General features: G+C 44.1%; 3 protein-coding genes, 1 non-coding gene and 1 pseudogene across 13 annotated transcripts; 2 read left to right on the top strand and 3 right to left on the bottom strand.

Annotated features, from left to right (window-relative positions):
* The first annotated feature begins 35,448 nt into the window (after positions 1-35,448).
* LOC144616102 (uncharacterized) lies at positions 35,449-124,372 on the top strand. Of its 6 annotated transcripts, XM_078445406.2 has the most exons (9): positions 35,449-35,586; positions 50,365-50,471; positions 66,574-66,743; positions 67,503-67,668; positions 67,838-68,076; positions 71,360-71,471; positions 74,132-74,250; positions 76,972-77,121; positions 124,130-124,372. In XM_078445406.2, the coding sequence occupies exons 1-4, from the start codon at positions 35,522-35,524 to the stop codon at positions 67,515-67,517; spliced, it is 357 nt and encodes a 118-aa protein (XP_078301532.1). In that variant the 5' UTR covers positions 35,449-35,521; the 3' UTR covers positions 67,518-67,668; positions 67,838-68,076; positions 71,360-71,471; positions 74,132-74,250; positions 76,972-77,121; positions 124,130-124,372. The 6 variants fall into 6 exon arrangements, 5 of the variants coding, with proteins under 5 accessions (XP_078301532.1, XP_078301531.1, XP_078301528.1 ...); XM_078445405.2 differs by lacking the exon at positions 67,503-67,668 and having other exon boundaries at positions 35,449-35,553; XM_078445402.2 differs by lacking the exon at positions 67,503-67,668.
* On the bottom strand, positions 47,540-47,612 carry TRNAM-CAU (transfer RNA methionine (anticodon CAU)). The gene has a single exon. It is a non-coding gene; the product is annotated as a tRNA-Met (tRNA).
* On the bottom strand, positions 64,535-66,454 carry LOC132691611 (V-type proton ATPase subunit E 1 pseudogene; annotated as a pseudogene).
* CLDN23 (claudin 23) lies at positions 83,888-85,156 on the top strand. Its single transcript, XM_060653128.3, has one exon. The coding sequence runs from the start codon at positions 84,172-84,174 to the stop codon at positions 85,045-85,047; it is 876 nt and encodes a 291-aa protein (XP_060509111.3). The 5' UTR covers positions 83,888-84,171; the 3' UTR covers positions 85,048-85,156.
* LOC132691609 (low-density lipoprotein receptor-related protein 2-like) lies at positions 93,122-136,782 on the bottom strand. Of its 5 annotated transcripts, none has more exons than XM_060653121.3 (32): positions 133,922-136,782; positions 132,156-132,275; positions 131,472-131,711; positions 130,477-130,590; positions 129,122-129,241; positions 127,871-127,996; positions 127,090-127,293; positions 126,227-126,395; positions 125,765-125,933; positions 124,385-124,610; positions 123,453-123,578; positions 121,377-121,601; positions 115,666-115,977; positions 114,833-115,045; positions 113,410-113,604; positions 112,407-112,622; positions 110,408-110,646; positions 108,738-108,867; positions 108,336-108,520; positions 106,896-107,082; positions 106,102-106,320; positions 105,524-105,707; positions 103,884-104,085; positions 103,633-103,797; positions 103,256-103,456; positions 101,250-101,799; positions 100,702-100,827; positions 99,488-99,598; positions 97,956-98,192; positions 95,622-96,099; positions 93,917-94,025; positions 93,122-93,199 (listed from the first exon to the last, which is right to left on the bottom strand). In XM_060653121.3, exons 1-32 carry the CDS (start codon positions 134,187-134,189, stop codon positions 93,173-93,175), a joined length of 6,393 nt encoding a protein of 2,130 aa, XP_060509104.3. In that variant the 5' UTR covers positions 134,190-136,782; the 3' UTR covers positions 93,122-93,172. The 5 variants fall into 5 exon arrangements, with proteins under 5 accessions (XP_060509104.3, XP_060509107.3, XP_060509101.3 ...); XM_060653124.3 differs by lacking the exon at positions 93,122-93,199 and having other exon boundaries at positions 93,792-94,025; positions 133,922-134,035; positions 135,336-136,782; XM_060653118.3 differs by lacking the exon at positions 93,122-93,199 and having other exon boundaries at positions 93,792-94,025.
* Positions 136,783-144,179: the final 7,397 nt, after the last annotated feature.

Here is a 144,179-nt window from a genome sequence, read left to right as displayed (position 1 = left end):
CAATTTGTTCTCCAATTTGATCAATTTCTCATGTTGAAACTCTGTATCAATCAAATCATACAGTATAGGACATTCTGAAATTGGATTTTTTCACTCAGCATAACATCCTTAAATCTATCCAGGCTGTTACGTGTGTCAACAGGTCACCCTCTGTAATATTCCATGCTACGGATGTACCACAGTTTAACCTATCGAAGGATACTTGGGTTGTTTCCAGGTTTTGGCCAGATAGATAGAGCTGCTATCAACACCCATCTACAGCTTTTTGGGTGGACATAAGTGTTCATGGCTCCTGGATAAATGCCCAGAGTGTGATTGCTAGGTTGAATAGTAAGTGGTATGCTAAGTTTTCAAAGAAACAGCCAAATTGATATCCAGAGTGATTGCACCAGTGTTACATTCCCACTAGCAATGTGTGAGATCCAGTCTCTTCACTTCCTCACCATTTGGTATTGTCACTATTTTTTATTTTAGCTATTCTAATAGATGGAGGGTGACCAGATATACCTGGTGGCTAATGATCTAAACATCTTTTTCACCTGTTAATTTGCCATTTGTATATCCTTCATGATTTGCAGGCATCTTTCTTGGAGCTTGGAGCTTATATTTTTGTTCTCTTTAACAGTGTCTTTCACCATGCACACATTTTTAATCTCGACGAATGTCAGTTTATCATTTTTTTTTTCTTTTACGGATCTTGCTATTGGTGTCACATCTAAGAACTCTTGAGTAGCTCTAGGTCCTGATGATTCTCTTCTGTTTTCTTTTAAAAGTCTTATAGTTTCATGCTCTACATTTAAATCTATGATCAGTATTGTGTTGATTTTTATATAACATGTAAGAGTTATGTAATGGGGGTAGTGGGAAGTTGGTATTTAATGGATACAGGGTTTCAGTCTGGAAGTTAAGAAAGTTCTGGAGGTGAATGACGGAGATGGTTGCCTAATGTGAATGTACTTAATGCTATAGAGCTGTGCCCTTAAAAACAGTTAAAATGGGAAATTTTATGTTACATATATTTAACAAAAGTTTAAACAAATCATTTCATCCTGAAAGTGTGGGTATATTTCTGGATTTGTATTCTGTTCCATTCATTTATTTATCTATCCTTATGCCAATATAACATTCTCTTGATGACTGTATAAAACCAGCATTTGTATAAAACAAGTATTATTATAGTAAGAATTGAAGTAAGGTAGTATGAATCTTCTAACTGGTCCTTTATTTTCATGCTAACTTTGGCTTTTTAGGTCCTTTTCATTTCCATATGCATTTTGAAATCAACTTGTCAATTTCTACACAAAAAAAAATCTTGTTGGATTTTGGTTGAACTTGAGATCCGTCTTAGATCAGTTTGGGAAGAACTGGCATCCTAACAATGTTCCAGACCATCACGTGACATATTTCTTCATTTATTAGGCCTTGTTTAATTCTTTTAAGGAGTATCTTGTAATTTTCAATGTAGCAATATATCTTTTGTTAAATTTATTCCTAAGTATTTTTGTTTGTTTGTTTTGGTACTATTGTAAATGGAATTGTTTTTATGTTATTTTCCAGTTGTTGCTATTAGTACTTAGAAATACAAACAATTCTTTGTATATTCATCTTATATTCCTCAATCTTAACTGTATTAGTCTGGGCTTTCCAAAGAAACAGAAGAAATGGTATATATAGAGAGATTTATTATAAGGAATTGGTTCGTGTGGTTATGGAGGCTGAGAAATCCCAGGATTTGCAATAAGAAAACTGGAGACCAGGAAACCTAGTACAGTTTCAGTCTGAGTCTAAAAGTCTAAAAACCAAGAGAGCCAATGGTATAAGTTTCGATCAGAGTCCAAGTCCAAAGGCAGAAAAAGAATGATGTCCTTTTTCAGAGACAGTCTCACTACACCTTTTTGTTCTGCTCAGGCCTTGAGGTCACCCAGGTTATGGAGGGCAATCTACTTATGCAGTCTACCAATTCAAATGATAATTTCATCTAGAAACATCCTCACAGACACACCCGGAATAACATTTAACCAAATATCTGGGCTCCCCATGGTTCAGTCAAGTTGACATTTAATATTAACCATCACACTGACTAAATTCACTAAGTAGTTGTTTTATTGATTCCTGAGAATTTTATACACACATAATTATATTATCTGCAATTTGCTTTCCAGTTTTATGCATTTTATTTCTTTTCTTCCTTCATTGCATTAGTTAGGACCTATAATACAATACTGATTAGAAATGGTGATAGCAGCATCTTTGTCTTGTTTTTGATCTGAAAACAAGAAAATATTCAATATTTCATCAGTAAGTATGATGTTATTAGCATGCTTTACTATACCCTTTATAAGATGGAGGAAGTTCCTTTCTATTCCTGATTTGTGGGAGTTTTAATCATACATAGCTGCTGAATTTTGTCAAATGCTTCTGTATTTATTGAGATGACCATATGGTTTATTTCTGTGATGGTGAATTAGGCTGATGATTTTCAAACGCTAAATCACAAGCATATTTACTAAGATTTCTCTTGTCGCTCTCCAGAGTGTCCCATTTTTTACAAAAATTATATGGTTATTTTTTCTAGATTCCTCTGTTGGTTTTACATTAACTACTGGGCTTTTGTCAATTTGGAGTTTCAGAAATCTGCTCCTCCAGGTAAATGTGGGCTTATCACACAGCCTCAGTTCAGAGGCCTCCCTGACATTAGTGAGTAGGCTAGAAGTTTGGGAACTTAAATAATATCTTACCTGAGGAGATATTAAAACACATAGAGTTTGAAATCCTACCCTGACCCAGCTCTTCAGGTGCCACCATCTGCGTGTTGTTTAGGCCCACAGAAAAAATCCAAAATGTGGGCCACAAGAGAGAGTTAGTACTTATCCTTTTCTGTAGCTCCATTGAGCCTCACCCTATACATTGACAAATATAATAATCATAGTTACATATGTGATTATTGTATATACACTTGAGGGTATACCATGTTATATTATATTATATTATATTATATTATATTATATTATATTATATATGGGAGGGACTACTCCAGAACTGGACTCAAAAGTGTCTCTTGGGGAGTCACTGTGGTCTGCTGGTGCTTCAGAGGTGAAGCCAAAGCCTTTGAGAATTGCTTCTTTCCTCCAGCCCCTAGTTTTATTGAGCTATAATTGACATATACACCATGTAAGTTTCAGGGCTACTGCATAATGATTTGACTTACATACACAGTGGAAAGATTGCAGTAAGTTTAGTTAACATCCATTATCTCACATAGATACCGCCCCCCAAAAGAAAAAAGAAAAACACTGTTTTCCTTTTGATGAGAACTCTTAGGATTTACTCTCCCAACAACTTTTATGTACACTATATAAGCATTTTATTTTATTTTTATTTTTATTTTTAACGTTTATTTATTTTTGACACAGAGAGAGACAGAGCATGAACGGGGGAGGGTCAGAGAGAGAGGGAGACACAGAATCCGAAACAGGGTCCAGGCTCTGAGCAGTCAGCACAGAGCCCGACACGGGGCTCGAACTCACAGACTGTGAGATCATGACCTGAGCTGAAGTCGGACGCTTAACCGACTGAGCCACCCAGGCGCCCCTATAAGCATTTTAATATAGTGATCACGTTGTTCTTTATAACCCCAATACCTACTTGTTTTATAACTGGTACATTTTGACTACCTTGATCCAGTTCCCCAACCAGCCACACCCACCTCTGGTAGCCACAGTCTGATCTCTTTTTCTAAGGGTTTGTTTGTTTTAGATTCCACATATAAGTGAGATCATGCAGTGTTTGTCTTTTTCAACTGTCTGGCTTATTTCACTTAGCATAATGCCCTCAAGGTCCATCTGTGTTGTTATAAATGGCAGGATTTCCTTCTTTCTCGTGGTTGAATAATATCTCATTGTATGTATTATATATTAATAATATCTCAATATAAATATAAATATATTCATTCTCACAACTTCTTTATCCGTTTATCCGTCAGTGGACATTTAGGGTGTTTCCATGTCTTGGCTATTGTAAATAATGCCGCTATGAACATGGAGGGTGCAGATAGCTCTGTGACATAGTGATTTTGTTTCCTTCAGATACAGTTCCCAGAAGTAGAATTGCTAGATCGCATGGTATTTCTATTTTTAATTTTTTGAAGACCCTCTGTACTGTTTTCTACAGTGGCTGTGCACCAGCAATGCACAAGGGTTTCCTTGAGAATTGCTTTTAAATACTACCTAAAATTAATATAAGAGAAATTATGTTCGTGGAGTAAAGGTAAATGGTATTTTGATACCATCTTTATTTCATTTTATTTTTATTTGAGAGAGAGAGCATGAGCCAGGGAGAGAGGCAGAGGGAGAAAGGGCTGGGGCCAGGAGAGAGAGAGAGAGAGAGAGAGAGAGAGAGAGAGAATCCCAAGTAGGCTCCATGCTGAGTGCAGATGCCGACGCCTGTGTCAATCCCACGACCCAGGATCATGACCTGAGCCGAAATCAAGAGTCAGACGCTCAACCAACTGAGCCACCCAGGTGCCCCTTGATACCGTCTTTAAATGGAAACTTCTTTAGACTGCGATTTCAGAGACCTGGTTTCTAATCTGCTTTCTCAATAACTCAGTGGGTGATCCTAGGTAATTCTAGGTAATGATCCTTATGTAATAATAATAATAAAATAGCTGCTGACATTTATGTAGAAGCATGCCAAGAATTCCACATATATTATTTCACAAATATAAAAGAGGAAAGATTGCCAGGGTGAATCCAAGAAAGAAATCCAAGAATAGAGATAATAAGAAATATCCAAAATAATAGTTTTCACTGTGATAAAGACTTGTCACAAAGTGTCTCATTGAAACTTCACAACAACTTGATGAGGTGTGTTCTATTACCCCAGGAAAGTGAGACTCAGGTTACCTTGCCCAAGGCTAGGCAGCTGGCAAATGAAATTTGGCTGAAATTCAAATCCAGGCAATCTGACCCTACAATGTTTGTTAGTAATTGTGATGCTCATGTCCTAAGGAAAACAGATAGGCAGAAAATATATATAAGCTTTCATCAGAGCATGATCACAGGGATGCAGGTCGAGGAACTATCTAAAACTCTTATTACTTTAACCATTTATCTCACTGCTGCTATTTATTGAGTGCAAATAGACAAAGAATTTTCCTGAAACACTTTACACGCATTTCTATTTTTACTTCTCAAACTGGCTCTTGCCATTGTCTGGTCTTACCTCGCTGGCTCTGTAACATTGCTCGGGCGCTATCTCTGACCCACCTTGGGTGGATGCCCGTTCAGATGCTCAGCTACTTAGGATTTAGCACATTTGCAAAGTTTCCCTGCTTTGCTCACTCCTGAATTTCTGAAAACCCATTCCCTTCACTGAGGACCATCTGATCCAGCCCTTGGTCCGGGAACCCTGACCACCTACTTTCCTGTGGGAATGTTTAAAACCTGGGCTAAGCATTCTGAACTATATTTGACGATCTTGTGCTTCTCCTAAACCAGCTATGGAGTAGAACCCAGGGAAAACAGGCCCTCGTTTACTATCAGGTGGGGGCAGTAGCCAAACATCAAAGCCAGCCTAAGAGAACAGAGCACACCAAAGTACTGTTTTGCACCCTGCATCAGAGCAAGGTAGCCAGGTGCCAACTGCAGTGACAGTCAGAGCCTGAGATGTAGATGAGAACCGAAATTTAGGTCCTGAATTTAAGTCCATGACTGATTCGATTTCATATTGGCAGACAACATTATTATGTATAATAATAATGAGCCAGAAGCATAGACAAGTAGGAACCCAAGGCAGCACCTCTGACTGGGAAATAACCTTGTTTTTTGTTTTTGTTTTTGGTTTTGTTTTGTTTTGTTTTGCTTTGCTTTGTTTTTGTTTTTTGTTTTTTAAGGATCTATTTCCCTCAGCGGGTGACAAAAGAAAACACGAAATCACTCAGTGCACTTGAGCTCAGAAACTCTTGGGCTGGGGTGTGAGCGCCATTTTGGCCGATGCAAATTTTATGATCTTGCCACAATGTGTAATTATGGATTCTTGAAGGTCCCTGACTGTGGCCTGCAAACACTCTTTGTAAGTCGCAGCTGTGGTTGGAATACTATCCTAGAAGCGGCCAGCGTGATGATTTCTACATATTATTTTGGGATTCTTCAGATTCTAGTCCTTCAAGCAGCATGCCTGAGTCTCATTTTCATAGAGAATTCTCTCCCAAGTGTTTGTGGGTTCCTTGTAAAGTGATAGCAGGGACAAAACATGTCAAACTAGTCCAGTGACTTTGGCATCTTCAGACCCAGAGCGCATGTAAACATCTCCCTTGGTGGGGCTTCAAAGGGCTGAGGGGGTGACTACCAGACCTGCCCCTGTCCTCTGAGCAGAAGCGGATTCTTTCCCACAGACTCCTGGCCCAGACACAAGGCCTTTAGAACAGAGCCAGGAATGTTTCCTGGAGTTTAATGCAGCCCGGAGGTCATGGGTGCGACGTTGTGCAATGATTAATGACAGGGAGCGCTTAGTCAGGATTATACTTAATTTATACTTAGGTGTTGGCAATTTCTTGTAGACAACTATTTCTCCCGGACATCTCCTCGTTGCCCCTGAACCATATGATGATTACTGTTAGATGTGTACTTGGGATCCCAAGACTTTCATGAATGTTTGATGGAAGACACACACGACTGCCAGTTTGTCCCTGACAGGCACCTGTCCCTTATGGTTCCTACGTTCATCCCTATTGTATTTCCTAAATTGGTGCCACATTCCTCTACTTATAGGACTGTTCAGCTGATTGAATATTATCAGAAAAAAAAAAAAGAACAAGGGGAAAAAATGAGTGTCCTCTTGTCCTGCCTTATTGTGAATGAAACGTGTTGTATGGTTCTGAGTGACTTTATCATTAGTAGCCATACATAATCTCATTCCTCTGACAATATTAGACTCAGTTCAAAATGTAGGTAGGTGATAAGCCAATCCCTTACATTTAAAAATAAATTTTTATGTAAAATCTGAATCTCTGGATCTGCTTTTTAGAGGAAATGAGGCTTCTAGTAATTTCCTAAGGAAACTGAGAATTTCCTTAAGTTGTTTACTAAAATTGATTTATTCACTTAAGTAAAATAAGCAGCAAACAAAAATGATCATGGGTGAAAATCACTCTAACGTGATCGTATTGCCTTAAAGGCAGAAATCCTGGGATCTTTATGAAAATACCTGATACCATATGCTCCTATTGTTTAATTATTTCCTCAGCCTTCATCACCACAGCGCTGTTATTCCCAGGCGAGAAGCCAAGTTTAGCGCTCACTCATGTGGTTTGGTCCTGATTTATCACATTCCTGTGAGGACCAGACTCCTTTCCGCATTCGTGTGGGTCGAGTGGAGACGTGATCTACTCCTTCCTCGCAGCACTGGGGCCAGACCATGCCCACAAGCATTTACTCACAAAACATCTGCTGTTTCATCTACACGAGCTCATGCCATAGCTTTATTCTCTTAATATAATGAGGGTAATTTGGTGTTAAACTATAATTGATCTAACTGTTTCCATGTCAACTGACCTATGAGTTGAGGGGGGGGGGAATCAATCTCTAGAAATCTAAGGCAATGCATCTTATCTTCCCAGAAATTAGGCTCCATCCAACCCCCTCCAACCGTAGGCGGTAGGTACCCTATCCTAGGGAAAATGAGACCAACTGTGTAGAAGTTAGTGTTTTAAAATAGTAGCTATTTTATACCTGAGAAGAGTTAATTGTCCAAATGGCATCCTAAGTTTAACTATGAAACCAGACTCATTATCCTTATTGAAACTGGAACTTCCGGATTAATTTTAATTACCATGACTTTAGAGTACCTAGTGCTATGCAGAGGTAGAGGTACTAAAAAAAGTACCAATTGCCTACTTTAGACAAGGGAAACGAGTCTTGATTGCCTTCAGAAACTGGCAATATCAGTGGAGAACCAGGGCACGCAGGAACATAACGAAGGCCACCGAGATACTTGGAAAAGAAGGAACCGGTTTATTTGCTTTTACCTGTGGCTTTGTAGAACATATTTGGGTGATTCAGTTAACCTCTCCGAGCTTCATTTATTCAGATATAAAATGAAAACATAATAGACCCTAACTCATTGGTTTGTTGTGGGGGTTAAATAGGAGGATGCTTGAGTGGGTCATGGGTAAGTGCTCAATAAATATTAGCTGTTTTTTTAAATGAGGACAGAATAATGGCATCTCCAGAACAGACTCTCTCTCTCCATTTCAAAGTGTCATGTACAATGTGACTCAAGTAGTAGGTAGCATCCCACTTGAAATTGAGGGTCCCAGGCTTTTATTCCAGAACTGCTCTAAAGTCCCATAGTGCTGAAGTCAAAGGGCCAAAGAGCTCCCAGAAGATTTTGGTCCTTTTAAAATGAGTCAGAGTAAGCTTTCCACTCTATCCTGGTAAAGAAAAACAGATGTAAGCTAAGCAGTGATTCATCACAGTTAGAGCTTATGGTACTCAATTCTAAGGCATACTTTTTTTTTTTTTTTTAACATTGTAGCATTTAATAAATCAGTTTGCCTTAATCAGTATTGCTTTTCACCAATTGTGCCTTTAATCAATTTCCATGTGTAATTTAGAGTTTTTTCTCTCCTGCCTTACTCTCCTTTTGAATTGATGGTATGCCTTAGAATCATGTTGATGTAAAGTTAAATGCAAGGTGGGCATCTATTATTTCTAAAACCTTTTGCAAGTTTTATAACTTTTTTAAAAGTACCAATTTCTTGGGGCGCCTGGGTGGCTCAGTCGGTTAAGCGTCCAACTTTGGCTCCGGTCATGATCTCGTGGTCTGTGGGTTCGAGCCCCACATTGGGTTCTGTGCTGGCAGCTTGGAACCTGGAGCCCACTTCTGATTCTGTGTCTCCCTCTCTCTTTTCCCCTCCCCTGCTTGCACCCTGTGTCTGTCTCTCTCAAAAATAAATCAACATTTAAAAATGTTTTTAAATCAAAAAGTACCAGTTTCTTTCATTATGATTCATGGGTTATTGGCATTTATTATGATGACTATTGTAATATGGAGTTGATTCTGATGGAAATTTGACTGATTACATCTTGGGCCCATCTTGCTGTTAGTAATCCATGGAAAGCACACACAAGGATGAGCCCCATGGGCACTTCTTTGAATCATAGGAGCAGTACTCCGGAGGAAACAATACTCTGGAATGAAGCCTTGAAATCCCTGAAATGGTTCTCAGTGCCAATTCAGGTGATGACCCATCATGACCCTGCCGCCTGCTCGTGCCAGTACCTGCCAGGCAAAACCTCACACCTGATCACGTTTCCGGGCTCTGCTTTTGCTCCCTGCTTTATGCTCAGGCCCAAGAAGAGTTGAGGATGGTTTTCCATAAAAACCAGTATGTAAAGACAGAGCAAGACTCCTCTGGCTTGAAATATTTACCATTCCCTTCTTTTGGCATTAGCAACTTTTGGCTTTAGGTGATGTAACAAATGTGGATGAAAAACGTGTTGTCAATATAAGCATATTGATAAATATTAGATATATAAACTCTATGAAATATAACAACTATATATATCTAGAACTTAATAATAGATCTATATTGCTAATACTGTAGTAATCACATACACTCATTTTTATAATACCATTATGAGCAAATTCTACACCAGAATGCAGACATTACATGGAAAAATGCAAGTGAGAGTTACAGAATGTTAGATTGTATCACGTAGGATGTAGATCCATACACATCCTCAATTAATCCATAAACGTTTATCAATTAATTGAGGGTCTGGTTTCAATTTTCTTATTAATTTGAATTCATTCAATTTTTAAATGGGAACAAATTAAAATTATCAGTCAATGTTAAAATAAATATTACGATATTTGAGAATATTGCTTTTATTCTTGACTGTCAGCTCTATAAGCAGCAGAATACGTGACTGATTTTATAAGCAGTACAAGTCTCTGTTAGAATAGGAAGGAGACACCCTTCCTACTCCTTGGCTTAAAATTTTCACCTTGGGAGCAGAGCTCTGGTGAGCATAACAAAATTACGGATATGTAAAAATAACCTGAATCAAAAAATGTATAAGGAAGGGTAATAAGTGAAAACACAACAAATATATATGGTCAATTTATGTATGAAAAATGTAAACTTAATAATTAAAGAAATGAAATGAAAATCGTAATTTAAAAGTATCACTTTAGCTTTTCAAACACAAATGCAAAAACCTATTTTTTCACCTGATGAAAATTTTTCATCATGGTAAAAAAAAATCTTTCATATATGTTCTAACCCCTTCTCATTGGAAACTTTACAGTATACTAAATGTCTTAAAAATCTTTCATCCCTTTGACTCCAGAAATCCATTCCTAGAAATGTATACCAAAGAAAAAAAAGAGAGAGAGAAAGCATGTTGGTATTTAAAGATAATCTGTACAATATTATTTGTAAGAACCAAAATTAGAGGCATAATACATGTCTCACAATAGAAGAATAAACAAATTATAGAATATGCATATGAAATATTATACATTAATTTAAAACTATGTTTTCAGTTATTATTTAATGACATGGGAAACTGTTAATAATCCGTGAGAACTGAGATGTGTGAAAAAAGCAGTGACATAAACTATATATACACACTATTTCCAATTTGCTAAACAAACAAATATGTAGAAGTTTGCCTGGGACCAACATTGTGGCCATATTTTTTAGGGACATGGGAATTTGTCACAATGGGTTAGATCCAGGTTCAAAAGTCCAAGAAGGCCCCAGGCACCATTTCAGGAGGACAGAATTGTCCTCCCTGACAAATGTCTTCCAAATAGTTTGGGTTTGTAACAACAGCAGTAACAACTTCTTATGCATGTGAAGCTCTTTAGAGTTGAGAAAATTTTTCAGATATATTTTCTCTCTGGATCCTCAAAGCAATCCTTTGAGGCTGGCTACATAGTATTACCTCGATTTTATAGATGAGGAAATGGAGGCTCAGAATGTTAGAGAGCTGGCGAGCGACAGAGTTCCCAGCTTTATTGTCACCCCTCCCTGTTCTCCCATTAGCCGCTTCCTCCAGAGATATGATTCATAAATACCTTCCATCACCTGTGGAATGCATTTCTATTTCCGATGTGTACTGCCTCTCGAGAAGGTGCATTGCTTACGTTTACTCTGCCCTATTTGTTCTCAGATTGCCTAGTTCCAGTGACAATGGGTAGAGAATAGTTATGTAAGTATATAATTTATAGTTAGACAGCAAGTATGGTAAGGGTGGGCCCCAAAACACCAACCACCACCATCACCAAACATGCTTGCAACCACCTTAGGAAGAGGTAAGGTAGGTGGCAGGAAAGGCACCGTTAAGGGTACCTCGCTGGGGTCAGGAAAATTTCTAGGACAGCATTGGAGAATCAACAGTCATTATGAAAATATGCCAGCTAAAAGAGTTATAAACAAAAGCTGAACTTGGCCGTCTGGATGAAGCCTTTAGGAGGTATTCCCTACCTATGGTTATTCTGCTTCATCCTGTGGCTGTCTAGTTCAGGCTTCTCTAGCCTTGCTGTGCAGATGAATCATTTGGAGATTGAGTTGAAGCGCAGACTGGTTCGGTAGGTCTGGGGTGGAGGCTGAGATTTTGCATTTCCAGCCCACTCCCAGGTGATGCTGATGCTGCTGGTCGAGACCGACCTTAAGTAGGAGGAAGGATCTAGATAACCACCAACTAGTGGGTTGGGGCAGAGGTTCCCCCAGATTCTCATTCCATAGGTGGCTCTTCTATAGCTAAGTCAGTGACAACTCACTTCTGTGTTTCTTCATCAGCAATTGTTCTGTATTATCATGGAATTCCTTTATATGACTCTTGATCTATATTATAATCACCTAGGAGGCTTTTTAAAATTTGATTCCTAGGTCGCACAGTAGTAAAACCAAGTTAGAATCTCTGGAGGTGTGATGAGAATGTTAACCTCTCCCTGGGAGGGTGAGGAAGGCTGAGAAGATCCCCATAAATCTGGCTCCAGGCCATGCTACTGACATTTTTAAGTCTGGGCCTTGCCTTTGTCTTTAATGTTAACCTGCAAGTCGGCTAGAAATAATTCCCTCAGAAGCCTGTTTGCAAACAGAACTCACCTTCTCTGGAGACAGAGAAGAAGATAATTTCAAGGAGACAACAGCAGAAGAAAGTCCAAACAGGACCTAAAGACTGAGTTTTTCCTTGTTTTTTTCTGAGATGGAATTATATCATAAATTCATTCAGGATTTTACTTCTCATTTCTGTATCTTATGGACCTACTCTTTGAATCATTTTGGAAGAAATGAATGATTTTTTTTTTCTTCAAGAAGGTACAAAACTTTAAGACAAAAATCCAACTAAACATCCAGGTAATTAAATAATCCTTATAGGAGTTGGTAGCACCATGAGACAGGGGTTTCAGATAGATGAACCATTGAAAAGAGGAAAGCCTTTTTTTTTTCCTCTGAGGTTGGCTCATTCAAGCAAACTGAAAATTGAAACCACATTATTTTAAAAGCAAAACTGAGATGAGGAAGAGTCTAAAAAATGTAAAACATGATATTCATTACAGTTCTCCAGTTTTTCATCCATCTTTTCAAGTATCCCTGATTAGTAGGATCATGACTCCTTGCAAACAGAAAGAGAAAGAAAGAAAGAAAGAAAGAAAGAAAGAAAGAAAGAAAGAAAAGAAAACTCATTTTCTACAAATCAACCATATGCGATACAGTATATATTGTAAATTCCAGTAATTCCTTTAAATCTTTTTATTCTTATGACCCTCCAGTTTTTTCATAATGTCCCCATGATGTAGGTCACTAATTCATTTGTCTCCACTCAACAAGGGAAAGAGCAAGACTTGACAAGGAAACAACCACACCCAGGCTGAATAAAATAGCCTCATCTCAGGAATTAGAGGAAAGTTCACAGTTCTGAGCCAGTGTATTGTTCAGCCCATTGAGCATCTTTAGCAATGACATTCACTTGATACCTGAAAATTAAGTTTTGAGAAATGCCCCAGAAAATATGCATTCATCCATCCATTCATTCATTCAGCAGGTATTTCTTGAGGGCCTGTTATGTTCCAGGCACTATTCTTGGGTGCAAAATATGGAAGTCATGGCCCTCCTTCCCAAGAATTAGAGACTATTGTGAGAAGCCAACTTATGAGCAAAGAGGCAACATGGTATAAAGATGAACTCAGATGCAGGAGTCAGACAGACGGATATTTGAATCCCAGCTCTGCCACTTCCTTTCTCAGCTGTATTATGTTATTTGCAGCCTCAGTTTCCACATCTGTAAAATCGACATAATAGCACTTACAACAGAAGGTTGTTGTGTGGGATCTATGAAACCTTCTACGTAAAGCCACTTAGCCCAGTACCAGATACAGACTAAGCAAGCCAGGAATGTGAGACCACGTAGAGCTTAGTGGTAGCACAAAGAAGAGGGATCGGTCTCAAGAGTTTATGAATATAAATAATACTGTGTTAAAGCCAGCTAGCCAAGAAGGGGTGGGGGGGGGATATATCTAGAGTAACTCTGTAGCCACAGAATATTCAACTTCTGAAAGACAGAGGTACACAATTATCTGTGGGGCTGAAATCAGAGTATTTTGATTAGCCTCAGAAGGTATAATAAGATTTGTCTCCTTTTGAATATTTCAATCCTGATAGTATATACTTCCTGCATATGTATATCCTCTTAGAAAATGGATATCATAATAATGGGCCTCATCAGAGGGTCATTCCTGTCAAATAAGAAACTGCATGCGAAATTCTAAACAGTAAAGCATTGTACAAAATACATGACTGCACTGATTATGCAAGATAAGACAAAGTACTCTCTCCAAGAAGTATGCCAGGCAGTCCTGATCGTGGTGGCCATGAGTGCTTTTCCAGAGCCATCCAGCTGACCTCTGCTCTTCCCTGCCACCCCCAATTCCCCGCCCCATCCAAATCGGAGCTTTCAAAAAAATCGGTCTTCTCACCTAGGGGCATAGGGCACAGCTGATGAGGAGAGGCCCTGAGAATAAGATAATTGAGTAAGAAAGAATGAGTAAAGAAAAGTCCACAGACCGGTCAGAAGTTAGAAATGTCTTAGGATGCAAGGACCCATCCCCCTGGAGACAAAGGGGGAAACACGCAAGGAGTGAGTGGCACCTCCATTTGCCTCAGGAGAATGAGTCCAAGATTAGAAGGTTAAAAATACACTTGCCTGAAAATGTAAGAGTAACAGCCAGAGTAACAGTGAGCTAGGGCAGAGGGGACCCCAAACCAAAGAGCTCACATTAAATAGCTATAAAACCTAGTGCTGTGCTGGGACTCGTCCATAGACTGACAGGCCTGGACACTGTCACCAGGCCTGCCTGCCATCTGAACACCTGTGGGGAGTCCACCATCCAATGAGCCTCAGTAGGAAGGGAGGTCCTAGGATTCTGAGTGTGGAGCAAGGGAAACAGTGCCAAAAGGAGTACGTTCCCTGCCCCAGTGTGGGGACATCCAGTGGCCAGTGACAATAACAGCATTTCCTAACCAGCCTTGTTCTTTGGTCTGGCCTGTGCAGAGTAGAGGTTCTGGATGCCAGCCGTTGTCTTATCTGACCTGGGGATCTGGCTTCTTCATGGACTCAGATTCTAGGCACTGGCTTCTTCCTCAACTTTTCACCAGCGCCCGCTTCGTCTCTAAAGTGCCTTTTTAGACTTTTTTTTTTTTAATGTTTATTCATTTGTTTTGAGAGAGAGAGAGAGAGAGAGAGAGAGAGAGAATCCTAAGCAGGCTCTGAGCCACAAGTGCAGAGGCCAACTCAGAACTTGATCTCATGAACCGTAAGATCATGACATGAGCCAAAATCAAGAGTCAGACGCTTAACTGACTGAGCCACCCAGGTGCCCCATAGACTTTTTTTTGTCCTGATCATTCCCTTGACCTGTGACATTTTAATACCAGATACTGAGTATATCTGTTTATATACTACGGCCCTTTGTAGAGCTAAAGACCATTGTAATCGCTCAGCTTGTGTTTACTCAGCCAAGAATAATATTCACCTGTTTTCTGGTGGCCACCTGTTTTCAAGATTGCCCCCACAAAGGAGGCATGGATTCCTTCTGCTTATGTGGACCAGAGTCAGTCTCTTATATTTGCAATCATGAGCTTCATCTCTTGCTATTAAACCCAAATCCATAAAGTTGATGTTGTTCTCATGTACCCTACATCAGAGCTTTATAGGATTCTGTTAAAATTCTAAAATTTGGAAAAAATTACTTTTTTAAAAAAATGCTGATAACAGCTCCTTCCGTGTGTCTCTGCCAGTATTGTACACATTCCCTAGTTCAACCCCCTTGCCACTCTATGTATGTGTTATGAGCTCTGCTTTACGGATCAGGACCCTAGAGTTAAGGCAGACCAGTAATTGGGACAAGGTTAACCCTGCTTGTCAGTACAAGAGTGAGAAGGTGGGCCTTAAACCACACTGCAGAGTAAGACGTACTGCCTGCTCAGGTCGCTTCACAGGAAGTTTGCTTAGGAGCTTGAAATGGAGCTCTGCTTGCAGAGGAGGTAGTTGTTTTAAAAATATTCATTTGCTTTCTCATTTGCAGGCCTGTCTGCCTTCCCTTCCCCTCTAGGCAGCCTGGCATAGGGAAATGGGTGGGGGTGAAATTTCATTCAACAACTAGTGCTGTGCAGGTACCAGCCAATCAGAACAGACCAGGCAACAGCCAATCACAATAGGCTGGTCATCGGCCAGTAACAACAGTCCAGGCATCAGCCAATCACAACAGTCCAGGCCAGTCTCCAGATGGAAGAGTCCCGTTGGCCCCTGATGTGGGTGCTACCCTGGCCCCTTCCTCCTGAGGGGAAGGCACGTGTGGGGACCCATTCCATGGGCTTAGGGCAGCATCTAGTCCGCTACCAATGTGGAAGTATTTTAATGTTTACCAGGTGATAGAGTCATACCTGCTGTTTGTGGTTACGAAGGTATGTGGTATTTATATGAAGGCACTATGGAAGTTACACTGAATGCAAAGAAATTTAGGAGAAAGAAAGTAAATTCCGCTTCTAACATTCAAAATGACATCTTGGAGGCTCCTGCCTCCCCCCATGGTATACGGTGGCCCAGAGGGGATCCAGAAACTCCAGGAGTAGAGGCCTGGCAGAGTCCTGGCATTAGGACAGAGAAGCTGATAAAGGCAGCGTCTTTTAAGATGTGGAGCAGATATTCAGAACCACGGGTGGTGGGTGCAGTACCTTGTGGAAATGGATGAAACCACCCAAAGGAGAACAAGCAGAGGCTATTTATCAGAGTTTGCTGGAGCAAGAAGTGCTGTGTGACTGGCTAAGAGTACATGCTTGGCTCTCTCTGGTCGGTCCTAAGTTGGAAGTGATGGGGGTCGTGGGGCGGGCTGAGGACAAAGTGCAAGCTATGCATCCCCTCCCCCCAGGTGGGATGTGTGTGATATTCCTCAGGCACTCCGGGCTGCCCAAGGACAAAGGAAAGGAAAGAAAAAAAATGGCCAACTGATAGAGACCACAGTCGTACAGGACATGGGTCTCCATCAGTTTACAAATATCTTAGTAAAGTATAAGAAAAAGGCAATCTTATCAATAGCCTGATCTCCAGAAGCCTGTGGACTATTTCCTGGAGCCTCAACATCACCCCTCCATAGTGATGTGGGGAACAAAGACAAGAAGAAAGTGGCGGGTAAAATTAAATTTCCTTATAACCTGCAGCCCATTGACAAATATTTGAGGCAAATACAAAATATAACATTTCTCCAGTAAAGTGCCTTACTAGAGAGAAAACGACCTTAGGTTGACGATAGCAAGGCCTTAGAGTCCTCTTTAGCATATCCAAGTCCCTCTGGAGGCCTCATTTTTTACTTTACCTCCCCAACTCCATAGTATAAAACCGGCCATTCTTCACAGCCCCAGCACAGCTCTTACTGTCCCCGGGTCCTGTCCCATGCTTTAATAAAATCACCTTTTCGCACCAAAGATGTCTTCAAGAATTCTTTCTTGGTCATCAGCTATGGACTCCCCACCATCAACCCAAAACCTCATCAGAAGCAGAGACAAAAATTAGAGAAGCTGTCAGTTTTTAATCAAGCCCTGGCCATTTGGGACTGATTCTTATGGAAGCTATTTTTTGGCTCCCTGAATTACTACTAGAGGTAGCAGTCTGACTTTCTTCAAGTCAGACTTGAAGCAGGCTGGCTTCAGGGGGTGGTGATTGTGCACATGGGGTGGTTTCCTGGGCAGTTTGTTGCAGATGGTAGGTCAGAACTCTCTTTTTATATAAGGCCTGCCCATTGTCCGTTTGTGTGTTCTGTCTCCCAACCTCAACCCAGAAGCCCACACAAGATCACTCATGACTTCTGGTCACGAATTGGGGTGAGGACAGTCCAGCCTGTCCCCAGGAGAGAGCAGTGAAGATCCAGTGGAATAATGTAGAGCCAAGAACATTCCTCTTCAGCCAATACATGGACCACGATGTGGAACAATGCCCTTTCAGAGAGATAAGCACCATAGGGTTGGCAAAACTGTTACAGAGACTCTGCAGAGGACAGCCCTCCCCCCTTCTATGTGTCCCTCCACCTCTGCCCACGACCCCTTTTTAGCCGTCGGGCTCCTGCTGCCTCCCTGTCTCTTTCAGCTTAACGAAAAGACTCTGATGTTGGTCATTTGTACTCATTTCAAATGAAGGTCCTTTATTTTTTATCTATATGCTGTTTACTATTATTTTATAATTATTATTTCATTTAGTTATGAAACAGAAGGTCTTATGTGATATTAAGGCTATGGGTCTTTTTTCAAAGCTCCTGAAATCACAATGCACAAGCAGGCATTAGGCTCTTAGCTGATTTATTAGGTTGACTGTTGTGAAATTACCAATATTCAGTAGTTTCTCCTGCAAAACAGCAGTCTCATAGAGTCCAACCAAAAAACAAACTAGTGTCGTGACTTTTACTTCCAGGAACCAACTGGGTGACTAGAAAATACTTTTAAAAGATTACAAAGCCAATTTAAAATTCTCATTTTTGTGTAGGAAAACTGCTGATCCGTTGTGCCCTTCCCCCCTTCAAAAACACACGCAGTGTAACGGATCGCTCCTATTAATTGTGTAAAGTGTGGAGGGAGGGACACACTAAAAGCAACAGAAGGACTTAACCATTACAGGGGAACAATTTTCTGGACCATATTTTACTTCTTTCATTCAACCATTCTGGAGTAGAGACTGTTTTAGGCCTCACAGTGGTACATTTGAATTTCTCTCCACGATGTGATAATGAATAAAATTAAATGTAATCTCCTCTGCAGAGAGTTGGCGAAGGGAAGGCAGAGGGAGGTTAGAAACCGTGTTGTTAGCTGGTAAAGAAATATAGATGCCGGTATTAGGTAAACCACAAGTAATCACACGTTCCTCCCTCAATTCCTTCCCCTCAATTAAGGGGAAGCCATCACAACTCCCTGATGTTGAAGGGTGTTCTTGTCATTGATTTTCTAATGTGCTGGTGGAAATTTTGTCAGCCACTGTCAATTTAAAGCCCCATGTAATTACACTTCTTGCAAGAGAGATTCTGATTGTATTTTCTGTGCCAAAGCCTCGTCCCCAAGTACTGTTTCATGGCAAATCAAAAGGGAGGCTGCAGAAATTGGTATAACAAGGAACACATAAAACTCCCTGAAGAATTTTCCTTTAATTAAGGAATTAGACACTATATCCCATGGACGGAGGCCATCTGAGCCATTTTTCTTTCCTTCTGGAGTGAAAACCTTTCACGTGTGGGACAAGTTCAAGGTCAGGGAGTACCGGCAGTGAAGTTCCTGAAGTAGCTTAGCTGTCTACCAGGCGACATCACATTTTTGTTTATAGATAGAAGGATACTCCATTGACACGATGATAAAGCTTTGATTCCTTTTGACTCTGATTATTTTAGACATCAGACTTAGCATAGATTACTATGTCTTCCATTCCCCCAATACTTAAAAGCAGCCTTCTGATGTCTTATATTGTTCATTTTTCGTATTTCTCTTATATTGTAAATCCAGTGAGAGAAGAAGCCAGGTGCTCTACCCCCGAGCATCTACTTCAGTGCTGCCCATAAATACATATCTGTCGCGTAGTAAGTGGACATTCGTCTGCACAAGTAGGACTCCATGCAAGTCCAAGAACCCAGGATAGGCCACAAGTTAGCACTGTAGCTAAAAGGTATTGATTTGAACCCTGGATTCAAATTCTAGGCATTAAGTTTGACATTTTTCTCACAATAATGGGGGATTTTGAGGAGCCAGTGGAAAGAAAGCTATACTATGCGTGGATGTTAAAGAGAAGCTCCCGGGGGCCTTAGCCAAGGTTAGATGATTTTCAAATGCAAGAGTCAAAGGAAAGCAGATAACTAACACTGTCTCCTGTGTCCTCCCTCAGAAAGGAGCCCTGGGGTTCTGGCCTTTCCACATCTCTCCCACTCACAATGCCTGCTGTGTGCTACAAAACGGATTTTACTCTGGCCCCTTGGCAAGATCTCTTCTCTCTGAATCCTCTAATAATGTCTCTACGAGGTTTCTATACACCAAAGAAATAGAAAACCAAAGATATCACAGGAAAAGTCAGAAAAACCTCACCCTCAGCTTCACCCCTGGGGGCCAAACATTCCATTTCAGAATTTGGCACTAAAAAAAAAAAAAAAAAAAAAAAGAACACGTAAAGAAAAACAAAGCAAACAAAAGCAGACCATTGATTCTTTGTTCCTGTTTGTTCTCTCTTTGTTTGAAATGAAAATTTCACCTTGGAAATCAGGAACAAATAAAAGGGCCAGAAAACATAAAATTCTGCTTGCTTTGCTTCCGGCACTGAGCCTCCCTCGGCTGCCCATTTGCCAGATAACCCATTATAGGCGTAAAAACCTCCAAACCCTGGCAAATACATCATTCTGAAAGCTGGGGCTTCCCAAGGGTAACATCAGAGATTATCAGTCAGGCAGAAATGTTAACATCCATTTTCCCATCATTGTGAAGCCTTTTGTTAATGCTGGGTTTTTTTCCCCCTCTATGCAGAAAAGGCACAATGGCCTGCATTCTGGGAACATTTTATGCAAAACAGTTAGACTATGTGAAACTGCTCTGTGTCAGTCGCTGTCCCTCAGGCAAATACCCCTCAATGAGGGATTTTGATCCCAGTGCAAAGTCACCTCCTATGGCCCTCAGGGACATTAAAGGGTCCACACAGCATGTCTCCACTCCCAGGTGAAAGGATCAGGCTTTGAGCTGACTGAGCTCTCAGTGGTGGCCCAGGTGAGGGGAGGCTCCATCCAACAGCAAGAAAGGGAATCTTTCCTGGCTCCATTCTGGAGGCTGAGAAGCGGGTCAGACCTTGGGTCAGTCTAACACGAGGAGGAGGAATCATGGGATTTTTTTAGCTGGCAGCAACATCTCATTTTATCTACTTATGTCTATAGAAGAACTGAAGCCTGGAAAGGGGGATGGGGCTTGCTCAAGGCCAGAGAGCCCATTTCTAGTGAATCAGAATCTAGATTTAGTGGGCCACATACTGTCTATACTCATTCATTTCTGTAATAAGTAAAAATACTAAGGCTGGATCACTGTGCAGGGTTCTGAAGAGATAATGAACCAGTTACAATTTCTGCCTGCAAAAGACACTCACAGCCCAGAAGAGGAAACAGAAGTAAAGAGAGAGATATGATGGCAACACATGGAACCTCAGTGCCTCTTATCAGGGAACGGGTTAAATCAGTGGTGGTACATCCATACCGTGGAATAATACGCTGTCATGAAAACAGTCCTAGGCAGATCTGCAGTGATGTGGGAAACAAAGGCAGGAGGAAATGGCAGAAGCGAATAAATTTCCTTATAACCTACAGCCCATTGACCAGTCCTTGAGTCAGGCCAAGGTTTCTCCAGGAACTCCCTGCTGTCTTAATGTTAATGCTTTGCTAGAGGGAAAAACAACCTTAGCTTGACAACAGCTAGGCCTCCAGTATCCTGGGAGTCTTCTTTAGCATATGAAAGTCTCACTGGAAACTTCCCCTGGACTTTACCTCCCCCAAACTCCATAGTATATAACCAGTCTCTCCTCATGGTCCTGGGGCAGCTCTTCTTGTCCATGGGTTCTGTCCCCGGGCTTTAATAAAATCACCTTTTTGCACCAAAGATGCCTTCAAGAATCCTTCCTTGGCCATCAGCTCTGGACCCCACTATCACTCCAAAAAACCTCATCATCCAGCACCAGTGTGGAAAGATCTCCAAGTTGTATCGCTGGGTGAAAAGAGCAAAGTCTATTTTTCAAATGTAAAATGAAGGGTTTGGATTTTATCAGTGGCTTTCCACGCCTTTTTCAAAATTATGGTAAAATAGGGGCGCCTGGGTGGCTCAGTTGGTTAAGTGTCCAACTCTTGGTTTCCGCTCAGGTCATGATCTCACGGTTTTGTGGGTTCAAGCCCCGCATGGGGCTCTGTGCTGACAGTGTGGAGCCTGCTTGGGATTCTCTCTCTCCTTCTCTCTCTGCCCTTCCCCGCTTGCACTGTCTCTGTCTCTCTCAAAATAAGTCAATAAACTTTTTAAAAAATACGATAAAATACATGTAACTTAAAATTTACCAGGTGAGCTACTTTTAAGTGTCCAGTTCACTGGTGGTAAGTATATTCCCACATCGGGCAGCCATCATCGCTATCCATCTCCAGAGCTGTTTTCATCTCCCCAAAATGAAACTTGGAGCCCATTAAACATTAACACCTCATTTGCCGCTCCCCCCCATCGCAGCCCCCAGCAGCCACTATTCTAGTTTCTGTCTCTATGAATTTGCCTACTCTACGTACCTCACCTGCGTGGGATCAGACAGTATCTGTCCTTCTGTGACTGGCTTATTTCACTCAGCATAATGTCCTCAAGGCCCATTCACGGTTGTAGCGTGTGTCGTAATTTTATCCCTTTTTAAGGAATTTTTAAGGCTGAATAATATCCTGTTGTGCCCACGCACCACATAATATCTCATCCTCTGTCAATACGTGGGGTTGCTTCTACCTATTGGCTATTGTGAATGATGCCCTGATGAACTCGGGCATGCAAAAATCTCTTTAAGTCCCTGAGGCCAGCTATTTTGGTTGCACGCAATCATTGGATCATAAAGTAAATCTATTTTTCACTTTTGGAGGAACCTCCATACTGTTTTCCACAGTGGCCGCACCAGTTTACATTCCCAGCAACTGTGCAGGAGGGTTCCAGTTCCTCCCTGTCCTTGCCGATACTTATTTCTGTTTTGTTTTTTTTTAATAGCCATTCTAATGGACGTGAAGTGAGCTTTTATTATGGTTTTGATATGCATTTCCCCAGTGATTACTGATGTTCAGCATCCTTTCATGTGCTTGTGGGCAATTTGTAGATCCTCTTTGGGGAAATGTCTGTTCAAGTCCTTTATCCATATTTTAATTGGGTTGTTTGTTCTTGGATTGTTGAATTCCAGCCTTTTAAAAATCTGTGGAAACTACTATCTTTGATGAAATTGTTTACCCAAGCCCAATACACAACATGGGAAGAGGCAAGTTTCCTCTGGTAGAATTGGTTTCATTTGGAGGGCTTAGAGCTCTGGCCAGACCTTCCCAGGGGCTTCTTCATCCCAACTCTGTCCCCTCCCTCCCTCTTGTGCCTCCCTCCAGCAGGAGGTGGCCCCTGGGACACCTCCAGGTTATCTCTCAGGTAACAGGCTATGTGTATGTGAAAAACTTCCAAAGTTTCATTTGCATAAAGGAAAAGCTATTTAGAGTAAGGGAACTTCCACCAATACTTGCTTTCAGAGACGTTGCTGTGATGTTCACTTCCTTCTGGGAAGACCTTTTAGTTTCAAGTGTAGGCCCGATTTATACAATATTTTAATGACTCTTTGAAGGTTTTAACTTATGTATTTCCATTCTTGTAGTGAATCTGAATGCTCATCGTGGCCTTTGGAGTGCAGTGCTTGGGCACGTCTGTTTGCAAAGTGTTTTAAAAAGTAATATGCTACTAGAAATATCCCTGTACCACATTGATTGCAAATTTTCCTTAATTTCATCTCCCTTCCCTATATCCACCCCTCTCACTTTGCAATGTGACTTTGTGGTTCCTCCCGTTAAGAAGAGGGTCTGCTTAGAGCGCCTAAGTGTCCAACTCTTGATTTCAGCTCAGGTGCTGAGATTGAGCCCCTGGTCATGTTCCACAATGGGTGTGGAGCCTGCTTAAGATTCTCTTTTGCCCTCTCCCTCTGCCCCTCCCCCACTCACAAGTGCAAATGCATGCTCGCGGTGTGCTTGCTCGCTCTCTCTGAAAGGAAAGAAAGAAAGAGAGAGAAAAGAAAAGAAAAAGAAAAGGAAAGAAAAAAGAAAGAAACTCTGCTTCTCCATTCCCTGAGTCTGCGCTGGCCTTGTCATTTGCTTTGATTAGTGGAAAGAAGTGGAGACTGTTGGGCCAGGTCTGAGCCTCATTTCTGCCCTCCTTCTTGGCATCCTGTCCAGAGACAATGAAAACAAGCCTGGTCTAGCCTGCCTGGTAATGAGAAACAAGTGGTTTCTATCACCTTGTTGCCCCAGTTCACAGCCAGCCAATAGCCAGACGTGTAGCTAAAGCCATCCTAACCAATCCAGTCCGAACGCACCCTGTTCACTAACCACAGATATATGAGGGAGCCCAGTGCAGATCAATAGAATTGCCCAATTGACCGGTGAGTAAAGATGAATGTGTCTTGTTTTAGGTTGCTGAGATGTTGTACAGTTTATTACATGGTGATACCTAACTGATATTGTCACCAACTACTTCTGATAATAAAACACAAAGTGACAGAGAAGGTGGTACATATGAGATAGACGTTCTGAGATCCTTTTGGATCCTCTACAACTTAAATCTTTCTCTTAGTACCTTGTTCTTCAATAGGTGTTTGGCCTTTCAATCTCAGAAAGAAAACATTACAAGTTGAGTTCAAGGGGATTTGCATAAACCACAAAAGAGCCTGGAGAAAACGTCGCATTTCAAAATTCTCAGCGATGGATAGAAACAACTTCTGGGTCCACCAAAGAAGCATGCCTTGGAGGGGTTTGGCCCCCTAACACCATGTGCTTGCATTTGATAAGCCACATTTGTGCAGGATATCCTCAAGCTTCACCAGTGTTTCAAGAAAACATCATCTGAAGTCACTTCAGAAACACCATGCATGTGTTTCTATTTGACTATAAAATGTAGTTAAAAACAAAACCAAAAAGCAAGCAAAAATAACATTATATCCAATGCCCTTTCCACATCAGAGAGCAGAGGGCCACAGTTGATTCCCAAATATGTGCTGTCCCTGCAAGAGGGAGTGAGAATCCTGAAATATGTCCCCTCTGCGGAGCCAACAAGAGGTTAGCCTTCTCTGTGTCAATAGTCCCCCTGCAGTCATTACCATGGTTAATTACAGGCCAACTCTCCCCAGTGTCAGATGGTCACCACAGCTCAGCCTTATGGCTCCCATCTTCCCAAAGGCTGGGAGGTCTTTCTTGTGAGACAGTTAAGCAGGAAGAAGGAAAGTGAGGCTAATTTATGTAAATGCATGCCACATAAATCAGATTGTGTCTGCCAGATAGCACAAATCGCTGGGGTGATTTAGTATTTTCCCACTGGGCAATGAGAGAGTTCCAGACACCAGTTCTTTAGTTTGGTGTCCGTGTACCTGGGTCACCAACTAGGTTTCCACCCGGTAATTTGTTTCTTTACCTTCAAAAACTAAACAGGCACATCGGGTCTAACATCCAACTTGAATAAGTGAATCCACAAAGGGACTTCAGTGTCTGGAATTAACCAGGCCTGCAGAAAGTGAGAACATTTTAACTTAAGATGAAGTAGAATAAGGAAGAATTTTCAAAGGAAGAGTTGGGAAAAGGAGATGAGAGCTTGGTCAACATTGGCAAATATTTCAGGGACACCGGAGATCAGGGGACCTCAAAAGAAGCGATTGCTTTTTGTGAACTTTGCAAGCTCACTGGCAGTAGAATAATGGTGATGGAAACCAAATGACCCTCACTTTAGAAATGAGCAGGAATTGAGTGAGTAAAGATAGTGTGTGTGTTTATAGGAAGTTGAGGTAGGAGAGATAAGAAATGCAGATGTAGCTTAAGGGGCAGGAGAGGTCAAGAAAAGTGTTTTGTTTTTTTTTTCTTTTTCTTTTTCTGTGTGTGTGTGTGTGTGTGTGTGTGTGTGAGCAGGGTAATAAATTGCAGAAGCGTGACTAACTCAGAGCAGCTAGCAGAGATTAGCTGTACCAGAGAGAAAGGGGGTAAAATATTGTCCCAAAACAGGCAAGAGGAGACACTGTGTTTAAGATAGAACAGGTTTAAAACTTATACCTCAAGGGTGCCTGGGTGACTCAGTCGGTTAAGCATCTGACATCAGCTCAGGTCATGATCTCACGGTTCATGAGTTCGAGCCCTGCTTCGGGTGAACTCCAGTTCTGCACTTCTGGTGAGCGTGAGCCTCCCTTCAGGAACTTGAGCCCGCCACTTCTCTCTTTCCCTCTTTCTCTTTCAATCTTTCAAAAAATAAAAAGTAAAACTTATGCCTCAGGTGTTTAGAAGTGTAGCTTTATCTCCATGTCTGTCATAGAATCTAATTTAGTGTATTAGCTATTTCAACTCAGGATCTCTGTCACTTTTGGTTTAAAGTAGGGTCAATTCAAGATGTAAACTCAGACCATTGAATATGAAAGATTGGCCTCCCCTGTCTTCTTCTCTCTTCCCCAGGATGGACCTCAGTTTCCTTCATCCTGGCACATTGGCTTCCACTGCAGTGTCTGTGGATGTGCCCAGTCATGGGTGTCATCATGTCCTGACACAAGCTGTGATGTCCATGCACCTACATTCCCACAGTTTCTGGTCTCACGTTACTTCTCTGCCCCTCCCCCGCTCTACCCCTCCTCTGCTCACCTGTGCGCATTCTCTCTCTCTCTCTCAAAAAATTTTTTTCTTTATGTATATGATAGAGTTTAACATGTCACACAGGTTTACCATTTCTTTCATTCCATGTACTTGCGATTGCATTTTACCCAGACGCCCTGGCGAACGTCACCCACCGTGTCTATTGCTTTAGCTGGAAGGAGAGGTTGAGAGAAACTGCCTTTGAGGTTAGAAGGGTCACGTGGAAATACAGTAGCCTTGCCTCAGTCAGGCTGTGAGGACTATTGTGTCAGATATCCCCATTTGAACCAAAGTTCTGTAAGAGGAGAAAAGTCTGCCTACGACAGTGGAAGAGAGGTACTGATTTCTGGAGACAGAGAAAGGGTGAACCTCAGCTTTGCTCAAGCTGCCCTTTTCCATATTTAATATGGCAAAATCTTGGTTTCACTTATGGGGAAAAAGTGGTTATGTTTCCATCATTCCTCCCTAAACCATCTTCAATGGCTTCTCCTCTGACATCCCTGGAATGTTAAGTTCTCCAAGTTCCCTCATCCAGACCTCTTTTCTTTTGACTGTCTCATTTTAGTTGGCCTTATCTGTTCCCAGGAAATCAGTTACCTCATGGACAGCTCATGTACCAATGTAGTTCCTCCCCAGAACAGGAGACCCATCTATTGACTTTGCCAAGTCACTCCTAGATCAGATGATCTACCAGAGTTTAGGTTGGTTTTATGGTATGCTAAAGGTTGTGTCATCTAGCCCCTGTCTTGTATAAGAGGAATAACCTTTCATTTATGAACTTTGGCACACAATGGAATGGGCCTTTCATAACTATTTATTGAATGAGCGAATGAGCTAGATAAGAAATGAGGGACCTAGGCTGATAGTGGTTAATGATCATGTCTTTATATGTATATCGTGCTTTGATATAGTGTAATTTGAAATGGACTGTCCTTCAGACACATAAATATCACTGCTCCAGTATTAAATGCATTTCTTTCCATCCCCATGCTGGGGATGAATTTGTAGTGAGTGATCTACCATTACTCTTTTGTCTGGTCCTCCTTGTAAAACGAATGGTACATACTAGTGGACCAATAGTAGAAGCTTCTACCTCCATTCTTCCTCCTTCCCAAGGTCTCCTTACACCTCGTACCCTCACCGTCCTTACACACACCAATTCAGTGGGGGACAGCGTAGCCTGGTAACGAAGCCGAATGCAATTAACTGTGTCATAATGAGGGTTGAAATCAGGACCTCATGTGTATAACACTTGTAACCAGTTGAAGACATGATGAACCTTTGTGTTTATAAGAGTTAGCTGAATTTCCATCTTTACATTATCTACAATAGCCAAACTATGGTAACAGTCCAAGTGTCCAGCGACTAATGAATGGATAAAGAAAATGTGGAATATTACTCGGACATCAAAATGAATGAAAACTTGCCATTTGCAATGACGTGGATGGAGCTAGGGAGTGTATTGCTAAGTGAAGTAAGTCAGAGAAAGACAAATACCATATGATTTCACTCATACGTGGACTTTAAGAAGACGGGGCACCTGGGTGGCTCACTCGGTTGAGCATCTGACTTGAGCTCAGGTCATGATCTTGTGGTTTGTTTTTGTGAGTTCGAGCCTGACATCAGTCTGTCAGCCTGTCAGTGCAGAGCCTGATTCAGATCCTCTGTCCCCCTCTCTCTGCCCCTCCTCTACTTGTGCTGTCCCCCCAAATAAGTAAATATTTAAAAAAATTTTAAGTGAAATATAATTTAAAAAAATAAAACAAATGAGCAAAGGGAAAAAGAGGGGGGGGAGAGGCAAACCAAGAAACAGACTCTTAACTATAGAGAACAAACTGATGGTTACAGAGGGGAGGCGGGTAAAGGAATGGAAAAATGGAGAATATTGGTGGCTCCCAGGGGCTGGGAGTGGGGGAAATCGGGAGATTTGGTCAAAGGTAAAAACTTTCAGTTGGAAGTTGACTAAATTCCGGAGATCTAATGTACAAAGTGATGACTATAGCTAACAATGCTTATTTTATACTTGAAAGTTGTTAAGAGTTTTGATCTGAAATGTTTTCACCAATTAAATAATGGGAACAATGTGAAAAAAAAATGTTCAGCTTTAATGAGCATGCTTTGGGAAAGGGCCCTGAGAACTGACAGGTAAATACTCTTAACTTTTTACTTAGGGCCAAATTTCTGAGCTTTATACTCACTATCAGTTGTAAGGAAAATCTTAAAATATCACTGCAATCCCCTTAATTTCCTAAATGTATATATCGTATATCAGATGGGAGAGAAGAGAAGAGAACGTAACAGAACTGAAGCACGCATGCAATGTTTGCATCTTCTGCCTCAGAAGTCTGTGTCTCTTTTGGCCCAAATTACTTTTAGAAAATATTAGCTCCCTGTAGTCAGCTTAAAGCCTTCCTGGAATGTCACGGCTAAAAACGAATCAAATTCCTGGCTAATTTCCTCCAAGACAAGACAATACAAGATGATATTACACTGCTTGCTTCTGCCTGGAGCCCCTCCTATCTAAAAATAAATAAGCGCATTGAACATGAAAGAAATCCTAAGCCTTTAAAGAAATCTTGATTTTACTGGTTACATGAAACTCTTGTGTGCGTATGATCATTGGCTATATTTGTCCTCACTTTGTCCTGGTTGTAGGCGCTTCTAGGCATACCAAAGAGACGTCTTGCTTAAATTACCAAGGTTTGGTGCTTTTAGGAGACATGGGATTAGGAACAAGGCGCCTCCGCCAGACTCTCCCTGCTCCCTCCGAGCGTGGTCGCAACCTCCAGACAAGCCGTCTACTCCGAATGAATTTCAAGTATTTGAGAAACTAAGATGGGTGGATCGCCATCTCTTCACTGTTCTGTCGCTCAAGCCTTGATTGTGAGGCTTGCCTTTTTTTCCACTCTATTTTTCGCGATTTTATAAAAACAGAGAAAACATTTTCTGTGTGTTTATACACATTTCGGTAGTTATATTTATTATTCAATTAGTTGGTAACCCATTTTGGAAAGCAAGTTGGTAAATGTGTCAAAAGTCCTAAAGGGTTCATAGCTTTCCTCCCCAGTGAATGAATTCATGCATGGGAATCTTTCCTAAAGAAAGCACGCTAAAATTGTAGGATTAAAGCATGCTACACAAAACTTTATCACAGCATTATACTGTTGAAAAGGACCCAAATGTTAAACAGGAGGGTGCTAATTAAATAAAGCATGATCATATTTACAAAGGGTTTTTAATAATATTGGCTATTAACTTGAAGCTGGATACAAAATTATATTTTCTAAATAATCATAATATACACAGTCCTGGCACATAATAAGCATTTCATAAATATTTATGAAATGAATAAAGGAATGAATCACAATTATGTTAAACAGAAAAGATTCTTGCGTAGAAAAAGAGACTGAAGCAATATTTATATGTTGATATGATTATCTCTAAATGATGGAGCTAGGCATGATTCTTTTTCTGTATTTTTTTTTTATGTTTATTTTTGAGACAGAGAGAGACAGAGCATGAGTAGGGGAGGGGCAGAGAGAGAGAGAGGGAGACACAGAATCCGAAGCAGGCTCCAGGCTCTGAGCTGTCAGCACATAGCCTGATGTGGGGCTCAAACCCACGAACTCTGAGATCATGACCTGAGCCGAAGTCAGACGCTTAACCAACTGAGCCACCCAGGTGCCCCTTTTTTTCTGTATTTTAAAGTTATTGCAATGTTTAAAAAAGTTATTGTAATTAATGCCTAATATTTCCATAACCAGGAAACATAAAATTTATTTTGTAAAAGAAATATGTTCAGGAGAGTTTAACACACAAGAGAAATTCAACTGTATATTCAGGCTTTCGTTGTTTAGTAACTTTTTAAAAATATGGACTGTAACTTTTCCATCTAAGGTAGTATTTCAGATACTAGTTGAGAAATGTCATACATGATGTGACATCATTTGTTACCTATCATCATAATTAAACTACCCTTTATCGAGTACCTCGTTTATCTCAGGTGCCAAGATAACGTTTTGTACCATTGGTGTGTGGGTCTCAGCCTATTGATAGTGATGCTCTCAGCCTGAGACACTGCCCTGGGCCCCTACCACTTGTAGCAGTCCCGACAGACCTTTCGGACCAGAGCCAGGGTTGTGACTGGATTGTCTCTGGTGGTTCTTACCGTGATCACAAGACAACCTTGGCAATAACCATCAGGGAACTTGGAAGAACAAGATTTGTTACACGCAGCTCCTGGAGGGCACATGGCACACCCAAGGGCCACAAAACGAGGTCATGGGTGGAAGGGAACGTAGACCGACACTCTGCCTTCAGCAGGGCCAGTGGTGAGGTGCCTAGGGTTTCACTCTTTATTTGTGAATTTAAAACATAAGAGCCGGAATTAGGGAATGGGGAGAAGTGGAGGTCCCTCAGGTGGCCAGGTACCCAGGTCACCCAGGGCTTTCTAACAGGGGAACTTCAGGGTTGAGGGGATGGTTCTGGTTAATTATCTAGATGTTTTGCTAGTTGCCGGGTAGACAATATGTTTATTCAGGGTGGGTGTCTTGGAAATGGATGCCGGGGCAACCAAATTTGCACTACAGTCATTTAATTTAATTTTAGTTTTATTGTATTCATTTGACATGTTTTTTGAGCACCTGCTAAATACGGGACACTGGTTTAAGCACAGGAATATAAGGATGAATAGCAAAGAGTCTTTACCATGAAGGAAGCTATAAGGAGATTTGAACTTATGCAAGGACAGTAGTGTTATAGGTGCTGACAGACACTTGTGGGGGGCACAAAGGAGGGGTGATCACATCCAGGTCAGAGGTGAGGGTCACAGGAAGGGCTGACTGAACTGTAACTGTGGGATTAAAGCAAAGGCCCTTCTGCCTGACCCCCCAAGGTGGAGGGAGGGAAGGCAAGTCTGGGACACAGGTCAAGGCTAGCAGAGGAAGGGCCTGGCTCCCCCTCCAGAAACCACTGGTCAGGAAATGGGTTTCTCCAGCATCCCAAAGTTCCCTTATGCAGACATTCTAGACATTTTCCATTTTGTAATACATATGTTTTTGTATTTTCATGTCGTCTCACCAGCAACATGCTTTTTTACAATCTTTGCTTCTCTTCTAGTAATCCTCTAAGTTTCATATTCTTTTTTATTATTAATGTTTGTTTATTTATTTGGGAGAGACAACACAAGCTGGGGAGGAGAAGAGAGAGAGAGAGAAAGAGAAGGAGACACAGAATCTGAAGCGGGCTCCAGGCTCTGAACTGTCAGCACAGAGCCCAACATGGTGCTTGAACTCACTAACTGTGAGATCATAACCTGAGCCGAAGTCAGACGCTTAAGCCACTGAGCCACCCAGGTGTCTGCTTCAATGCATATTCTTAAATGGCTATAAAACACCTGATCTTTTTGAGGTAAAACTGGCCCACAGAAACTTCAGGCCCCTATTAGATATTTAATTAAACCAAATGGCTTCCTTAAGTTAAGGGCCTAGGAGAGAGAAGGGTGGAAGACAGTGTTTCTGCAGATTCTCTCCAACACTAGAGGTTAGCAGACTGTCACAGCTTCTTGAGACCAGAGTTTCTACTGACTACAAAATGTCTCTAGCACTCATCATAGACTCATGCTCACTTACTAGTGATGAAACAACACTACCTAACATTTTTTAAAGAATTATCTGAATGCCAGGCACTCTTCAAAATTCTTTACCCAAATTGCCTCCATTAACCATTATGCCAACCCCGCAAGGCAGAAAGGTCTTTCTAATCCTCATTTTACTGATGGCTAATTGTGAAAATTCCATTCGTGTTAACTGTTTTCATTAGCCGTTTGCTATCTGCAGTAAACAAAACCAGACATCCTATAACAGGCAGCTTCTAAAGAAGTGATTCCATTGCAAGTAAGCTCCAATCTTCTCTGTAAACATTATGGATTCTCCTCAGATTATCAGGATGCACTAGCACCTACACATGGCAAATATAACAGAGCTTAGACTAGGGACAAATTAATATTGCATCTTTATATACTTATAAGATATTCTGCCTCCAGTGCACTGTAATCAAAATACTGTTACAGTGATCTATCTTTAAAGGACATAGTTCTAAGGAAGTGACTTGAATTTGTTTAAATAAGTGAAAGAGGAGGTAGAGGGCTTTCCAGAGGGTTCCCACACTCCTGTGTACATGAATTTTACCTGGAGGCCATCCAGTAACTAACTCTGGGCTGTTTTCAGGAACTGCCAGGTACACAAAGTCCGGGGATCTCCTTCTTCCTATTAACTTGACTATAATGGTTTCCAGGATGAATAAACAAACTCAGAATTTAGCACAGGAAGCAGCTATCATATCATAAATTATTATACCCGCAACTTTATCATCTAAATAGATAATGTATCCAAGTCAAGTATTTCTATGGGATGGATTTTAATAGTTCTAGCAGAATGGAATTTTTACATTCTGTCCTTGTCTTCTGAGTATTATAAACCCTTGAGACCTCCTCCAGTTTTTCCTTCAGATAGATGAAAAAATAGTACAGCTCTAAGGATGAGTAAACCTTATCCAGTCAAGTGCAAGTTCAACAGCCAGATGGGAAACTGAGTTCCGGACTGTAAGAGTCAGGCTGCTATGGAATGAACGGCTGATCAGCTTTGCTCCTTCCTTTGCTTCTTCCTTCCTTCTTCCATGCTTCAAGGAAGAATGTCTCCAATGTCTCCTAATTGACAAAGGAGAATCAGAATCCCTTACTCCCAGAGCAGTGTCTCTCTGTGATACCACACAAACTCGTGGGAGACGGAACATGGAAAGGGGGTGTGGAGTCTTCAAACCTGGGCCTGAGAAGAGCTTCAAAACAGTTATCTATTCAAAACCAGAAGCCATTTTGATGGCCAAGCGGAAAAAAAAAGATACTGTTCTTATTTTTTTGTTTTTTACAAGGTATATGTTCTTTTTAAAAAAATTTTTTTAATGTTTTTATTTTATTTTTGAGAGAGAGAGAGAGCATGAGTAGGGGAAGGGCAGAGAGAGAGGGAGACACAGAATCTGAAGCAGGCTCCAGGCTCTGAGCTGTCAGCACAGAGCCCGACGTGGGGCTCGAACCCACGACCCGTGAGATCATAACCTGAACTGAAGTCGGACACTTAACCGACTGAGCCACCCAGGTGCCCCCACAGGGTATGTGTTCTTGAAGAATGGATAAAGAATAATAAAACCCACATGTGTCAGTGAGGGCTTCTTCTCTCACCTTTATACACAAGAAAGTCTTTAAAAATGTGTCTACCATACCATATCAATAAAAACCAAAAATGTCCAACAAAATCTATTTGAGAAATCCTAATGGAACTTTGAAAACATCAGGGTACCTGCGTGGCTCAGTTGGTTAAACATGACTCTTGATTTCAGCTCACTTCTTGATCTCACAGTTCATGAGATGGAGCCCCGAGTAGGGCTCTGCGTTGACAGCGTGGATCCTGCCTGATATTCTTTCCCTCTCTCTCTCTCTCTCTCTCTCTGCGCCCCCCCCCCACCGACTCTCACAATAAATAAACTTAAAAAAAAAAAAGAATATTAAAAACATCTTTCTGATTATAATTCCATTTAGTAGGCCCACCTTGAATACCAGGCTGATACATTTGCTAGCCAGTAACTCATCAATAAAATAATGACCACAAAATTTAAGCTAAGGACAGCTTAAATTTGAAATAGGAACTGGGTGCCTCTTCATATCCTGAAGGATTTGTTGGCTGATTGGTTAAGAAAACTGTAGTCAATTCTCCTCAGACTTTTTCACTGAACCAGTAAAATGAAGAAAAGTAAATTGAGATTAAAATAAGGCAGTTATTTTCTCATCTATTCACCTTGAGAAGGGATATTTGCCATGTATGTGCCCCTCACAGTGAACTTTTATTGACTGACTATGGGCAGGAGATAGCTGGCCTAAGGCCATTAGATGAATCATGTCAAGGCCCAGTGTGGGAAAGAGCTGGCCAACCAAGTAGTGACGAGAGACAGAACAAAGACGCCATGATGGAGGCAAATGGCAGAGACAGTCTTGTTCCACAGTGAGCTATGGGGCTGCAGGGTTTCTCCATGAGGAAGTGTGAAGTGGCTTGTGGGACTTACGTGGCCTGAGAGAGTTTAGGTCCGCTTCCTAGCACCACAGGAAGGGAAAACAAGATCTAAGTCTGGAACTCGCTGTCCCACAATGGCTGTAACTTTTATGGCACCTACAGGTTGTGAATTTGAGAAAGGAAATGGCTAAACTCCCTCATCAGGAAATGTAAAGGGGCACTTGCTAGTATGTATTTTATAATAAAATAGGTAGCTATTAGAAGTGGAGGAGAGTCCTTAATATATCCTCCTGAGATGTACAATAATGTATCTCCAACTGAGAAGGCACTTTGAGGCCAAAAAATGAAGCAAGGCACTCCATACCATTAACAGAGTCTTATTCAGTATAACTTACTGTCAGGTGGACAGAAGATCTATGGCAGCTGCTTCTCCACCCCACCAGGACCTCAAGGCACAGCTTTTATGGAGCAAGGGGCATGGTGGTAAGGTCACGGGGTAGTTATCTAAAGTGGCACTGTCTGTGCATCAGTCCTCTCTGGTTACCTCAAGTGGGGCCTTCTGTGCACCACTTTCGGGAAAATCAGAAAAAGCCTTCCCATATTCCAGTCAGGGCATACACTAACCTCCTCGAGGCTTGGAATACGTGGCCCTGAGGGAGGTCACTGCACGGGCAAGAACAAGATGAGGGACCAAAGATGGAGTCAGTGTAGTCAGCACTCCTATGGTAGCGCTTAAGTGAGACTTTACCTTGTGCTATGTATAACCCTAAACTCTTTCTACGCATTATTTTATTTAGCCCCCATTGTAATCCTACAAGGTAGGTATTATTGTCATTTCCATTGCTGGGCCACAGAGATGTTAATTTACATATCACGATTGGTATGGTCTTCTTCAGAATCTGTCTCTAGGCCCTCCTGCTGCTGTGCATATTATTAATAATAACGATTACCTAACATGTTTAAAATAATAGTGTCACAAAGTATCTTATATAACCAAAAGGCTTCTAAGCCTCTGCATACCTCTATTTTAAGTAACATTAAATAAAAGGATATTCTAATATAATCAGAAAAGTCGGGTAATCTTCAGAGCTTCCTAATAATGGAATTTGAATGATGGTCAAACTACTAATAATATGTTAAACTATCCAGAGGAAGAAGTCAAAGATTGGGGTGTGATTTACTCTTTCCTTGGACAGCCAAGGTAATCTGACAAAACAAAACCATCCAAACTACAAGTCAAGAGGCTTGACAAGCTCTTCCTGGCTTCTCTGAAATACAATTCTGGCAGCAACTTTTGAAAGGACATCAATTCAAATACATAAACAGAAGGACGTGGATTATTACAAAGAGGACAACCCTGAGCTCAGAGTTCCTATTTACATCTCAAATAACCAAAAAGTTGTGATCACTCTTTAAAAGTGTATGCACTGTGGGCCCTTCATTTCTCTTTTCAGGTCCCTCTGTGGGAGCAAATAGCAAGGGGACCGGACCTGGTGCAGAGTGTGAGAGAGGGATTCCTGGTGAAAGGGACAATGACACGAAGGCTGAAGGCAAGACCTTGCAGGTTAGAAGCTTCCATCCTGAGGTGCGACTGGAGGTTAGTGTTTGAGAAAGGGTGTGGAGAGTGGAGGGAGAGGTAGCTGTAGGGGAACTTTATCCCCAGGGCAAGAGGAAGCTATTGGAAGGTTTCAGCAAATGTTAAGTGTATCCATTATTTTTCTCAGGCTTGGTTCAAAGGAGTCATGAAATCATGTTTGAAAAGTACATTTGCAGCCTTTAAAAAGGAGTATGAAGGAGTGGTGCCTGGGTGGCTCAGTTGGTTGAGCGACCAACTTCAACTCAGGTCATGATCTCACAGCTTGTGAGTTCGAGCCCCACGTCAGGCTCTGTGCTGACGGCTCAGATCCTGGATTCTGTGTCTCCCTCTCTCTCTGCCTTAACCCACTCGCATTCTGTCTCTGTCTCTCTTCAAAAATAAATAAACATTAAAAAAATTTTTTTTAAAGGAGTATGAAGGAAATACAAGGTGTTTATATTTCTTACTTGAGATGGTAAGTGCAAAACATCATCCATAAAGTCTTCAGGAAAGACACCCATGATTTCCTTTTAATTGTGAAAGGGTTCCTAGACAATTTCCTCAGGGCAAATCCCAAGAAACCCTAGTCACAGATCAAAAATCCACATGGCAAATCTCTACACATTTATAAACGGCTCTGGTAGAACTATACTTCCAAACACGCTTTTGTCACTTTCTCTGTAAAGTGACAAAACCATCACCTGCCTGTGAATTAATTCTTCTGGAACACCTCGAGTCTACCCAGGTAACCACCGAGGGTTCACAAACCACCCTCAGTGACTGGCTTCCGAGGCACACAGTAAGCAAGGAACCACAGCCCTGATCCATGTAGCCCTGTAACCAGGTAAAGCTGTAGCAACGACAAAGCACTTGAGAGAAAAGTGGAAAATCCACGGTTGTTAAAGGCAGAAGACTAAAAACCCCAGTCCAGGACCCAATGGGTCATGCCACAACGTGCTTAGGTAATCACTACTCTGACAACAAGGACACACAATAGGTACACACGAATCTTCATCTTTCTTTATCCCTTCCTAGCCTCAGGACAATGATGGATGATTATGATCATCCCTCTCTGGAACTTATAATCACGATGCCTATTCATCCATTCACCAAATTTTATTGAGTTTCTGCTCTGTTCTGGGCACTGTGTTGGGCACCAGAAAAGAGAAATTAATAAAACCTAATCCCTGCCTTTGAGCTGCTCACAGTGAGACAGAAGAAGTAGGCAGGTTTAAAATACATAGGTATTTGTAATATAGAGTCAGGCCTAACATGCGTTGGAATATACAAGGCTTTATTTGAAACTATGAGATGTATGTTATCCCCAGAACCAGGGTCAGAATGGAAAATAAACAGGAATTCCCAGCTGCAAGTTCTTACCAAACAATCCCTTTTACCCAGGACAACAGTTAATCTCTAATAGGAAAACAGGAAGCATCCTATTCAAAATCCTGGCTGAAGGATGCAGGCTGAATATTCATTAGGATGGGGGGGGGGAGGGGAGGGGAGCAGGAGTGAAAACACAGCAGGAAGCCAGGAACACCCAGGGCAGGAGAATTTCTCAAACTGGTGAGATGTGTTTCCTAGACAGCCTCCCGGAGGAGGAGGGATGTTGAAATTTTCCTCTCGTGAAACTAAATACAACAATGTACCCAGTTTAGATAATAAAATGTTCTGTGGTTCTTGATGTGGTCAGTTCACAGACTCTATATACATGTTCACATGGAGGCATGCGACAGTGAAAGCATCATTTGCTTTCTGTACTCTCACCTGAAGTGAGGTTAAAGGAGCACAGACGCCATAGGAAGTAATTACGATGTAGTCGGCCAGGGAAACTAACAAAAAAGAGTACGCTCTCTTACAGCTCGTTCTGGTGCTGGAATTAATCTGCTGCTCTCCTGCTTCTGATAAATGCCATCCTTGGGCTCGGCTGAAAGGTTGGTGGACAAGGAAAGCTAGAAGGAGACTGCCAGAGAGGGGTCACGTATATACAGTAGTGCTGTAAACCCAGGACAATGACATAGCTCTAGAGGAGAAGGAATGGCTGTCTGTTTCTCTCTACTCTCCACAAAAGGAAGGAAGAAATGCATATCGGCAGCATAATTAAGAGTCAGCCGCCTTTTCTGAATTGAGACATCATCCCTGAATGCAGCTCCTCAAAGGGACAGCTAGGGAATTTAAAGGTGACCTAAAAAGAGGGTTTGATTATAAGACCTGAAAAATACTTGCTGGCAATATTTAAGTGGAAGCTGGATGCCTTTGGCTGCGCCGCATAAAGGAAATCAATGTTCTCTATTAGCTAAATTTGAGGTCATTTGCGTTTGCTTTCCCAGCCCCTGAGAATGTAGAAAATCAGACAGCCCAATTCTTTCGGAGTGAGTCACACGCAGCCTTCTCACCTTCCTTCTCCCCTCCCTCCCCTTGCCCACTCCACCTCCAGCCTGCACCCTCTAACTCTTACAAACACACAAAGCCTGGCAGGATCAGCCCTTTGTGTTCAGGCTCTTTTTCCCACATCTTCCTTGGGGGAACGGGCTGGAGCGAGGGTAGAACGCTGACTCCCACACACTGCCACTCTGACACCAGAGGCTCTTCTGTGCGTGCAGAGAATACCCGGCTCCAGTAAGGGGGGGGGGGGGGGTAGCTAGGGGGCAAATGGCACTACATACTCTAAAGTCACCTCCCCTTAAAACAGATGAAACCTTAAGGCGGTTAAAAAGGAGTCACTGGGAGAAAGGCAGCCTGCTGGAGAGAAGGACGTGGTGGGGTGTTCAGTAAGGTGGGCAAGGCTGGAAGATGGAGTCATTGATTCAGTTTGATTCCATTCGATTTGAATGGAGAATACATGTCTTCAGGTTTGTGGTCTGCATTTCTTTCAAGTTGCCCCAGCTCCTCTCCTCCCTACCATTCTTCCTGACTCCCCCCACCACACACACACACACACACACACACACACACACACACACACCCTTCCTAAAGAGTGGAGGAAGTCTTTGGGAGGAAAGATCCAGTAGTTACCAACCCTTATAGCCAGGCGTTCTCTCCCCCAGAAAATGAACATAGGGGTGACATGTTTGCAAAACAACTTGAGATTTGGCTCTCCCCCAATCCTTCCCATGGTTTACTTCTTCAAGTCAGAACTCCACCTCAGAGCTCCCGAGAGGAGCTGCCATCTCGCCCCATCTTTGCGTGACCTCGGCAGGAGACACCAGAATGTTCCCTGGGTACAGTGGTGCCTCAGAAATCTGAACTGCTCTCTCTCCATACCTCAGACACAGCCGTTTGCGCTGCTTGGTGACTTTGCCCTTTATAAAGCACTGCCATATACTTTATTCCCTTAGAACCCTCTGGAATATGGTGTGGTTTGTCATCCCATGTAGAGATGAGACCCAGGGGCATGAATGCATCTTGTCGGAGGTTGTACCCCTCGTGAGAGAGAGCTGGAGCTCCCAACTGTGTCTATTACTTGCAGCTCGTTTGTAGGGATGTGGATGTTTAATCCCTCATGACTGGGCACTGAAAAATGAGATTCTGATCCAGATATTTGCCCAAGAATTTGGGAACCCAGGCAGTTCCCCAGTCAGAGTGAAAAATCCCCCCCACTTTTAATTTAAACGTTAAATTATTTATTCAGTTCGATTCCATTCGATTTGATTGGAAAATACATGTTTTTTAAATGATTTATTTTATTTTATTTTTTTAATGTTTATTTATTTTTGAGACAGAGAGAGACAGAGCATGAACGGGGGAGGGTCAGAGAGAGGGAGACACAGAATCGGAAACAGGCTCCAGGCCCTGAGCTGTCAGCACAGAGCCCGATGCGGGGCTCGAACTCACAGACTGCGAGATCATGACCTGAGCCAAAGTCGGACGCTTAACCATCTGAGCCACCCAGGCGCCCCTTAAATGATTTAAATAATTTAAAACATTTAAATAATTTAAAACATTCTTTGGCATTGCGTAGCATGAAAACAAGTACTTTGGGGTCCACACCCTTCTCTATTGGCAGATTTTACATAAAGGGGTCCTTCAACATTCTTGTGAGACTTGGCTCAGCATTACTCTTCAACACTCCCGGATTTGCTACTCATTTGTACTCCATCGCCAAGAACAGGGCATCCCAAAGGCCCAAACCCTAAGGCGGCACGGAGCACTGAATGGGAGGTTAACAGTAGGCAGACAATTAGCATGTGGCCACAGTTAACTTTTCCCAGGTTCGTTGTTGTTTTTTTCCCCAAGGGTTTCACCAGAAAGCAATTTCAAATAAATCGTTTCATCTCTCTCGGATATAGTTTCTCCATCTATAAAATAGGCATGACCTGGCTGGCCTTTCTGTAAAAAGCAGAGGTGTAAGGAAGGCCAGGAGGTCTTCCAAGGTCAGAAGGCTCCTCAGTGGCGGTGAGTGCGTTCGTGTCCTAGAGCTGTCCCTATGAAAGACCACAAGCTGAGTGGCTTAAGCAATAGAAATGTATTGTTTCACAGTTCTCTAGGCTAGAATTAGAGACCCAGGTTATCCGCAAGACCATGCTCCCTCTGACGGCACTAGGGAAGGATCTGATCCAGGCTTCTCTAGTTCCTTGGCTTGTGGCAACATCACTCCAGTCTTCGCGCAGTGTTCCGTGTGTGTGTGTGTGTGTGTGTGTGTGTGTGTGTGTGCGTGCCTGTCTCTTCGCATGGCATCCTTTTTATAAGGACACGGGTCATCCTGGATGAGAAGCAAGCCCTACCCTAGGGGGACCTCATCTTAACCAATTACGTCTGCAAGGACCCTGTTTTCCAAATAAGGTCCCATTCTGAGGTGCTGGGGATCAGGACTTCCACGTATGAATTTGAGGGGGATACAATTCAATCCATAACCGTAAGCAATCATATAGCTGACCGTGGAGGGCAGTCCTGTATTTACATGCCCACATCTGTTATCAGTAATGCTGATCAGTAATTCACGTTCAGTATTCAGGGAAGAAAAAAACCGACAACTCGCACCGGCACATAGCTTGTACGTACGCGGAGTTCTAGAACTGCTTTCCAGTTGCAAGTAACCCGGGGAAGTGACCAAATGCCGTGTGTGGCCTTACAAGACAGCGGCTTTGCCGGCTGGTGGCCGCAGCAGTGGGAAGGCAGAGTGTGACACCACGAGGTTTGCAGGGTCACGACGAGAATGTTACACAAAGCTTCTCAGGACTCCGGCAGATGGCCTTAGCTCCCTGCCTTTGCCCTGCTCAGGGGCTGCCCCTCAGCCCGACGGTGCCCTTTAGACAGATTCCCGGAGGCTGACTCACCTAACACCCAAGCATGCACACTGAAATGCCAGTGTTTCATTTCTGCTGAAGGTTATTTCTTTCCAGTAACAAAAATGCTCTAATTCCTGTCAAAGGCCCGGAAGCTTAACATCCTAACATTAATCAGAAGGAGGCTGAATGAGCTTGGAGTGAAGGCAGGTGAGACCTGACGCATTATCCTCACCTGGCCCACCATGGTCAAGGCCTTTCCGGTGGGGGACCCAGGTGGGGGGGGCCTCTCTCCCCTGGACATTCCGGGGGAGCACTGCCACGCCCTGGTTCATGCCGTCCTTCCTCCGCACCCCAGGCTGGCGGCTCCCTTCTGTTCACATGGTCTGGCTCCACAGAGGCTGCAGGGGAGTCTTGTGAGGGTTCATCCAAATGTCCCCAAGGGAGCCGAGGGAGGGAAGGGGGAATGGTGGGCATTTCTAGTCTCCACGGATTAAATGGAGAAAACTCCCAGGCGCTCCCCACCTTCTCCAGCCCCCAGTAATCTCAGGTTCTTTCAGGAAATCTATGGGCCATGCTCCTGAGGATGAACACAGCTGCCTGGGAGCTGTGGATCCAGGATCCGGGCAGGTCAGAGGTCAGAGCAACTCTAGGGACCGCCTGAAATAAGGGTACAGCAGTTCAGATGCACTCTCTTCTCCCCTCCTAACACACACACACTTTCTCAATCTCTCTGTCTCTTTCTCTTCTGGACTCCAAAGAGGACCGGCAGTATGAGCCGCCCTCTGTTGCAAAGCTGAGCTGCTAGAGCCCCCTATGTGTAATGCAGCGCTAAGCCCATTCTCCTAGAATTTTCTGCCTGCCAGGATTTGGAAGAACATCAAGAATTAATGTGGTAATTCTACTCCTAAGAACATACTTAAAATAATTCCGCATACCCACACTACACGTGCGCGCGCGTGCACACACACACACACACACACACGTGTTCACTGGAGCCTTTCCTTTTTAAATTTTTTAACATTTATTTATTTTCAAGAGACAGAGAGTGAACACAAGCGGGGGAGGGGCAGAGAGACAGGGAGACACAGAATCCGAAGCAGCTTCCAGGCTCTGAGCTGTCAGCACAGAGCCTGATGAGGGGCTCGAACCCACTAGCTGTGAGATCGTAACCTGAGCTGAAGTCGGATGCTTAACCGACTGAGCCACCCAGGTGCCCCAAGGAGCCTTTCTTTATAGTAGAAAAAATTAAAAAGCTAAGTGCTGGGGCACCTGGGTGGCTCAGTCGGTTGAGCGTCCGGCTTCAACTCAAGTCACGATCTCTCAGTCTGTGAGTTCCAGCCCCGTGTCGGGCTGTGTGCTGTCAGCTCAGAGCCTGGATCCTGTTTCGGATTCTGTGTCTCCCTCTCTCTCTGCTCCTCCCCTGCTCATGCTCTCTCTCTCTCTCAAAAATAAATAAACATTAAAAAAAAAAAAAGCCTCAGTGCTAGCATTAGGAAATGATTTTAAAATGTACATTTTATCCATACAAGGAAATACAATTCAGCTGATTTTAAAATATATTCTTTTTTTTAATGTGTATTTATTTATTTTGAAAGAGAGAGAGGCCAGAGAGAGAGGGAGAGAATCCCAAGCAGGCTCCTTGCTGTCAGTGCAGAGTTTGATGTGGGCCTCAGTCTCGTGAACCATGAGATCATGACCTCAGCTGAAATCAGGAGTCAGATGCTTAACCGATTGAGCCCCCCAGGCACCCCTTACAAACATATCCTTGCAGATGTTGCAATGTCTTTGGAAAATGCCCACAAAATAATTACTAAAAGAAAAAAAGTAGGCTATGAGTCTATATGAAAATAACATTCTCCAAAAAGTTGGTGGTATTTATCCTTCAGTTTTAGTAGATGAATATTTTAGTTTCCTTCTTTAGGCTTTTCTGTATTTTCTAGCTTTTCAATAATGCGAATGTGTTATATTTATAAACAGGGGAAAAAAAGCGCCAATAATGGAAAGTATAAGAAAGAGCCCACGTTTCATTCTTTTCCTTACATCTTCCGCCTGGACCCTAGGCCTCTTGTGCAGGAATTTCTGCATTTCTTCTACCTCTGGCCACCTAAGAAGTAAACGGTGCTGAATCTGATACCTAGCCCAGGCCAGCCCCGCTTGTCTTCACTAAGAGAAGTCGCTCTGGCTAAATTCCTCTCCTCATCTCTCCTCCCACTACCCTTGACTCCCAACACAGAGAATCCTCCCAAACGCGGCAAACAGCACCCTGGTCTTTTCACCATGGCCCTGCGTGGTTCAGTTTGTCCTAGCCAGAGTTAAGTTTCACCAGAGAGAACAAGCAAAGGAGGGAGACAGAGACAGGGAGAGACCGACAGACAGAGACAGAGAGAAAGGGGGTGGGGGACAGAAATAGACTGATCTGGCATTCTGCCTTCCCGGATGGAATTTGTCCAATCCAGGCAGGATGGATGAGGAACACAGACCCATTCCTTCCCACGTGTTTGGAACCCTGGCCCCGAGCCCTGAGCTGAGCATTCCATTTATCCTCTTTGTGGGCTGAACTGATGAAATTGCTTTAGCTGAAGGAAGTGGTATGGATTTACTGATGTATCAGATCTGCAGGATGCATCCATCATACAGACCTTCGGGTCGGCTCGAATCGTGAGACAGGTATGCATTCAGCAGGCAAACGCTAGCGTGGTGCTCATGCCTCCAGGCCAACAGGGTGAAGGGAGACCCCCATCGGTGCACGCGGGTCGGGTCAGCGGGCTGGTGGGCTGGGTCGCTCCCCTTCCTAGATGTATGGTGGGTGGGTTGACAATGCCCACGAGGTCCCCCAATTGGAGAGAGGGAAGTCTGGTCACTGGGACCCAACTTCCCATCTGGCCACCACTGTGAGATGAGGTGGGGAGGGGGGGCAGCCGGGGACTGGAGGCTCTGGGGAGAGCTTCAGGGTCCTCAGGACAGTGTGAGACTGAGACTCGTTAAAGTGAACCAACCCAAAGGTAGTTCTTTGTACTCTTCTTCCCTTTCTCCCCAAACCCTGTGCTCCCCTCCCCGCCTTTCCTCCCACAGACAATAAACCATTTAACAGAGAAGGTGGCTTTGTTTCCTCTCTCGCCTGTTCTGATACATCTTAGGCTGAAATGCCACAGGGCCCATCTCTGATGAAAATTAATATTAAACTGCTCTCACTCCCAGCACCAGCCTCTCCTCCGGACCTGAGAAGTCAGCACCCCCCGCCCCTGCGGAGGCTCTCCAATTCCCCGTTCTCACGCCCCCACCATGGCTGCCTTCCTCCCTTGCCTACCTCCCTTCCCAGACAGACGCAATGTGTTAACGTGTCCCCACCTGAGACAAAGAAAGGAGGCTTTGTTATACCTGCGTGATCCTAAATATTATCATCATTTAATTACTGCCATTCTCCCAAGCCAACTTCTTGGCAGCGGGCGCTCCTTTAGTTAAGTAGGCTTTTCATTTTCCCAGGGAGGCCGCATCAGAGGTGATTTGTGAATGGAAACTAATTTGGGGTGTTGCTGCTGGTATAAAGAGGGGACTCCAGGGTAACGGAGCCTTAAAAGACAAATCAGGGAAAGGTTAAGCATTCCCTTCAGGCACAGATCGTCTTTTGGAAAGGGCCGCCACACGCAGATTCAGTGTCCTGGGCACAAACCAGTGGACTGTGTTATTAACTGGCCCAGATTCACTTCTTCTTCTTTTTTCTTTCTTTCCTTCTTTCTTTCCTTCCTTTTTTTCCTTCTTTCCTTCTTTCTTTCCTTCTTTCTTTCTTTCTTTCCTTTTGTCTTTCTTTCTTCTTTCCTTCTTTCTTTCCTTCTTTCTTTCTTTCTTTCTTTCTTTCCTTTTGTCTTCCTTCTTTCCTTCCTTTCTTTCCTTCCTTCCTTCCTTTCTTTCTTTCCTTCTTTCTTTCCTTCTTTTTTTCTTCCTTCCTTTCTTTCCTACTTTCTTCTTTTTTTCTTTCTTTCTTTCTTTCTTTCTTTCTTTCTTTCTTTCTTTCTTTCCTTCAACACAAGGAGAGCTGGGTCACATTCATTATGCCTTCGGTTGCTCGGAATTGTTCTCCTGGTTGTGTGCTCAGGCAAAAAGGACAACTTGACTTCAGTCTTCTGGTATGTGAATCAGCCAGGAGTGTCTGCTTGACCCTAAAAGGTGTCAGAAGCTTTCAGATTCTAAAACGGGCGCTTGATCTGCAAAAAGTACAAAGTATTCCGTACCTGACTTGATGACCCTGGCCAGCTCCCAGCCTTTGGAAATGGGAACCCAGGTTTGCTGCAAGTGTTAATGTAACAGTAGGAACTCGGATTCCGCTCGCACTGCCTGGACATTCCTAACTTTATTTGGTTAGGTCATAATGCTGCTGTTTCCTCATGATGTTCTCCTAGAACATCTCTGATTATGGGTTGCTCTAATGCTCCCAGCTGGAGCCATTCTTGCCCTCATTTTTGGCCACCTAGGCTGGGAAGAAAACCAGCCCAATCAGGTCAGTGAGATCATTGACCATCCCTGATGTCGGAGGACTGGAGTTAACGCCCGAGTGCCCAGCTTTTCTTTCTCTGTCCTACTCCTTTTTTATTATTGCTATTATTGAGATATAAGTGACATATACCATTGTGGAAATTTAAGGTGTACAACATCCTGGCTTTACACATTTATATACTGCAATATGATTACCACCATAGCATTAACTATACCTCCATATATCACATTCTCTTTTGTGGTGAGAACAGTTAAGATCTAGTGTCTTAGCAACTTTGAAGTTTATAATATAGTACTGATTACTGTAACCTCCATGCCATGCATTAGATCTCCAGTAACTATTTATCTACTAAATGCGGGTTTATATCCTTAAGTGACATCCCTCTCAGCCCTAGCCCCTACTGACCACCGTTCTATTCTCTATTTTTACCAAGTTTACCTTTTGAAAATTCCACATATAAGTGATATAATCCAGTATTTGCCTTTCTCTGGCTGACTTATCTCAGCATGATACCCTCAGGGCCCATCCATGCTGGGGCAAATGGTAGCATTTCCTGCTCTCTCATGACTGAATAATATTCCGCTCTGTGTATTCCAGTGGAATACTTACGAGCAGGGTCAGGGGAAAGTGGTCAAATTGAACTTGGGGAAAACTCTGTAGACAGAACGACAATGTGGCCCAAAAAGTTAAAAAAAAAAAAAAAAGAGGGAAAAAGAAAGTGCGCATCACCTTGATGACAAAACATTTTTTTTATTTTTTAAAAAGATGAGCAGCTCATCTGTTATCTCACTATTTCTATCTCCTTAAAAGATCTATATCAGGATCATCTGTCATATGCATTTTTTCTGTTTCCAGACTGAAAGTGACCATTCTTTGTAAATATCTGTGGAAATAACTATGGAAAAGTGTTCCTTTGGAACCTGTTCAGGTGGAGCTGTGGGGTGTAGGGTACACATGGAAAGAAATGTAGGACGAGTCAAGAAGAGGGTTTAGGAGCGTGTAGGGACATTACCAGAAACGGCACCCCAAGAGGCCCTGGGAGGAAGGTGAAATGACAGGTTTTGGGGCTCGTGCTTAGGGAATTGCCCCCACTTGGAGTCCTTAATGTTTATTTATTTCACCTTGGCATTGCCTTCTTTGTTCTGGTACTGAAACCACCGTGTGGTGGAGGGGACTCTTCACACACCGCCTGGCAAGGGATCATGCACGTTTGTGTTCAGTGAAACCTTCTGATGCCAGTGTGCCTGTGTCAGTGAGCAGGTGCTTCGCAGGGATCCTACAGTGTCTGGGTCATCATTCTCTTTTTTTTTTTAATTAAAAAAATCTTTTTAATGTTTATTTTTGAGAGGCACAGAGTGCAAGTGGAGGAGGGGCAGAGAGAGAGGGAGACACAGAATCTGAAGCAGGCTCCAGGCTCTGAGCTGTCAGCACAGAGAACCTGGTGCGGGGCTCCAACTCAAGAGCCCTGAGATCATGACGTGAGCCGAAGTCAGACGCTTAACTGACTGAGCCACGCAGGCACCCTCATTCTCTTTTGGAAGAGACTTGCAGCTCCTGGACAGCGATGCCACACCCTGTCATCTCTGGACAGTGCAGGTGATGCTTTTCTAAGAGAAAAATCCACCAGTGAGCGCACACCTCTGTAGTCCCTCTCCTTACATTAAGAGCATTAATTATTGGACTGTTTACTCCTTGCCAAAATATGGGATAAGATTCTTCCATTTACTGTAATATATCAATATCTTTTAATATGTTCAATCAGCCTTGCCAGTTAGGTGTTATTATTCCCATTTCACAAATAAGGAATGAGCCCTTAAAAGTTAAAAAAAAAACCCAAAACCAAACCTTTGTCCCAGGTCACTGGTAAGAAGTGGCAGACCTGAGATTTCGAGCTGTTCTTCTAAGCTCAAGGCTCCCACTTTTCTTTGTTTTCCCACTGCTGGGCTTGATCCCAGGACCCTGGCATCATGATCTGAGCTGAAATCAAGAGTCGGACACTCAACTGACTGAACCGCCCCCATGCCCCTTCTTTCATTCTCAGGAAAGTGGACAACTTCCTTTTGGGGGTGGCTTGTGTTCCTTTTATTATGAATGAGATTGAATGGTCTGCCTGTGGACATAGGCAGTTACCCTTCCCTCTGTGGGGGGCATCCCTGTATCTGCTTGGCCACGTACAGGGCCTCTAAGCACCTTTGCTGAAAGTTTTCATTATTTTCTTGAAATACCCCTTTATAGCACAGCAAAACAGCTGTGCCCTCTCTGAGGCTCGAACTCAGGACCTTCAGATTATGAGACTGACGCGCTGCCCACTGCGCTAAGAGGGCTACAGTGCAATTTCTCAGCATGAGTAATGATGCCTCCTGAAGTGGTAAGCTCCTTAAAGAGAAAGGTGTCAGCTCATCTTCGTAGGTCAAGCCAATGATCGAGTGGATTTGGAATAGCATCAAAAATGTTCTTTTCCCACATCTCCTCCCACAGAAGTAGATTCCTAAGTAATCTAGAAGGTAACTCAGCAAATGATACATGTACTTTGGAAAAATGAAAAGACCTCATTATGTTCATTGTAGCCCATAAGCAGAGGAACCAAAATGTATTAGGCTTGTCTAAAAGAAGGGGTGTATAAGCCTATAGATATTAACAAAAATTAAGTACTTGTCAACTTTGGCACCAGAATCCCTTCTTCCTTGGGTATCGAAAGCTTTTTCATTCTGTAAAAACCAGAGTCAAGGTGCTAGACAGTGGAGTTCAGAAATTATCAAACAAAACTTCTGACTGAAACTAGAGCAATGAGCATACCTACCTGTGGCCACTCGTCCGAAGCCTCATGATATAACAGTGAAAGGATTTTGAAAGACATAAGTGCAGAGCCCCCGGGGGGCTTAGTCAGTTAAGCGTCCAGCTCTTAGTTTTAGCTTTCAGCTCAGGTCAAGGTCTCGTGGTTTCTTTCTTTTTTTTTTTTTTTATAAATTTTTTTTAATGTTTATTTATTTTTGAGACAGAGACAGAGCATGAATGGGGGAGGGTCAGAGAGAGAGGGAGACACAGAATCTGAAACAGGCTCCAGGCTCCGAGCCATCAGCACAGAGCCTGACGCGGGGCTTGAACTCACGAACCGCAAGATCATGACCTGAGCCGAAGTCGGATGCCTAACCGACTGAGCCACCCAGGCGCCCCAAGGTCTCGTGGTTTCATAGGTTCGAGCTCTGGGTCAGGCTCTGCTGCCAGCGCAGAGCCTGCTTGGGGCCCGGTCTCTCCCACTCTCTCTGCCCCTCCCCCACTCACGCTGTCTCTCCCAAAATAAGTAAACTTAAAAAAAAATGACGTAAGTGCAAAAGACAAAGGGAAAGGAGAGAGGACAAATAGCAACAAATCTGGAAGCTGGAAAGCAATGTCATGGAAACCCTGTCTTTGTGGAACCTCCCAGAAACTCAAGAGCTGGTGGCTCCAGATACTTCTGAAAGTAGAGGTGAAGATAGAGCTAAAGACAGAAAATCGGTCTAGTTAGTTTGCTGAAAAATGAGTGAGACCCTTAGGTGGCCTCCCTAAATCCCAGCACCAGGCATATTCTCCTGCCCTCACCGGGAGATGCCTGGAGGTGTCTTCTCTAAAAGGTAAAACAGAAGAAGGTCTCTGGACAAGAAACATCACGTCCACTGAAGGTGGGGAGCCACACTGAAAATGGGGCCACATACCAATGTCCCATGTAAAGCTTCTCTAGCCTTTCCCCTAGTTGGCTCCCAAAATACTGGGAGTCAGGATTGGACCTCAGCCTGAAAGTTCACTGTGTGTGGAGTATGACCAGCTCCAGAGAAGGAGGGCAAAACTAAGGGTACTAGCATCAGGAGTCTCCTCCAAGAAAATAGTGCAGCAAGATCATCCTACAAGGAAGACCACCCGTGAACACAGAGCTCTAGCAAACAGCTGTTTAGTACCTCATGCATAAACATGAGCAGAATGCAGGGATCACTAGACATTTGAGGAAATCATATAAAATAAAATACAAAGACTTAAACAAATCTGTATTTTTTAAACTTTTTTAATGTTTATTTATTTTTGAGAGACAGAGCACAAGCTGGGAAGGGGCAGAGAGAGAGGGAGACACAGAATTCCAAGCAGGCTCCAGGTTCTGAGCTGTCAGCACAGAGCCTGACATGAGGCTCGAACTCACAAACCATGAGATCATGGCCTGAGTGGAAGTCAGACACTTAACCAACTGAGCCACCCAGGCATCCCACACACCTGTATTTTAATTTTTTTTTTTGATGTTTATTTATTTTTGAGACAGAGAGAGACAGAGCATGAACGGGGGAGGGTCAGAGAGAGGGAGACACAGAATCTGAAACAGGCTCCAGGCTCTGAGCTGTCAGCACAGAGCCCGACGCGGGGCTCGAACTCATGGACCGCGAGATCATGACCTGAGCCGAAGTCGGCCGCTTAACCGACTGAGCCACCCAGGCGCCCCTTAAAGGAACTTAGAGGAAGCAAAGCTTAGATGGGGGTAAGAAAAAAGTATTTAATTAATATGAATATTCTCAGAGAGATAAGACAATATATTGGATCCATAAAGAAAGAATGGATGATATACAAAATGAGCATTTGGGACACATAATTGATTTCATTCATATAATAGAGTTACATAAGGCAATGAGACTGAATAATTATTACTGTGTATTGTGATGAATCTCACAAACATGATGTTGAATAAAAGAATCCAGACACACAAAAAAGTATATATTCTGTGATTCCACCTATATAATGTTCACCAAAAAAGTCTACAGTGATAAAAGCCAGCATGATGGTTACTCTTTAGAGAGAAGGTGTGGAGAAAGTCTTTTCAGTTTCTAATACAAAAATAAAAATAAAACAGGTTTTATACAAAGGATGGGGAATCACATTGATACTGAATTTCTCAACAGCGACTGCAAGGTAGAAGATAATAAAGCGATGCCCTCAAATTTCTGAAGGAAAGTGACCTCCGTATCCTGCTAAGTTATCAATTAATTGTGAAGGCACACTAAAGATATTTTCGAACATACAAGATCTTTAAAGATTTACCTTCCTTTTACCTTTTTTCAGGCAAGCAACCAGAAGCTCTCAGAAGCTAGATACACCAGAAATATACCCAGGAAAAGGGATACAAGAGATCCAGGAAATAGATGCACCAATGGAAGAAAGAAGTAATGGTAAGTCCCAAGATGGCAGCCAAGAAGAAGCTTAAGGTGACAGGTATGCAGCAAGCCTAGAGAGCTAGCATACAGTGATGTCCTCATGATTAACTGACAGAATATAGAGGGGGAAGATTTACACAATTAGGGAAAGTTTAAGATTAAATATATGTATGTTAGATATGTACTATTGTATATATATTTATTAATTGTTTATGTATATTGTAACTAATATATTATGCACATTATGGAACAAAGTATAAATCAGACAGGATGAAAGAAAAATGAATATACATAAGAATTCTCTTATTTTCTTACCTCACCCTAGTCAGGATCTGACACCACCCACTGCACCCTTCACACGAGGGACAACTTTCTTGTATTGGTTGATCAGATTAGCTGGGGGAGATGGGACCTTGAGGAAATAGGTCACGAGAAAGGTCAACATTGACAACTGGGAGAGAAGATCAAACACTGGTAGGGTCTTGCCGGGCACCACAAGCGGGGTTCTGGGTGGCCCCCACCAGCAAAAGGAGATCACCGTCCTCCATTGCCTGATAGCCAGCGTCTTGGCTGGTTGCGCCATATATTTGCTTTGTGTGTGTGTGTGTGTGTGTGTGTGTGTGTGTGTGTGTGTGTCTTTCAGGCAGCAGGCAAAATCTGTCCTTTTGACTCCATCTTGAGTGGAATTCCTCTCAAAAGGTGTGGCTTGAGCATCAGAGAATCATAAACTCTTGGAAAAAGCAATTGCCTTTAAGACCATCTCAGTTATAGATCTCAGTTTACCGGTGAGAATAATTTATACTTCAGAATCTTGCTTACGTCTAGTTCTAAATCCACTTAACATAGCTACATTTTATGAATGCCCAAATGAAGGTACGAAAAGCAAATATAAAGAATTTTTTTTTTTAATTTTTAAGTAATCTCCACACCTAACGTGGGGCTGGAATTTACAATCCTGAGATTAAGAGTCACATGCTCTACTGACTGAGCCAGACAGATGCCCCGCATATATGAAGAAATCTGCTGTGTGTTTAATTTCTTGTCCTAAGTGTCTCTCACTGCCTACCCATGCCACCAACTCTCCTGTTTGCCACTGTCCAGGATACAAGGTTTCTCCTATCCATGAGTCTGCAGTTCCTATATAGGCTCTGGGCCGGAGCTGGGTGGGTTCTTCAGAAAATATCCTCTGAAATACGTCTGAAGAGCTTCACAGAGTCTTTGTTATCTAGTAAATAGGCCAAAAATCTGACTGCAGGCACGTTTTCCTTTTTTGTTCCATCAAAGGAAAATAGAGATGAAGACTTTTTATAAGTGCTTATGTCTCATTAGGATATTTTTAAAGTAAATAGCTTTAGTTATAAATGTTACAGGCAATCTGCCTAAAACAGAGGTATATTTAAGTGGCTAGATTTAATAAATTCCAGTTTACAAATTGAACTCATTGACCATAATTGCTTGCAACAGTTGGCCCTAAACAAAGAGATTAGCATAATTGCGATTGCAACTCCTATTAGCATTTATAAATATGATTAGAGCCAAGCATTGGGCTGAGTTGGAAAGATTCCACTGAAATTTCTCTCATGAAGACATGAGAAGCACATGTTCTCCACCAGGAGGCAGCATCATGATTAGGGGATGGGTCGGTTTGTGACCTTTAACCTCTCCATTTCCCACTTTCTCATCAGCAAAACACTGTGATTATTCAGTATGCACTGGAAAAGAGTACTGGTTGAGAAATTCCACTCAAGATGGAGTCAAAAGGACAGATTTTTGCCTGCTGCCTGAAAGACACACACACACACACACACACATACACACACACAGACAAAAAGCAAATATATGGCGCAACCAGCCAAGATGCTGGCTATCAGGCAATGGAGGACGGTGATCTCTGAAAGACAGGAAATGCATTCAGAGAGCTCTGCTATTGCCCCAGCTTACTACCTTGAGAGAGCTTTTAAGCTTCAGCCTAGGAGGGGGAGCCCAAAGGAAGGCAGAGCCTGGTGGATTCCTGGAGATGAAAAGATGCAGACGAGAATCCAGGGAGACCAGGCAGCTAGAACGTACAGAATACCAGACAGGAGACCGTGGCACCAAGAGAGAATGCTGGAGATCTGGAGGGGGTCCCCTCGAAGATTCAGCAGAGTTCTCACCATTACACACATGCGAACATACTACCCGATGCCAGAGGAAGAAAGAATATGATAGGATCAGGTAAAGGCACCTGGCATCCCCAAAGGGCCAAGAACATAGCCTGTTCCCGCAGTCGGCTGAGAAAAAAATCAGACATTTCAGGACACTGGGCAGAGTACCCCTGAAGGTTGTGCCTCAGTAGTGAGAAATATTTAGACCCCGACCAAACACTGACTCAGATCCACCTCATAAATCAGAAAGTAGATCTGAAGAGCTCAAACTGTTTCTAAGTAATTTAATGGCATCCCAGAGCAAAGCTCAAGAAGGGCTATAGGAAAACAAAATATCTCGCATCCAAAGAAAGTAATAACACAATGGCTGGCATCCAATCAAAAACTGCCAGACATTCAAAGTATAAGGAAAATGTAACCCATAATGGGAATAATCCATCAAAACTGACACAGAACTGACATAGATATTAGATTAGCTATTAGACAAGAATATTAAAACAGTTATTATAACTGTGATTCAGATATTAACAAAGTTAAGTACAGACATAAAGAATGTTTTCAGAAAAGCACACCCAAATTGAACTACAGATGAAAACTGCAATATCTGAAATGACGAACTGATGGAATTAATAGATAAAACATTGCATAAGAAGACATTAGTAAGCTTGGAAACATGGCAATAGAAACTATGCAAAATAAAACCCAAAATGAAAAAAATCTGAAAAAAAAATTAAGAGTATCAAGTGGCTTAAGGTATGTGTAATTGGAGTTGCCAAAGGAAAGCAAAGAGAAAGAGAGATGATGGGACAAATATTTGAAGAAATAAGACCAAAAATATTCTCGATCAAATTAAACTTGTGAACCAATGTCTTTATTCCTATTTTTTGCCATCTTTTGGATTGATTTTTTTGTATGTGTGCTTCCTGTATCTTGGTGTCTTGTCTTTTTTCATATGGGTAGAGGTTTTTGTAGTTCTTCATTTGTCAGGTAATTTTGTTTCTCATCCTGAACGTTTTAAGTATTACGCTATGAGGTGATCTTATTGATTGATATCTGCTAGTTTGACAATACTTAGAATTCCGGGCTCCTCCCCAATGTGCCTGCTGACTTATTTTTCAGATTTCCCAAATAGCTGTTCTTGTATTCTGTCCAGGTTTTATAGTTGAGTTTAGTAGAAAATAAAGGGAGATGTGTGTTAATTTCACATGATCCATAGACTTCTATAATAGGCCCCTTCCTACCCCAATGTAGATGCCCTTTATAATCTCCCCCGCCCCTTGACTATGAGCAGGATTCATAAATATGATGGAATATCACTCCCATGAGTAATATTTTATGATTTTTTGAATTTTGGTGTAGTCCCATAATTCTTTGTATTTCTTTTTTAAGTAAACTCTGGGCCCAACATGGGGCTTGAACTCACAACCCCAAGATCAAGAGTCACATGCTCTACTGACTGAGCTATCCAGGGTCTCAGATTATGTTACTTTATGGCAGTAGGGATCTTGCAAATGTAATTAAGGTCCCTAATCAGTTGACTTTAAATGAATCAAAAGAGACAATTAGATCAGGATGTTCCTGATCTAATTAGAAGAGCACTTAAAAGTTGTCAAAGAGATTCAAAGCCAGATAGATTCTCTGGCTAACCTTGAAGATGCAGGTAGAATGTGGCTGAATTCTGCAGCTGCAAGGATATGAATTCTGCCAACAGCCATATGAACTTGAAAGAAGACTTCAAGCCTCAGATGAGACCTCAACCCCAGCCGAAACTTTAATTGCAGTCTTGTGAGACCCTGAACAGAGAACTCAGTTGAGCCCTGCTTGGATTTGTGACTTACAGAAACTGTGACACAGTCCATAGTTTGCTTTAAGCCTCTGTGTTTGCCATCATTGTTACACTGCAAATATCTAATATACTTTCTCTTACCGGGAACAGCGTTGGAAACGAAGTGTAGGTACAAATGTTATTCTAAAAGTGCTGATTATTTCTCAATATGTTTGTTTTTGTTTTTGTTTTTTTAACAAAGCTCTTTGTTGGATTTTCCTTCCTCTGAATTCCCGGTATAGTATTTATTAGAGGGATATCTCTACATTTCAGCTCTTTCTGGCAGAGTTCTATGTAGCAACTCATCTCTGTGCAATCATAAGCTGCTTTATTACTTTTGTTTCCTTGGCACCTCTCGGTTCATCAAGTTCACTGAGTTTTAGGCAAGAAAAGTTAATCTTACTGTATGACTTTATTAATTATTACATGAATCACCCAACAGGGACAAATAGCGAACCTGGTATAATTAGTAACCTAGAAGAAGTAACCGTTTATAGCCACCCATCAGATAGGCCAAGTGAAAGTCACCATGAACTGACAGGGTCCCCCACTCCCCAAATTCGACAGTTGTCAAAAGAAAGCATGATCTCCTGGTGAGAGATGAGTCATGTCATACCCATCTAATCCACATATGGGGACATGGGACACACAGAAGCAAGAGAGCCTATCTCCTGAGAAAAACCAAAAAACGAAAAACCTCTACTCACATATTTGGAAAACACTAAATACAAACAATCCCCTCTTAGAGATTCACAACACTTAATAAAGTCAATCCAGGTTTGTACAGTAAAGAAACCTATTTAAATTGGTTTATGCCAGAATTTCCCAAACTTATTAGCTATGTATCCTGTCCAGGTTTTATAGTTGAGTTCGCTGGGGGGCAAATGGGTGCATGTTTAATTCCCATGGCAGACAGAATCATTTCTTTGGCACACCTATTAATCCCTAGAAATTCAAACTTTTTTGCACGGGAAATGTGGATCTACAGATTTAATTTAATTGTGTGTTTATTTATCCTGTCCCCTCTTTCTGATGATATTCCACACTAGGCCAAGTGTTGATAACATGTGAATTGATGAGAAAAATTCCCAGCATAACTACTCTCAAATAGAAATTGCCGCCCCAACCTCACCTCAAGCTAATGTAAAGCACTAAATGCTCCTGAGATAAAACACATCCTCTGTGACTCAGAAATTTCAGGCATCACTGATCAGTCGTGACTTTCACACCAAATTCAACAGACATTGGTTCAGCACCTACTTTGTGCTAGGCTCAGTGCATTTACTGGCATGCCAGCAGCACGTTGGCTTTGCAAGTTCACAGAAGATGTAGCCATAACTCAGCCCCCAGAGGCTTTCCCCAGAGGGGAAAGAAAATGAGCAGCCAGGCTTGAAGGTGACATTCAGCCCCAGTACAGAGAACCTCAAGCAAGATAGTGGGGTGAGAGTTGCCCTGACTGCCCAAACAGGGCCCTGGATGGGACTGGATGGGATAGAGAACTCGTGCCCAAAGAGCAAAGCCAACTTATGGCAGATACTAGGTTACACCAACCCCTGAAGGAAATTTCTTCAAATTAAGAGGGGAAAAAAAAAGAATAGGAAAGAGAGAATGGAAAGAATAAATTACTTTCCATTTTGCATTGATTCCAAGATGCGCATTTTTTTCATACATTAACATCTCTACAGCTTGACATTGGAATGTATCTTCTGATCCAAAACATCTTACAATTGCTGTCCTCCGGTGTCAACGTGACTTGCATGTGCCAACTCGTTCACAGCTGTTGCTGTTGTCATCACGTCGGTGGGATTATGTGTATTGTTGGTACTACATGTGCAGGGCTTAATTGCCGTGTAAAATGTCTTCAGAAAGATTACACCACGATTCGGTCCCGAAAGGAAAACTTACGAGGCGACAGAGCAGTGAGGCATATGTTTGTTATTTGTGAAGTGAATGTTCATTACAGAAGAAATGCTTGCAGTTCCGTTATTTCTTACAAAACCAACCGAGTGCTTTACATTTGCTTCGGAGACTGTGGTCCACGATCGAGCAGCATCACCTGGGAGGTCGTTAGAAATGCCGAATCTTTGGCTCTACCCTAAACCTACTGAATCGGGAGCTGGGTTTTAGCAAAATCCCCAGGTGACTGCGCGTCAGAGTTTGAGAACTGCTTTAAAGGACATAATGTGAAGCTAAATTACACTGAATTATTGAGATGCATGCAAAGCAATGCTCATCGAAAGCCAAGCAGCACAGCTGAAGACGGGGAGACTGTCAGGTGGTGCAGAATCGATGAAAGAAATTTCAACACGAGAGGCCCATGTGACCATTTCGCTCACAGGCAGGGCTGTCATGACACAGTGTCACAGCCTCGGCAGTTTTTTTTCTCTCTTTGGGGTACATAAAGGAATGATATGACTTAAAATGGAGGGCATTTTAGATTCGATTAAAGGTGGCAAAGAGGGCGCCTGGGTGGCGCAGTCGGTTGAGCGTCCGACTTCAGCCAGGTCACGATCTCACGGTCCGTGAGTTCGAGCCCCGCGTCGGGCTCTGGGCTGATGGCTCGGAGCCTGGAGCCTGTTTCTGATTCTGTGTCTCCCTCTCTCTCTGTCCCTCCCCCGTTCATGCTCTGTCTCTCTCTGTCCCAAAAATAAAAACGTTGAAAAAAAAAAAAAAAAAAAAAAAGGTGGCAAAGAATGCTTTTCCAGGGCCATGCAAGAAATTAACATAAAGGGGCGGCTCAGTCAGTCAAGCCTCCGACTCTTGACTTCGGCTCAGGTCATGATCTTGCGGTTCGCAGACAGTGCAGAGCCTGCTTGGGATTCTCTCTTTCTCCTTCTCTTTCCGCCCCTCCCCCCTCTCAAAATAAATGAAAATAAACTTAAAAAAATTTTTTTTTAATTTAAAATAAAGGCATTGCCCTCAGTGAGGGGGAACTAGCAGTCAGCAGAACAGGGATAATGGAGCTGGAAATCTGAGAGAATTAAGGACACCAAGAAACTTTTAAGCCCCCTGAACCTGGCTGGGGGAAGGGAGGGCCTGAGGTCCCTGGGGTGCTGCTGGGCATGAGCCATCCTGTCTGCACGCGGCTGTAGCTGTGGGCTCCAGGGCTGCAAAGGACCCTCCAACCAATGACAAAAATGACATTTGACACCTTAGCCTTTCAAGTAATTTTTATATCCACTAGTTTGTATTTTTTCTTTAATAGCTGTTACTGTGTTTTATCATCTCACCGAGTCTCACAGCAATCCCTGGGGAGATGTGGCATGAGCTGGAATTCTGAAGTTTGGGGTGATACTGTCCTTTCCATGGCAGAGATGAGGAAAATGGGTCCACAATTGCCCTGCTGGTAAATAGCAGAACTGGGATTAGAACCTCAGGCTTCTGACTATACTTTGAAAACTCTAACAGGTGGGGTGCCTGGGTGGCTCAGTTGGTTAAACCTCTGACTCTTGGCTTTGGCTCAGGTCATGATCTTGTGGTTTGTGAGGTCGAGCCCTGCATCGGGCTCTGCTCTGACACCTCAGAGCCTGCATGGGCTTCTCTCTCTCTCTGCCCCTCCCTGTTCGTGCTGTCTCTGTCTCTCTCAAAATAAAGAAATAAAACTTAAAAAAAAATTCTAACAGGAAAACAGGTATTATTAGCATTTTGTGCAAGGAAAAAACAGGTCTCCAAAAGTTCAAGGGACTCGCCCACGCATGGCACTGTGACAGTGTGGGGACTACAGCCCAGTTTTCCTGGCCATCTAACTCGCTGCTCTTTCTTCTATTCCTGACTCCTTGGCAAAAGCTGCTTAGTTATTAGTGATTTGAAGAGCTTTCTGTTATGGCTGTAAAGTAAATCGCTTAGCGGCTATGTTAACTTTACTAAAGACAATAGGTATGATTTGAAAATACTGAGGGTAGTCACCAGGGAGGTGTGTCACTCACGGGGACCTTTGAAAGCACTTAGTGCCAGGAGTGTTGTGGGTGCAGAGTCTGCACCTGCCACATCTTTGATCCCCTGCAGCTTCTATATGGTTTTTGTTTTTAATTTTTGAGAGAGAGAGAGAGAGAGCATGAGCAGGGTTGGAGCAGAGAGAGAGAGAGAGAGAGGGAGACAGACAGACAGAGGAGCCGAAGCAGGCTCTCTGCTGATAGCAGGGAGCCTAATGTGGGGCTTGAACTCACGAACTACGAGATAAGACGGGAGCCAAAGTCGGATGCTTAACCGACTAAGCCACCCGGCATACGTATGTATGTATGTATGTATTTGCCTATGGAGGTCCAGTCACTCTGGAGCCATCTTTTCAAAAGGCTACTTGTAGATCTTCTATTGATACTGCACTTTTGTTGAAAATCAGTGGGGTATATTCGTGTGTATCAGTTTCTGCATTCTCTCTCCTCTTGCAGTGATCTATACGTCTATCCACTGCCCTTACTACAGTTTTGCTTACTGTAGCTATCAAACGTGTCTCAAATTTAGGTAGGCTGATTCCTCCCACTTTATCCTTTTTCAAAGTTGTTTTCAATATTTTCATTCCTTTTCTGTGTGAATTTTAGAATAATTTTGTCATCTACAAAAGTATCTTGCTAGGAGTTTGTTAGGAATTATGTCGAACCTGTAAATCAATTTGGAGATATACACACCTTTACCAAATTCCATCTTCCAATTTGTGAACACAGTATATCTCTCCATTTATTTCTACCTTCTTTGCCTTTTTATTAGTACCTGTTGCTTTTCACATACAAGTCTTGTACATATTTTGCTAGATTTCTACCTGTTTTTCTGTCTCTCTCTCTCCCTCCCTTTTAGCAAATGGTAAAGTAGTGTGTACTTTAGCAAGTAGTGTGTTTTTAATGTCAGTGCCCCCTTGTCCATCTTTAGTACACAGAGATAAAATTGCTTTTTGTATTGTGATCTTATATCTTGTAGCCTTGCTAAGTACACTCATAAGTTTTAGGAGTATTTTTTAGATGTGGGGAGATTTTCTATGCGAGATGTTCTAGCACCACGTTGAGTAAGTCATGAAAGTGAACATTCTTGCTTCATTGTTTCTTTCCTTCTGATTTCCCAGGTTCTATCGTTTTGTCATTTCTTTCATGTTTGGAGAACTTCCTTCAGCCATTCTCTGAGGGTAAGTCTGAATTTATTTTACAAAAATCAAAGCAGAGGTGTAGTCCTTTCTTTACGTATTGTCTGTAGCTCCTTCACCACTCTAGTGGCACAGTTGAGTAATTGGAGGCAATGTTTGTCGAACCCTCTTCCACTCCGTGCATTGGCCCAGATTGCAGACTTTGAGGGCCTCTGTGCAAGGCATTCCATTTCTTCACAGAAATACTCCATGCCCCTAACACTTCTTCCATTCCCACATTTGCCAAGCCGGAAAGTTTCTTGCAACTCCCCGAACACCCCCTATCTTGGAATGGAGGAAGAGAGAGATTACTGCACAATCTTTGCTCAGGTAACCTCACTTCCTGCATCCTGGGGGTCATGCCCGGGCCTCAAAGAGCGCACTCGCTAATCCCCTCTGCGGTGGGCTGACAACTGGTTTCCCAAAGATGTCAGGTCCTCATCTCTGGAACCCACAAAGGTCACCTTATTTGGCAAGTCTTTGCAGATGTGATTAAGGACCATGAGATGGAGAGATCTCATGGAGGGATTATCTGGGTGGGCCCTACGTACAAACACACATTTCCGTATTAGAGAGAGGCAGAGAGAGAGTCTGCACACAGAGGAGAAAAAGGCAATGTGACCCTGAGGCAGAGTGGCCTGGAGTGGTGTTGCCACCAGCCAAAGAATGGAGAACAGCCCTGCCAGATTTCAGGCTTCCAGCTTTCAGACTGTAAGGCAATAAACCTCTGTGGTAATTGGTTGTGGCCGGTACAGGGGATTAATAAACCCTTCTATGACTTATCTATGCAGAGACTATAGATTACGTTTTTAATGTAAATTGATCTGTTGTCAGCTCAATGAATGAGAGGAGGCAGTCACTGATGTTTCTCCCCGCCATTTTTTTTTTTTTTTTTTTTTTTTTTTACCAACACTCTACTTCCAGGGTGCAATAGGGAAGTATAGGAAGCTAACACATTCTATGGCACCTTATCCTGAGAGGTTAGTAGGGTTTGTTCTCATTTTTACAGGCAGAGTAGTGGTGGCTCAGAGTTTAAGTCACTTAAGTAACAAAAGTGACGAGGCCCCTGAAAGACTTGCGCTGGTATTTAGACCCCGATCTCAAGCCATGTCTCAAGGACGACACTCTGTCCCTTTTAAGGAAGCGCACATCGATATAGGCACAATTGGTACATCACTGCCCATTTTCTTCATCCGTCTCCTCTCCTCCCCAATTTTGTGACAAAAGACTGCATCTTGGTACAGTGCATTTTACTCCCTGAGATTTGCCGACACCTGCTGACAAATGGAAGAATAGCATAGGGTAAAGAAGGTTTTGTGAAAAGGCGACCGAGCAGCTGTGCAAAGCCAGAGGCCAGAGGTGGACGTAAACTTCACCGAAGAAGACAATGAAGATAAAAGCAGAGAGCACTAGAAAAGTCACCAGGAGCTCTGAGCCCGCCCGCTGGTCTCAGGCCAAGCAGTTAGAGCCACAGGACTCCCAGTTGTGCCAGATAAACACTGTATTACCTGTGGGATGGTCTGACGCGAAGTCTCAGGGTTTCTGTGTCCTGGGCAGCATGGAATAGATGATTAGTTTCTTGCAAGACAAGTACTAAACTCACTGAGTAACCCTGGGCAAATTACTGCAGTCCCTTGCCTCTGCTTTCCTGTAGCACGCATATGAGACACATTCTAGAGTTATCCTAACTAAATTCTTAATGATACAAGGCACGTTTAGATTAAGAACAACCATAGACATAAACACACAAACACCACCCCATTTACATTTGGGTCTAAAGACAACCACTATGTCTGGCTTTTAAGACAATGAAATACCACTTCACTCCATTAGGTGGAGCCAAAAGATCAGTCGAAGCATATCTTGGGCCTTGACAAGTATTTTCCAGCAACAATCATATTTGGTGGGATCAGTGAACAAGGTTTTACGAAGCCCATATCCATCCTCATTTGTAGGCGCCCCACATCGATCATCCTTTTAGGCATAACTTTCGCCTCCACCAAGTCACCCCCTGTATATAGATGGGAGTGCGGACCACCCATGCCTTGCCTCCCTCCTGGTTATTCTCACCAAGTACATCTCTCTCTAATCTCATCCCTAAAATTGGCAAATCATGGTATCAAAATACCAAAATATTCCACCTCGTAGATGCTACTTCTACCTCAACCGTGGTGACCTAACAGAGTCAGTCACTCAATCAAGGAAAGAAACTAATGTTTCTTGAGTACCTGCTATATTTCAGGCATTTTCACATGCCATCCACAGATGAATGGATAAGCAAAATGAGCTATATGCATACAGTGGAATACTATTCATAAAAAGGAATGAAATTGTGATAAGTGCTACAGCATGGGTGAACCTTGCAAACGTTATGTTCCGTGAAATAAGCTAGACACAGAGAACGAATATTATACGACTTCACTTATAGGAGGTACCTGGAATAGGCAACCTCATAGAGACAGGAAGTAGAAGAGAGGTAACCTGGGATCGGGGTGGGGGGAATTATTGTTTAATTGGTACAGAGTTGTGGCAGGATGATGAGAACTCTGGAGAGAGAGCGGTTGAACAACACTGCGAATGTACTTAATGCCCCTGAATTGTACACTTATGAATGGTTAAAATGATCAATATCATATTATGTATATTAAACACATATATATATTTACACAATTTTTAAAAACGTCTGTTTATGTGCCTACCTCACCTACTAGATTACACCTTCCCAAAGGACCAGATTTCACTCATTTTGAGATCCTCACCCCCTAGCCTAGACCCTAACACGTGGAGACCACAATAAAGGGCAGCAAAATAAAAATATACAAAGAGAAGTCAGAGGTTTTAAGTTTATTCCCCCAAAATAAAGGATAGGAGGAGACAAATCTACTGAATGCTTACTGTTTATCGGCATTTTAAAAGTTTCACTCATCCCACACAAGTGTCATGAGCATGTCCTCTGTGTGTCATGTAGAATATGGATTTCTCTGTCCGTTCCGTGGATTGGAAACATACCATCGTCACACTGTCACATAAAGAGAGAAGTGCCAGGTATAGTGTCAGATGGGGCTGTGTTCTGAGAAGAGGGTGAAATGAGGTAATGGAAAGTGTTGAAATGGGGTGGAAGGCCCTTCCTGCCAGGCACGTCAGGACAGTCTCTGAGCAGGAACCATCGAAGACCTACATCGTGAGGAGAGAGCACACGACAGTCTCAGGGAGAGAGTTCCTGGCAGAGAAGAGAAGTGCAGAGGTGCTAAGGAAGGAAGAAGCATGACACGCGAGGGAGACAGACAGGTGGCCACTGAAGCTGGGTCTGGATGGATGAGGAGGAAATGTTAAAGATTCAGGTGGAGAACAAGACGGGTGCCGGGTCGTGTCAGAACTACAGGCCAGGCCAAGGACTTCGTATTCCATTCTGGCGGCAGTAAGAGCTACTGGGAGGCTTCAAGCAGGAGAGTGACGTCATCTGATTCTCGCTTTCTGTGTGGATAATGGACTCTCGGGTGACCAGCCACCAGGCAGACACCAGGTGGAGTCATGATGGTGTTTGGCATTACAGTTTTAGCCACGGAGATGATGGGAAGTGGTTGGATTCAAGATACATTCTGGAAGCAACCCTGATACAACTTTGATGGGTCGGACATGGAAAGGGACAGAATGGAGTCCAGGATGGCTTCTAGGTTCTTTCCCCAGCAACTCGATGGAAGGGACACCAATGGAGTCAGAAGAGGAAGACTCGTGGAGGGCGATGAAGACTGGCAGAGGTTCAGTGGGGCTCTGGGTTATGTTAAGGTTGAAGTATCCTATTGACCTCCGGGTGGACGTGGCCACATGTAATTCCCAGGGTAAGGCGATGGACCAAGAGTCGTTGGCATATGCGTGAGATGACCTGATGGCCTAGGCAGGGAGGGGAGGACAGGAGAAGGCTGTCCCCGAGCGGGGGCCTGGAGTACTCTCCCACTTAGAAGTCCACAAGGAGAAGAAAACTACAGAGACACGAAAAAGGACTGTGCAGTGAGGGGAATTCCAGACAACTGTGAAGTCTTAGAAGCCTGGAGAAACATGTTGTCAGAAGGGCAGAGCGCTCAGCTGGGAAATGTTGCTCTGAGGACAGAAGGCTGAGCATGAGGTAGCAGATGGAAGTCACTGGTGAACTTCATGGGGGCTGTGCCTGCAGAATTCCAGGGACAGAGAACTGACTGGAGTAGGGTGGGAAAGGACCCGGGTGAGAGCACAGGTGCGGTGGCAACTCTTTTGAGACTTACCCTGGTAGGAGGCCAAGTCCTGGGCCAGTCTCTGAAAGGAGAGGTGGGTGGGATCAGAGGACGAAAAAAAGATGGTGGTGTGTACCGTTCTAGCACAGTTGCCATCGTGTAGTGCATATATCCGTAATGCCGATGTCATTGTCTTCGTTTAATGCATGAGAAAACTCAAAGCAGGAAAGTTTATTTCCCACCCGCCAAAGTTTTTTTTAATTGTTTATTTTTGACACACACAGAGAGAGAAAGAGCATGAGCGGGCTCATGCCCCAGGAGGGGCAGAGAGACAGGGAGACACAGAATCAAAAGCAGGCTCCAGGCTCTGAGCTGTCAGCACAGAGCCCAACGCGGGGCTCGAACTCACAGATCGTGAGATTATGGCCTGAGCCGAAGTCGGACACTCAACCAACTGAGCCACCCAGGCGCCCCTACCCACCAAAATTTTTAAATGAACAAACAGCAAATGCTAGTATTATACAAGACCCAAATTATTTCCTCTAGATCCAGTCACCTCCCATCAAAATACAAAAAAAACAAAGGTTAAGTACCTTTGTTTTCCTGTTTAGCACAATGACACGGTTGAATGCCAAGCAGTGTAAATGGCTGTATTTTTTATATTCCTGTTATTTGTTGACGTGGAACCATTCATTAAATACAGAAAGGTTTTTGTCACATTTTAATCACTATCCCTTGTTTGGTTTACAAGCTGGCAGTCCCCCCCCCCCCCCCCAGCTTTACCTCTCAAATCTTTTATAGGAAACAACACAAGTTTTTAAGGCATCAGAAATTTCTTGTTGAAGTCCACCTGGGTGGCTCAGCCGGTTACGCATCTGACTCTTGATCTCAGCTCAGGTCTTGATCTCAGGGTCATGGGTTCAAGCCCCACACTGGGCTCCATTGCTGTTTTAATTCGTAAAAGTAGTGATCTTCATTCCACTCAAGATTTCAAGGCTCACACAGTCAAATGTTGCCTTAAGAGTTATTTATTCGTGTGTTTAGATAGCAGCCTCTGTATAGCAGGTAAGGTGTTAGATGCAGCAGGAGGTAGACACAAGTTCACGGTGCTCCTGCAGAAGTGGGAAGGAGGTGCCTCAGGAGCACCTCTGAGAACGAGCCAGAGAGTCTGCCAAGGCTTCAGTGGCACAGATCGGAACACCTCCTTCCCAGAGAGCCGTGGATCACGTCCACCGCTCCCAAAGGCTAAGCCCAAAAACTTCCTGTTGGCATTTGCACCACATAAAGCACCCAGTACTTCTGGCATCATCTGCTTGCTGGGCTATGAGATCCAGCTGGCTTTCTAGGGGACTGGAAACTTTTATTTTACGATCCCCATTATAGATCTCAACTCTGCCAGCTATTTCCTCAGGCAGGGCAGCCTCCTGATCAATGTGGACATCAACATCTTTTTCTGGCAGCGATTTTGTACATAGGAATCGCTTTCTGCACTGCGGCCTTTACCGGAGGGAAACCCTGTTTCCTGCAGCAAATGATCATTCGGAGCACCGACAATTGGTACAAACCTGGAGGACCGGGCCGTCCAGGATCACCCGGTGCTGGTTGTATCCTTTACCACTTTGCCGAGTCTCTGTTTTGCTCCATTCAGCAGGTCTGTAATTAGGTCACCTCTCACTCTGAGGACTTTGAGCCTAGCTTGATTCATTAAATTAGACATCGGAATTTTCGTCTGCTGCTCAGCCTGCTTTTCTTTCTTCTCACAGTAGTCCATCCTTTTCAGTCTTTGGGTTTGCGCAAGACGACCTTTCTCAATGTTGAGCTCTTCCTTTGCATCAATTTCTTCTGCTTTCTCATCAGCTTCTTGTTCAATAAAAGCCATCACATGCTTAATCTGCTTCTGCACATCAGCATTGCTGAGGGCCACTGGCTGGAGAAGAGGTTAGAAGGAGGCGGTGGAAGGAAGGGCTAAATGGTTTTAATTTTGGATAACAAACGTAATTGGTCCTTCTTGGGAAAATGCCACAAACTGTCAGTGCTGGAATGCCACCTGACCGTGGCTCCCAGATGGGGTCCCTCTCTGCTGCTGTCCTCTGGTCGGTGCGCAGCCCCGATGCTCCATTCAACCTGCTAGCATGCGTCTCGGTCATATTCAGCAGAGATAGGGTGTGATTGCCAGGAGTGACTTTCCACAACTGCCATTCAGAGACCGATTTCAACCCACGTCCATTTTGCCAACTCCATCCAAAGCAGCATACAGAGGGCCGGGTTGGTTGGCAATGTGTTTCTGAGGCATTCCCGTGCTGCTCTGGCACCCTGGGGACTTTCTCACTCCCCTGCTCCTTTCTCTGCCTCTGCTCTATCCTGAAGTGTTTTTGTTCCAGCTCAAGTCAAATGGTTGACATTTATAAAGTAAAGATTCTAGGAGGGATACCCTACATAATTCAGGGCCAGCAATGGATGACATAAATCCCTTGTGTCTTGGTGGGGGATCTGATGCCCAGCGGTAGAGCAGACAGAACGGGCCCCCACGAGAAGGCAGGCTTCAGAGGCAACCTTAGATTTCTTCGCAAAGAAGAAATTCTGCTTCCAAGTGGACTGGAAACGTGATTGATTATTGCTATGGGTTGAATTGTGTCCCCTCCTCGCCCGACAAAAAAAGATATGTTGAAGTCTTAACCCTCAGTATCTCAAAATGTGATCTTTAAAAATAGGGTCCTTGCAGGTGTAATTAACTGCATTAAGATGAAGTCATACCAGAGAAGGATTGGCCCTTAATGCAATATGACCGGTGCCCTTATAAAAGGTGGGAAATTTGTGCACGGACACACAGGGAGAAAGCCACGTGATGATGGACGTAGAGACTGGAGTCATGCTGTCAGAAGCCGAGGAACACCTGGGGCCACCAGAAGCTGGAAGATGCAAGGAAGGATCCTTCCCTCTGCTTCAGAGAAGGCACAGCCCTGCCAACACATTGACTGCAGACTTCTGGCCTCCAGAACTGTGAGAGAATAGATTTCTGTTGTTTTAAGCCGCCCAGTTTGTGTTACTTTGTCACGGCAGCCGTAGGAAACTAATGTAAGAGGTAACTGAAAATTAACAAACTCCAAATGCCAACATTACACAAGAGCACTACAAGAAATAAAAAAGCTGTGGGGACAGCAGGGAGACCTGCATGGCTCAGTAGATTAAGCGTCCAGCTTCAGCTCAGGTCATGATTTCATGGCTCATGAGTTCGAGTCCCAGGGCTCTGTGCTGACAGCTCAGAGCCTCAAGGGTGTTTTAGATTCTGTGTCTCCCTCGCTCTCCGCTCCTCCCCCACTCACGCTGTGTCTCTCTCTGTCTCTGAAAAATGAATAAACCTTAAAAATAATTTTTAAAAAAATCTGGGGGGTAGGGGGTGTTCATAAGCTAGCGTCACGCTATCCTTGTATTTCTTATTCTAGGGAAATGTTAAGAATATACTACTTTGCCACTTTTCTTCACTGGGCCTATTTACCAATTCAGATGGGAAAATGGACTTTTGCAGTTGTGGGGTCACCTGAGCCTTTGCTCCAAACTCTGGGAACCAAAAAGGACTCGTGTAGAGTCTGAGGGGCTTTGGTTTTCCTAAGAAATAAAACTTGAGCTAAACCGAACCATACAACAGATCAAGTCTGACACGCTTATAAAGAACATGGCTCTCTATCACGGCATAAAATTGCTGAATGACAAACTCAAGCCGTGATTTTTCTCAGTGGATTTTTTCACTTTGTCTTGCAGGTGGGTGATGGGTGACGGTGGCAGAACAGGTTCTACAGAAATGTCTGGCATCCCTTGTTCCCAAGCTTTGAAGCCTCTGCCAAATACATAGAGACGTCACATTTAACATCCTGTTACAAAAATGAGTGGGTGTGAGCTAAGGATTTTGTGCCGGACTGGCACACGGGTAGGCACCCGAAAATGGGAGCCATTGTTCTTTCTTCCTGAAAGATATATAATCTCAATTTTATAAGAGGCAGAATCGTTGCCGAAATTCACCAAACTCTTTAACCGTGCCTATAATCTGCAATTCTGCTGCCTGAATAATAAAGTTTTGGTGTATCTCTTTGTTTCAGGGATCAACGAATGGGGATGAAAATGCTATCAATCTGAGCTCCCAATGCTTCAAGGAGACACCTAAAGAAGAGGAGAGTTAAGTTTTTCTGTCCCACTGCCTCCCAGAGGTAGTAGTTGACCAACCCTGCAGAACACAGATGGGAAAGATGTCCCATACTCTTACCCTCTAAATGGAAGATTGGAAAAGAATATCGAGAGAGGGAAAAGAAGTGGATACATACGAGCTATGGGTGTAAAGGTAAAAACAGAGCATGGGAGATAGGAAACTGACAGCTCTATACTCTTCAAAATACATACGTATATATATATATATAGCTTATATATATATATAGTTTATATATATATAGCTTATATATATATAGTTTATATATATATATTTATATATAGTTTATACATATATATAGTTTATATATATATAGTTTATATATTTATATATAGTTTATATATAGTTTATATATATATATATATATATATATATATATATATATATAGTTATGTTAGTCACTTTTATTTTCAAGTGAATTGACCTGATATTTTGTTCCATTTCACTTTAAATTTTAGGGGCGCCTGGGTGGCTCAGTTGGTTGAGCGACCAACTTCAGCTCAGGTCACGATCTCACAGCTCGTGAGTTCGAGCCCTGTGCTGGGCTCTGTGCTGACAGCTTAGAGCCCGGAGCCTGCTTCTGATTCTGTGTCTCCCTCTCTTTCTGCCCCTAACCCACTCACATTCTGTCTCTGTCTCTCTCAAAAATAAATAAACATTAAAAAAACTGTGTAATTTTATTGTTGTATACAGAAAGCAACACTAAAAATCTAGGGGACTATAAGTTGACAGCGAGATCACCCGAACGGGTGAAGGAAAGTCTGAAGAGGTTGGCAGACCTAAGGGGTACTGAGCTGGCTGGAACCAAAGGCATCACACCTCAGCCTGATCCCTGTCAGATCTCTGAGTCATCTATAGAATGTTTTTCCTTTTTAATTCATTTTTTAAAAATTTTAACTCCAATACACTTAACCTACAGTGTTATATTAGTTTCAGGTGTAAAATGCAGGCTCCAAGAATTCTCTACGTGACTCTCTGCTCATCTGGGAGGTGTACCCTGAATCCCTTTCACTTATTTCGTCTCTTTTTTCTTTGCTTGTTTTGTTTCTTAAATTCTGCCTGTGAGTGAAGTCATATGGTATTTGTCTTTCTCTGGCTGATTATTTCACCTGGCATTTTACTCTCTGGCTCCATCCACGTTATTGCGAGTGGCAAGGTTTCATTCTTTTTTATGGTTGAATAATATTCCCTTACGTATATATGCCACCTCGTCTTTATCCATTCATTTATCAGTGGTCACTTGGGCTGCTTCCGTAATTTGGGTCTTGTAAATATTGTTGCTATAAACACAGGGGTGTGTGTAGTCTTTTGAATTAGTGTTGTTGTATTTTTTGCTCAATACCCAGCAATGCAATACTGGATTGTTGGGTACCTCTATTTTTTAACATTTTGAGAAATCTCCATACCATTTTCCACAGCGGCTGCACCAGTTTGCATTCCCAACAAGAGTGCAAGAGGGTTCTTTTTTCTCCACATCCTCACCAACACTTGGTTTTTCTTTGTGTTTTTTATTTTATTATTTTTTTAATGTTTATTTTTGAGAGAGAGAGAGAGAGAGAGAACAGAGAAGGGGCAGAGAGAGAGGGAAACACAGAATCTGAAGCAGGCTCCGGGCTCTGAGCTGTCAGCATAGAGCCCAACACGGGGCTCGAACCCACCAACCTCGAGATCGTGACCTGAGTTGTAGTTGGACGCTTAACCGACTGAGCCACCCAGGCGCCCCCATATTTTTTTATTTTAGCCATTCTGACAGGTGTGAGGTAATAGCTCACTGTAGTTTGGCTTGCATTTCCCTAATGATGAATGATGTTGAGCACATAGAATCTTTTTTTTTTAACCTCCAAAGTCTCCAAAGGCAAATTTACCCACACCCACATCTCGAGCCCTGGCCGTCTTCCTTCACCAACACCCCAGCGTCGAGTCCCCATCTTAACTCTTGGACGTGGCTTTCACAATTCACCCAGACACCAGGCTAAGCACCACCCTCACCCTTCCCCCACCACGTTAATTTTGCTTTTCTCTTCTCCAGTACGATCACTTCTGTCCAAGTCTGACACCTATCACCTGCAGCATTACAAAATCAGCCTCCTAGCCAGTCTCCCTGCCGTGTTCCCTCGGTCCTGCTGGAGAGATGGCTCAAAACCAAGTCAGGCATTCCCTTTCTAGCCGCGGTACTTTTCTTGCCTGCAGAATGAAGACTACGCCCCTCAGATGGCAGCTTCTTCCAGAACACACCTTAGCTGCTGCTGCTCATGAGATCACACGTGCACACATTTACACCAACACACATTCACTGATTCTCAAGAACCACTCCATGGTCTTGGGCCTGCCCGTTCCTCTGCCTGACACCCTTTCCCCTTTCCCTGCCCGAAGTCTCATCTTCCAAGGACCGGTTCACTGTGTGTCCTCTCACTGGCTTCCCTCAGGCCACCCCCTGCCCCCTCCCATCTAGGAAGGGGGCTCACGGCCCTGCGTGACAGGTAGGCATTGTTCCTCCTTAGGACCCCACGCGGTACCAGACAGATTCAGTGTGTGCGCCTTGGGATGGCGGTGGCCTGGGGTGGATTATGCCACTAAAGAAAGTCCAAGAAACAAGAGAACATCATTTTCAAGTGACAAGCATGGAAGCAAACTAAATGAATAAGGAAAGAGTCACTGAAATGAGAAGAAAGAAGTATGTGGGACAATGGGCACATACGTTCAGCTCACCAAATGAGACGAGATGATGTCACGTCCTTCGTTGTTTTCAAGTGGCTTGACATGACATTCTGTCCAATTTGACTTTAAGCACTGGAATAGTACAACATATCCTTTAAAAAAAAAGAGAGAGAGCCATTTATTTCCATATTCGCCAGGAACTGGTAATTGGTCCGGTGCTCAGAAAAGAACCTGATTCCCTTGATACAGCCAACAGTTCAACTTCTGAATGAGGATGTGGGTTGAGTAAAAATAAAAACAATGTTTGATACATTTTTTCCTTTTTATCTGCAGGAATAAACAGATTCGCTAGACTATAGATTGGAATTTTAAAACTCCCGGGAAACACATTTCCTTAGTTACATATCTAGACAATGAGAAACCCTTGACACTGGGCCACATTCCAAACAGTGATGTTCAGATGCACTGCAAGGAAGTTCAAGGGCATGCTTTGATGACAAAGAGGAATGTGCTGAAGCAGATAGGGGGCGAATTTATAAGGTTCTCCTCTTCTGCCCGGAAGGAAATCCATCTGTTCATTTCCCAAGGGCACATCATCTCCAAAAGTCATGCTGGGAATTATGTTCACCTGTCCCTTAGGACAAAGTTAATCAGCAGTGAAATTTATGTCTTATTGAAGAGAGAACAGCAGAAAAGAGACCAAGTGTAAATCCTGAACTTCTAACAAAATATTACAAGAGTTGTCCTTTTAACTTTACAGGCCCTGGCTGGAACTTTTTGCCAAAAGGATGGTGAAGAGGTAGCTGCAAGCAGGATTCTTTGGGGGAAGTCAATCCAAAGTGGGTTGGAAGAACGAGGCCCGCAACAAGCAGGTAATAGCCCCAGTTTGTTCTCATCTCTCTCTATCCATGCCCTGGGCAATCCCTTCCCACACTCACTCTGGCCTTGGCCGTGTGACTTGACAAAAGCGAGCAGAGACTTGCAGAGCGGCCCCCTCTTGCTGCCGGAACCCCAGAACCACACACAAAGTGCCCCCGGCAGCCTCCCAGATGCCGAGAGACCCTAAGGACAGGCCAGGCTGTGTGGACACCTCAGCTGCCCCAGCAGCCCCCAGCCCCCATGTCAGAGGGTAAGGCCAGCAGAAGCGTCACCCAGCCAAGCCACAGAATGAAGAGAAATAATAAGTTATTGTTGTAAGCCATGGATTCTTGATATACTCTTTATGCAGCCAAGGCCCACTGGTTCAGTACTTTCAGTCTTGAAGATAGAAATCATGCTGTACGTAAGTGCGGATTAGTCATAATTCAATTATATGTGAATGGAAAACACATTGTCAAATTCTCTAAAGTCTACAAATGGATTTTAAAGTAGCCAAATCTCTCACCAGGATGTCGTTTCTTACCAATGTCCTCTCTTACTTTTTCTCCCTTATCATACAGTTCAAAATTCAAATACTTTATAGGTCTCCCTTAAGGAACTTCCTCTTCTCCTAACCATTTATAGATAAGAACTCTTGCCTCCAGGAGGTGAGTTTTATTGTCCCCACGATAAGCAACGTTTTACAGGCGATGTGACTAACAAGTGGCCCAGCTGGGGCTTCCAAATCCTGTGTCATTGCTTCCCCTGGGAATCTTCCAGCTGACCAATCCCCCAGTCAGCCCCCTCTCAAAGGGATCAGCGCGTGTTCCCCCAGCCAAAGTGGGGGCACCTTTTCCAATTAATTAAGACTGTTATTTACCGCACAGCCAGAAGCCATTCGGAATATCGTGATGAGTATTGTTCATGAATTGCACTGTAATAAAATCAAATGCCCAAGAAATTTTAAATACATTTAAATCAAAACACAAACAACATGTGGCTGGGGTTTGATAATAGCATAGGGCATCAACTGACCATCTTTCTAACGATCATGCAGAAAGATTCCAATTCTGATGGGGTCATTTTCTTTTGATTCACTGCCTTCTTCATTTTACCGATTGTATCTTATGTATCCGCAACAAAGTGCTATTCCAATTTAGAATTTACATTTGTAGTCTCCAATTATATAGCAACATTCTACTTTAGAAATGCTCTATTACATTTTCAGTGACCAAGAAAAAATATTTTTATTATTATTTTTAAATTAAAAAAAAAAAACATTTATTCATTTTAGAGAGATCTTGAGTAGGGAGAGGCAGAGACAGAAGGAGACACAGAATCTGAAGCAGGCTCTAGGCTCTGAGCTGTCAACACAGAGCCCAACGTGGGGCTCAAACCTTCAAGCCATGAGACTGTGACCTGAGCCAAAGTCAGACACTTAACCTACTGAGCCACCCAGGTGCCCTGAGAAAAAATATTTTTAATCAGCTTTAGAGTTCTGTATCAAAATTAGCCTGAACCAACTTCTAAGATTTTTTATGTAACTCCTTCTGCAAAACTAACTGAATTTTAAAAGTGTCTAGGTTTTCAACACTTGCATTTGACTTACAGAATGACTAACTCAAGTCTAAAGACAAATGGAGGAGGGGCTAAGGATTTGGGTTATTGTTAATGCTACATTGGTTTGTGGACTGGACACACTTTTTTTTAAATGTTTATTTTTGAGAGAGAGAGAGTGTGAGCAGGGGAGGGGCAGAGAGAGAAGGAGACACAGAATCCGAAGCAGGCTCCAGGCTCTGAGCTGTCAGCGTGGAGCCCGACACGGGGCTCGAACTCGCGAGCTGCAAGATCATGACCCCAACTGAAGTCGGACGCTCAACCGACTGAGCCACCCAGGATCCCCTAAACACACTTGTTTTAATGCCACTGCCTCATGTGTTGGCTCTTGACCTTATATTCCGTAGCTGGAATTAGAGAGATAGATATACCTAGAGAACTAGATGCACCTAAATACCGCCTTTTGTTTCCAGTCACTACCACGTCATCACTGTGAGCACACTACTTCCTCTCTGCTACGCTCTGGAGACTTACAGGTTCCCTTCTTTATTATATTTTCAAAATGCTAGGGAAGGAGCATCATGGGGTTCAATCTCTACGATCACCCAGATACAGATGAATCTAGTCTCATCGATGTTAATAAAAAATACTATTTTAAACTGCCTAGTATATGTTACATATATTATACATATGAATATATGTTACATATATTATGAATATTATATATTACATAAACTGCCTAGTATATGTTACATATATATGTTACATATATTATACATATATACATATAATATATATTATATTATACATATATTATGTTACATATATTACATCTGTATCACCCAGATACAGATGAATCTAGTCTCATCGATGTTAATAAAAAATACTATTTTAAACTGCCTAGTATATGTTACATATATTATGAAGGTTCGTTAATTCATTCATCTTTATAACACTCTGGTTGAGTAGGAACTAATCGCTCCATTTTATACTTGGAGAAAAAAGTGAAGACCCTGAGAGCCGAATGTGCTCCAAGGTAAACAAAGCATGGCCAAGCCAGGCTTACACTCACGTCTGTTCAGTGTCAGAGCTGGCACTGACTGTCTTCACTCTATAGGTCTGAAAGTCGCTTCTCCTCTCCACACCTCTGAATCCACATCAGGAAAATAAGAAGATTGGAGCCCACCTTCTCATGGCCCTTCCAGCCCCAACAAGTGTTTCTTTGGACACACCATGGTAGGCTCGTCCATTTCCCCCTTGTTGGGTTTTGTCCGGGTCAAGAACTGAAGTGTACCTGCTCTGTTGTTAACATGATGTGTTGTTATTGATCCAGGTGAACCGAAAAGCTGATAAAATGCCTGACCGATGGCATCCAGCTTCACAGACAACTGACAAGTTTTACAAGTTTAACAGGTTCTGTTTTGAATGGCTTCTACAAGATGGAGGTGGAGGAGAATGTTGGCCTGATGAGAAAATGAACTTTTTCTCAAAAGCTCATGCTCAGAAATTGTTCTATGTTACGGCGTTCATTTTCTAGCTCCTGGGCTAACCAAATCCCATGCAACCCAGAGGGGAGCAATACACATTTCTGCACCTTTCTCAACGATGTGCATGTGAAATCACTATCCACATGTCACTGATACATAACCTCTCTGTTCCTCATACTCAAGTTGCCTCAGTGGAATTCACCCCATCTCCGTCTGTTGATGTGAAACATAACTGTGAAAAGGAGCAAGATAGGACACAGAACTTTCCAGGGCGGTCTAGAGTGTTTTCTCCTTTTAGCAATGAGTGGCAGAGAACAGAAATACAGACGAGAGTTTGCCAAATTTATTAACTTTTACTTTATGCATATAAATTAAATCCTATGGAATGGGGCAACAGTTCCTTTTAAAGCACTATAGCTTTGATATCTTTAGGCTAAAACTTCCCCTTGAATCTAGGGGCGCCTGGGTGGCTCGGTCGGTTGAGCTTCCAACTTGGGCTCAGGTCATGATCTCACGGTTTGTGGGTCTAAGCCCCACGTCGGGCTCTGTGCTGACACTTCGGAGCCTGGAGCTTGCTTCAGATTCTGTGTCTCCTTCTCTCTCTGCCCCTCCCCTGCTCACACTCTGCCTCTCTGTCTCTCAAAAATGAATAAATGTTAAAAAAAAGATTTTTAAAAAAAATTTTTAAAAACTTCCCCTTTAATTTAAACTTCCTAATTGAAGCTTAATGCCTAGCAGTATACAGTTTTTGCCTGTTACTGGGTTTAAGGGATTTCCCACACGTATTTAGACATAAAATAATATGGTAAACAAAACATTGAGTCATTCATAGACTTGTACTATCTGCTTAGCAACCATAAGAAAATGTATTCAGAGATCCAGGAAGAAAAAGAGAGAATGTGTTTCTTACTATTTGTAAGCATACAACATTGACTACAGTTACAGCCATGATATTATTAAAAATGACCTTCCAAAAGAAGAAATAATGTAAAAATAGGAAAATGGGATATAAGGTCATCTGTTTACCAATCTACACTATAGTTACCAAATATATTCTGGAAGTTCAAAGTGAAGTTCAAATGTAAATTTTGAGGCTCATGACTGATTTAAGTGTTGAATTTTGCCCTTGCTGTTTGTCACTATGTAAAGAGTGCTTCTATATCATGCATAAACATGAAAAACACTTGGAAATATAGAAAAATAGCACCCAATTTTCTTCCTGAAATAAGTGCATATCATTTCTTGTGTGTGCATTTCTGGGAACAACTGAACGTCACGTCACAATAGAATTCAGCTTTATTTTTCATCTAAGAGTAGGTCTAGTTGTGGCCATTTTAAAAGGTGGCGCATTCACAATTATGGAAGAGATGTTTGTGTCAGAAGAATGCGCAACTTGACTTTCAAAGTCTGAAAGATGGAGAAACTTAACTGACTGTAAACTTGTAAAAGTTGAGTTTTTCAAATTGGGTTGGGGTGACTGGGTGGCCCAGTTGGTTGAGCATCCAACTCTTGGTTTCTGCTTAGGTCATGACCTCATGGTTCATGGGTTCTAGCCTCTTGTTGGGCTTTGTGCTGGCAGTTGGAGCCTGCCTGGGGTCCTTTCTCTCCCTCGCTCTGCCTCTCTCCTGCTTGTGCCCTATCTCTCTCAAAATAAATAAGTAAACTTTTTTAAACTCTAAAAAATAAAATAAATAAAATAAATTCTACAGAAAGGAAAAATTGAAAATGTATAAAATCTCAAAGAAAATAAAAAGCAATAGTAAATCATACCTCTTCAAGAACAGTTAATATTTTAGTGTATCTCCTTCTACTGTTTTCCAATACACGTATATATCTTTTTAACCTAATTGGTTTCAAATTGCAATTTGATTTTATAATGTGTTTATTATAAAGGGTACTACAGTGGACATCCTTATAGCTAAATCTTCCCACATCCTTAGTTTATTTCCTTGAAGCAAATACCTAGAATGTTAATTGATAAATCATTGAGACAGCACATATCTAAGTCTTTAAAAAAACAAACTGCAACATCACCTCTGCAAAAATTCACTATTTACTTTCCCTTCGGTAATGACTTTTTCCCCAACTCTAGCCAAGATTGGGTAGTATTTTTCCCCTTAACATTTCCAGTTCAAGAAGAGAAAACTGGGGACACCTGGGTGGCTCAGTTGGTTAAGCATCTGACTTCAGCTCAGGTCATGGTCTCAAGGTTCTTGAGTTCGAGCCCCACGTCAGGCTCTGTGCCAACAGCTCAGAGCCTGGAGCCTGCTTCAGATTCTGTGTCTCCCTCTCTCTCTCTGCCCCTCTCCCGCTCATTCTCTGTCTCTCTCTCCTTCAAAATAAACATTAATTTTTTTTTTTTTTAAAAAGAAGAGAAAACTGGCTTCCCCATGTTTGGTTTTGGATTTATGTGAATAAAAGAGTCATTTAATTGATCACTTTTTAATTCTTATGTTATTTTATTTTTTAGAGAGAGACGGAAAGTGTGAATGGGGGAGAGGGGCAGAGAGAGAGAATCCTGAGCACTCCACACTCAGCGCAAAGACCGATGCCACAACCATGAGATCATGACCTGGAGTCGAAATCAAGAGACAGACGCCCAAACGACTGAGCCATTCAGGTACCCCTAACTGAACACTTTTGACTATACTTATAGGTGTTTATTTACTTCTATGACTGTGCATTTTCTTTGCCCAGTTTTCACAGGGGTATTAAGTGTTCCTATTGACTTGCCATATAGACGTAAAATATCGACTACTCTTCTGCTACAAAAACTGAAAAAAAATTTGTCCAAATTTTGAGGCATTACTAAAGTTAAAATGTTAAGCTTCCATACAGTTAAGCCTGCCAAGCCTTTTCTCTATAATTGCCATCTTTGATGTTTTGCTTAGAAAGCCTTTGCACAGCCTATACATTTAACCCCCTCTCTACTTCCTTCCACTTCTTTCAGAATTCCTTTTTGTATGTAACAATATGGTCCACCTAAACTTGTTTTCCTTGGTTCTCTATGTATTTTGTGATGCAGACATATGTTTTTTTTCTTCTCCCAAAACTCAGGGGTTGCCACAACACAATTGAATTTTCATGCCTTTCTCTATAAGTTGAAATTCCACCTTATCAAATTATAACTTTATATATAAGTAGGATCTGTGTTTTTTACTATATTTTATACTTTATTTTAAAAAATTTTTAATGTTTCTTTATTTTGAGAGAGACATGGAGTGAGAGCGGGTGAGGGGCAGAGAGAGAAGGAGACACAGAATCCGAAGCAGGCTCTAGGCTCGGAGATGTCAGCACAGAGCCCGACGTGGGGCTCGAACTCACAGACTGTGAGATCATGACCGGAGCTAAAGTCAGATGCTTAACGGACTGAGCCACACAGGCACCCCTTGACTATTTTTATTAATCCGTCTTCCTATTCTAGTACTACATTCCCACTTGAATTATTAATTAGACCTTTATAGCACATTTAACAGCCAGCATGCATGCACTTTACATTTTGCTCTTTCAGAAATTTCTTAATGTATTTCATTCATTTATATTTCCAAATGAGCTTTGCAATTACCTATTCAGTCTTAGCATGACTTTTTATTGGATTTGCACAGAATCTTTACATGAATTTGGAAAGCATTACTATCATTATAGTTCTCGGTTTTTCCATTTAGGAGTTTGCCATGGTTGTGATGCAGCATAAATTTTTGCACATGCACACATACACGTGTGCACACATACATGAACTTGTAAATAAGAAAATACCCAATCTCAAAATGAAAACTATGCCAAAGACCTACAGGAATCTAGTCCACGGCATGGCAAATATGTTTGCTCTGCAGTAGACAGGAATGGACAGGGTTGAAGAGAAGCAGGCTGTGTAAGATAGCAAATGGCAACTGGGTCCTGGGAACACCCCACCCATACCATGCAGCCTTATCTTTGTAAAGCAGCATCCTAATGCTAAGCCAAGAAAGGTTTGGAGCCCTCAGAAGATAAAACTTAAGCAAGCTTTTTGTCCTATGTGGCATGATACCCCAGAATGCCTTCTGATACATATGAGAGGGATGGAAAATAGATTCATGCTTTTGTTTGTTTTTGTGAGAGAGAGCATGAGTAGGGGAGGGGCAGAGAGAGAGGGAGAGACAGAATCCCAAGCAGACTCCATGCCCAGCAGGGGTGCAAATGTGGGGCTTGATCTCATGACCATGAGATCATGACCTGAGCCAAAATCAAGTCAGACACTTAACCAACTGAGCCACTTAGGGCCTCCAATTCTTGCTTTAGGTAGGCAGTCACCATACAGAGTGAAATAGGATAGATTAGAAGTGATATACCATCATAGGAGCCTTATTCACAAAAGCCAAAAGGTGGACACAACCCAAATGTCTATTGACAGGTGACTAGATACACAAAAGGTGGCATACACATACAATGAAATATTAACTCAGCTTTTAAAAAGAAAGAAAACTCTGGAGGCACCTGGGTGACTCCATCAGTTAAGCATCTGTCTCTTTATTTCCACTCTCCTTGTGATCTGGCGGTTCATGAGATCAAGCCCCAAATCAAGCCCTGCTTGGGATTCTCTCTCTCTGCCCCTCCCCCACTCACGCTCACTCACACTCTCTCTGCCCCCCCCCCAAATAAATAAATAAAGTTTTAAAAATCAACAAAAAGAAAGAAAATCCTGATGGATGAACCTTGAGGACATTATGCTAAGAGAAATAAGTCAGTTATGAAAAGACAAATAGTGTAGAATTCCTAAGGTGCACAGAGTAGTCAAATTCACAGATTTTTTTTTAAGTGATGAATGCTGTAACCTCCAAATGTGTTATAGTGTGGGAATTTTATGAAACTTCTTTCATCTATGTAGTACACATTTATTGAGTACCTACTGTGAGCTAGGCAGTATCCTAGGTGCTGAGATACAGCCACGGACAAGTGTAGCGAGGTTCCTAGTGTTTGGATCCTCCAATGCGATGGGAGAAACACAGACTATAAACGGGTCAATACATAATTAATTTGAAAAGTTTTGGTAGTGATAAGTTCCACAAAGAAAACAAATCTGGGTGATGTGATACTGAGCTGACTGGGCACCACTTTAAATTAGACACCAAAAGTTATATATTTTTTGCAACTTTGGGCACAAAGGCTAGAAAAATCACTGTTGGGCTAGTTGCCAACAAGGTAAGCTGATGCTAATATCAAAGGGACCCAGTTCAGATCAGGCTGTTTTAATGCTGTTTTACAATAGAGAATGATTATAATTTAATTTTTGATCAGTTATTTTTTATTCTATAACCTACTGAAGTGGATTGGCCGTTGAAAGACTAGTGACAGTGTTTAGGGCCTTTGTCCGTGGAGAGTAAAGTATAAGGACCTTGTATAGGGACTCTGAGGACACCTCTGGGAACCTCTTGGCCTGCTGAAGTCTGTAACGTGACTTCCAAGATAAGGCACTGCGGAAGACTGGGATTTTGTACTAGGTGTTATCTGTGAGCCACTCTGTGAAGGCCGACAGAACACCTAGCCTTAGTCCCTTTAGAATTAATGGCTGGGAACTCACTATTCATCTGGAAACCTAGGGCACTGTAAATAGAGTCTTGTCTTACCATAGGGCCCGTCTTCAGAAAAGAAAGCTATTATAGGGTCTGGGGATCAGCTTACACTGACAGGTACTAATCTTAGCAAGAATTCATTCCATGCCACGATTCGTGCTCTGTGTCTCACTCAGCCTTACGGTGAACTTTGGAGCCCACAGAACAAAGAGCTCAGGTCTATAATCAGATACTACACTAAGTGCTATCATTTCTTTCTCTTATTACCATAGAGAGTTACCCCCACAGGGCTCCACTTCATCGTCCTAAATATCTGGAGCTATCCTATATTTCCTTGTTTTCTATGCTGAGGATTAGTAAGCATTCAAGCAACAAACAAGCAAATTTCTTTACGGAGATGCGTTGACAACCTGTTTTGGCCAGACAGTCATCTGTGAGAGCAGTCTGTGGATACGATGTCTAAGAATGCAAGACAGAAGGAGATACAATTGATTTGTGAAGTGGATACGGTAGCCAGGCTCTAAGATGGATTTCAGGGCAGAACAGAACAAGAGGAAAATGACCCCTGCCCTCAAAGAATTTACAACCTAGCTAGACAACCAGGTGATTCAAGTAATGAGGAATTGTGGCAGGTGATATAATAGAAAAGGGTGTATGGCAGGACCCAATAGGAAAAGTTAACTCAATCCGGGAGACTGAGAAGCCCTCCCAGGAAAAATAGCACTTAAGCAAAGGTCTGAAGGGTACCTTGGGGTTGGGAAAGGGCAGGCAGGACTCTAGGAAAAGAAGACAGAAGAGGTAAAGATCTTGGGACAAAAGGGAACACAATGCTTTGGAAAAGAATGGGGTAAAAATCCAGTTTTGGGGGGTAATGGTGTGAGAAGGAGATAGGGAGAAGGGAGATGGGTAGGAGTGGGTAGCTGGGGCTGCATTGTAGATGGCATTAAAAGGGGTTAATTTAGGCACAAGATTCAGCCTTGAAGGCCGGTGTGGCTAAGAGAAAGGGAGAGAGGAAGCACGGGTGTAGGAAACGAGTTAGAAGCCAGTTTAAGGGAAGACGGGAGAACGTCACAGGCTTAGGTAGAGGCAGTGGGGAAGGCGGAGGAATGGAAGGGCAGGAGACAGATATAGGAGGCAGAACATACTGACTCTGGCCCTCCCAGGTCACACAGCCTGGACTTCATTCAATCCACACAGCTACATGAGAAGGTGATTCAGATCCCATAAAGTCTTTATGAAGTCTCTTTGCTGTCCTATACAACAAAAAGTTAGGTTCCAAGGTAAAGGCAAACTGTGAAATGCATTCAAAAGAAAAAGTATCCTCTCAGAGCTGAAAAGGATTTCAATTGTGGTTTTGTTTTTTGTTTTCTTTTTGGCTGCACTGGCTTTGTGCCCTATACTTCCCTAAGCCTAAGAACTCCGTGGGGCTTGTAAACACAAATGTCATCACATTACCCAGAGGAGTCCCATTCAGTGGGAATCTGTGTTTTCCCTAAGTGATGGCCCCAGGTGATCTTTAGTTCAGACAAATTAGGGAGCTGCTGGGCCATGGGAGACATGCTGATATTCTCTTGTATGTGGTCTTTATTATTGGACTCCACTTACACAAAACTCTAGAAAATGCAAACCAATCTATAGAGACAGAAAGCAGGTCAGTGGTTGCCTGGAAATAGGGGTGGCAGGCGGAGATGAGAGGGAGGAATACCAAGGGCAGAAAGAAACTTCTGTAGGTAGTGGATAGGTTTGCCATCTTGATTAGGGTGATGGTTTCACAGGTGTGTGTACATGTTGAAATCAAGGCTGGGGCAATATTCTTGCAGGTATTGGGTGTCCTGATTCCAACACCTGTATCTGGAGGGGCAAGGATGCCTTGTTGGTATATCTAGCTGACCCACAAATCTCAGACAGGAATGACTTTACCAGTGAAAGAGTATTAGTAACAGGAACTATGTTCATCATCAAAGTCTCTGATTGGAGACTGGAGACAAACACAGGTAAATAGCTGAAGACAGCTGAAGTGTGTATATTCTGGAGTGTGACTTTGACTCAAGGCTCTCTAATGTCATCTGATCACCGTTAGAGCAACTTAGAAGGTGGGAGCAATCAAACTGTGCATCAAAGGATGAATGGATAAACCAAATGGGGCATATGGATACAGTGCGATACTATTTAGCCACACAAAGGAAGGAAATTCTGGTACGCGCTACAACATGGATGAATCGTAAGGACATTATCCTAAGTGAAATGGGCCAATCATAAATACTATATGATTTCACTCCTATGAAGTGTCTCTCGTACTCAAATTCACAGGGACAGAAAGTGGGATGGTGGTTGCCGGGGCTGGAAGCCTGAAGACCGGTGGTGGGATGGGGAGTTTTCGGCCGATGGGTAGAGTTTCAGTGTGGGAAGATGAAAAAGTTCAAGAGATGGTTGGTGGTGAGAGCAACATAACAGTCTGAATGAGCTTAATGCCGACGGGCCGTGTACTTAAAAATGGTTAAGATGGTAAATTCCATGCCATGTGTATTTTACCACAACTTAAAAAATACCTTAAGTTTATTTATTTTGAGAGAGAGAGATCAGAGGGGAGCAAAGAGAGAGGGAGAGAGAGAACCCCACGCAGGCTCCTCGCTGTCAGTGCAGAGCCTGATGCGGGGCTCAATCTCATGAACCAGGAGATCACGACCTGAGCCAAACCAAGCATCAGCTGCTTAACCGACAGAGCCATCCAGGTGCCCCTAAAAACATTTTTAAGACATGAGACGTGATTCCTTTCCCTGGTATTATCCACTCTAGAATGCTCAAAATTGTTTCAAATCAACACTTAACTTTGATTTTTAGAAGTATGTGGTTTTAATTTTAACCAAGTATAAAGGTAGTGCACTTCCATTGTAAGAAATAGGGGAACTGAGAAAAATATTAAGAATTTTTAGTAAAATATAAGATCATGACTGTCACACAAATATAAAATGAACAGGTGTCAAAGATGTTGTTTACTTTATTATTAGTAAGAGAAGAAGTATGTTACATTGACAGGTAAACAGCTAACATGAATTTACAAATTGGTCAGTATCGACTAGGCAATAATCACTTAGGTTCTACTGACACAAACTTATTTGCATTAGGACCCTGTGGTAGATACAACTGAAAAGTGTGCTAGACAGGACACCCAGTAGCACCCTTCCCTTGTTTGGTCTCTTCAAAATCTTCCACGGGACTAAAACAACAACATCATCATCATCATCATCATCATCATCATCATCATCATCATCATCCTTTGGAAACCCTCATCCCAGGAAAACACTCCCTTTGATTCTTTTGAGTCAAACTTAAGCCGGAGCATGAAGCTTTTACGAAGCACACTGAACAAGTGTTATTAAGCAAATGAAGCGCCTTCCCGGACGCCCTACTCGACCGGACCCTCCGTGCGCACCTGCCGGCGCATCTCCCGAAGGGCAGGGAGCGATGGCGCCGCCCACTCGGCCTCGAGCGCCCGAAAGGCAACGGCTCAAAACTTGGAGCTGACACCGGACCCCGCCGGGAGCGGAGCGGGGAGAGGCTGGCTGCGCAGGGCCCTCGGGCGGGAACGGGAGAAGACTCTGGCGAACCCAGATCGGCCGCGAAGGAGGGCAGCGGCACGGCCAACGAGCCTGGTGGGGCCGTCCGGGCGGCGCCGCCTCTTCCCTCCCACGCGCTAGGCCGGCGGGGCCGCGGAGCCGCGCGAGGAGCAGGGGCGGGGCGACCTTTGCTCCGTCCCCGGAGACTGCGGGGCGGGGTGTCGGCGCCGCCTGGAGCCGGCCGCGCGCGAGGTTCCCCGCCGCCTCCCGCTCGCACCCCCTCCGCCCCTCCCACCGGGACCTGCTTGGCCGCGGCGGCCGCCTCCGGGCGTCCGCACCTCGGCCCTCGGTTTCGGTCAGACCCGCCCGCCAGCTGGTTTCGATTGGGGACGGGAGGCCGGAGCGGCCGGGACGCGCGGAGGGAAGCAGAAGCGAGCCGCGGAGTGGGGACGGTCCGGCGCCGGAGACAAAGGGCGCACGGGAAGGAGCGGGGCGCCCGCGCTCACTTCGGGGGCCGGAGCCGGGGGCGCTGGGGCGACCAAGGAGGCAGGTGCGGGCCCCGGGATGCGGACGCCGGTGGTGATGACGCTGGGCATGGTGCTCGCGCCCTGCGGACTACTGCTCAACCTGACGGCCACGCTGGCGCCCGGCTGGAGGCTGGTGAAGGGCTTCCTCAACCAGCCCGTGGACTTGGAACTGTACCAGGGCCTGTGGGACATATGCCGCGAGCAGACCAGCCAAGAGCGCCAGTGCGGCCAGCCCGACGTGTGGGGCTACTTCGAGGCCGAGGTCGTGCTCGTGGCGCGGGGACTCATGGTCACGTCGCTGGCCGCCACGGCCCTGGGGCTGCTGCTGGCGTCGCTCGGCGTGCGCTGCTGGCAGGAGCGGCCGCGCTTCGCGCTGGCCGGCCTCTCGGGCGTGGTGCTCTTCGCCGCCGGCCTCCTCAGCCTCATCCCGGTCTCCTGGTACAACCACTTCTTGGAGGACCGCGCCGTCCTGCCCGCCGACGCCAGCCCGGTCACGGTGCACGTCAGCTACAGCCTGGTGCTGGGCTACCTGGGCAGCTGCCTGCTGCTGCTGGGCGGCTTCTCGCTGGCGCTCAGCTTCGCGCCCTGGTGCGAGGAGCGCTGCCGCGGCTGCCGCAAGGCGCCCCCTGGCAGCCCGCGCCGCAGCAGCATCAGCACCGTGCACGTCGACTGGCCCGAGCCCGCGCTCGCGCCCGCCATCAAGTACTACAGCGACGGCCAGCACCTGCCGCGGCCCGCCGACCTCGGCGCCGCCCGCAAGCCCAGGGTCGGCTTCCCGATGCCGCGGCCTCGGCCCAGCGTCTACAGCAACCCGGTGGACGTGCTCCGCGGGGAGAGGGCCGACACCCCCGATGCCTCCTTGCCCAGCACCGGGTGCTGCCAAGGCTCGCTGCCCTGCGACTCCGACCTGTAGACGGCGGCCCCCCTACCTGCTCTGGCCAGGCTCTGCCCGGACAGAGGACTCGCTCCACCACGTCCAGCCTTGAACTTGTCTGTTACCTTGTAGCCGGAAACACCTGGCTCAGAGTCTGAACCCGGACACGTTCCTGGAACCGGTTTGGAGGGTGATGTTCCTTTCTTGTGGCCAAACTAGACTCCTTGGACAATTAGTTCAGGGTTTGTTTGGTTTTCTTTTTGTAGAGTTTAGTCTTCCTCTCCGAGGGATCAGGGTCCTCATATGGAGTGACGCGTTTTTCATACTTTAAGCTGAAGGAGATATAGCAAGGGTGCTTTTGCCTCGTGTTGACGTGGGACAATAACAAAACATCAAAATCAGCAAACAGAGGCCCCCAAACCCTGTTTTAACACCTCGAAGCAGTATCCGGAAATACCAGTGAACCTTACATCAATATAATTTTTTTTTTTTTTTTGCTGTATATATTCTTATGCAAACTCTCAAGAGACCAATATACTGGCTATGTTTGAACGAAGCTCTTAAAATAAATGTAGAGCCATGCAAATACCGGCAGTTTTTGTGGCTTTCATGGAATAACTTGTTTAACTCACATTTCTTCAAGTATGCGTAGGATTTGTCTTTATTACTTTTTTTTTGGTGGTCACTGCAGAGTTTCTGTATTAGAAGCCAGGTGGGATTGAACAGACTAACCTTATATTGCTCTATTCCTTGGCTACCTCACCCTGGACTTAGAGGACCATAAATTAAATATTTGGTACCAAGTGGAACCTGTTAATCACATCGGATTAAGGAACATGGGCATACATCTCTTACTTATGAATAAAAGCTGAAAACAAGAGTTTCAGTATATTCCCTCAAGCTGTTTTGTCTCCAGTACAACCTTTAGGAGTTTAATCATTCATTGCTAACAATTTCCTGGCTGCTTAAGCACTGTTTCTGAAATCTAGCACTCAGATCTTTGCCCCTCTTAGCATAGGATTACTAAAAGGAGCCAACCCTCCCCCCCCCCCCCCCCCCCCCACACACACACTAAATCCCTGATTGCTTTATTTTCAGGTTTGGGCTGGTTTCTGGGCAAAGCCAGGTCTATTGTTGAAAAAACTAGAAGCACCAGTTTCCGACACAAAGTGAGCCTAGAAATCTTTTCCTCTTGTAACAGCGGTGCCTAAAATCACAGGTAGGCTGCTAAGTGTTCCATGAGGGAGACTAAATCTCCAACAGGGCCGGCTCTCATTTCAAGCTGTTGATTTAAGGGTGCCTTTTACTGAGCCGAATCTCATCTTTAAAACTTACCCTTGGCATCCAATTCAGAGGTAGGAATGTTCAGTTCAGTAGTGAACTGGTAACAGAGAGCTGTACCGTAAGTAACTAAACGGCACCTGCTGCTTATTAGCAGTGGAAAGGATAATACAAATTTGCTTCCTTTGCCATTTTGTACCAGAATCACCTGTTTTTTGAGACCAAACCTTAAAGCGCAGGCGTATCATTTGTGACCTCCTTCAAATGCAAATTCTCATTGAGTAGGTCTGGAGTGAGGCCTGGAACTGATTTCCTAAGGAGCTCCCAGGAGGTGCCAGAGCTGATGGGAGGCCCCCACTTGGGGCTGCAAAGGCTTTCGTTGGGACTGTGCCTGGCTCAAATTGCAGTCCTTCCCAACTGGCAGCACAGAATCAGACCTTTGAGAGCTTGCCCCCTAGGAGAGCTAGGGCACTTGCTCCAGGGAACGGGGCCCAGATGGAGAAAAGGCAACACTGCTTTCTCAGCTAACACCTCAAAAGGCAGGGATTAGGGGCCTGGGAAATCAGGACCTAGCAGACAACAAACATAAAGATACTGGGTTTCTAGCAAGTATTGAATTCACTGAATCCTGCCTGCATAATAATTCCAAATATTTCTTAGAGAAGCCTGAGTAGAAACAAAACTAGTGTTTTGTATGTTTTCACTTTTCCTCCCTGCCCAATTATTCTCCTGTGGCTTATATTCAAAACAGTTCCCTTCTGGTGATTAAGACTTTGTTTTCAAGAATTAGAGCTCCATTTTTGCCCTAGCACAGAAATGAAACCAAAACTCCTTTTAAAAATGCAAACTGGCTTTTGCTGTAAAAATATTCAAGAAAGCCTGGAAAGGCACTCCTGCATCAGGCTGGGATCTGTTTGGAGACACACGGGTCATTCTGTGCCACAGCAGCATAAACGGACAATGGCTTTGACACACAAGACGCTGGACCAGGCTGGAGCCTCAGGAGTGGCTGTTGTGGGCCTGAACTTCTCCTGAACTTCCTAGGGACTAGCCAGGCGATCTCCCCGCAGGGAAGACACCAATGGGGAACAGCACAGCCGCTCTGCCTCAAGCCTCCCCCTCCCCCACCACCATGTACCAACACAGCTTGTTCTGAATAATCCCAATCACATACAAAGTATGTGTCCCCAGTTACTGGCTGAAGTCTTCTCAAGATTACTCCAATTATGCCTGGAGGGCGGGGAAACACGTGGAAGTGGAGGAGATACTGCGCTAACAGGCTTCCGGCTCTACCTGTTCTGCAGTGAGGCTCTTCTGGGAGCATGCCCTCACTAAGGAAGGGTGAGGTTTTAGCACACAAGCTGTCGAGCCTTTGTGGAGGCTGTAGGAGGGCTGTCAGCGATGCTTTGCAAACCACTCTCCACTGCGTAGATCGCCCAACCGATAGGTTTGGGGATGCCTGTCATCTCGTCAGCACCTTTGTGGACACTTTGGAAAACCACCGTTCCAGGCTCTGCGTTTGTGGAACTTACACACTCTAGCAGGAGAGCTGTGTACAAGGACAGTGAATAACAGACCAGAGCCAAGGGCTGGGGGAAAAAAAGAGTGGGATTTTAGGAAAGGCAGCCAGGAAGGGGGTGATGGCTTGACCGGAGACTGGAAAGAAGGGAGAGGGGAACGTTGCAGGCCGAGAGAACAGTGATGGTGCAGCAGTCCAGGCACCAGGGTGGTTTGCTTCTGTCTCACTCTAGAACAATCTGCTAAGGACAGGAAGAAGCAGGAGGTACCTTTGAGCAAGCCTTGGGAAATCCTGCCCTCTCCCTGTTGTCAGGTTAACCGCTTCTCTAGGAGGGAATACAGTCTGGAACAAACGCAGTCTTTTACAGAACGTTGTCCAAATCAAGGGGTGCCTGGGGGGCTCCGTCGGTTAAGCGGCTCACTTGGTTTCAGCTCAAATCAAGAACTCATGTTTTGTGAGCTCAAGCCCTGCGTCGGGCTCTGCACTCACAGAATGTGTTCAGAATCGAATACGATTCAGTTTGTGACTAACTGGTGAGAAACATCCTGTTCTCTTGATGTACATAGATAGCCCACAACGCAGCAGGCATAGAAAGACATTCGAATCTCAGGGCCACATCACATCCCCAGGGTTCTGGATCTTACCCCCGTATCTTCAGTCCCACCTTCTTAAAATGAAGACCTGTCAATCATGTCTTTAAAAGCCTCAGGATGTTCCTTATGTGTCATCCACTCTTAGCTTAAATGCCATTCATGGCTTGGCCAAGGCCTGTGTTTTTTCATAGTTTTCCCCTGTCCCATCACACCCTAAATGGCTGCTCTCCCCCATCAGCTTCAAGGTGTCCTATTTGAACACATCATCCACATGTTCAAGTGTGCCGTTTTCTTGGGGTACTTTCCTGTTTCACCTCTAAATTGAAGGTAAGGGCGTGGTTTCTATGCATTTTTATAGTCCCAGAATGGGTACTAACACTTGTTCAGGGCCCGTTAGCAATTTATTAAGTTAGGGGCGCCTGGGTGGCTCAGTTGGTTGAGCGTCTCACTTCAGCTCAGGTCATTATCTTGCGGTGCATGAGTTTGAGCCCTGTATTGGGCTCTGTCCTGATAGCTCAGAGCCTGGAGCCTGCTTTGGATTCTGTGTCTCCCTCTCTGTTCCTCCCCTGCTCACAATCTCGCCATCATTATTCCAAATAAAAGCTTGTGTGAGGGGCCAGGGAGGAAAAAACAAAAACAAAAACACAACTTGTGTGCAATTCTCATCCAGTCTTCCCAATGACCTCCACCCACATTCCTCTCTCCCCACACTGCAAGCAGTGAAATGAGCCCCTCCAGTAAATCTCCATTACACAGGACTGAACACAGGAAAACAAGGGCTTTAGTCCAAATCAAGGAAAATACAGACAAGGCATTTTGGAGTGGGGGCGGGCGTAGGGCCTGGGAGAGGCAGCGCTGACTAGGGGGTTTATTCTCCCGTGTTGGTGTGTGGAGAGGAGGGCTTAAACCTTGAGGTAGACACAGTTCTACAGCACTCTTGTCCCACCGGCCTGCCCAACACGTCTGACACAGAGGCGGGCGCCGCTGGGGGGTTTTGGGGTAACGGTGGGGTTTGGAGCTGATGGCCAAGAAAGAATTCTTGAACATGTCTTTGGTGCAAAAAGGTGATTTTATTAAAGCACGGGGACAGGGCCTGTGACAGAGCTGCATGGGGGTTGTGAAGAGTGACTGGTTATATGCTATGGAGTTGGGAAGTAAAGTCAAGAGGAAGTTTCTTAGAGGGATCTCCATATGCTAAAGACTCACATTACTGGAGGCCTTGCTATTGTCAAGCTAAGGTCAGTTTTTTTTTTTTCCCCTCTAGCAAAGCATTATGATTAAGACCTAAGAAATGGTATAGTCTGTATTTCCCTCAAGTATTTGTCAATGGGCTGCAGGTTATGAGGAAATTTAACTTAACCTTCCAGTTCCTTCTTGCCTTTTTCCCCCCCATCACTATGGAGGGGAGGGTGATGTTGGGGCTCCAGGAAGCTGAGTCTATAGGTTTCTGAAGATTAGGCTATGGATAAGATTGCCTTTTTCTTATAATTTACTAAGATATTTGTGAACTGATGGAGACTCAGATCCTGCACGACTATGATCTCTATCAGGTAACCATTGGCTTTCTTTCCTTTCCTTTGTTCTTGGGCAGGCAGGGGTCCCTGAGGAATATCCCACATAACCCACCGGGGGGACGGGTGTGCTAGCTTGTGCTTGGCCCTCCGCTTGTCTTATGCTCCCTCATCACAGCCACATTCATAAACCAGCGTGAGGTCCAGGCACAGAGCCAGGCAGGGCAGGCCAGCTCACCGGTGAGGAGCACCTCTGCCATTCAACATGGCCACCACCGCTCTCCCCCAACCACCTTGGCTCCCAATCGTCCAGTGCCCCCCAAAGAGCTGCCACTCATCACAGGGCTGAGGGTCCCCGCAGTTTTACTAGAATTTGGGGGGTGGGGGGGGGCGGCTGGCATATGCTTCCTAATAACGTAAGACCTGCCCTTGCTGGACTTTGGCTTTCTTGTCTGTACAACGGGGAAGAATGGATTCGATGTGATCAGAGGGCCTTTCTAAATTTAGTATCTTGAGAGTGAAAGGTAAGAGTTAGGTGCAGTGAAGAGGAGAAAAATAAGTAAACAGTGAAGGCTTAGGAAGCTCATTGGCCTGTAAATTGCCTGATGGCAACTAACTCCATGTTCTGGCTCTTGGTTTCTCTTGAATTTCAGAAGGCTTTCAGCAGTTAAAATAGTAGGAACTTGATGGATCCCTCCCATTATCAATGATCCCCTATTTATTTCCTAAAGAGAGTATACAGTGTTTAACTGCTGGCTATAAACATAAAAGGTCAAGTTTTGCATAGGGCTCCTTGACTCTAAAGCATGAACCAGTTAACTTTGGTAAAGCTCCTTGGTCTCTCCAGAAGAGAACCCAAACCTCCCAACGGATTATAGATGTTGAATTCCTATAAGGAAATTCAAATTTTATATCTGCCACGGGGTTTACTGCTCCAGCTCTTTACGTGGAGAAAAAATTAAGAAATTAACACCTAATACAGAGACCATCACAAAAGGCGGCTCTTAGAGTTAATATGCCATTGCTCCAAACAGGTAAGATTATGAAACTGATATAATTAAACCCAATTCTGGGGATAGGGATGGTTAGGAATTGTTCACCTTATGAATGGGTACTTAACATTTATACTTAAGTCTTTCCGGTGAAAAGGACATTCAGATGTGTCTTGTAAACTCTTAGCTATAGGGAAAGCGTAACAGGATGTGTTGAACTAGATTCAAGTGGCATAATACTTAGACACACATTCATAGGGGAACAAAGAGAAAAGACATAACTGAGCCAGGGCAGAAGGTGGAGGGAAGGGGTGCATCCACGGACACACAGATTTGGCTGTTGTCAGCAATCCTTTTCCCCAGGAAGAGGAAACGGAGGTCCTATCTGGGGTCTAACCTGGACGTGAGGCCCACAGGTTAGAAGGTGCGGCCAGGAGTTGCACTCTAGTGGACAGCTTGCAGAAGTAGGAAGTAGACGGAGCTGGCCAGAACACGATCCTTGGAAGTCCCATGGAGGCTTGAGGTCCACAGGAGGTGAAGGCGACGGCTGAAGTGTGTCCAGGCAAAGTGTTAATACTGCCACATGTCATCCGTGCATGGTTTCAAGCCAGATTCTTGTGTGGTATTTTTACTCACTTTTGCACAGAGAGGCAGAGCCTTGCCAATGGCCAACTTGGCAGTGAGATGGTTCTTGGGAGAGGTAGCAAGAGAAATCTAAGATTCCCTCTGTGGATGAGAGAGGTCTCAGGCACTTTGGTGCTGAAATGGTTTTTGCCAAATACCAGCTAAGCACCCGATCAACTTAATGCTTCTCTGTGCGTCTCCCAGGATCAGGAAAGGCGGAGCCCACAGTGGTTGTTTATTTGGTCAAGTACTTGGGAATTTTTATACTTGACTGCAAAGCACAGTCTGTTTTAGGTACCACACTCACAGTAAGAAGCCCAGGACTTCTCTTTATGCTTGGTGGCCTATACAAACCCATTTTGTAAGAAACTAAACTAAACATGTTCTCAGTCTCCAGTGTGCAGGCATTTTTGTATTTTCATGGGATGTTTGATTGGCCTGAGATAGGTTCTGTTAACCCCCTTGTTATCACTGGGGAAACAGTTTCATGATTCAGTGATTTGCCCAAGGTTGCTATTGAATTTTAGACAATACTGCAGTTACCCGTCTCCCATCACTGATACAGTGCCCTTGATTCCTTACATAAGTGTGAAGGAAGATGTCATCTCGAAGGCAAGCGGAAATATTAGCGGTCAAAGGGACTTTGGGATCTAAGTAGCATCTACATGTTTCCCCGGCAGGCAAGAGCTGTTTGAAATGCATCCTGGTCCACACCTGTAACTCTGTGTTGTGAACAGTGTCCACCCACTTTACTTCAGGAAGCCTTAGACAAATCGTCTGGTCGAGTTTCTACATCTGTGAAGTAGATTCACCTGTACGGTTGATTCTTGAGCAAACAGAGGTTGGGGTGCCCTCCCCCGGCAGTAGAGAATCCACATATAACTGGGCTCCCTCAAGACTTAACAGCCTCTTGTTGACCAGAAGCCTTACCCATAACAGTCAATTAACATATTTTGTACATTGTATGTTTTATATGCTGTAACCTGACAAAATAAGCTAGAAAAAAGAGTTACTAAGAATATCATAAGAGAAAACACCTTCACAATATTGTACTTATTGGAAAAATCTGCACCCTAAGTGGACACATAAGTGCAGTTCAAACCTGTGTTGTTCAAGAGTCAAATGAGAGCATTAAAGGTTTTTATAAATTCTCAACAAAAGCGAGTGCTAAGTTTGTAGGTATCAGAGAGTGGTAAAGAACTAATACTTGAACACTTGCTACACTGCAGAAACTTGACCTTTACCTGAAAGGTAAAGATTCGAGAGAGATCATTCCCATTTGCAAGACTGAGAAACCAGTTCAGAGCAATTAACTACACCTCAAAGTTAGTGACAGAGAGAAGATTCAAATTCAGAACCTCTGACTAGAACTGGGGCCAGGCACGCGGGGATTAGATAGTTTCTGTGAACAAGCCACGACCTAAATCACTTGGGGCCTGTACTGACGTCCACCCCTGCTGGTGATGAGTCTGCCAATACCCACTAACAAAACCAGATGAACTCTCCCAATTTTAAAGAGCAGTTATTTTAATAAATTACCATTTTAGCACATGCAGTTACAGTAAGTTGCAGATGTTAAAACAGCACACAATACAATGTATAAACCATTTTTATTGAGATGTTCCAGCTCCTGTATTCATCAGGTTAGTCAGTTTGTAAAGTTAACAGTTCCTGTTGGAAAAGAGACTTGAAGTTAGAGAATACCCACTATAGTAGTTTTGTGGCAGGGGTTGGGGGGGAGGGGGGGTTAAAATTTTATTTGTAAGTAATCTCTGCACCCAACATGGGACTCAAACTCACATCCCCGAGATCAAGAGTCATATGCCCCACTGATTGAGCCATCCAGGTGTCCCTGAATATATATATATATTTTTTTTTTAATTAATTATTTTAAAGTAAGTTCTATACCCAATGTGGGGCTTGAACTCATGACCTTGAGATTAGGAGTCACGTGCTTTACTGACTGAGCCAGCCAGGCACCCAATACTCACTATGTTAAAACAAAGCAAAACACAGAGGTGGTCAAACAACAAAGATGTTAGCACAGCTCACAGAGGAATGTAAATTGTAGGGGTAACTCCAGCTAACTCTAATGACATCCCACCCCACCATATGACTGAGCTCCTTGTGGAAGTTCACCAAAAGCTGAACATCTAGATTACTATTTCATGCATATTTCACTTCAGTTTGAACTAGAAATTGAACAGAGTCTAAACATAAACAAGGGACTGGACATCCATTTGACACACATAATGGCATCATTCACCAATTACAAAAAGCTCTGAAACTTACCACTGCCTAGTTTTGCCCAGCTAGGATTTTTCAGAAGGGACCTTCTTTCACTGTACCCCACAATCTGTTTTCCCCAAAGACAGTTCCCAGGCATACCTGCTCGTCATAGGCTTCATTGACAAAAGTCTCACTATTCATTAGATTTTCCTCTTCTTGGCCATTTTCATTATGGTGGGTCAGATTTCTTGATGCTGCTGTACTATTTCTAAAAATCAAAGAAACAGTCATCAGAGTTGTTCCTGGAGATTGAAGCTGGGATTGGGCTATGATTAGAAAGGGCCAACTCATCCCCTATCAAACAAAGGCTATCATTATGGAAATGATGTTCTATTTTGTCTTTTGAATGAATCAAATGATCTAGAATGGGCAATACTTGAGTCAATTATGATTTGTTACCAGGCATTCACTTAATTTCCAAAATAATACATCTTCTCAACTGGGGGAAACTAGGTAATTGGGGTAAATGAGAGATCAGACATAGGTGACTTAAGAAAGCAGATTAATGGAGCACCTGGTAGCTCAGTAGGTTAAGCATCCAACTTTGGCTCAGGTCATGATCTCACAGCTTGTGGGTTCAAAACCTGTGGCTCTGCACTGGGCTCTGTGCTGATGGCTCAGAGCCTGGAGCCTGCTTCAGATTCTGTCTCCCTCTCTCTCTGACCCTCCCCCACTCATGCCCTATCTCTCTCAAAAATAAACATTAAAAAAATTTTTTTAAGTAAACATTTTTTTAAAAAAGCCAATTAATGTGGTAGAAAGACCTCCCAAGGGTAGAATTTCAGTCTGTTTTAACATTAGTAAGCTATTAGCCAGTGTTACCTTGGGCAAAGATTCACCATTTCTCCTGGCCTTCTCTTCATTGTGTGAACACTGGACAGAGACATACCTTTTAAAACTTTCCTTCTCTCCATATTTCTTGATACACAGGCTGCTTAATGTCTTGGCCCAGTATGTGTAACCTAATCAGTTTCTTCAGCTTCTATAACTTCCTATACTTAAGCCAATTTTGTCATCCTTTCTACCCTTAGCCAGCAATTTGTTATCATCATTTGTTTCTTTAATCCTGTGACTCTTGCTTTTACGCAAAACTTTTTGTTTGCTTTAAATCTTTCTGGAGTTGATTTCACTTCCTGTTAGGGGCTGAGTTGCGTCCTGTCTAAATTCAAATGTTGAAGTCCTAATCCCCAAGCACCCCAAGAGAGTCTTTAAAGAGGTAATTATGCTAAAGTGAGGTCATTAGTTTCGGCCCCAACGCAATATGACTGGTGTCCTGATAAGAAGAGATTAGGACACAGACATGTAGAGGGAAGACCATGTGAAGACACAGGGAGAAGTCTGCATCCATAATTCAAGGAGAAACCAACTCCACGGACACATGGATCTCACACTTCCAGCCTCCAGAACTGAGAAAGTTAATTTGTTAAGGCACCCAGTCTGGCAAACTAACACACCTCTGAATTTGCCTCCAAACAATCATTGGCACTAACTCTGCCTTGTTGGTAAAGAATCTCATCACTTCATCCCTGAGATTATTATGCCACTAATGGCTGTTGAGGGCAATCTTACCTCCATCAATGCCTCATACATCCCTTACAATCTCATTTGCCCCAGGTCTGACTCAAAGACGTCGCCTCTGTTGTTTTTCTGTAGGTCATCTAACAGGTGAGGGCTGCTTCATCACCCAAATCCTTTCTCAGAGGACAGGCTTCTAGGATGGAGCCATACCTCCGACCCCATTAATCTTATTTTATAAGCCTTCTTGGGAATAAACTCTCCCGTGAGGACATTAATAACTGCTCACCTTTTTAATTTGTGTTCTCTTCTGAAATAGACAAATGCTCCCAGAGCTACCAGGACAACTGATAAGGCAATGGTTACGCCAAGGGTGATGTGGCCAGGGGCGGGTCCACGTGCTGGCTCTTCACAGAACTCTCCACCATATTCCATCAGACAGCTGCACTTTCTCAGCTCTCCTACCACCGTACAGACTCCCCGCCCATTACAGTAGTCGGTGCTACACGGCAGATGTTTTGCCCTCTGTGAGTCCTTGGGATGAACAGGCTCGCCTTTTCCCTTGGTCTCTGAGGTCTTGCTTTCTCTAGCAGAAATTGGAGGGATGGGTGTTTTTCTGAGAGGATAATTCATCCCTTCTGGCCCCGGATATCTAGCCTTGGGAGACTCAGTAGCTTGGAGAGGTAGCTCGGCTTTTAGGGTCCACCTTTTACCGGCCTCTGCATTTTTCGATGTTGGTGCTGAATGGGTTTTATCTGGATAGGTACCTACAAAAACAGGTAGGAGTGTGGGTATATACACATATGTGTCAGTTGAGAACTATTTCAGAAGAGCAAGAATTCCAGAAGACTTAACCAGAGAAGTCTGAACTTATCATTACCATAATCTTTGGACAGAAAATTAAAAACATACAAAAACCTGCATATGGTAAGGCACTTAAAATGTTTGGTTCCAGGAGCAGCCTATCATACCAATCTATTTATAAATGACGGTGTGCCCATTTTTAGCCAAGGTAGACCACCCCCATTACCAAAATGTTTTATTCTATAAGGAATAGTGTGGGGGGTCTAAATGGTAAATCTCTAGAAAGATTTTTAAGATGTAAGTTTATCTGTAAATATGATTTTTTTTTTTTGAGCCCAAGTAAACTGTTGGCTTAGCGAGATCTACTAGCTGCAAATATTGGACTGGACTTGGTGGCAGTGGTGGGCGCGAGAGGGTGGGCAACAGGGCGCTTCTCACCAACAGTCTGAAAGTTGGGTTTGCGTTGAAGACGTTTCACCATATTCTCCATCCCTGTTGGCACAAGCTTTATTCCACACGAAACTGCTAAAGACCAGACTCCTGGGAGGGAAGACAGCAGCACCTGCTGTCTCTGCCTTAGCTGGTGTTACAGGCGTGTTTCCGCTCCTGGGCAGTTTAGGGTCTTTGACAGTTGGGTATATCCAGAGGAAGCCAGTCTAGCTTTATGTGCCCAATACCATCCCCTCCAAAGAAGCTTCATGTGAAAGTCAGGGTGAAATACTGATTGAGGAGTAGAGCCAACGCTTTGTCATCAGGACGGGAGACAGGAGAGTGTATGTTAGGTTTCCGGTTTAGTTTTAAAACCAGATGGTGAGGGCGATGCATTTCTCACTCACTGACGTGTGTGCTTGAGTCACTGTAACACAAGGCGTTTTGTAAAACCACTCTCATTCACTAGACCATAGCATCAACTCTGGGAGTCAAAACCTATTAACTTTCCAATTTAAGATGAATTGATTAGGGATAACAACTGGTATTCCATCTAGTCAGCTTTCAGGAAGATGAAGGTTTAAATTGAGCAATAAGAACCCTTGGCTATAAGACTCCTTTTCCAGTTTGTCTTCTTACTAGTTATGACGGGTTTCAGTGCTGAGCCCACTGTTTCTTCAGTTCTACAGCTCACGTGACTTGAATACCATTGGAGCCAAAGCTGTAGATTTGAGGATAGTGACTGCCACAGAATTAGATATCACAGTTGCTTAGCTGACTGGCCAGGACAACAACTTTCCATGAAGGCCCTATGTGGCAGCAGCATTTCTGTAACGACCATCTACCAGCTAGCATTTAAGAACTAACATGACAACAGTATGTACTAAGATGGCGGCTTTATTTGCATGCTCTTGTATTCCTTAACTCTTTGACATAGAAAGTGCTTTTTCCACATTAACAGCGGGGAGCTGAACCAAGACAGGTCAAATCGTTTGCCCAACCTCCTCCTCCTGGGCTATGCTCACTATGTGATCAATTTAAATGCACAGAATCAAATCTAGATTGAATGAATGTTCTTTCAGACAACATACAAACTGTCGGACTCCTTGCAGCTACCATAATGCCTGTTCTAAAACTGAATGGGAGGACACATTAGCTTTCCAGAAGGTGTCTATATAATTTGATATCCAATTTCCCATAGAAGTTTTATGTTGTTCAGTTTAAAAGTGCCTGTAATAACAAGGCTATGGTCTAGAGGATAAAAGCTTGAGGGATACTACAGAATTAGATATTAAGAATTAGATTGAGATATTAAGAATTATTTTATTAAATATTGAAAGTATGTCATGCATGGTGATGAACAGTGGGGTCCTGGATAGGAATTACTCACAGCCCATTTCATCAGATCCATCCAGACAGTCAGCATGACCATCACAAACTTGCTTCATGGAAATGCACTTCTGACCATCCTGACAGGATTGTGATGGCTCAGAGCACTGGACAGCTTTAATACATCTGCTTATGTTAGCCAAGTAGTACCCACTGGGACATTTACAAGTCGGTCCTTCAGGGTTTGGCAAACAGATATGGCTGCACCCTCCGTTATCCTTTGAGCAGCTGTTACTACCTGTAGATCCCCCCCCCAAAAAAAAAACATTGATTTAGATGGTTTCAGAAGGGTCTTCTGCAGACGTTCTACAAACAGACTATCAGAGTTATGGGACCCAGATGTTTTTTTCCAGAGTAGATAGCTTTTTAGTTTAACTCCTTTTGGTCAACCAGGTGCTGAGTGTTTGGTGATTCTTCTTCATGGATAATGATGACTTCAGAAGGCTAAGAGTTCAGACAAGTGAGAAGCTTAAGAAAAATCGCGCTGAACTCTGGCCCATCCAAGACCCCCTTGTGAGTTCTCCTTTTTCCCTCACATCAAGCACCCAACAATAACACTAGAAGGGCCTTAGAAATAAAGCTGTCTTTAGATGCAAACATGAAGGCTGTGGTGTCTATTCTCCCTCCGTAAGATTCTGAGTAGAAGTCAGCCATTTATAGCTGATCATGGTTTTGCAAGGCTTAGATCTTAAGCTTTAACCTCTAGTAAGGTTTTATTTTGAGATATTCCAGGAATAGTAGACTAGGTATGTATATAGTGCAGATAAAACTTGCCTCAGGAGTGACAGGGACCCTTCTGCTGCTTCTCAGACCTAAGCCACAGATTATTATCACTTGGGTGACCATTGATCCACACTGAAGAATTCTGAAAAGGTTCTCTCTGGAAAGCCTTCAGAAGTTTAAGCATGACTAACACCAGTTTTAGTCATGTTTAGCTTTCCAAAGCAAAGCAATGGGGTAGCAATCACTTAAGACCAAAATACTCAATATACGTGGCAGTGGTAGATGTGGTTAACTATCCGAGCTCACATTGTTGGTGTTAATCTCAACTAGGAAAAGACTTTTACCTATTACTATTTTAACTAAGCCCATCATCACTCTACCCAAACACTGGAGGAAAGAAAACATCTGGGCGCCCCCAGGTTGGAATTCCAAGGATTAGTTAACAACACAAGTAGATACAAGTGACAACAAGTAGAATAAAGACCAGTTCCACTGCAGAGATAAAAGACAATTCCCATTATACCACAGATGTAATTCCATCCACAAGAGAACCCAAGTATACCAAACCCCAGCCCAATATACTTACCACTGTGTTTTATCTCCTCAATAAGTAACAGGATTAGTTATATACCAGAACTGTACTGCATAGAACTTCATAAAGACAAGAGAGTTATGCAGATCCACAAGAATTTGCCAGAGAGGTAATTTAATGAGAAACACAGAGTTATTTCAAGGAGATATTGTGGGATGGAAGGTCCCCTTCGTGGGGGAAGCGCAGCAGGCTTCAGTGTTGTCATAATTTTTGCTTACCCTGTTGACTAAGTTTGCCGGAAACTTTTAAATCCACAATCTTCTGGTCTGTTTGGAACCACCGATTTTCAGAAAGTTCTGCCTTGCTGTACCAAACTTTAGTGATTTGGGCTGAAACGAAAGCCAGTGAAATATCATGAAGAAAAGCAAATTTTAATTTTTTTTTTTTAAGAAAAGCACATTTTACTTCTAAGACAACTTCCTGTGCAAAAGAAATTGCTCAGTATGGAAACTGTCACCCATCTGCATCAACTCCAGTTGAGTAACAAGAGTTTTACCAGAGAGAAAGGTGTTTTTCTAAATCTTGTTTCTGGGAAGAAATTTAAGATAAATAAAAACAGTTCTATGCCTTCTTCCAAAATAAAGTCAGGTGTAAGTTATGTTGAGCACATTCGTACACATCCTGATATACAAAGACAGAAAATTAGGACATGAGACATTTAAATATAGCCCATGCAAATAATGGGTAATGATTTTAAACATTGTTCTAAAACATTTCTGAAAACGGTTTTCTGCGATAAGCATCACCAGGGGATCTTACAACAGAAAGCAAAGATCTCACTACATACCTAATAAATTAGCATCTCTGGGGTAGGATCTGACAACTTGTTTTTGCAGTTGTGATGTGGCCAGCCCAAGTGGTCAATGGACCAGCATTTGGAAATTATAAAAGAGACAGCTTTTAAATAGCGTTTTCCAGTTTTACCAAATCTGGATGCTAGCCAGAAACGACATACTAGAACACTGTGGTTTAGGACAATCGCTTTAAATTCTAGAAATTCCCTGCAAGTACAGAATGTTCTGTAATTCGCTTAGTACCTCCATGCATATTTAGTCAAGTGAGTCATGTACTGTCCTCATTTTACAGGTAAGGTGTTGTAGCTACCAAGCAGCATAGCAGTTATACTACCTGGTTCCAATTCCTGGCCCAGTTCTCTCTGTACCATATCACAATGTCCTCTAAGGCAGAGAGCTTTTAATGAAAGCCGGAAATTTCAGGTAGAACAGGATTAAGCCTGTTCGTATATGAAGAATAATATTTTTTCACATAAAAGCTTCCCCAAGTCATAGAATCTCTGTTACATATACATGTTAGATTAGAGAAGTTGCTTAACTATTCTTCCAGAAGAAAGACCCTACCAAAGATCAATGCTAAGCATTAACAGATTTGCTTTAGAGATCCAGGAGTAAATTCAGATTACAAAGACACCCACCATCATCAACTGTTGTCCAGAACATCATGCCTTGGCCATATGTAAAGAGGTTAAGGCCCTCAATTCCTCTGCGGTCTACTCTGTATCTAGAGCCATCTTGTTGAATACTTTCTATGAGTCCTCTCCCTAGAAAGAGAGGCTTAGTTAATCTCACTTAGCCTAAACAACCATACTCTATCCTGTAGCTCTTTGGGTCTTGTCCTGCCTCCCCTCCAGGAGGATATGATCTACCATGCATTTTCTGAAGGACCGCTCTCCTTCATTCACTCCAACAGAGATACACCACGATTTGCTCGTGCACATTTGTTAAGTTCTTGATTTTATTCCTTCACAAAGGGGCAACTGCATGATTCTGGGGCCTATTACTTTCTACTCAGAATGGGGAATCATTGTGTTTGTTTGGAAGGTGGTACAGAATATATAAACTCAGACCTAAATGCTATTTGAAGGTCCTCATGCCTGAAGACCAGAAAGCAGGACATCACTATTTCACTCTGGCCAAAGAGTCCTTCGGACTCACATTTAGGGCATAGGTTATAATTGCTTACCAGTGTCGGCCCAGTACACTCGGGCCCCCGAATCCGAAAAGGTCAGGCCTGCAGGGACCTGGGATTTCTGCCACAGCACCTTCCTCCTGCTGCCGTCCATGGAGGCACATTCAATGCTGGACCCACGCCCACCATCCTCCTGGGAACCCAGGTCCACAAAGCACATGACTGCAGAGGGTGGGTGGAGCACAACAGAGGCAGGATGGTAGAGGTTTTCACTGAACAGGACAGTGGGACACTGACCTTCTGAGGAAGCCACATTGATGTGGGGATTCTCACTGTCAATCCAATATATGTTTCCACTCAACCAGTCCACAGCAAAGTCGATCACGGTCCCTTCCACGGATAGGATTTTCCTCCAAGAGAGTTTTCCAGATTCTTTGAGCCTCAGTAGCCTGATATCACCATTATCCAACTCTGAAAGGTAGAGAGCCTTTTCTTGGACTAGGTAGTCCAAGGATGCAAGCTGGTTCACAGTGGCAAAGGGAAGTATCCTATGTTCTGGTAAAGTTGGCTGTCCTAGTAACGCTTCTAGATTTTTCAGATAAATCTGTGGGGAAAAAATTAGGTGGATGGCACCAGCTGAATCTAGTGTCATTCTTCACCTTGATTTTGCATTAACGTCACGCTGCTTGGAACATATGAGAGTTTGAACTTATCTTCTAAAAACCGATAGCAGTTATTTTTCGCCCTTCATGGAGCTTTAAGCACTTAAAAGTCCTTGAATCCATGGGTTTTAAAGAGGTACTCCTTCATTAAATGCCCTCCCCTTTATTTTGTAAATTTTTGAACTATAATTGACCTGTGACATTTGTGTAAGTTTAAGGTGTCCAAGGTGTTGATTTGATACATTTATATATGAAAGGCCCTCTCCATTAAATGAGACTCCACTATTAATATCTTACTGAAACTGAAGTCAATCTTTCACCCCAACATTTTTCATTTTCATCAGCTTCTTTGAGAGAGAGACAAAGAGTATGTGTGTGCACACACACAAGGGGCAGAGAGAGACAGAGAGAATCCCAAGCAGGCTCCACGCTACCAGTGTAGAGCTTCTTGTGGGGCTCGATCTTGTTACAAACCGTGAGATCATGACCTGAGTCAAAATCAAGAATCCGATGCTTAACCAACTGAGCCACTCAGGCACCCCTCAACATTTGTCACTTTAAAGTACCAAAGCTGACAAATCGTCTCTATAGGACAGAAGTTAGAAGTGACTTGTTTGTTGGTACCTCCTATGATTTAAGAAAAGTTCCCTCACAAAATGTACTCCCCCACCTGCTCACCCTCCCCCACCAGGCTAGAACCCAGCTGAGCTGCTTGTATTTAGAATTATTCCACACCACCAGTGAGATGCTTGGACAACTAAACGAGATTAATCCCACTCTCAGATCCCTCACCTGTGTTCTGATGTGCTATTTCTTAAGAAGTGGTCTTCATTTCATAGCCTCTTTATTTTGGTCTTTATTTTGGTCATGATAGCTCCCAACACACAGTGAATGCTAGAATTTAAATTGTATTTGAAGAATATCCCAAGGCGGTGGGGGTCGTGCCTGACTGGCTTGGTTGGTAGAGCATGTGACTCTTGATCTCAGGGTTGTGAGTTTGAGCCCCAGATGAAGTGCAGAGACTAAAGAATAAAAAATTTAGGGGAGCCTGGATGATTCAGTCGGTTAAGCATCCAACTTTGGCTCAGGACATGATCTCGCAGTTCATGAGTTCAAGTCCCACAATGGGGCTCTGTGCTGACAGCTCAGAGCCTGGAGCCTGCTTCGATTCTGTGTCTCCCTCTCTCTCTCCCCCTCCCCTGCTTGTGCTCTCTCTGTCTTTCTCTCTCTCAGAAATAAACAAACACTAAATAAAAAAAGAAAAAAAATTAGAAAAAAAAAAGAACATTCCAAGGGCAAGGGCCCCTACTATGTATAACTGTGCGTGGGGAATGCAAATTACTCGGTCTGAAATGGACTGCGGCCCAGGCCCAGACACGTAAGGCTGTGGAACAGTACCTGCATGATAACTGTGGGCAACACAAGGAACATAAATGCAGACTCCTCGAGTGGAACGCAGGTGGTGCCATCGTCTGCGAGCAGGAGTCCAACTGGGCAACGACAGCTTCCCTTGGGGCGTGGGCTCAGAAGGCACAAGTGAGAACATCCAGCGTCCAGACAAGGATTGGTAGACTTGGGCTGGAGCACTTCATGCATGATCTGGAAGAAAGCAGCCAGATGTTACTACGCATCACCGAATCCTTACAAATAGCTAATGGGTAAATCTTGCTTTCTAATCATGACAGAAGGATGTCACTAGTTTGCACTTGGGAAGTTCATACATATGGCCTTTTTAGGGAGACTGAGGGGCAAACTTTGAAGAGTACACTGTAGACCTTGAGTCCGTACGGCTGTTCAGAACGCTTGATGAGGACAGCCCTGTCCTTGCCTGTTGTCTTCTTCATGCGTTGTACGGTTCTCGTCTTCATCTCAGACCAGAAGACTTCATCTTCAAACACAGCGACCGAAAAGGGGCTCTTGATTCGAGTTAGCTGCAGCATCTAAAATGGTGGCGATGAGGTTTCTGGGATGAGTTTTATACAAGGCATAAGACATTACACACAGCCTAATACCAAGGGACACTTACAGTAATACCAGTGCCATCTAGATTAGCAGAGCCAATACAGTGAAATTTGTCATCGGACCAGAATATCTTCCAGCTAAACTGGTCAAGCGCTATGCTGGTTGGCGAGCCAAGACCTTGATTGATGAGTACTTTTCTGCTGCTACCATCCATCCCAGCTTGTTCTATTTGAGGTTCTCCTCCAATTTCAGACCAGTACATTAACCTGTGCAGATGAAAGTCAGCTTTAAAGTATTACCTCACAGAAAATACTGATTCATTCCTTAAAATACTGATCTCTAGCCCAATTATTTTTTTTCCTCAAACTTGGTCTATTCCTTATGTGAAATTGTGAAGTGGTTGGGGCGCCTGGGTGGCTCAGTCGGTTGAGCGTCCGGCTTCGGCTCAGGTCACGATCTCACAGTTTGTGGGTTCGAGCCCCACATCAGGTTCTGTGCTGACAGTTCAGAGCCTGGAGCCTGCTTCGGATTCTGTCTCCCTCTCTCTCTGCCCCTCCCCAGTTCACGCTCTGTCTCTCTCTGTCTCTCAAAAATGAATAAATGTTGGGGCGCCTGGGTGGCTCAGTCGATTAAGTGTCCAACTTCAGCTCAGGTCATGATCTCACAGTTTGTGAGTTTGAGCCCCGCATCAGGCTCTGTGCTGACAGTTCAGAGCCTGGAGCCTGCTTTGGATTCTGTGTCTCCCTCTCTCTCTGCTCCTCCCCTGTTCATGCTCTGTCTCTCTCTCCTTCAAAAATAAATTAAAACATTTAAAAAATTAAAAAAAAAGAAATTATGAAGTGGTAAAAGAAAGTTTCCCTTGAAATTTTACAGTGCTTATTTAGTCATTACTTGGAGACAAAATATCATGACAGCTATAGAAGCAGCCAAGGAATACCTTAGTTCTGGGCCTGGAAAACAGCCAGGGAACCTGCCGATCTTCTCTGGCCGAGAAAGTGGGCTAGTTCTATGGGAAGATGTGTGCCTTAGACCTTATTCTTAGTCACAATTGAAGCCATTAGATGCATCAGGAACTATTGCCAATTTCCTGAGGACCATGTTAACAGATTCCTGATTGAAGGTGTTGAAAGGGTGAGAAAAGCAGAGGGTCCCCGATATGGGTCACCTTTGGATCCTAAGTTTTGCTCTATCTTGTTCTTACATTTGATACACACATGGCCATCCCAGTGAAGGCTTGGCTCTGACAGATACAAAACGTGGTCTCTAAGTTCTTGGCCCTTTCCACAGAGAAAGGACTCTGGATGGAAGAACCTAGATTCAAGCCCAACACATAATTATTTCCTCCACTAATACCAAGCACATCAGTATAAATTAAACACTATCCCTAGTTCCATTCTCCTTCCTCCTGCCATTTAAAGCCATAAAATAATATACCTCTGAATGGAGCATTATTTTAGCAGAAGAAAGTATAGGTGGGCCAGCAAGTGAGCATACCTATATCTCACTTCACTGAAATAAAGGACTTTTACCAGAAACTTTTACGATTACCATGTGTATGGTTGACCCACATCACCATAAGATCTAAAGTCAAGTCAGATAGGTTTTTACTCACTCATTCTGTGTTGGGTGAACACAACCAAGGTAGAACTAAGGAGGAATGACAAACCTAAAGGACCTCACTGGCGTTGTGATCCCCGGACTCACCCGTTTAGGGGATCTAAAGCCAAAGACCGTGGTTGAGTCACATCATCATCCAGGACAATCGTGTGCTCAGATTTTCCTCTCCAGACAGCAGTCAGCCGAATTGCCAAAATCTGGCCAGCTGTCCCATCCACCCAGTACAGATTCCTCCCGATCCAGTCGACCACTATACAGTCTGACCTTATCCCTGAAGAGAGGAAGCCATTCAACATGTGAATTGAGGTTAAATTACAGCCTTTACTGGGTTTTGGCTCCTAGGCTTCAGGCTTGAATGTCATGTTAATTCATTTTCCTACGAGTACCTGCATCCCCATCAGAGCAATCTTTAAAATACTCCCAAGTTCTACTCCTAGAGGAAGATGGCCATTAGAAATAATGGCCTCTGGCTGACAGTTTGGCCCCCACTGTCTTCTGGGGTGACAACACATCTTTCCATATCCAGCCAATTAGCAGGCTTTGATCTCTTTTAGTGAAGAAGATTTAATGAAATCAGTGTTTAGAATGTTAATGGCCACTCATTTTATTTTTCACGCTATATGTAATTCACAAGGGCAGCATGAAGTCTGCGCAAAGGGACATACCTTTCACCATGGTCCCTTTCTTCTTGGTGTCCATACTTATCCACTTAATACTTTCCGTACCGACATCCGTCCAGAAGACCTTCTGCCCCACTAAGTCATAGTCAATAGAGAAAATCATCATGTTCTTGTCTACGGTTGCCAGAATATCTTCCTTCAAGCTCCTCAAGCCATAGAGGAGTAGGCTGAACTGAATTGCCACAAGCAGGATTGGTTCGGTACCTGCCAAATTAGAACGGCTTTCAGCACAGCCTTAAGGAGTTTGATTGCTGAACCCAGCATGGGCTAAGGAATAAGAGAACAAAGTCATCTTTGCCTTCTCACTGCCAGGCTGGGACACTAGCCAGCTGGTATGTAAGTAGTTCTCCCCTCGATGTTATTAAACTTGAGCTAATACCCACAATTCAAAGATACTCAGAAGAAAGGCATGGCTAGCGTAAACTGAAAACAATATTTCTAACTAAGGATTTGTGCATAGTGGGCAGGAACGAAGTGCCTATTGGAACTTTTGACACTCATTCTAACTTCAGGTAAGGCTGACCGGTGGTGACAGAAGCCGGAGTTGTGGTTCTGTTACAAGGATGCCTTATCTGTAGACACCTTCAGACTCTAACCCAACCTAAATGGCTACATATAAAAAGGGGGCTTGGGGACCGTGCTAGTCCTGCTCTGCAGACAGAAAGCAGGCAGGGGCATTTAGGACTTGAGAAAGGAGATTTGCACTCGTATTCCTGGAAAATTTAGAAGCTCAAAGCTCCTGATCCGGGGCTGAGGAGACGTCCCGGGCTCCAGTTTACCTGCTGCTTTACAGGTATGGCCATCAGGCTCCAGGGAGTAGCCAGGGTGACAGGCGCAGCCATAGGAGCCCTCGGTGTTGACACAGGTCTGACTGCAAGGCTGACCACCTGGCTTCTGGCACTCATCCACGTCCTTGCAGACTTGGCCGCTGCTCTCCAGCTCAAAGCCTCGCTCACAAGCACACACCTGAATGAGTTTCAAAAACATAAAGACTTCCTGAAGACATCGATACATAACATTGATGAAAAGGCCTCACCTTGCTATTAAAAGCACATGGTGATACACTCAATTTCAACAGCTGAAAACAAAAAAGTTCTTAGAACCAGCTTCATTTAAAATTTTAATGTTTATGTATTTATTCTTGGAAGAGAGAGAGGGAGGGAGAGGGAGAATATGAGCTGGGGAGGGGCAAAGAGAGAGGGAATCTCAAGCAGGCTCCACACTATCAGCACAGAGCCCAGAGCAGGGCTCGATCTTACAAACTGTGAGATCGTGACCAGAGCTGAGATGAAGAGTCCGACGCTTAATTAACTGAGCCACCCAGGTGCCCCAGAACCAACTTCATTTTAAGTATAGTCATTCTCGGGGCGCCTGGGTGGTTCAGTTGGTTGAGCATCCAACTTCTGCTCAGGTCATGATCTCACGGTTTGTGAGTTCGAGCCCTGCATCAGGCTCTGTGCTGACAGCTCGGAGCCTGGAGCCTGCTTCGGATTCTGTGTCTCCTTCTCTCTCTGCCCCTCCCCAACTTGTGTTCTGTCTCTCTGTCTCTCAAAAAATAAGTGTAAAAAAAATTTTTTTTAATATAGTCATTCTCTGTCTTATCAACCTTGCTGCACACCTCACACCCTTGCCACCACCATGGTTCCTGAATCAACAAAGGGGTCCAAGTTCAGTCCATGACGCCCTAGAACCCCAGTAGAATCAGTAAGAGGCATGGAGACTTAACTGGCAGACCGGCAGTCTGCCAACAGAGAGAGACATTACTATGATGGGACATCAGAATACCGTTTTCTTCTACTTGCCCATCAGAGTCAGGCAAGTTCATGATGTTCGGCCAACTACTAATGCCAGACCAGAGCACGGGCTGTGGCTCTCCTCAGTTTAATGGCAGGCCACATCCAGATACACACATGGAAGGGACTTCCTTCAAAACTTCTGCCCCAGTCCCACGTGTCCCCCTGAGCTCACAGCTCGCAGGCAGTGGAGTTTCTGCAGGCTGGGTGTTATGGTTCCAGGAGACACGACATGGGGAAGGAGCTCAACGGGATTCCCTAGGAGCTGGGAAGGACTCAGAGGACATCAGAGGATGGGTCGGGGCAGTTCTGCCACATGAGACTTAGAGCCTCCGGAGCAGTCAGGGACAGCCTGAGTGAGGACGTCACCCCCTTTCGCTAAACCAAGTCTATGGCTGCTGGAGAAGAGTAGCTGGACGAACTCACAGGCCCGTGCGGGGACTGGTAGCAGGCGTGGGAACACCGCGCTCGGCTGCATGCTGGCCACGCGCACTGTCCGCCTTCGTCGGAGCCGTCGGGACAGTGCTCCTTCCCGTCACACACCAGGCGGAGGTCGAGGCAGGCACGGGAGCCGCACTGGAACTCAGAACTCTGGCACTTCTCGGGGGGGCCTGGAGAGGAGGACTTTCTACTTTTATAGTCCACCCCCGACCCCCGAACACCCCTCCTGCAGCAACGACGTGCCATCAAGACGCCTCCATTCTGGAAAGGGGGTGGATGTCAGCACCCGCACCGCTTGCTTGTGGAGCTGGCTTCTCACGCCAAGAGGAGGCCGGCAGCCGGCACCCCTGAGGCCTCCCCCCGCTCAACCGGAGCCCCTGCACTTACACCCGGCCTCGTCACTGCCGTCCCTGCAGTCTCTCTGCCCGTCACAGCGCCACGCGTCAGGCACGCACCGCTCCCCGCTGGCACAGGACCACTGCCTGGAGCCACAGCGAAGCTCCTCAGGGTCACAGTCCTGCGGAGACAGTGGCTCCATCAGCGACACCTGCATTCAGAGCCCAGGAAGCTGTTCTCGGAGGGAGAACAGGCCTGGGTTACGAGGCAACGCTCAGGTCCCCTCAGCAATGAGGCCAGAGAAAGCCCCCAAACTCAGAGAGAAACGCTCTCAGTAGCCAGAGTTTAGGTGAGGAGTTCTAGGTAAACTGAACCTGGGTGGAAGTGGGAAGAAAGGTCTTCGTTTAAGAAACATAAGAATGGGAACACCTGGGTGGCTCAGCCGGTCAAGTGTCCGACTTCAGCTCAAGTCAAGATCTCTTGGTTCATGAATCTGAGCCCCTCGTCGGGCTCTGTGCTGACAGCTAAGAGCCTGGAGCCTGCTTCGGATTCTGTGTCTCCCACTCTCTCTGCCCCTCCCCTGCTCATGCTCTGTCTCTCTCTCAAATATAAACATCAAAAAAATTTTTAAGTAAAAGAAAGAAACATAAGAATGTGCTCTAGAAACTTTCTTTAGATTGTTTTACCATATCAAACCCACACCCTAGCATGTTAAAAGTTATAGCACCAATTTTCACCTAATCTTACTTGGACACTCAGATCTGGGACAAGAGGGGAGGGGACATCTGTACGCCTGCTGTAGCCCCGAACCTTCAGATGCATTCTCAGCCCCTCGGGTACCAGCAGCCACATCTTCCACACATTTGACAGATGAGGGAAAAAACACTCAGGAGTAAGTACTTTCTTAAGGTCCAACACGAGCCGTAGGATTCTAGCCAGGCTGCACCTCGCATACAACGTGGCAGCCTCAGTGCCCCTCATGGTGACACGTGAGCAGAGCTTCTGAGTGGGACCCTTAAGCCACAGCCATTAAGACCGAACATTTGAAAACCTACAATAAAAACCTCTTAAACATTTTTGTTTCAACAGGAGATCTTCTCACTTTGGACACTTCAATGTAGTTACGAGTAACTTTCTGAGCAGTAAGGAGGAGAGCCTTCTCTGTTCTTGTATTTTCTCAAGTTTTCTAGAGGGAAGCACGTATTCCTGTTGTGAGGAGAAATCTGTTCTTCTAAGCTGCTTTTTTTTTTAAATCTTTTTTAATGTTTATTTATTTTTGAGAGAGAGAAAGACAGAGCATGAGCAGGGGAGGGGCAGTGAGAGAGGGAGACACAGAATGTGAGGCAGGCTCCAGGCTCTGAGCTGTCAGCACAGAGTCCGACGAGGGGCTCAGATTCATGAACCAAGACATCTTGACTCGAGCCAAAGTCAGACACTTAACCGATTGAGCTACCCAGGCACCCCTAAGTTTTTTTTAATGTTTGTTTATTTGGGGTGGGTGAGGGGCAGACAGAAAGTGGCAGGGTGTGGGGGGGGGGGGGAGAGAAAGAGAGAGTCAATCCAAAGCAGGCTCCACGCTGTCAGCACAGAGCCCAACATGGGGCTCAAACTCACTAATGGTGAGATCATGATCTGAGCCAAAATTAAGAGTCTGACGCTTAACCGACTGAGCCACACAGGTGCCCCGAGGAGTCTGTTTTTTCTGAAGAAGGGTACACTACCTTCTCGTCGGTTCCATCTTCACAGTCTACGTCACGGTCACATAGCCACTCTGCCGACACACACTCCCCACTCCTCCGGCACCTCACCTCCCCTGACGGGCACCTCGGAGGCAAAGCAACAGGACAGCCCTCTTCGTCGGAGTGGTCCAGGCAGTCTTGATTGCCATCACAGCGCAGAAAATTAGATATGCACTGGCCGCTCTTGCATCGAAATTCAGGTGTGCTGCATTTTGCATGAACTGGAAAAGAGAACTTCAGGTAAGAACTCAGCCAGAGGTGGAAGCAGTTTGATGGCAAAAGAAATGGTCTGAAGACTCTTCAGTCTCCTGCTGTCACCTTGGGAACTAAACCCTGGCCCTCAAAGGTGGTTCGAGCAGTGTTAGGTCAGAAAAGGCCTACTAAGCTTGCCCGGAAAAATCCTGTCTTGGAGAACAAGGGCTAGAGGACAGGGATGGAGACATGTGGAAGGACACTGGGATAGGCTGGGGAGGAAGACTCTCCTGCAGGACCTTAATGTCATCCATGAAAAGAGAAAGTCTCTCACAACATCCAACATACCCTACATGTTCTGTTCATGGGCTCCATTCCTACAGACAGAAGTTGCTTGGTTCAAGAAAAAAGGTCAGATCCCAGGCAAAACCACAAATATGTATTGAAAAGTAAATGATACCTTGGATTCTTCCTCCTAATGTTCTTCTCATACGCACGAATACAGTCATATCATCTGGCTACCCAGTCACCTCCACATTCAAATCCATCATGGTACCTCGACCAGCTCCCTCTTCTGCCCACTTCAATTTCTCCAAAATCTCTCTTCTACCCTATTCCCACAAAATGATCAAGGTCTTTGGAACAAGTCATTGGGAAGACTAAAAAGAAAGATCGTGTACCCCACAAAAAAGAGGGGGAAGTGGTAACACCTATAGATGAGGATAGCCCACCACATGAGAAGACCTAGGATCAAAATTAAAATCTTCAAGGAGGGAGATTCTAGCTCAAGAAATGTGCTGTCAAGTAGACTGGTTTCCCACTAATGGGAATCTTGTCCCTCCAACTTGGAACCTTCCGTCCTAGTCTGTTCACTTTGTGGTAAGTACAGTCCATCTTTGTTATTTGCAGATTATTTGCACATTCGCCTACTTGCCAAAATTTGTAACACCCTTCCTAAATCTGTGCTCCCACACTTTTTTGGTCATCTGAGGATACACATACACAGGGCACCTGGACGGTTCAGCCGGTTAGATGTCCGACTCTTGGTTTCGACTCAGGTCACGATCTCGCGGTTTCACGGGCTCAAGACCAGCATCGGGCTCTGCACTGACAGCTCAGAGCCTGTTTGGGATTTTCTCTCTCCCTCTTCTCTGCCCCTCCCCCACTCACACAGTCTCTGTTTTTCTCAAAATAAATGAATAAACTTAAGGAAAAAAAGATGCACATATACAGCAGCAAAACATTTGTGTTGGCTAACGCACATTTCCAGTTGCGATCAAACAAGGCGGCGCTCTGCCTGCTTGTTTTGGTCCTTACACTGGAAACAAGTGTCCTTTCTGAAGTCTGTTTAGGGCCATACTTCCCACATTTTTGTATTTTTGGTGATTTTGCTGTTTAAATAGGCCCCCAAGTATAGTGCAGAAAGGCTGTCTAGCATTCATGAGTGCAAGAAGCCTTACAGAGAAAATATATGTATGAGATAAGCTTTGCTCAGGCATGAGTTAAAATGCTGTTGGCTCTGACTTCAGTGTTAATGAGTCAACAATATATTATCAAGTGGTCTCTAAACAGCAATACTCCTAAAACAAGGTTACACATGGATTGGTTGACAAAAATATTATCGCGATAGATTCTCTGAAACCTCACCCTGCATTTTTTTCTACGAGCAATGATGTGACACCTGCTTATTCAGTGTTTGTGGCAACTTTATAGAATATAACTATCACAGATAAGGAGAATCAACCGTAATGCATTTTCAAACACTCCAAGGGAGCCATATGGCACTTACTACATCCTTGTTCGTCTTTCCTGTCAGAACAGTCTGGGTTGCCATCACACAGCCAGCTCTTAGGGATACAGCGGGTCTTGTTGTCACAACGCAAAGAACAATCTTCAGTGGGCTCCCAGCAGTCCAGCTCATCGGACCCATCAGAGCACTGCTGAGCTCCGTCGCAGTGGTACTTCTCCTCAATGCACTGGTTTCTGTTCAGACACTGGAAGACTCCTAAAATGGAAAGGACCGGAGGCTCTCATCATATACTCAGTCATACTGAAGACTTAAAATTAGATTAACTCGGGGTGCCTGGGTGGCTCAGTCGGTTAAGCGCCAGACTCTCAATTTCGGCTCCTATCATCATCTCACGGTTTACGGGTTCGAGCAGGGCATCAGTCTCTGCGCTGACAGCATGGAGCCTGCTTGTGGTTCTCTCTGTCCTTTTCTCTCTGCCCCTCCCTTGCTCTTGTTCTTTCTCTCTCTCAAAATAAGTAAACATTTCAAAAAATAAATAATATAAAATTAGATGAACTCCCCCTCATCCTGGAGTTTGCATCCTATTTGTGTGAGCTTTAGAGCTTATCTAATCCATGAGCAAGCTTTAGTAAAGTACTCAGGCCAATTATATTAACAAGCTGAACTAAGTTGTTTCATAAGCGTTCATATTGGTTTGGTTACTTTAAAGACTTGTTGGGACACTCCAAATCTGTTACAAGTGGTCTATTTAGCTCACTTTATGGCTCAGCCTTTCTAAAGGCAAATCCTGGAACACTTATGCAAATATGAGGAAGCAAGGAAGCACCAGTTAAATTACAGCCAGTAGAACATTTGCCTTCAATGTGATAAAACGGATACTGGTAGAATCCACATTCTGACAGACTCTGACCTTTATTGATGACAATTTATCTAAGAAAGCCAAGCGTGATTAGAATATAAACATGGTACCTCATAGCATGTGCCCGGCCGGAGTGGCGTCATATGCCTGGCACAAAGGACTAGACAGGAGACCGTGACAAACCTGGTCTGTTGCAGAAGTGGGAACAGTTCCCTTCATCCGAGCCATCCTGACAGTCCCGTTTGCCATCGCAGAGGTACTCCTGAGAGACGCATTCCTCCCCGTTCTGACAGGGGACAGAGGATTGGGGGCAAAGCAGAGGGGGCGCCGGAAGAAGGGCGGGGGGGCCGTTTGTGGCTGCCCCTTCCAACTCAGGATCTAGAATAAACAGCTGCTTCAGGAAATCAGTCCCTAAGGTTTCAGCAACAGAGATGCGCTCCCATTGTCCCCCTCCTCCAAAACCACGTCACGGCGGGGTAGTGCCATTTCTCCACCTCATCGGGACAAGCAGGGAGATGGACTCAAAGCCTAGATCCTTAGATTAGATGCGCTGCGTTGGCCCATCGTCTAATGGCTTCAAATTTCGGCCAACTGTTTTCTCCTTTCAGGCCTACCGACTTTTTTTCACTGCCTGACGCCATATGCTAGGAATAAAAAATCAAGTTTCAACCAGACTTGTTCTGTCTGGCTCCCTGCTATAGCGTCTTGTGATCTGGGACAGGGAGCAGCATAATGTGGACACTCCCTTGTTGTGATGTTTCAGTTTCACTTCTAAAAGTTACCAGTTAGTACGTTCAACAACTAGCACAGCAACCCAACAGATCAGTTTGTAGGATAATCAAAGTTGGATTTTTACCAAAACGTTCACCTTGTCTTGGCACACTTTACTCCCTAAGAGATAGGTTCCTATGCCTCATGTTTCTCAGCCTTGAAAATCAGGCTAAACTAACCAATGAATCAAAAGGTAAGGCAGTTCAGACAGAAGAGGGAGAGGAGAGATCTCTATGGAGTGGGCACATCGAGGACAGAATGCCTCTGCCCTCCTTGTTTCTACCCTTCCTTTGGACTTCTGGCCACTCTTGCTGACAAAGCCCCCTGAATCCTGTGACAGGATTTCTTCTTTTTCTGCCGCAAGATCCAGGATCAGATTTTTGGGCTCCAGGCCAAAGGCATAGGTGAAGAGAGAAAGGTAAGCCAGCCTTAAGCAGGGCAATCTGAACTACAGGTACAGCTTCAACAGCAGGAAAGAACCGCTTCTCCTGGTACCCACAGCCCCAGAGCAGCTTTGCACAGGATGCTCCGCAAGATGTTGCTGCCTGGAGGAAGGGGGTTCCTTGGTAAAACCTGTCTGGGAAAGTGGTTTAGAACAAATTAAATGGATCTCTTTACGGCCAGAGGTTTATTACGCATTTGCTCGGGGTCTTGGGTCATTTAGCAAATTTTAAGAAACGTGTCAGCTTCTTACTCTTCCAGGATAGGGAAGTTAGGAGAAGGCCTGCTGACCTGTGGGTCGGGACAACTGCCAATATAAGATTCCTCTGAAAACACACTGACAAGAGGCAGGTAAAGTGGATTTCAGAGAATGACCCCACACAGGAAGACTCGCCTGAAACCTGCTGATTCTCTGCCAGGATGATCATTTTCCTTACGTCTGGCTCTTTCGACACGGAGAAGGGCTCCGGCATCCTCCTGTTCCACAGCAGGAGAGCTCCTCTGTGCACGGTCACCAGGTAGGGCTCGTGGGCCGCTATAATGCCGTCACTCCAGGCCTTGTTCAAAGCGTATGTTCTATTTTTTAGGAGGCTCAGACTTTGCAACCCTAAGGAAGAGTCAAGTTCTTACAAGCTGACGGAGAACATGCAACCTGTGACGGCAGGGGCAAGGGGGGTCATGGGCACCACTCAACTGAGGTTCAATGACCCCAACTGAAAATAAGTCCAAGGAAAGTGTTCAAAGCTCCAGGAAAGTGAGATCTGCCACATGGAAGCATCAGGTGTGATTTTACTGCCTCACATGCGGTCTGTGAACACGCTCAGGCGCCAGCTGCTGGAGATGGTTTCTGGGTGAGAGGACCGTCAACAGCCACGAGGCAGAGGCCGTATCTGGTGTCAAGTGTAGCTGAAGCATCTCTGCTCCATTTGCAATGGAAGTTGGGTTCTGTTACTTCCACTCACGGGAACAGAAACAGATTCTGGACAAAAAGCTATTAAGCATATTAGCTCTGAAGCTTACTACCTTTCAAGTCAAGAATCCAGACTTACAAATGGAACCAAGTGTGAGGTAAGTGACACGGGTCCCAGCTTTGCCTACGAGAGTCAGAATCTGAGCCTGGGTCTAGCCAGTTCTAAGAATGGCCGGAATCCTTGTGCTGAGACAAGATTCTCCCGCCACCTCCCGTCCCAAGCTTCTTCCAACTGTGCTGCTTGGTGTTGCACTTACCTGACCCTTTGGTAGTCCAGAGGATGCTAGACGAGCCAAGGTCTAAGGCCATATGGGTGTCGGCCGTCCAGGTGCCCATCCAGACTTCCTGTCTGCTTTTGCCATCAAGGGTCATACTTTGCAAATGTTTCCCACTCTCTACCCAGTAGATCACCCTCTTTGGCCAGTTGAGAAGAAGATGCAGTATAATGCTGCCTGTCCTGTAAAGGGTATGTGTGTCTGGGCCAGTAATGTTGGTCTTCTGAATAGCACTTCTGTCACAGGGCAGCCAGTACAAGTCCCCAGTGGATACATCCACATTTGCTGAGCAGACTGTAAGGAGGAGAAGGAACTTCCATTAGAAAGGACACTCAAATACACTCATGCATGGTCTTAAGTTTCGAGTTAAGGATGGACTCAACTGGAAACAATTAGGATGCAAAGACTGGTTCCTAACAAGCCTACATGGCTCATTCATCTGAGTCCCATCATACCTATCCTGGATCCAGCACCTTGTCTGTAGCACCAGCTCATGTGACCCTTACAACCAGCTGCTAAGGGAGAGATTCACCACCTTTCAGGAGTTAGAGATCTACGTGGCAACGCTGACACTTGAATGCAGGTCTGCAACTTTGGATTCACATCCCTCTTCATCGGTTAAGTATGAAAATCAATCAATTACATGTCAAGTGCCTAGGACTGAGATTGCTGCGGGAAAGCAGAGACTAAAGGGAAACCACAACGGTGGTATCAAAGGTCATTCGTGGGATGGACACATAGGGAGGTGACCCACAGCCAGAAGACACAGACATGATAGGCACCAAGTATATGAAAGCCACAAAGCGTTCGCTTCTAAGCGTGACCGCTGGGCACGACCCTACGAAGCACTCCCTGCTCCCATTCCGTTCACCATAGCCGGACAATTGGTCCGGGTCTAAGCTACATAGTACCTACTACTGGGCTGCAGTATAGCATAAAAGTTAGCAGTGTCAGGCTAGCGAGTCAGATCGCCTTGTTTGAAACACGTTCCAAAATAAGGTGCCCGTTAATTTTTGTGCCTCAGTTTCCACAAATGCATGGTAGGGACACTGCTTCTCTCAGTGTTGAGGATTAGAGTTAGTATGCATAAAGCTTAGGACAGTGTCCAGTATTTTATTATTTTTTTAAGGTATTTATTTTTGGGAGAGGGCAAGCAGGTGAGGGGCAGAGAGAGGAAGACAGAGGATCAGAAGCGGGCTCTGCACTGACAGGCTGACAGCAGCAAGCCAGATGTGGGGCTCGAACCGAAGAACAGTGAGATCATGACCTGAGTTGAAGTCAGATACTCAACCAACCGGACCATGCAGGTGCCCCACTGTGTCGGGTATTTTCTAGCGCTGTGCCGGAGCTAGTTTGCACGAGCCTGTAACCGCCAGTTGTTAAATTCAGGGATGCTGCAAATTTGCTGTCCGGTAAGGTCATTATTGAAACTAAATTACATAAGCCTGCTTGTATTTGAAACAAAACTAAAACACTCATCACTTATTTTCCCGTGTTTTGTTACTGCACACCGGGGTTAAGAGACATCACATTGGTAGCTTGAAATCTGGCACCGTGGGAGTATTTTCAAGCAGAGAAATTGGCAAACGCTGCACATCAGGGCTTTGTGTTAGGTTTTGTTTTCTAGTCCAGGGACTGACAAACAACGGCCCTTGGGCGGATTCCAGCCTGCAGTCTGTTTTCATAAAATTTGGTGGAGCACACCATGGTCATTCTACAGTACATGTTTTCGGCTGGTTGGGCATTCTACTGTTGTATCTTTTCAGATACAACTGGCCTTTCAGAGGAAGAGGTTGAAAACCCCTGGTCTGGGCTGAAGTAGCGGAGAAAGATGCTAATATTGCAAATTAAACTTACATGTGTCACATCTACAGCCATTACCTTTTAAATACCACAAAAATTGGGAAGATATTTTTCTAGTCCTTGAAAACTATTATCCAATTCCACACATAAGTCCTTTGTGTCAATAAACTAATTCCAATTAGTCTCCATTGCTACACTTTTCACTTGTTTATAGAAACACGTAGCAAACAACACTGCAGTAGGACTATATTCACTCAACGATGGCATCGACATCTTTGCCAAATCAGATAGCAATCAAGCATTTATTCACAGTTGGATTGTGTTAAATCTTGATTGAATTGCAACTATAAACTGCTTTTTTTATTCTGAGTTCTTGAATCTGTAGCCAATCTGAAAATCGTGTGGCTATATGAAATTTACAGTAAAGAATGTCGTCTATTTTATTATTTGTAAATAATGTCACATCCTTTATGCCAGTCAGCTTTATTAGAAACATATATAATATATATATGAACATATCCCCCAACCTCCAGAAAGCTGGTTCTTAATATAATATCCAGTGGTGTGCTGGGATATATATAAGAACTCAATTGTTAGGACTCCTGGGTGGCTCAGTCAGTTAAGCGTCCAACTTTGGCTCTGGTCATGATCTCAAGGTTCGTGAGTACAAGCCCCACGTCAGGCTCTGTGCTGACAGTTCAGAGCCTGGAACCTGCTTCAGATGCTGTGTCTCCCTCTCTCTCTCCCCCTCCCTGCTCACCCACTGTCTCTCAAAAATGAATAAACGTTAAAAAATTTTTTTAAAAAAAGAACTCAAATGTTAACTACCAGGAAGGTTGAGAAACAGACAAGGCATGGAACTGGGGCGTGATACCAGAATGGGGAAGCCAGTACCCACAGGCTTAACGTGTGTTAGTTTTTCCCACTTCCTGGGTGTTAGGGTAGGAGCATATCTTAATATTCCTCACGTTTTCTTTTCTTAAGTTTATTTATTTATATTTAGAGGGGGGAAGGAGAGGGGGCAGAGAGAGAGAGAGAGAGAGAGAGAGAGAGAATATCCCAAGGAGGCTCTGTGCTGTCGGGCACAGAGTCTGACGCAGGGCTCCCAGTCACAAACTGTGAGATCATGACCTGAGCCAAAATCAAGAGTTGGACACTGAACTGACTAAGCTACCCAGGCACCCTTATTCCTCATGTTTTCATGAGGAGAAACTGGCATAGAATTGTCCCCATGTTCCTTAAGTCTCACTCCAGGAAAGAAGGGACTTAAGGTTGGCCAGTTAGCAAGAACAGACTGGCCACACCCGGTCCAGCTTCGCTCTTCTCTGTCGGGCTCTGACGTCTGCACAGGAGATGCGCTCTCTCTGGCATGAGTTTCAAGTGGTGCCGTGCAGATTCAAGGTTGAGTGTCCAGTTGCCAGGACCACAGAATGTTCTTTGAGTGATTCTACATAGGTTCTTAAAGACACACACTCTTTCCTGAAAGAGGATTTGAAGCCCTCCCATTTTTTTTATTAGCAATCTCAACTGTATTTACCAGCTTTGCTTCTCAGTAGGACAGGATTAACGCATTCAAGAGAAAATACTGATGTTAGTATACTTTGATGTGAGGATAAGCTGGAAGCTGGGTTGTGAGGCGTCCTGGAGGTAACCAGCCCTTTCCCTGCTGTGAATGGCCTGCCTGGCTTTGTCAAGCTTTCAGCCATCATACACGAAAAACATACCCCTGTTCTCCAGATACATGTGGGGTTTCCCGACGCCAAGCAATTCTGCAACACGAGAACGTCCTACAATTCAGGGGCGCTTGGGGGTGTCTCAGTCGGTTGAGTGTCCGACTCTTGGTTTCGGCTCAGGTCACGATCTCACAGTTTTGTGGAATCAGGTCCCACATCGGGCTCTGTGCTGACAGTGTTGAGGAGCCTGCTTGAGATTCTCTTTCTCTCCCTCTCTCTCTGCCTCTCCCCCACCCACATTCTCTCAAAATATAAATAAACTTAAATTGTAAGACATTCTTAAAAAATGTTTTTAATTCAGTTCTGACACCATCTACCTGCAGTTGGCATCAGACCCCGCAGGGTAAGGGCTCCGTCCCAATACTGCCCCCACTTCTGATGCCAACCATAAGTACAGGTTGTCCCCGGACTCTGAGCCAATGGCCTTAAATCAGGGTTCCCACAACCCCCTCAAATTTGATCACTTGCCAAATGGCTCACAGAACTGAGGGAAACACACTTACTGGTTTAGCGCATACAGGATACAAATGAACAGCCAGGTGAAGAGATTCACAGGGCCACATCTGAAGGGCCCACAAGCAGGAGCTTCTGTTCCCATGGACCTGAGGTTTGCCTCCCTTCCGGCACACTGGTGGAGGCTTCATCACATAGACATGACTGAGCACCAATTCCATTTCCAGACCACCCTCCCCTCTCCGGAGAATGGGGAGTAGGGCTGAGAGGTCTAAGCTTCTGGTCATGGCTTGGTCTTTCTGGTTAACAGCCTCCCAGGGTCAGTGATAAGGGTTTTAAAGTTTTTCTGGCCCTAAGTCGTGGAAATGGACCTTAAATTCAATTTTGCATTGTTGGCTCATTCAAGCCAAAGCTATTCCTCTCGCCCAGGAAACCCCAAAGGACCTAGGAGCTCTGTGTCAGAGCTATCACTCAGGAGGTTACAAAGCTCTGTGCCAGTAACCAGGGTCAGATATGTGTATTTTTTTCCTATTATTTCAGAGCCACCTACCCCAAGGACTCAGTATTCCACACGAGAACCCAGCTCAAGTGAAACTGCCAGTCTCCTAAAATTCCTTGATATAATCATTGTAACACTGAAACCTATTAGCTAAGATTAGCCAGTGGAGCAAAGGTGGCATTTTTAATTAAATGGGAAGAAATTTAAGGCCACAAGTTTCCTCAGACAGCCATCAGCTGTATTGCAAGATCACTGCCCGCTTCACTTTTAACTGAAAGTTCTCCAGGGCAGGTACCGGAAGTTGCAAGGCACCAGGCACTGTGCTTGCCCTCAGGACTCAGCAGAGTCCACTGCTCTGAAGGACGTCCCGGGAGCACGTCTTTCAGGACAGCACTGCTTGTAGTAAAGCTTATTGTTGGTACTTACAGTATGCAGGGAACATCCGGAAATCAAATTACTCACCCTAGAGCTCTAGCCTCAGTTCCTTTTTATAAAGTAGATGTTTGCCGTTAGGCAGAGCACAGGGCACTAAGCTTGGGGTGTAGCACCCAGGAGTGGGAGAGAAGAGAAAGTATATATTACCCTGGTAAGAAAATATCTTGCTAGTTCTCTCAGAAATCTGCATTGCAAATCACTTCTAAATTAGTGCAAGAAAAAAATCTGCATTGCAAAACTGAAGGATTTGAGGTCTATTTCTGTCCTACCCAAACTTAAGGCCAGGAAAATAGAATCTCAAAAAACTTACCACTGACCCCAGGATTTGCCAAATCATGGTAGCCTTTTAACAGTCTGCACAGCTCTCCTAAGCATAAGGGTAACTCTGATACTTCATATGTAAGTTAGTTTAAAACCATTCTTTTGGAGGTGCCTGGGTGGCTCAGTTGGTTGAGCGTCGACTTGCTCAGGTCATGATCTCACAGTTCGTGGGTTCGAGCCCCGCGTCGGGCTCTGTGCTGACAGCTCAGAGACTGGAGGCTGCTTCAGATTCTGTGTCTCCCTCTCTCTCTCTCTCTCTGCCCCTCCCCTGCTCTCACTCTGTCTGTCTCTCAAAAACAAACACTAAAAATAAAAAATATTCTTTGGCATTAAGATGGATTCAGATCAGGAATAGGTACCTTTTTTTTTTTTTTTTTTTTTTTTTTGGCTCTACTTAATTTTAGAGCCAGAAAATAAAGGGAAAAAGCCAAAATAGCCACCCAACTTACCTGTCCGCTCTGTCCAAATCTCTCGCTTTTCTCCCGAATAGCCAGTTGAGAAGAACAGACGTCCCTGGGCATTTGTCCAGTAGATGAGGTTTCTTTTCCAGTCAATATCCAGTAAATAGATGTTCCTAGGATGCTCTTGAACCAGGGTTCGCTCTATAGCAGTTCCCATAAAACCAACTTTCAACAAGTAGAGACGTTTGCCAGAAGAAAACACCACCTTTAACTCTACCAAGGGAAAGAGGAGATTTACTGTTTGGCCATTTGCTAGGTATGCCCAAATGCTCCCTTCTTGAGCAATCCCTCCAGCTGAGGTACACCTAGAAAGGGGTCTTACCAAGTTCGCTTCTGAGGCACACATACAACCCAAATGCCCTAGCTTTCTTAGAGAAGGGAGCCATTTGGGCAAATGAAGTGCTGATCAGCTTTCCCAAGGCACAAACCCTTTGGATTTTCTGCTGAAAGGTTCACACAGAAGCAGGAGGATTAGGGTTGGGGTGGTGCCCCATTTCATTCAGTAATGTCCTCGAATCATTGCTTGTGGCACTCAAGTCTCAGTAGAAAGAATTTTAAATTCAATTGCCCACTTAAAGAAAAGTTACTTGGGAACTTAACTGGATATATAATGTTCAAGGTACGATTTAAGCTCAAGTCCTGAGTCTGGCACAATAGTGTATTATATACACCATGAGTGCATTCAGTGGCTACCCCTGAGAATTGTGTTCTTTAAAGGTAGTTAGAACGTGAACATACTTATAGCATTTTTTTTAATTTTTATTAGTTTTCTTTATTTTTGAGAGGCAGAGAGAGAGATCGCAAGTGGGGGAAGGGCAGGGAGAGAGGGAGACAGAGAATCCGAAGCAGGCTCCAGGCTCTGAGCTGTCAGCACAGACCCCGATGCAGGGCCTGAACTCACGGACCATGAGATCATGACCTGGAGCTGAAGTCGGATGCTCAACCGATTGAGCCACCCAGGTGCCCCCACCATGTCTTCTTCTTAAAGCCTCAATGTTCTTTAGGAAAAAGTAACTTGGATAGAGGGGTTCAATGGAGCATGTAGCCTTAATATTTCAAAGACAAAACCAGCAGGAAGACTTTACGTTAACAATATTGACATAGACTCTCTGCTCACAAACAGAAGCCAGAACATATAATAGTTATAAGACTATGGAGGATTACTTTTCTTATACAACTTAAATTTTCTGGTAAAACTGAATGGTGTAAACTATGTTTTTCTAGTTTAAAAATCAATCAAGCCCAAATATCCACAGATTGATGAATGGATAAACCAAATGTAGTACAGATAAAATGGATTGTTATCCAGCCTTAAAAAGAAATTCTGGGGGCACCTGGGTGGCTAAGCGTCTGACTTCAGTTCGGCTCATGATCTCATGGCTCGTGAGTTCGAGCCCTGCATCAGGCTTTGTGCTAACAGCTCCGAGCCTGGAGCCCGCTTGGGATTTTGTGTCTCCCTCTCTCACGCTCGCTCTCTCTCTCTCTCTCTCTCTCTCTGCCCCTACCCTGCTCACGCTTTCTCCTTCAAAAATAAACAAACACTAAAAAAAATTTTTTTTTAATTCTAACACCTATTACAACATGTATGAACCTCAAAGGTATTATGCTAAGTGAAATAAGCCAGCAACGAAAGGGAAAATACTGTATGATTCCACTTAATGAGGTTCCTCAAATAGTCAAATTCATACGGACCGAAGGTAGAATGGTCGTCCAGGGGCAGGCAGAGGAGGAGAGGAAGGGGGAGTTATTGTTAAATGGGTACAAAATTTCAGTGTAGGAAGATGAAAACGTTCTGGAGATGGATGGTAGTGATGGCTGCAGAAAAATATGAACGTACCTAATGCTACTGAACTGTACACTTAGAAGTGGTTAAAATAGGAAGTTCTAGGTTATGGACTTTTAACACAACTTAAAAAACTAATCAAGATCTTTGAGAGTGAAACTTAACCACAGTAAGGTTGTCAGTGCAAAAGTGATTGATCCCAAAATGGAAGCCACGTTATTTCCAGGCCTACCATGGAATGTGACTCCCAGAGCCAAAACCATTTCACCCAGCATACTTACCACTACATGTACCAGAAGGTAAAAGAAACATTCCCTCTGGACAAACACACTTATAGCCCTTGGGATGGATGGGGGACAGGAGACATAAGTGGCTACAAGAGCCTGGAGCACATTCTGGGTATCTGCCTGTTGTAAAAGAGAAATAGATTAGATACAATTTCAGAATTCTCCATATACTAGTTCAAAACTGAAGACTCAAGGGGAATTAAGTTAGTTTTGCCTTAAGAGGAATCCCAGTATCCTTGTTTCCTTCTAGGTTAGGCATGCTGACCTTTAAACTCCCACAATCCCCTTTCAGATACTGGCAATTACTTATCCATGTTAAGCTCAAGCCAATAAAGCTTCAACCACCAGCATCTTCTCCCCCCAGAGTTAAGGCAAAATGCTGCCTAGTTCGCTTATAGGAAGACTCCTTTAGAAGTAAATAGTAGTCTAAGTTCTCTACTTTGGTTAGTCTCTCAGACACAGTAAGAACCATTATCTGAGTTGAATCTGACATATAATTGCCGATTGACAAAAGTTTTTAACTCCTACTCTTCTATAAATGGGATACTGGGCTTTCTTCAACTTTCTATCAAGAGCATAAAACTTTAAGGTCAACGACAACTAACGTGTCTGTGAGTAAGCTATTGTAGCCCTTATGTGAATAGCTTATTACCCCGTTTCATGTATTTCAGACTTCAAGAATCTGGTTACTACATTGGACTTGGACAAACCACAAGGTACATGCTTAGAAGGAGTTTCCCAGAAAAGGATTTTGCTCATTTTCTCTTATTTAGAAGTCCTATAGAATTCTGGAATAATACCCAGAACATTTTCCCTGCCTAAAAAAGTAGCAAGTTCCAAGAGCAGACCAAGGTAGTAATTTAGGCCATTTCTGTTTAGTGTACATTCTGATGCATTAGCATTTCAAAAGCAAGTCCTTGACATACCCTTGGGCTGCTGGGATTTGTGCAGGACAGAGAAAGCAGATATGGAAGCATTCAGCAGCACCACTCTCTCCTTTGGGGTGTGGGGTGAAGTGCGAAACAGCCGTATTTTATTTGCCCAGAAGAAAGAGTTCTCAAATACAGCTAGTCCTATTGGATTGTCACCTTCCAAGAAGATCTCAGGAAAGGTGTGCCTCCCACTGCCGTCCACGTTTACCGTCTCTATGGACTAAAGGGTTAGAGTCATGAGAGCAGTGTACCGTTAGCAAGAGATGCCGAGGTCAGTGCACCTCTTTCATGCACACTGATTAACATCTTCATGAGCTATCAACTTGACAGAGATGAAATCATCTTAGGATTCACGGAAGGTAACGCCAAACCCAGTGGTGCAACTGCATCTTGCACAAACCGGGTCACAGATAAGTTACAATAGTTACTTGTACAACATATTGTCTGCATCCAAACGTTGTGCCAAGTTCTTTCCCTACATTTTCCAATTGTCTTTTGAAGAAAAACATTTTAGCTGTTTTCAGAGAGGGCAACAGGAGCCCAAAGAGGTGCCATAAATTGCCAAAATCACAGCTGATGTGATAGGCTTAAAAATATGATTCCCCAGGGCACCTGGCTGGCTCGGTTGGTACAGCATGAAACTCTTGATCTCAGGATTGGGCCATACACTGGGTGTTGAGATTACTTAAAAAAAAAAAAAATTGACGTCTAAAAAAAAATGACTCCTAAGCCTATGCTTTTGGCCACCGTGTCATATTGGTCAGTTTGATGCTTCCAAAAATGACATTATACAAACTGTAATATTAAGACCTCGAAATAGGAATATAAGTAAGTACTAAGTACTTAACTATGTTATTTCAAGGAGGTGGTCTGCCATCTTAAAAGGTTTTACATCCTAGGCATGACACAGAATATGCCCTATACTACCAGTGCCAAGTTTGACTGCAGTATTTAAGAAAGTCACAATAGGGGCACCTGGGTGGCTCAGTTGGTTAAGTGACTCTTGATTTCAGCTCAGATCGTGATCTCACGGTCATGGGACCAAGCCCTGCATCAGACACCGCACTGAGCATGGAGCCTGCTTGGGATTCTCTCTCCGCCACTCTCTCTGCCCCTCCCCATTCCCTCTCTCTCTTTTCAATAAACCTAAGGAAAAAAAAAAAAGGAAGTCACACCAAGTCTCCCAACCTATGTTGTTATCGTCAGACTCTACCTAAAGATACTGTGCAATCCTAGCTCGCTTCTCTCCGTTTTCACAGCCAGAAGTATTTCACAGTGTCGATGCAAGACCAAAGAGAACTTCGCAGTTACCCACAGTCATACCAAGACCCAGGTTTAACGGTTTATCTTCTCTCCCGGACCTATTTCCAGTACCTCTTTATAGTCACTGATCCAGTAAAGCCTGCCAGTCACGTGGTCGAGTGTCAGTCCTACAGGCTCCTCCATGTTTACAGCTGCGAGCACCTTCCTATCCGAGCCATCCATCCCTGCAGTCTCAATAGTTCTCATGCCTTTCTCACCACGATTTACCCAATACAAGGACCTGAGAAAAGTAAAAGGGGCAAGATGTTAACAGTCCCCTCCACTGAACAGCCAGGTCCCCTTAGCTCTCTTGTACAGGTCCCAGATCACCACACTGCTAAGAATGCAGGAGATTTCTGCCCTCAGACTCAATAGACTGAAAAGTTGGGCCTCATAACATTCGATTTAGGCTTTAAACTCAAGATTTTTTTTTTTGGAGCAAATAGGTTGAAAAAGTTGAAGTGTTCTCTTATCAACTTAAACTTCTAAGATAACCAATGATTTGGGATATAGTCTCAAAGAAACACTACTTACTTCTTTGTGGGAAACACGATGAGCTGCTCTGGCACCAGATCCTTTTCCAAGATTTTGACGTAGCCTCTGCCATCACTTAAACCAGCACAGATGACCCTTGCGAAGCTGCTCGCCCAATACAACTGTCCCGTGAACCAGTCCAAAGAGACACTGTTCACCGTTTTAAGTTCTGGGGATACAGGAGACAGTGTTCTGTTCCCACAGATTTGGACCGAACTTGTCTACATGTTCTGATTTCAAGCTACACAATGAGGCAAATAGGACACAGGGAAGGAGGGCCAGAGATGTGCTATGTCCAATATGCAGTGTGCAGCAGGGAAAGAGAAAGATCTTAGCAGAAACATAACCAAGAAATCGAAGAGAATGCAACCTCAGTTTGGGGCACTATCTATTACAGAAGTCTCAGGTGCATTGTTAGGAACTGTACCTCTTAACCACTCGCAGAGGATTTCTGGGCACCCAGGACAATGCTAAGCACTTCCGCACATGTACCAACTCTGGTTTAACCCCCACACTTACCCAATGAAGCAAGTGCTATTCCCTTCATCTTACAGACGGTGGTTCAAAGGAGTTAGCAACTTGCTCAAAGTCACATACCTAGTAATAGAGTGGAGACAAACCTTGGCCTGAGCCCACATCCCCAAACTTTCTGGACTACTTAACAGTGACTTCATTCTCCAGTTGGACTCTACCAAAGCTCCCATGGAGCCAAATTAGATAGTCTTATCTCAAATCGGGACTGTACAAACTCTCATGATTCCCAAGGAAGTCACAGAAGATGTCCAGATGAGTAACACAGGCTGCTTATACTCTGTTGATGTGGCTTTAAGAAGCTATAGGGTTCTTCACGTCAAGAAATATACCTGGATAGAGAAGAACTGAGTTTGGCTTCCCAAGGACAAACACATTTAAGATTCCGTCCACCCAAAAGTACATGCTTCTCTCAAGATCATATGCAACGGAAGTAGGCCTCGATTTTATAGGTACAAGAGGTTCGTAGATGCCTGTTCTTCGATCCAGGACACCAAGTTCTCGATCTGCTGCTATAAGAATTTTAACAGCATCATCTGTAATAGAATTGGAAAAGGAGTAGTGACACATTCCTTTGAAACTTACTTTCATGCCATTCTCTTTAACCAAAGAAGCTGTCTCTGCTGAAATGCACTTACCCTGAAGTCTGGACTCAGGAGTGTCCAGAGGAGATCTAGGGGACCACCTTAAGTCTTAATTCCTCCTCTAAACTCCAACACATTCAAACTAATCTTTGGAATCTCTTGGCCCATTTGATTTCAGATTCAGCCCTTCCCCCAACCCTAAACGGACGTCCTCTCTATGCCTCATACACAGAAGCCAAATAAATGAACTGTCCCATCCTTAAAGAAACACAGGCCCAGTTAAGATTTTATCAGTGGGGTCCCTGGAGCCCCTAGGTGTATAGCCTAGAGGATACGTCATTTTAAAGACACTTAATAGCAACTGAAACTCAAATTGGCCAAGGAATGTTGTCATAGCAGCTTCTTTATGGAAAGAATAAAGTCTTCTCTAATACTAGACCCTAAAGGGAATCACCCATAGTATTTCTATCTATAATTACTGCTAAGGGCACAGCAAGAGCTAGGCTTTACTTAGGGTCTCAGAGCTCACCTGTAACTCGACAACTGGTACCATTGTAGAGCTGGTGACCTTGAATACATTCACAGGAGTAAGAGCCTGGTGTGTTGTGACACAGCTGGCCACAAGGACTGTAGGCCTTGGAGCACTCATCTAGATCTAATGAGAGACAGTTGTAAGTCAGAGATGACCAAGGAGCAATCCCTTGAGTATTTTTGTTCCTTTGAGCTACTTTTCAGACGCTCACTGGACACGTATTATGTGGAAACCACTGCACTGGGTGCTGGGACAGACAGTCCCTGCCTCTGTTGAACTGCCATCCACATAAGTGTAATTCAGCAGAAACATCAATATAGAGACCCCAGAAGATGGATCTAGGTTGCCCTAACAACATTCTTGGGGGTGTTGCTGATTCAGAATGAATGGTAAGATGTGGAAAAACAAAGACTTGTGCACTGCTGGTGGGAAAAATCAAATGGGCCGCCCCTGTGGAAAATAGTTGGATGGTTCCTCAAGTTAAACAGACTTGACCACATGATACAACGATTCCACTTCTGACATATACCCAAGAGTATTGAAAGCAGGGATTCAGACATCTGCACACCAATGTTCGTAGCATTGTCCACAATCGCCAAAAGGTAGAAACCGTGGAAGTGTCCATCAACAGATGGATAAACAAAATGAGACATATACACACAATGAAATATTATTTGGACTTAAGGTTTTGGGGGGCCTGGGTGGCTCAGTTAAGTGCCCGACTCTTGGTTTTAGCTCATGTCATGATCTCACCATTTGTGAGATCAGGCCCCACATCGGGCTCTGCATGGACAGCACAGAGCCTGCTTGGGATTCTCTCTCTCCCCTACTCTCTCTCTCGCTCTCTACCCCTCCCCCACTCATGTTCGCTCTCAAAATAAACTTAAAAAAAAAAAGATTCTGACACATGCTAGGACATGGATGAACCTTAACAACATGCTAAGTGAAATAAGCCAGACACACAAGGACATTTACCACATGATCATATTTAGATGCAGGACTAGAACAGGCCAATTCATAGAGACAGGAAGCCGATAGAGGTTTCCAGGGATTGGGGACAGAGTTATTATGTCACAGGTATGGAGAGTTGCTGTTGGGAGGATGACAAAGTTCTGGAGATGGACAGTGGTGATGTTTGCACATGCTGAGGCCACTGGAGTATACACTTAATGATTAAGTTGGTGTATTTTATATCATATCCATCATCCTGCAATAAAAACTTTGAAGATGAGCCAAATGAATGCTGACCTGCACAGCTCTGAGCGTCCGGCTGTAATTGCCACCCGGCTCCACACGAACATTGGACTCCCCAGTATGTGTCCCTGCACTGCCCCTCACAGCCCCCGTTGGCCAGAGAGCAGTTTTTACCTGGTAGAGACAGGGCAGCAGTCAGGACGGCTTAACACGGTACAGATCAAACATTTCATAAACCGTTGTGTTACAAACCCCCACACTGTGTAAGGGCCATATGACTGTTTTGACCCTGCTCCCTGACCTAGGAATGTGGAGGCTTTGGGAAAAGACCAGAAGACAGGGAAAGCTAGGAAACTTGGAGCAGAGGAAAGGAATTTTTAGGTGGACAGTCCGGACAATTTCAAATGTTGGCATATTGTTCCGCCCACAGAGGGGCCAGCAACCTCTTCCTTAATTTCTCCAGAAATGTGGGTGGTCAGGACCCTTGCCTCAGGAAGCTTTATAGCAGTTTATTAATTTCAGTGAATTATCTACACAGGACCAGAAGCCTGTGCTTTGTCCCACTGTTTATGCTTTTACGATTTTACTTGTTCCTTTAGTAGAAAGCTGCTTTCACAGCCTTTAGCAGCACTAAAGAGGTTTCATTATACACATCTAATACCAGATTTGAGGAGGAAATAAGACAGATGACAAAGTGCCTGGGGTCAGGTGCCCCCTCTCCCTCCACAACAACTTGAATCAACAGTGATTTTTATAGTGAGAACTGCAAGGTATTAAAGTTTGAGAGGCGCCTGAATCGCTCAGTCAGTTAAGCGTCTGACTTCAGGTCACGATCTCACAGTTCATGAGTCTGAGCCCCACATCAGGTTCTCTGCTGTCAGTGTGGAGCCCGTTTTGATCCTCTGTCCCCCTCTCTTTGCCCCTGCCCCGCTCTTGCTCTTTCAAAAACAAGTAAACATTCAAAAAAAAAAAAAAGTTTGAGTTGCTTCCCTCAGTAGTTTCCATCCTCACCAGGAAAGTCTTCCTAAGTCTTTCTTCAGTTAAATCCTTAGAGAATTCACCATATGGTCTTGAACACACGATGTGCTTCTCAGTAGCAAAGTATGCGTTACTCCAGAATTTTAGGAGCCATGTGGTTTGGGGTATTTAGCTAGTCTATTTCCCTAAAGCCATAACAGGAGAAGAACTCTCAAAGTTTCATGGCACAAGTAACATTGGCTCAAACTCGGGAGACCAAAACCAAGGCTTGGAACCTGTAACCTGGGATGGAGCCGTCACTGAAGGATTAATAGGTGTTTTAGTCCACGCGTTCCCAGAGTGTAGACCCTATGATTACCAAGCAGCACTGGCTTACTTGGTCCGATCCTCCCCACTCCTGCATCGGGCCAACCCAGCAACGGGGTCCTCACCGCATGTAGCGGGCTCATCGGTACCATCTGCGCAGTCTGCTTCCCCGTCACACATCAGGGATTCCAGGATGCATTTCCCTTCATCACACCTCACAGTGCCTTCTGGACAGGAAGCTGTGGAGGCAGGAAAGCATTCTTTTCTGACAGCACTGGGGGGAAGGGGTGATAGAAACACTTATTACAGTAAGGTGGCCGCAGTATTTCTAGAACCCAAAGCAAGTCTAGGTAGGAAAGGATGTTGTGTCATTTGAAGCAGGGTTTTCAGGGAACTGGGACTTAAGACTTGATAACAAGGATGTTATGCCACTTGGGCACTGGACTGAAAGAATATTGAATTTGAATTCAATTAGCATTAAGTAGTTCCAATTGAAATGGTGTTACAGTGAGTTAACACGCGTCCTAAAGGAAGACTCTTCTTAAGCCAGTTTAAACATTACAAAAATGTTAGAATCTGAATATATTCAATACTGCAGATTTAATCCTGGAAAGACTGAAGTAGGATTGGGATTTACTGAGAATCTGGAGTTTCTACCACATTGTTGGGGGCGGTGGGGGGGAGGGTGTAGAGAAAAGGAACGTAATACTCATCAAGTGCTTTGTAAGGCAGGGCAGTTGGGGGGGGGGGGGGGAATCCTCTTTTAATGAGAAATTTTCCTCTCCCGTCTTCACTACACCAGGACGGGAGGCACCTGTTAGGAGACTGCCTTCATAAGCCGGTGCTCGGGTGTTCTGTGCATTGGCCACGTCGAGTAGTGGAAACATTCGAGGCAACGCTCAGAGCGTCCACCACAGAGCTATTATTTGAGCACTGCTTTAGGTTTCCATGGATAACTAAATCTCGGTTATTGCTAGGAAACATCCTGTTTTTAGATATAGGATGGAAGTCTCGGTCACAGGAATGAAACGCAGCTTGCAGAAAGCGGCCCACATGGTACAGCCTTCCCCTTTAAACGAAAGGCCAAGGCCGGGGGAGGTGGGCGGGGCGGGGGACTCACCACAGGCTTCCTCATCGGAGGAGTCACCGCAGTCATTGACGCCGTTGCACTTCCAGCTATCCATGACACACACCTTGTTCCTGCACTGCCACTGCCCGGCCAGGCAACGGTTCGGGGAGCACGGTGCTTCGTCAAGCCCGTCGCCGCAGTCCTTGTGCACGTCACAGAGCTCCCAAGCATCACGACACCGAGAATTTCCCGGACACTGGATTTTTCGGCCAGGACATGCTGTTGGTATCTCTGTCAAAGGCAGGAGTGGGCTCGGGGGGGCAGCGCCCCTGAACTTGCTTGTTCATTCAGGTTTACTCAGGTATTTATGGTCTGCTTACAGACCATAGGTATTGCTCGTTTATTCAGGTATTTATGGTCTGCTCGTGGATTTGGTCTATAGAAAACCCAGAACTGAAAGGGATGGTAGTGATTAGCGGTGTGGCCCCAACTTTGTATACTCAAGTTCATCCCAGAGGAGTTTAAAAAGGCAACGGAGGCAAGAATCTTTTAGGTCATTTTGCAAAAATACAGAAGTGGATAAAACGTCCCCTATAATAACGGAGACCATATCTGGAGTGAGCCCGTGTGGCATGAGGCTGTTTAGTGACTTGTGTGTTACGCTCAATCCTGTGGAGGTTCCTCGATGCCGCAGACACAGAGAATACATGTGAAGATACACGAAGTTGTACGTACCACAGTTAACCTCATCGGAGCCATCCAAGCAGTCTCCGGTACCGTCACAGAGCCAGCTAATAGAAATACATTTCCCGTCATCACACTGCCAGGCCTGAGGATGTCCACTGCATACTTCCTCTGCAGGCCAGGGGCGGTATTCGGGGGCAGAAAGGAAGAGGTGTTTGTCAGGGCACACGCAGCTTTTAAATTTGGGTTTCATATTAAGTCTTGTCATTGGCAAAAGAATAATTAATTCCTGATTCGCCACTGAGTCAATCCTGAACTTGCCTGTCCTTTTCAGGTTATCCTTAAGAACACATTGTACCCCGGCCTCAGGGGTAATCACCTAGCAGCCCGATAAAGCTTATGCTCCCCAACATGCTTCTAGAACACAGTTGTCCGGTAAAGCCTGTTGTGACTACAGAAGAGTGTTTTGGACCTATGCTGCCCCAAATGGTAGTCACCAGTCTCCTGTAGCTGTGGAGCAACTGTAATGTGACTTGTATGATAAAGGAACTGTATTTATTTAAATAAATTTAAATCTTCACATGTGGGGGACACCTGGGTGGCTCAGTCAGTTAAGCATCCGACTCTTGATTTTGGCTCAGGTCCTGATCTTGTAGTTCGTGAGTTCAAGCCCTGCATCGGGCTCCACACTGACAGTGTGGAACCTGCTTGGGATTCTCTCTCTCTCTCTCTCTCTCTCTCTCTCTCCCTTTTCCCCTACCGCACTCACTCACTCTCTCATGCTCTCTCTCGCTCTCAAAATAAACTTTAAAAAAATCTTCATGTGTGGCTAATGGCCACTGTAGTGGACAGTACAGTTTTACAAGTTCACTTCTTCAAACCCCTTTGGTGTTTGAGACTATATCAAGAACTCAGACAACCTGGAGACTGTTAGTTTGGGGTTTAATTAGATCTTCAAATACTTCGAAGTATGCCTTTGGGCAAGTAAACCTGGAGAAGTGGGGTGAAGTATATGGGGGAGCAGAGCACAAGGCATTGATGCAAGTATGAAATGTAATTCTAACCTGCCCTATTACAGGTTTTCACACCAAAGGTTTCACATTAAATTAGTTACAGTAAGTGACCAGTCCAGGAATGTGCATGTGGGGTACAGAAAAGGAGTACAGCGCTCTCCAAGTTCTTTGCGGGGTGGGGGGGAGTTCCTCTTTTAATGAGGAATTTTTTCCCTCCATATTTACCACACAAGGATGAGAGGCATCTGTTAAGAGGCTCTCCTCATCTATAGGTGTTCAGGTGTCCCTTCTGGGGCTGGGAGCACTCTTAGCACAGAGCCGTTTGAGCTTTATTTCAGGAAGACATTTACCAAGTAGCTAACTTGGCTTCTATTGGTTTTGTAGTTTTCTTTATACTCAATTTGTAAAGATATCTTTTAGTTGAACAAAATCCCTAAGCAAAGCTGAACTAACTTACTGTATATATTTACAAGTAATTGTGTGCGCTGAGGTCTGCCAAGGTTTCCTATACAGGAATCTGTATGATTGCAGTTTCAGGAACTGCCACATGCTTCAGCCAGAATTTAAGGCGAGAAGCCAGACTTTTGCTGGGTTTTCTATCCCAACCAGCCCTCCACACTCATTTTGATAATAATGCTACCAACACCTACATCCCTAGGCTTACCAACTGAAAGCCTGCAACAATCCAGAAGGCCCAACATTTCCGGATACCCCCTAAGAGGGAAAACCACCAAACCTGGCACCGTCAGCCAGGCAACAGCCCAAGGGCCCATCTAGGAGTCCAGACACGGGGAGGCCGCTCACCACACTGCTCATCAGTTCCGTCGGGGCACTCTCGCTCTCCGTTGCAGAGCCAGGCCACGGGAATGCACCTTTCCCCACAGGCAGCTTGCCTCGTCATGTTGCACCTCACTTGGTCTACGTTGGATGAAAAAAAGCAAATCCGTGAGAGTTCCTGGCTACGTTGGCTACAAGGGAGCACCTTTTCGTGGTAAGCTGCCGTCAAGAGGTCATTCAGAAGGCCTTCCGTCAACTCATACTCAGGAAGACACTTGGGGGGATTCAGTATCATAAAATCGCATATGACTTCTGCAGTCGTTACTACATCGGAAATAGTTCTTCAGGTGGTATAAAGTTGGGGAACTGCCATCGCCTGTCCCCATTAGAATAAGGGGCTGGCGTGCGCTCTGCTCAAAGAGACACAGGCACTGCTTTCGCTCCGGTTCCGTCTTAAACAATCAGTATGAATAGTTGCACATTTAGAAGTCCAAGTTCAAAGACGGCACTCTAGTTTACTTTTAAGCATGTGCAGACACATCCGAAAATTAGATTAGCATTGCGGGTCCCTACATACTATCTTGATAAGAATGCCTCTCATAGGCTGGTTATAAGCATTTGTTAAGTCTTCAGTTATCTGCAGGAGATTGATTTACACTCTCAGTTTTGTTCAAGTTATGAACTTGTGTTTGTCAACCTTGAATGATTAATGGTCAAAAATCAGCCTGTTATAGAATGTGGTCCCCAGAGGGAGGCTCCAGGAAGGCCTGATTATACTTAGTTTATTATGCTGTCATAACTTTGAAAAAGAAAGAGCCAGCCTTTGGTTCCTAGAAAAGATGAGCCACATGGCCCATACGAGAAGCCTCTGCAAGATGCACTGAAAACCCTGTGCAGTCCTACTCCCTGGGACAATTTCAATATGGAATGGAAAGTGGTGCAAAGTTGTGTAATGGAAGTTGACAACAGAAGGTCGTTGTGTAGACCACAGCTTCTTTGTTAAGGGACCATTTCATAGTCTTACTTGTATCCCTCTAACATAGCGATTTTAGCATAGCTACTCAAGGTATGGTTTTTTTTTAAAGCTGACTGGCAAAAAATATTTTAATGAAATATTTAGAAAGTATTGGTTACTAATGGGTAGCTAACAACTTTGCCGATGACTCACATACCATCCAGGCAATCTTACTTAGCTTAACCCAAACCACTGAGAGCAAGTGATGTTACCAACCGCTAATATGGGAGCACAGACTCAGCTGTCAGACTACACAGGTTGGCATTTCAGTGAAACCGCTTACTAACAATAGGACCTTGGGAGAGTCACTTCCTCTCTTTGGATCTCGGTTTTCTGGTCTATAGAAGGAGACTACTAAATAAGTGATCAGAAGAGGAAGAGTCAGAGATGAAACGACCACAAAGCCACTTGGCACAGTATACCCACCATATAAATCGTCATAAAGTGTTAACTCTTTTGCTGCCTCTTCCAGCAGATCCTTCCAGAAGGATCCCAGTTAGGGGTTCAGTCAGCTCTCAGAGACTCATACTGCCAGGTGAGTCACACCTTGAACAATACGGTGCTCTGGTGCTTCTCAGTTTCGAGACCATGTGTGCATCGAGATTCTACACATCTACAGATGCATCTCAAAACATTACTTTTCACTTATGTAGACGCTTGCTGTGAATGAATACGACACTTATTAATATTTTTACTTCTATATTAATTTTAGGGTAGCTTTCTCATAGTCTGTCAATACACAAAGTACAATGATCCCATGCTATTCTAAAACGGACATCCTAAAGAGGTCTTCATGCCAGAGGGCCTTGGTAACCACTGCTTAGTAAAAAACCCAAGTAACTTAAAACGTTCTCCAGGAGTGGTACAAAAAGACCACCCAGAGCAAAGGCTTCTCATCCCTGCAGAGATGCTCTGCCAGGTTAGGCAAAAATCTTGTGGGTGAGAATCCCTCCTGGAAGACAGAGAACTCAGTTAAGTGGTACCTCCTCCGAACTAGTTAACAGCACCTTGACCAGGAGTCTGCGCGAGTTAAAATGACCAGCCTTCAATCTATGAGGGCCAGTAACCAGGACCTGTCAAGAGATCAGCATGCCGGCAGGCCGGGCGGTTTGACAAACGCTGGGCACCTCCTACACCTGGCTAAGCCACCAACCAGTCGCCCAGCCAGCCACCATCTGGGAACTGTGGGTGTCTCAGTCACCCTGGGACACGGATTCAGCTCTCCTCTGCCTTGGGGTCTGCCTAAACCGAGAGGTACCAACAAGTGCTGCAGGAAGTCGCTTCCTAACCGCACCTCCGGCCCAAGCCCCGTCCCCCCACTCCACCCCCGCCCCGGGGTGGGGGGGGGGGTGCTGTTTCCGGAGGGACTTACCTCTTCCCCAGGCCCCGGGCCTCCACCAGGCTGAATCTGCTGCCTGGGGAACCCTGAGCGAGGGTCCCATCAGAGACCAGGGCTGCAAAGCGGATCCCACTTGGCCACGACACGGAGAGGGGTGGGGGGAATTGGAGGGGGGGAGAAGAAGGTGCGCCCTGCACTCAGTGTGCAGAGAGCTCGCTCCCACACGCTTGGGGTGGGATGAAGGAAAGACGCCGAGTTTGACCGCTGTGCCCACCTCCTCTTCCACCCACTGGGCAGGCGGGGAAGGAGGAAAGGGCAGAGAAGCAGGGGGCCCCGCGACTCAGCCGGCGGCCCCTCCAGAATGCCGGACTTCACCCTCCTCTGTGGAAGGTCACTGCAGGAGCGGGGCGGGGGGGGGGGGGTGCTTCGCGCACACCAGCGAGGGTGCCCCAAGCTCTCCTCCCGCCCCTGCAGCGCCTCGCAGCCCGCCACCCCTGCACGCTGCCGTCCCTTCCAGGACGCCCTGCCGCGCGACCCCACTCACCGGTCCCGGAGCCCGCGAGGCCGCCCAGCGCGGCCAGCACCGGCGGCAGGAGCATAAGGAGCGCCCGGAGCCCCATGGCGGGGAGGGGACAGGGCGCCTCGGGGCCGGAGTCGCGCTCACCGGAGGAGACCGCTGGCGGGAGGAGCGCAGGCTGCGCCCGGGGCGGGCTTTCTTCCGCTCGCGCCGCTCATTGGGGATGACGACGGCGGGGGCGTGGGGAGCACCACCGCGGCCGGCCCCCGGGGAGGCGCTGCCCGGGACCCAGCCGGGCTGCGGGCAGGACGGCGCCCGCCTCTCCGCGGGGTCTCCCCTCCGGCAGCGGGACAGCGGCCACTCCGCTACCTCGGGCCCTGGCCTCCGCCACGCTCGGGGGCCAAGTGGGACTGCTCAGCCGCGCTTAACTACGGGGTTCGAGAACTCTTATGGGCACAGGAATCACCTAGAAATCTTACTCGGCAGACTCTGATCCCGGAGGTGTGGGGCGGGGGCCTGAGAGCCTCTAACAGAATGATCGTCAGGTGACGCCTTGGCTGCTGGTCCTCAGACCTCACTTTGAAACAGCAAACTGAGGACAGCACGGCGGCCGCGGGGCTCGGGAGCCCTTCTCTGCGAGGACTTCCCCCTCTCTGCCTCCTGTCTTCCCAGCGCCCCCCGGCCAGAGCCAGGCCCTCCTGCGAGGGGTCTGTACTGACAGCGCGGAGGGGTCAGTCGTCTTGGCCGGCGGTCAGAGTCACAGCACAAAAGCCCCGAGAAACATCATACCGCTTTCCGTGTGTGTCCCCGCAGGGGTGGAATTACTTTCCTAAACAACGGGACGGGGACGTGGATCTGGTGGCTCCAAGCCAGAGTCCAACATAATCTCTGTAGGGTCATAGACTTACAGGACTGGGAGAATTTGGAGATCGTTTTATCCAAATGCTGCCATCGGGGATGAGATGATGGATAAAAAATAATGAGAGCTGATGACACATTAGCAAAGCCATAGAGCACCCTCCCTTCCCCTTACTAAGCTGTGGCATTCCTTCTTTCCAGTACACCAGGGGACATGAGTGTCAGATTCTTGGAGAGAACACGCCAGCGGAGTTAGAATTTAGAATGTAAAACCGGCAAGGAACATTTATAGCGTTGGGAAGGGCAAGGCAGCAATAAAACACCAGGAAAAAAAAAAAAATAGAAACAGAAAACTGAATTGCAAAGTGCCTTCTTAGATGTTATTTGCAACACAGTACTCCAACAGCTTTCTTTTAAATCATACCTCTCTTCATGTTCACTGCTGGCCCCATCAAATCACACTTGGAAGATACCGGAATGCCATATGCTCTGAAGTTTTCTTTAAATTCGTTGTGTGCTCTGATTGCATAAGCCGCTTAAAAGGACCCTTCCGCGCTTAACAAAAACCTCCTAAGATATCATAACGATTTCTGCTGAAATGTTGTTGCTTTGGAACCAGATTCTATCGGATGCTTAATGGCATTCGGAGACACAATAGAGCAGCTCGGAGTTTTAAGAATATAGACGCGTTTTCCTCCCAGAGAGGCACCGAAGCCGGTGGTCAGAAGCTGGAATTGCAGTGTGGTAGACCTGGGTTCGAATCTCAGCTAAATGAGGCTATACGTGGATGTAAATGGCAGCTGTATTGTTAGGCAACAGTCAGCGTCGGCTCTGAATAACCCATACAGGCTGAGAAAGCCATAGACATGGGTGACAGAAGTAAGAATTTCGGTAGCATTTATATTTGGCTTTAAATCCTTGTATTCTGACTCATTCTTGCTTGGTGACATGTGTGGTCCCACGGTCCTCTGTCTCTCCCCACATTTCACGTCTTCAATCTGTTCTGTCAGCCTGTGGGTGAGCAGAATGATGCCCCCTCCCACACACACACCACCTGAAAAAGGTAAATTCGAATTCCCAGAACCTGTAAATTGTGATTTACTGTTGTTTTGGTTGCAGGGTATGAAGAAAATCTGGCCTCACACAGATATGTGTTGCCTGCAAAAGAAGTAACAGTCTTTTCAAAGGATATCTAAATGTAGACGTTCTTCTCTGGGTTGTTTTTTTTTTTTTTTTTTAATGTTTATTTTTTATTTTTGAAAGAGAGAGGGAGAGAGAGAATCCCAAGCAGGCTCCACACTGACAGCAGGGAGCTCGTTGGCGGGGCTTGAACTCATGAACCGAACCGCAAGATCATGACCTGAGCTGAAGTCGGACGCTCAACCGAGCCACCCAGGTGCCCCAATATTCTTCTTTGATATTGTAATTATCTTCCTCCTACAAAATATAGGTCCTGGCTCCCAGTACCTCAGAATGTGACCTTATTTGGAAATAGGGTCTATGCAGATTTACTCAAGTCCAGGTGAGGGCATTAGAGTGGGCCCTAATCCGATATGACTGGAATCCTCGTAAGACAGAACTGTGGACACAGACATTAGAGAAGAAGACGGTGTGAAGAGACACAGGGAGAAGGCCATGTGATGATGGCAGCAGAAATAGGAATTATGCTACTCAAGCCAAGGAGCACCTGAAGCTACCAGAAGCTGGAAGAGGAATGGACCTTTCTGCTACAGCTTTCGGAGCGAGCGTGGACCCCTTGATCGCAAACTCCTGGCCTCCAGAACTGTGAGGCAATAAATCTCTGTTCTTCCAAGCAACCCAGTTGCTGGTAGTTTGCCATGTCAGCCCTAGGAAATTGGTGTAGATACGAAGACCAAAATGGTCTTAAGCATCGTCATTTCTTAAAGGGTAATTGCAGTGTGGAATCTGAAACCATGTGAGTGACCGTTTCATACTGTTCTTATTAAAATCCACCAGCCTATTTTATACTTTGAATGGATCTTTCACCCATGCATGACTTTGTAACACCGTGCACTAATCATTTGGAAAATATGGGCTCGTTAAGTTATGCTGATAGTCCAAATGTTGACAGTTCCTATCATACAGTAGTTTAAAACTCACATTTGTCGCGGCGCCTGGGTGGCTTAGTCGGTTGAGCGTCCAACTTCGGCTCAGGTCATGATCTCGAAGTCCGTGAGTGCAAGCCCCATGTCAGGCTCTGTGCTGACAGCTCAGAGCCTGGAGCCTGTTTCGGATTCTGTGTCTCCCTCTCCCTCTGCCCCTCCCCTGCTCGTGCTCTATGTCTCTCTCAAAAATAAAATAAACATTTAAAAAAATCACATTTGTTAACATCACTACTGATATCATCCGGAAAGATTTTGACTATTGAGAAGATAGTAAGCTCCCGTTGGTGGACTCACATTTTCAAATATTGTAATTCTCCCTTGAAAGCTCAAATTATATCATTGGCGACAAATACAGTCAGTTGTTTTCCTTGAAGTGACACAAATGCACCATTCGTTTCTGAGGAACATGTTGCCAAGTACCCAAGTCTGAATAAACAGATGTTTATCATCACAAAATGGCGTTTAGTGAGAAGTGTGACTGGTTACGCTTGCAACTCAGGCAACTGCACAGGTGCTTGCCTCTTCTAAGTCGGGTGGGCAGCAGAAGGGCCTCGTGCAAACTTGCCATTTAGTAACAGAATATTTAAAAGCCATATACTACAAGGCTAAAATAATAAAATTAATAATTTTTACTGCACAAAGTACATTTTTAAGTGTTTCTTTAAGGCATATTTTTAAACTACAAGTATGTGGCAATGAGGAATAACTGACTACTAGTATGGTTTGGTGCCACCACCCTGATTCACGGTAAGGAGCCAGGGGTTTTACCACCACTGGTTTTTGTTTGTCTATTTACCCTCAGGGCAAATGTCAACACAACAAAAAAAGCAAATATTCTTTTAAAAATAGTTTTGACCTCGGAGGCCCACTGGTATCCATAGACCATCTTAGAAAGGAAAGGTCTCATATCCACCATATGTAAAGAGCTTTTACAACTCAATAATAAGACGCAAAATGACCAGATTTTTTAACTGGTCAAATGTTTGAACAGTCACCTCACAAAAGTAGATATATGGCTGGCCGATAATACCTAAGGAGATTTCTCTCTCTTTTTTTTTTTCTTATAGAGATTTGTATACTTGAAATTGTCAGAGGAATACAAATGAGAACAAATTAGGTAGACCCAGCTTTACAAGCTAAAATTTAAAAACAACAACTCGATAATACCAAGTCAGGATGCGGAGCAACCAGAACTTTCTTTCATTGCTGGGAAGTGTGTAAAATACAACAACTGGTTTAGGAAAACCATTTGGCAGTTTCTTATAAAATTAAACATCTACTTAATATATGACCCAGTGATCCCTCTCCTAGTTGTTTAACAAAGAGAAGTGAAAACATGTGTTCGTACAAAGACTTTTACATGAATTTTATAGCAGCTTTATTTCCTCTAGCCCCAAGTTATACTAATGCAGATATTTATCAACAGTGCATCAACAGTGTGTGAAGTATGTCCACACAGTGGAAAACTATTCAGCAACAAAAAAGAACAAACTATGGTAGGTCCAACAACATGGATAATTCTCACACCATTGTATTAAGGAAAAAAGACTGGCGCAGAAGAGTACATATTGTATGATTCCATTTATATGAAGGTCTGGAGCAGGAAAACTAAGCAATAGAATTCAGACCACTGGTTGACTGGGGCTGGTGACAGGGACTGAAAAGGCATGAAAGGAAACTTTTGGAGGTGATCGTGTGTGGGACGGCCATTGTACAGGTGTGTTCATTTGTTAGACCTCATTAGACCGTCCTCTTAAAATGAGGACATTTTATTGTAAACTATAGCTCAATAGATGCTTTTTTTTTCTTTTTAAGTATTAGGCTCAGGCATTTCTTTTTTTTTTACTGAGATCTAGTTTGCTTTTAAAGGAAAACTAATTTAGCCGCTATTAAAACTATTACTGATCAAAGAAAAATATGGAAATAGCTCCAATTTATCTTATGAAGTTTGTGTAATTTTAACACTTCACAACAGACATATTGCATATGAAAGTGGAGGTTAAAAGTCTAAACACATTAAGGTAAATTATATCAAGTAGTTCAAAAAACATAATACTGAATAACAAGTACAGTTTATTTTGGTAAGGCAAAGTTCATTTATCATTAGGAAATCTTTAATATAATTAATTACCTCAACAATTAAAGGATTAATATTATATTATCCATATGATTTGGAAATATATGCTCAAAACCTTCGGTGAAATTCAGCAGCCATTCCTATAAGACAGGAAAGCAATGTACAATAAAATGTATCATAAAAGAAAGAAAAAATTTTGTATACCAATGCTGCTATATCCAGAAAACTTAATAATCACTAAGTTAAACTAAAACTAGTAAGAAAATTTGCTAGCATGGGTGGAAAAATACAACAGTATCTTCTCTTTAGGAAAGCAAAAAAGCAACTGAAATGTAAATATAAAAAAAATTTTAATAATAAAATCTATAAAATACTTAGAATAAAAAAGGCATAGGACATATGTTGGATTATACAAACTTACCAGATTTTATTAATATTAAATACAATATATAGTAAGGGTTGCTGGGTGGCTCAGTCGGTTAAGCATCTGACTTCGGCTCACGTCACAATCTCAAGGTTCTACGTGTCACATTTGAGATACTAAGAGAAGCCCAGATAGCTGATAAAACAGTATTTCTAGGTGTGTCCGTGAGGATGTTTCTGGAAGATACTCACATTTGAAGCGGTAGACTGAGTAAAGACCACCCTCGTCAATGTGGCCTGATGTCGTCCAATCCATGGAGGACTCTGATAAGAACAAAAATATAGAGCAAGTTGTGAATTCTCTTCCTTCCTTCCACATATCTATATCAATATCTCCATTTGTACATCTTATTGGTTCTGTTCCTTTGGAGAACCTTGACTAATCCATCAGTGTCATGAAATGAATAGATGTCATCCTGAAGTTGAACCTTATACGTGAAACTGAAATCTGGACTTCAGCTCCTGGGCCTCTAGAGTTCTATCGGGTAATTTTTTGGCATCTGCAAGATTCTGCCTAGAAAAATCTTATATTTTTATACATACCTTACCAGGAGATTTGCATTTATGGTTATACCCCCAAATTTCAACCCATGTAAAGAAAACAAGACAGAAGAATTATGTGATATAATTTGCAATGCTGAACTCTTACGATTGGGATCTATTCTGCAGTCATTCTGAAACTTCATATTTTCACTGGTTTTTTTTGAAATTCAACATGTAGTGACAATGAACCAGTATCTTAGTAACCAGTGTCTTGCATATAGGAGATACACAATAAATATTGAATCACGTTGAGCAGCTGTTAATGATTGCTCTGCTGTTAAGGTTTTTTTTCTTATTTTTGACTTTCTAAATTAATGCCTCAGCCTTCTGATCAGATCTAGAAAATAAAGGTTGTTTTATGAAAGGTAACGTGCTTTATGAATTTAGTTGGCTAATATTAATACTGCACTCGTTCTCAGCTCTGATTGATTTGAAGAAAAGAACTGTTAAGAAATGAAACACAGTTCCCCATGCAGTAAGCTCCATAATTTGATGGGGCATCAAGCACTGAAGATTCAAAATAATGTAAGAGGTATATCCTACAATTTACAGCAGTGGTAACAGACCCACAAACCAACAATTATAATACAGTATGATAAATGCAATAGAGGAACTCACAAGTATGTCTTAGACACAAAGAGGAGACAGGGATTGGCCAGGGATAGACACAATCAGGGCAGGCTTCAGAGAGGTCATGATGTTGAGTTAATTTTTTTTTTTAATGTTTATTTATTTTTGAGAGAGAGAGAGAGAGAGAGACAGAGAGCAAGGGCGAATGGGGGAGGGGCAGAGAAAGAGGGAGACACAGAATCCGAAGCAGGCTCTAGGCTCTGAGCTGTCAGCACAGAGCCTGATGCGGGGCTCAAACCTACGAGCCATGAGATCATGACCTGAACCAAAGTCAGACGCTTAACTGACTGAGCTACCCAGGCACCATAATATTGAGCTAATTTTTAAAAGACGTGCTATCTGTGTGTAGGACATTCCAGCCAGACAGAGTAGACCATATGAAGGTGCCAAGGTGTGTTTTAAGAAATTCCCGTTAATCCAGAGTTGCTGGAGTGAAGGCTTCTCCCGAGGCGGTGGCTGGCTAGGAAGCTGGACAGATAGGCAGGTCCCAATCATGAGGCGCCTGGTGAGCTACGCTGAAGAAAGTTCTGGGGAACTTTTGGACATCCAAGTAGGCATATGAAGATTCAAACTAGGCCCAGGCTGAGCCATCAAGAGGTAAAGAGGAGATTGGGCTGGGTGTAAGGGACCTGTAGGTATGGCCCTTCTAGGAGTTCTAACTAGTTGGAGCAGTGGTTCAGCAATGGGAAGTAAGAAACCAGACACACCTGCTCCCCTCTCACTAACCCCAGGAGTAGGGTAGAGCCGCCATAAACAG

Source organism: Panthera onca, chromosome B1, assembly GCF_046562875.1.
Source record: "Panthera onca isolate mPanOnc1 chromosome B1, mPanOnc1 haplotype 2, whole genome shotgun sequence".
Taxonomy (NCBI): Eukaryota; Metazoa; Chordata; class Mammalia; order Carnivora; family Felidae; genus Panthera; species Panthera onca.
The sequence above is the reverse complement of the archived record's forward strand: the minus strand, read 5'-3'. Positions and strand labels throughout refer to the sequence as shown.

Coding starts and splice junctions, on each gene's coding strand:
- LOC132691609 (XM_060653118.3), bottom strand. CDS start 134,189: ATGATACTGAATCCCCCCAAGTGTCTTCCTGAGTATGAGTTGACGGAA. Junction 127,294..127,870: donor TACCAGTTGTCGAGTTACAG/GTGAGCTCTGAG, acceptor ATTCTATTACAG/ATGATGCTGTTAAAATTCTT. Junction 108,868..110,407: donor AAGATGGAACCGACGAGAAG/GTAGTGTACCCT, acceptor CTGTCTCCGCAG/GACTGTGACCCTGAGGAGCT.
- LOC144616102 (XM_078445404.2), top strand. CDS start 35,522: ATGACACGAAGGCTGAAGGCAAGACCTTGCAGGTTAGAAGCTTCCATC. Junction 35,587..50,364: donor ATCCTGAGGTGCGACTGGAG/GTTAGTGTTTGA, acceptor ACCTTTTTTCAG/GCAAGCAACCAGAAGCTCTC. Junction 66,744..67,837: donor GACTTCTGGCCTCCAGAACT/GTGAGAGAATAG, acceptor TCTTTGTTTCAG/GGATCAACGAATGGGGATGA.
- CLDN23 (XM_060653128.3), top strand. CDS start 84,172: ATGCGGACGCCGGTGGTGATGACGCTGGGCATGGTGCTCGCGCCCTGC.